General features: G+C 40.5%; 2 protein-coding genes and 1 pseudogene across 2 annotated transcripts in view; all 3 read left to right on the forward strand.

Annotated features, from left to right (window-relative positions):
- The window catches only part of LOC129561705 (alcohol dehydrogenase 6-like), a 14,741-nt gene extending 10,170 nt beyond the window's left edge, over window positions 1-4,571 (forward strand). Inside the window, exons 7-9 of the mRNA XM_088836033.1 lie at window positions 1,233-1,365; window positions 3,738-3,876; window positions 4,547-4,571. Of these exons, the coding sequence (XP_088692159.1) occupies window positions 1,233-1,365; window positions 3,738-3,876; window positions 4,547-4,571 (297 nt within the window). The remainder of the gene's footprint in view (window positions 1-1,232; window positions 1,366-3,737; window positions 3,877-4,546) is intronic.
- A 46,978-nt stretch (window positions 4,572-51,549) lies between these two features.
- Window positions 51,550-52,113, forward strand: LOC129561914 (male-enhanced antigen 1 pseudogene; annotated as a pseudogene).
- A 4,103-nt stretch (window positions 52,114-56,216) lies between these two features.
- Window positions 56,217-104,226, forward strand: LOC129561913 (all-trans-retinol dehydrogenase [NAD(+)] ADH4). Its single transcript, XM_055434773.2, has 9 exons — window positions 56,217-56,234; window positions 58,747-58,848; window positions 59,808-59,949; window positions 61,821-61,908; window positions 87,987-88,218; window positions 93,363-93,623; window positions 98,092-98,227; window positions 99,277-99,415; window positions 104,202-104,226. The coding sequence occupies exons 1-9, from the start codon at window positions 56,217-56,219 to the stop codon at window positions 104,224-104,226; spliced, it is 1,143 nt and encodes a 380-aa protein (XP_055290748.2).
- Window positions 104,227-117,827: the final 13,601 nt, after the last annotated feature.

A 117,827-nucleotide genomic window follows, 5' to 3' on the forward strand; every position in this document is an offset into this window, starting at 1 on the left:
ACTGAGTTTTCTTCTCCCTCTGTTGCATTATATCAATACTATTCCTTCAAATAAGCAGACAGCCTACAATAGACAGGGAAAAAAAGCTTTGTAAGGAATTCTCACTGAATTATTTCATAATAAGGAGCAGCTTAGTAACTATAACTTCCAAGCCAGAAGATTTAAGTGTGATAAGAATAATTAATGACCCTGCAAAGCTCTACACTTTCACTGAAGTCTTTCATGTTGGATCTGAGATAATCGTCCAAGAAACGTTATTTACCAACCTTGATTAAAAGAGTTCATTTCAAGAATGAAGGGGAAAAAATGGTAATTTTTCTGGCTGAATATGGTTTATGTAAGAATATAAATGGATAGGAAATTATTTCACAATTTGAGACTCTCTTTGGGACTGTAGAAATAGCATACTATTGGGTTGCATGTCTCCATCTTCTAATCAGCTCCATGAAAACCCAAGACCTGTCTCTTCCAACTGAAACCCTTTCCTCAGCTTACAAAATGTTTCCATTCCTCACTACACATAAATCCCCTCATCTGTAAAATGATACAACAAAATCTTTGTCACAGGCTTTCCTAAAGATAGTCTTGCTCCGAAAAATAGTGTTTGAAAATAAATAATGGGAACATGTTTATTTATAACTTTGCTAATATATGATGCTATACAAATAGCCAACTATATTTTTCAGTATCTAAAAGAATATGCTAAATCGCTTCACTCATGTCTGACTCTTTGCAACCCCACAGACTATAGCCCACCAGGCTCCTCTGTGCATGGATTTCTCCAGGCAAAAATACTGGGATGGGTTGCCATTCCCTTCTCCAGGGGATCTTCCTAACCCAGGGATTGAACCCGCATCACTAACATCTCCTGCATTGGCAGAAAGCTTCTTTATCACTAGGGCTAGCTGGGAAGCCCTATGAATATGTCAGCTCTAACTAACCACCAGTGTCAGTAATGGTTCTTATAAAAATTATTACTACTACCATGGGTGCCTTTATTTTCATTTTCTGATTTTCATTTATTGTACCAAATACTATACTCTGTAGCACACAATGTCTTATTTATGTTTCAGCTCATTCTTAAAAGATAAATGTTATTTCAGATGAGGACATGGAGCATCAAAAAAGCATGTCACAGACCACTGAGAACAGTCAAGATGAGATTCAGACTTAGGTCCAACTCTCAAGTACACCTTTTAACCTCCTCACTGTTTTGCATTGCTTTACAACAGGCAGCTGCCCTGGCCTCCTGCCATGAGAGCCATGGGGTCTGCGTGATTATTGGGTTGCTCGTTGGTGTCCAACTCAACATCAGTGGCCACTTGTTCTTCTCAGGACGTTCTTTAAAGGGATCTGTTTATGGAGGTATGAATGATTCGGGGAAGAATGGAAATGTGTGGGATTATAGAGGAGGGAAGTAGAGAAATGTGTAATGAATGCTTGAATGAGAGCTTTAGATTATAGCTTTTGTTTCAACACATAAGTATCTAAGATAAGGGGATGAATATTGATGTATGCAGTTGCTTCTTAGTAATTTTTTTTTCTCATGAAAAGGAAGAGATTTTTTTTTTATTCACTAGTGTCCAAAATTTAATACAAATTCTAAATCAAAAAGGAAAGGCAATACTGTGATGAATAACTATATTCAATTCAGTTATATGATGGCCAACTGGAATTCTTTGGAGAATATACTGAGTTATTAGTAAATGGTTCAACTAATGTTGAATCTTACCCAAAACAATTGAGGTAGCATTGTATAACTCAAAGACATTAAACATAATGAACTCATGATTAAAAAGAGAAATGACCGATAAAAGTGAAAGAAAATATTTTTTCCAGAGGAGAAAAAATTTTTCATAGAATCCCTTGGTTTTCCATTTTTTAAACCTGCCTTAGAACTTATGTATTTTAAAGACTTTAGTAGAGTTTTCTTACTGAGGAAGTAGAAAACAAACTAAAATAAATCTGTGTAGGATTCTAGGCTCATAAGCAAGCAACCTGATACTTAAGAGAAATAAACTTATCTAGAGATTTGGGGGAAATTTGAATCCTTGGCAAAAGAGATAAGAACCAGGAGCTACATGAATTTGGGGGACTGGTGATCCATTTGTGTTCTCCCAACTACTTATGGCAGTGTACTGTAGATACCAGGAATCTTACCGAATTCATGGGTGTAGAGTAGAAAAATGGCATGGCCAACCAAAAAAAGTAATAAATCAGTTTAATTATAAGTTCCCCCATTTGGGATAATTAGACATACCCATTGCTGTTTCCCTCTAGAGACAATATTTCTCTCAGAGACAATAATTGTTGATTCTAAATACACATACTCAGTTAACTCTTGTAAAATAGGGTCACTAATATTTCAAATAAAACTCACAAGGAAACTATTTTGCTCGACACCTATGCATTCATATAATGGTCATGAATGTAAGTTAATTTCTTCTACAGATAGTATAATCCATTGGTTTCAAAGGTTTTCAGTTAAAGGATAGCCTCTAATGACAGGACTGCTAAACCTCCTATAATGTACACAGTGAAAAAATTTTCCCCCTAAAATTAGTGGCCTTGTTCAGAAACACTATCTAGCCTAGTTCTATGTTCCTGGACCTACCTCTTTTTTTTTTGTTTTCTTGGTTAAAAGAAGAAACAAAAAACAAGTGAAAGTGTTCTTTACATAGATATAAAAATGCTTTATCAGATCACCAATCACCCGGTAGAAAAGACATCAAAAGTTTTCACAAGAAAAAAAGGTAACTATGTGTGGTGATGGATTAGTTTAATAGTAATCATTTCATAATATATACATATATCAAAGCATTATATTAAACATATAAAACAAATATGTTACATATTAATTACACTTCAGTTTTTTAAACGATAAAAACAAATAGAAAAAGACACCATGCCTCATGTCATAACACACAGCATCAGTTAGAATTCTTGATTACAAATAATTAAAACAAACTTAAACAGAAAATAAATGTATTGGAAATGTTTTAGATTGTGTTGAGAATAGTTTTGGGAAGGCTCGAGAAACTGGCTCGGGCTGGAACCAAGGAAAGCAAGTAACTGCCAAGACCCTGTCACAGAACCAGCTGCTTAGGACACTGTTGCCTCCTTGCAAAATCACACACTCACCCTAGGCAGAAGTGAGCAGACCACCAAATACTGTGTGGTGACTCACTGGGCATGTCGCTCAGCACAGTGCTAAACATGAAGACAATGTTTCTTGAGAATCACAAGAACAGAGAAAACACAATGCTAAGTTTTATATTATCTTAACTGACCCCATCTTTCCCTGTGCAATTTTACTTCCTGAAGGCACATTTTATCCTTATCTTGCTTTATTAACATTCATTTTTCAAAAGCTGTCACTGAGCACTGCTATGGTGAAAGTTCTTCTCTTCCCTTAATATTTGGCTCTTTCATGAAGCTGCAGATCAACACACAACAACACACACACACACACACACGAAGCATCTCTAAGAAGAGGTCCATGTTCTAGTTGCTGTAAACAAATACTCCTCTGCAGGCCCAGAGGTCTCCTCCAGGATAATAGCCTTCCACACAGAGTATATGACTGGGACAGGCATTCATTCTCCTGATGGTCCAGACAAGTTAGCAGGAAATCCTTGTATTTCCTCAAAACCAACACCTCCAGCAACAAATTGTAGGGCCTTTCTTGTATACTGGCTCTCATGTATAAAATCTATTGTTAATCTGTGTATTTCCAGGCTGGAAAGGCAGAGATGGTGCCTCTAAACTGATTTCTGATTATATGGCAAAGAAGATTAACCTAGATGCACTAATTACCCATACTCTGAATCTTGACAAAATCAATGAAGCAGTTGAATTAATGAAAACTGGAAAATGGCAAGTGACTCACATAATTTTTATGTCTGAGTATTTGGGTCCAAGAGAAAGGGTGTGTGGAGGTAGGGGAGGCAATGGAAGGGAAGTCACGGCTGGAGAAGCCACATACAGGCAACTGAAGGAGGTTTCAGGAATTTGCAAATAATCTCCTTCCCATATGTATTTTGTTTTATTACCACTTTATAAAATTCATAATTCTTAAAATACTTAAATGATCACCTACCCTTACCACTAGAATTTTATTTCCAATTTGGTATTGCTTTAAATGCACATTAGCTTACTGAAGTTAGCTCATAAAATTCTAGCCCAAATTTAAGTTCATAATTTATGAAAAGACAATTATTATTTTTGTCATTCTATTTCAAAGGAGAAATTATCTCTAGAATTCTAAATTCTAGCACCTATCTTTGGCCCACAACCCAGACATTAGCCATAAACTGGGCATTAGTATTCCCCAAGAGATTATAAGCCTACTTACATATTCCTTACTCTTGGGGTTTCATATAATTTTGAAAAATCTCATAGCTGATTTAATCTGCCTATTTTCACCTAAACTTAAGGAAAGGGAATCCAATTTATTCATTGGTATACAAAGTGCAAATTTGAAATTCAAATCACAAATATTGCTTTAGAAACATTTCAACTTTTTTTTTCTTTCCTTTCTTTTTAGTGTCCGCTGTGTCCTGTTACTTTAAGTATGATGCTCACCAACTAAATACCATTGACATAATTTCACGAGTTAGAATTATCAACACAATGCTGTTTCTATCTACTTGCCTCTGATTCATTTAGCAATGGGCTCATATCCAGCTTCTATTGTCACCACTTCATCACCATTGTTCTTATGTGATCAAGTGTCACCCAGGAACATCCTCCCTTGTAGAGCTAGATTAAGGTTGATTTGAATCACCCAATCCCAGACCCTTCAAATAAACAAAAATCACCCAGGATACTCCCATTTCATAGTTTTCTCTATGTCTGAGCCCATGTTTCCTTGCACACTGTTTCTTCAACATCAAGCTCTGCCTCATTTCACACCAAAGAAAACTCACCATTCATGAGTTTATTGTATTGTGGCTTATTCAATAAGCCACAAGTTCCAGGAAATCTGGAACTCTGGAAACCTCCCAAGAAGCCCTCATCCAATGACTGACAAAAGTTGCTCGAAAATACACAGTCCACAGAGTATCCCTATAAGATTAAACTCCAATTGTCCTCTTTGATAGTCAGCTTTAAAAACACACTCTTACACCCATATGCATAGCAGCATTATTCATAATAGCCAAAAAGTGGAAGCAACCCAAGTGTCCATCAACAGATGATGGATTAAAAAAAAATTGTGCATGTACACATAATGGAATTATATTCACCCCTAAAAGGAAGGAAACTCTGACACATGGATGATAACATGGATGAAACTTGAAGACATTATGCTAAGTGAAAAAAAATCAGTTATGCAAGTACAATTGTGAGCTGGACCCCATTGTAAGATGGACCCCAATGATCCCCACCTTCTGGTATTCACGCCCTTGTGTAATCCCCTCTCCTTAAATGTGGGTTGGACTTAATGACTCAATTTTCACAGCAGAAATGATGAGATATCATTTCTGAAATTGAGTTTTATTCCATCTGGGGAATGTCTCTCTTCGATTGCTTGTTCTGAGAGAAGCCAGCTGGTACATCAAGAAGCATCCTGAGGAGAGGGCCTGAGCTTAGGAATGGATCCTATGAGGCCTGTGAACAGCTATGTAAGTAAAACTGGAAGAACATTCTTCCTGAGCCAAGCTTTGAAATGACCAGCCCTAGCCAATACCTCAATTACAGCTTTGTGAGAAACCCTGAACCAAACCCCTCAGCTCAGCTGTTCCCTGATTCCTGACTAATAGACACTTTGAAAACACAAATGCTTGTTTTAAAGCACTAAGCAACAGTAACTAATATACTGGTAGTAAGTGAGATAGGGTCTCTCTTGGCATGCTCTTGGGATAAAATTACTGTAAGTCTTCTGTGATTAATTTGGATGGGATACAGATTACAGGATATGTGCTGCCTTGTGCAGTATTTTTAGCACTTGAGAGATAAGATGGTAATGGTAATTATGAGGACTGTGGATCTGGTTATTGTTAAGCGTCATAAATCCACTGAAAGAAAAAAATGATAGGCTTGAGTCAGACAACAATCAACCAAGAGAATAACTAACGACCACAAGACTTCTATAGCGCATTTAAATGTCCCCTTATCTCCTACAACTAGAGGACAAATTGGGCTGAAAAATCAGGCCAATTATTTAATTATGATATTAGCAAAATTGCAGAGAAGTTTTCATCTATAAATCTGTCACTAAAACCAGGGCAATGATAGGAAAGGGGTGATATCTTAAAACTGAACTGGACTCTCTTAACTTTGAACTGCAGATTCTCCTAAATGCTATAGGCCTAAAGAAGTGTGCCACTCCCCGTTGCCACAGGTAGTAGCCTCTCCTTGCCTGGAGACCACAAGGAGCCTTACTAAGGTGAATACCTCATAAAATGATACTTGCCTCCTTAAAGGTATACCTTTACTTCTCTTCATGATTTCTAGGCCAGTAAATGCATTCAAATCTCAGTTTGACTAGGGAAATAGTTTTTGGGTTTTTTTTAACTACAAAATCTGGCTCACATGTATTAGCAATTAGAAAAACATGTTGAAACCAATCATAAGCATTCTAAACCAGAGACTATAAGGGACAGATTGTTGGAATAGGAGCAATCTCTTATAACTCATGATTTAATTCCTGAGAAGGACAATTGGAGTCAGTTCTGTGCCAGTGGAATGGCTCCTCAAAGCTTGGAGGAAAAATAATGCCTTACAATAAATGAGATGAAGACACCATAAATGCTTTAGAAGAAGCCAACAGGTTTAGAGAAGAGTGATGTCGGCATCATGTGAGCATGAAACACTCCCTTTGTCTCTCCCCTTCAATCTATAACCAGTAAAACATCCATAACTCAATAAAAGTCCCTCCACCCAACACACGAGGATGTCAGAGATTTCCACATCTGTACATCTGAAAGTCAGTAGACTGGAACACACAGAGGAGGCAGAACTGAAGAAACTATGGAGGCAGTCCCTGGGATCCCAGCTCACCAGCTGTGGTGGCTGAGCCTGTAGCCACAGAGAACCTGTTAGCAACAGGGGAGGTGACACACACGACTCCAGTCTTCTGGCTATGCAGCAGTGGGGCCTTCGACTCTGTCCCTGAAACCTCCCATGACTCCAGCTCACTGTCATCCACAATGGCAGCTCCTGTGAACTCCAACAGCACAGATGCAGCAGAGGGACCTAATACCTTAGCTCTTCCTCCCACCCTCCTTCTCTCCCTATGGTGGGAACTCAGGTGATCCTAGATGTGGTGGAGGCCCCAACCAACCCAGTGCCCCAGCCAGTGATGCCAGTGACAGCAGCAACCCCAGGATCAATAAGGCACCAGCAACCCCAAAGGCATAAGCAGTATCAACAAGGGTACTGGGCAACACCTCTGGCAGGGACAGGGCAGAGTGGGAATATCTCAAATATAGCCAGAGGCAGCTTATGTAAGAAAACTCAAAAAGTTAAACTATATTGCCAACCATAGAGTTATATTTCATAAATATAAATCTGTTTTGTTGAAAAAAAAGGCCTTTAATTACAATTTATCAAATTATTAGATTCAAGTTAAAAAAAAAAAAAAAAGCTTAAAGATGTTTGCTACTTCAAATGCACCAGCAGAGGGACAACCCATCAAGCACCATGAAAAAACATGATAACATGAATCACAAAAAGAGATTAATAATTCTCCAAAAATCAAACTTAAAGTCAGAGAATACTCTGATCTAACTGATAGAAATTTCAAAATAGTGGTCATGAAAAAACTCAATAAGCTATAAGAAAATTCAGAAAGGAAGTTCAGTGATCTCAGGAATAAAATTAATAAGCAAAAATAAAATTAATAAGCAGAAGGAATACTTTTCCAAAGAGATCGGAGCTCTCAAATAAAGAATCAAATTCTGGAACCAAAGAACTCAATAAATGAGATGTAGATTACATTGGAAAGCACTAAAAATAAAGACCATATGTAAGAGAGAATCAGTGACCGTAAAGATAGAAACCTAGAAATGATACAGGTAAGAGAGGAGTGAGAACTAACATCTTTTTAAAATGAAAAAATAATATGAGAGCTATCTGACTCCATTAGGAAGGACAATATAAATATTAAAGGGCATCCAAGGAGGAAAAGAGAGGGAGATGGGAGCAGAGAGTTTATTTAAAGAAACAGTAACTGAGAACTTGCCAAACCTGAGGGAGGAACTAGGTAAACAAGTCTACAAAGCTAAGAGAACACCGAATTACCCCAATGCAAAAAGAAATTCTCCAAAACGCAGTCTATTAAAACTGTCAAAATTTAATGACAGGAAAGAATTTTAAAGGCAGTCAAGGACAAAAGGACAGTGACTTATAAAGGAACCTCATTAGGCTACAACAGATGTCTCCACAGCAACTCTACAGGCCAGCAGAGTAGAACGACACACTCAAAATATTGAAAGATAAAAAAAAATCAGCCAAGAACACTCTATTTAGGAAAGTCACCTTTAACATATGAAAGAGAAATAAAGACTTTCTCAGATAAACAAAAGCGGAGGGATTTCATTACCGCCAAACGTGCCTTATAAGAAATGTTGATAGGAGCTCCTGTACCTGAAATGAAAAGGCAAGTGTAGCAAACTTTGTGTAAGATGCTAAATGGACAAAAGGAATCAGAAAATTGCAACTCTATATCAGAATAAGTTGTTAAACAACAGCATAAATGTTAAAGGGGGGAAAGCAGGAAAAATAACTATAACTACTTCAATCTGGTAACCAACTCACACCATAAAAAGGGATAATCTGAGACAACCTAAATGAGCGACTGAACTGAACTGAACTGAAACATAAAAGGGGAAGAAGGAAAGGATGGAACCTGTACAGGCAAGTGAAGATAAGATGTTATCAGCAGGAAAAGGACTATTTTATCTGTGAGATGTTTTGTGCAAACCTCATGGTAACCACAAAACATAAATCTAGAGCAGAGATATGAAATATTTAAAAGAAGAGGAAACCAAGAAAAATATCATAGGAAAGCACCAAACTGAAATATCAGACAGAAACACAAAGAAATAGAGATATAGAATAACTGGAAAACAAAAGATAAAATGGCAGTACTAAGTCCCCATTTATCACTTATCACCCTAAAAGTAAAATGATTGAATTCACTAACCAAAAGATACAGAGTGGTCGGATTGTTTGTTTTTGCTTTTATTTATTGTGGCTTGGAAGATTAATCTAGGAAAATATTGTTACAATTTATGTCAGAGAATGTTTTGCCTATGTTCTCTTCTAGGAGTTTTATGATGTCATATCTTATACTTAGGTGTTTAAACCATTTTGAACTTATTTTTGTATACGGGTGAGGGAATGTTCTAATGTCACTAATTTATATGTAGCTTTCCAGTTTTTCCAACACCTCTTGCTGAAGACTGTCTTTTCTCCATTGAATATTCTTGACTCCTTCATTGTAGATTGGATTGGCTATAGGTGTCTGGGCTCCCTGTTTTGTTCCAGTGATCACTGTATGTCTGTTTTTGTGCCAATACCATGCTGCTTTGGTTACAATACTTTGTAGTATTATCCCAAGTAGCATTTTCAAGTGTTTTAAAACTATGGCTCATGCCATAGTTTCCCATGAGCAACGTGGTGACCTCAAAAACCAGCAATATTTGTTTCCGTAAAGTGTGCCCTTTCCAGTATCTTAGATATTTTCATATTTTGATGGCTAGAGTAGCAAATATAAACCAAGAGACAATATACATATCAGAAAAAGAAGATTCAAAGAATGTAAAGGCCTTCTGGTCATTGTTAAAAGATAAATCATACATAGTAAATTACTGGTGAAAGATGGTTTAAAACAACCCCAACTTAAGTCTACAAGAAACATGTGTGATTTTGTAATTTTTTAAGACAAATAATTTTAAATGTCTTTAAAATTCTATAACAACATACTCTTCTCAACTAATTCCAGTAGTCATGTACAGATGTAAGAGTTGGACCATAAAGAAGGCTGAGTGCCAAAGAATTAATGCTTTTGAACTGTGGTGCTGGAGAAGATCTTGAGAGTGCCTTGAACAGCAAGGAGATCAAACAAGTCAATCCTAAAGGACATCAACCCTGAGTATTCATTGGAAGGACTAATCCTGAAGCTCCAGTACTTTGGCCACCTGATGGGAAGAGCTGACTCTTTGGAAAAGTCCCTGATGTTGGGAAAGATTGAGGGCAGGAGGAGAAGGGGGCAACAGAGGATGAGATGGTTGGATGGCATAAGTGACTGAATGAACATGAGTTTGAGCAAACTCAGGGAGATAGTAAAGGACAGGGAAGCCTGGCTACAGTTCATGAGTTCACAGGGAGTCAGATACGACTTAGCAACTGAAAAACAACTAGTCTTGAGGCACCTCCATGGTGTTTTCCAGACAGAATTCAAATCCCCTGAACCAAAGCACCCCTCGGTGAATATGGTGTTTTCAGTAGCAGTTGTCATCAGCAGTCCAGTAGACATTCCCTCAATAACCTCTCTTAATGCATGGACCCAGCCTTTGGAAGATTTTTGCAATCTCACAAATTACATTTATACCCATAATTTCCCATGACTCTGCAAAATGCAGGTTAATTTAACAAGAAAGAATTTTTAACAAGATATCTTTTTAACAACACTAATATTCATAGAGATGTCAAATGTGACACTTTCTTATTTAAAGATGGCCCAGGACAGGGTTAATAATCAGCTGCCTGTTGCTCTGGCTAAACCATGAGAAAAACACCATGGGTAAAGAATAAAAGCAAAATATAGCAATATATTATGATCTAAACAAAAATATATCGGGTTATTAGTTGGGGTTGTCATGCCCTGCCAAGCTGGGGAAAAACTTAGTGTGAACCTTGGAACACCGGGTCAGCACAAGTTCAGAACGCTGCTTGTGCACACAGCAAGATGTTTTCCAAAGGCATATGCGGGGGTATGACCTCCAACTGGGTGATACCCCTTGTACAAGAAAATAGCAAAGGTAGATCAAAGTGATCAACAAAATGAGAGACGTGACCAAGGACACAGGAGCCTGATTTTATCGCAGCACAACAGATACGTTCTGCTTGCTGCTGCTGCTGCTAAGTCACTTCAGTCGTGTCCAACTCTGTGTGACCCCATAGACGGAAGCCCACCATGCTCCCCCCGTCCCTGGGATTCTCCAGGCAAGAACACTGGAGAGGGTTGCCATTTCCTTCTCCAATGTGTGAAAGTGAAAGTGAAGTCGCTCAGTCGTGTCCGACCCTTGGCGACCCCACGGACTGCAGCCGACCAGGCTCCTCCATCCATGGATTTTCTAGGCAAGAGTACTGGAGTGGCTTGCCATTGCTTACCAAGACACTAAATAAAAGTGATGTGGCTCCAAGGAACAAGGCTCTTGATACAAGAGGTTTTGAGTCCTCCAGTCCCATCACTAAAACTTTAATTCTGTCTCTAGTTTCTTTTTCCCAAACTGTGTGTTGACCGCTTTCGATCCCTACCTGCTGCGCTGGCAGCAGCAGCCCTGCATGCAAAAACTGCTGATGTTAGTTATTCATCATTCAATAAACAAATCATGTGTGTAACAACTGTCTGCCTGGCATGATTGGCAGCCACCACGTGCGTGATTTGAACAAAAGAGATGTAGTCTTGCCTTTATAGAGTTTGTAGTCATGAGACTTTAGGAAAGACAGACATTAAACATGTAAACACATAAATAAACAGAAAATCACAAACTATGACAAATATCAGAAAAAGAAGATAATTGGCTGCTATGAATCAGAATGAAAAGATGGACCTATTTTAGATGAAAGTCAGGTTTTAAATACTGAGGGAAACTGTAAGTACTAATACAGCAATGTGTGTTTAATAGACCTAGATAAAAGGTTTGTATTTGCACTGAGTGTTTTTACTCTCTTTTGGGATCTGTTCTCTGATTTTCAGGTTTTCATTATTTGTTTGATAGGCATGCTTTGCTTCTAACATTAGGAGGATGTGAAAACATTTGAACTGTAATTACTCATTTTGGTTTTCAATAATATTCAATAAAATATGTGTCATGCTTAATAACTCAGTAATGGGCTTCCCTGGTAGCTCAGTGGCAAAGAATTCACCTGCCAATGCAGGGGACACAGGTTTGATTCAAGATCCGGGAAGATCCCACTTGCCGTGGAGCTACTCAGCCCCTACACAGCTGTTGAACCTGTGCTCTAGAGGCAAGGTACTGCAACTACTGAGCCCGTGTGCTGCAACTATTAAAGCCCATATGCTCTAGAGCCCGTGCTCCACATCAGGAGAAGCCACTGCAATGAGAAGCCAGCACACTGCAATGAAGGGTAACCCCCACCTGCTACAACCAGAGAAAAGCAGGCCCAGCAGCAAAGAGCCAGTGGAGCCAAAATAATAATAATAATGACTCAGTATCTTTTTCTGTAGTCTCCCCACCTTTGTTTTCTCCTAAGGAAAAACACATTATGTTGACTCTGCTTCAGAACAACTCATGCTCATCCTGAGAAAGATCCCCCACTATGGCCTGTGATGTACCTAGAGTTTGCATTGTAAGCCAATGATAAAGGATTACTATAAATCCATTTAAATCCTGTGTACTATTCACCCTAGAGATACAACTGAGTAACACCAAATTTGAAACTGAAAGCTAAAAGTGCTATGAATAAAAAGTATGGGGGGGAGTGGTTGAGAGAGTAACATAGGGGCCCTGACCTTGTTTGAGAGATTTGAGGAGGCCTACCTTGAATAAGTGAGGTTTATGCTAAAATCTGAAAAATAAGTTATATTTATCTGACATCCTAATGCTAAAACAACTATCTTAATATGAATTATAACTTTATAGACACTCATCTAAAGATGAAAAAATAAATAATAACCTTCTTTTCTAACTAGGACTTAGAGAAGCAATTCATTACAATTTTATTAACAACAAAAATAAAAGTAAATGCAAATTTAATTTAAATTTATAAAAGATATTTACAGTAAAAGTAAGATGAGCAAGATCCTAGAAGTCAAAATTCTACCTACAGGTAATGTCAGGAGTAGGGTAATTACAAAGTTCAAATTTTACAACTTTTTAGACCAGCAGCTTAACTGGAAATAAACATGAACTTTGTAAGAAACATTCCAAATCAAATCCCTGCTCCTCTAACTAACAACTGACTGGCATCAAACAAGGTGACTATGCTGTTTTATCTGTTAATAAGAAACATAATCAATAACGTGCATAAAGGTGCTTGATTTCTAACTAGGCACTCAGTGAGGGTTAGTTAGTTTGTTCCCACTAAATAAAACCAAACAGCAGTTTTCTCTTGGTTAATAATTTAATTGCAAACAAGAATTGTAACAGGACAAACTCCTACTACAGAAATCAATCTCTCAGGGAAAATAAGCCTTCTCTTTACCCTTCCCAAGATAGAGACTGTGAGATCAAAGGACTTTTGGCTAATGATTTATCAGCATGGACATTTCAAAGTCTCTTTTCTGGAAATCAAAGAACTTCCACTGGAGTTAGCCAAGGACCCAGTCTTATCCCAGATCTGGAACCCCAAAGCTTGTCTGCTCAGTTCAGTTCAGTCACTCAGTCATGTCCCCATGAATCACAGCATGCCAGGCCTCCCTGTCCATCACCAACTCCCAGAGTTCACTCAAACTCATATGCATTGAGTCCGTGATGCCATCCAGCCATCTCATCCTCTGTCATCCCCTTCTTCTCCCTCCCCCAATCCCTCCCAGCATCAGAGTCTTTTCCAGTGAGTCAGCTCTTCACATGAGGTGGCCAAAGTATTGGAGTTTCAGCTTTAGCATCAGTCCTTCCAATGAACACCCAGGACTGATCTCCTTTAGAATGGACTGGTTGGATCTCCTTGCAGTCCAAGGGACTCTCAAGAGTCTTCTCCAGCACCACAGTTCAAAAGCATCGATTCTTCGGCGATCAACTCTCTTCACAGTCCAAACTCTCATATCCATACCACTGGACCACTGGAAAAACCATAGCCTTGACTAGACGGACCTTTGTTGGCAAAGTAATGTCTCTGCTTTTTAATATGCTATCTAGGTTGGTCATAACTTTCCTTCCAAGCAGTAAGCGTCTTTTAATTTCATGGCTGCAATCAGTATCCACAGTGATTTTGGAGCCCAAAAAGATAAAGTCTGACACTGTTTCCACTGTTTCCCCATCTATTTCCCATGAAGTGATTGGACCAGATGCCAGGATCTTAGTTTTCTGAATGTTGAGCTTCAAGCCAACTTTTTCACTCTCCGCTTTCACTTTCATCAAGAGGCTTTTTAGTTCTTCACTTTCTGCCATAAGGGTGGTGTCATCTGCATATCTGAGGTTATTGATATTTCTCCCAGCAATCTTGATTCCAGCTTGTGCTTCTTCCAGCCCAGTGTTCCTCATGAGGTACACTGCATATAAGTTAAATAAGCAGGGTGACAATATACAGCCTTGACGTACTTCTTTTCCTATTTGGAACCAGTCAGTTGTTCCATGTCTAGTTCCAAATTAGGGCTTCCCTGGTGTTTCGGTGGTAAAGAATCCACCTGCCAATGCAGGAGACACAGGTTTGATTCTTGGGTTGGAAAGATCCCCTGGATCAGGAAATAGCAATCCACTCTAGTATTCTTGCTTGGGAAATCCCATAGACAGAGGAGCCTGGTGAGCTACAGTCCATGGGGTCGCAAAGAGTCAGACATGACTGAGTGACTAAGCACAGCACTGTGTGCTCAGCACTATATATATTCATTATCTCAAGGAATTCTTCAAACCACCCAGTGAAATACGATTACCATACCTATTCTAAAGAGGTAAGAAGGAAAGGGAAGTGATCAGGTTGGGACCTGTGCCTCTAGAAGGGGACACAGAGAGGAGGGGGATTACATGAGCTCAGATATCCTCCCTGTGGAGTGAGCAGTGTGAACTACATATTGAGCACCTCAGCCCTGGGGTCCAGCACTGGGAGGGCAAGTCCACTTAGCTGGTTTGAAAACCAGTGGGACTGACAGCATGACTGTGAGAAACCTAGACTCTACGCACAAAGAATGTGTGCACACACCTTGCTCTCTCCCAAAACAAGGTGGAGGAAGCAAACTGAAATTGTCTGGGACTCTGAGCTGCTGCTGCTGCTGCTGCTAAGTCACTTCAGTCATGTCCGACTCTGTGTGACCCCATAGACGGAAGCCCACCAGGCTCCCCCGTCCCTGGGATTCTCAAGGCAAGAACACCGGAGTGGGTTGCCACCTCCTTCTCCAATGTGTGAAAGTGAAAAGTGAAAGTGAAGTCGCTCAGTCGTATCCGACCCTTAGCGACCCCACGGACTGCAGCCCACCAGGCTCCTCCATCCATGGGATTTTCTAGGCAAGAGTACTGGAGTGGCTTGCCATTGCCTTCTCTGGGGACTCTGAGCAGTTTCCTGCAATTGCCTCAACATATGTCCCAGCCTGTGCCCCAGCCTGAACTAAGTTTCTGCCTCCTGTTCCATGGCACAGCTCCACACTAGGGCAAGGGAAGATGCAGGCAGGGTGAGTGAGCAGTTGTGTAGGATGGAGCCTACTCAGACTCTACATGGTATCTTAACAGGGTGAGGGTGGCCATTGCTAGTGCCCATGGAGTCAACAGATCCAGAGCTCTGACTGAGACCAGGACTGCCACAGCCCATGCCCTGCCTCAAGCTGAAAACCTACACCAGCCTCTCTTGTTCAAGCACCACTTCCCTCTGGGTGGAGGGAACAGTTAGTTGCTGGGAAGATGGAGAGCACACACTTAGAGGGATTGGAACCAGCTCAGACCCAACCCTCAGGGATTTTTCTCCAGCAACTAGGGACCTGACCCTGCTCCCAATAGGGTCCTGCCGGACACCAAGCAAAGGAGAAGACCCAGCACACACCTGAAGAAGGAAACAGATATCCAGGTACAGAGAGTCCCAAGCAAGATGAACCCAAACAGACCCACACTAAGATATATCATACTCAAAATGGAAAAAGTTCAATAATTAGAGAGTTCTAAAGGTAGCAAGAGAAAAAGAATCATATACAAGAGAATCCCCATAAGGTTATCAGTTGAGGAATGACAGGATCTGAAGCAAGTTGTAACAGTCTATAGAAGAGTAACAGGACAAGTAGGGAGACTGGTGGAAGGGACTACAGTAATACAGATGGCAGAGTAGAAGGACTTAATACAAGATGGTGGAGTAGAAAGATGTGCGCTCATCTTCTCCTGCAGGAACTCCAAAACTAACACTCATTGCTGAACAACCATCAACAGGAGAATTTTGGATCCCACCAAAAAAATGATACCACACATCCAAGGGCAAAGAAGAAGCCCCAACAAGATGGTAGGAGGGACAAAATTGTGTTTAGAATCAAACCCCATACCTGCCAGAGACGCTGGGAGGGCGCAAACAAACCTTGTGTGTACCAGGACCCAGAGGCCCCACAGAGATTGAGCCAGACCTGCCTTTGAATGATTGAGTGACTCCTGCGGAGGCACAGGTCAGCAGTGGCCTGCCACGGGGCCAGGGGTTCTGGCTGTAGCAGACCTGGGTCACAAAGTGTGGCTTAAGCCCTCTTGAAGGAGGTTGCCATTAGCCCCACCATAGAGCTCTCAAGCAGACAACCCACAAACTGCAGAACAAATATACCAAAGAAATTCTCACACTGTTAAGAAAGTTCTAGGGCCTACAACAGAGTTCCCAACCTGGGGATCCAGCAAAGGGACTGAGAAACCCCTCCAGATTTGACTTTGGAGCCCAGTGGGATTTGATTACAGAACTTCCACAGGACTGAGGAAACAGACTCTTGGAGGGCACAAACAAAACATTGTGTGCACCAGGAGCCGGGAGAAAGAAGCAGTGACCCCCACAAGAAAGTGAGTCAGACTTACCTGTAAGTGTCCAGGAGTCTCTGATGGAGATTTGGCCTCAGGCCAAACAACAGGGAGGGAACAAAGCCCCATCCATTAACAGAAAATTGGACTAAAGATTTACTGAGTTTGGCCTCGCCCATCAGACAAGACCCAGTTTCCCCCACACTCAGTCTATTCCATCAAGAAGATTTCATAAGCCTCTTATCCTTATTCATCAGAGGGCAGAAAGAATGAAAACTGCAATCACAGAAAACTAATCAAACTGATCACATGGGCCACAGCCTTGTCTAACTCAATAAAACTATGAGCTATAAGGGAATGGCAAACCACTTCAGTATACTTGAGAACCCCATGAACAGTATCAAAAGGCAAAATGATAGGATATTGAATGAGGAATTCCCCAGGTCGGTAGGTGCCCAGTATGCTACTGGAGATCAGTGGAGAAATAACTCCAGAAAGAATGAAGAGATGGAGCCAAAGCCGAAACAACGCCAAGTTGTGGATGCAATGGGTGATGAAAGCAAAGTCCGATGCTTTAAAGAATGATATTGCATAGGAACCTGGACTGTTAAGTCCACAAATCAAAGCAAATTGGAAGTGGTCAAATAGGAGATGGCAAGACTGAACATCGACATTTTAGGAATCAGTGAACTAAAATGTACTGGAATGGGCAAATTTATTCTGATGACCATTATATCTACTACTGTGGGCAAGAATCCCTTAGAAGAAGTGAAGTATCCATCATAGTCAACAAAAGTCCAAAATGCAGTTCTTGGGTGCAATCTCAAAAATGACAGAATCGTCAGGCAAGTGTATGTTTCTCAGTTCTTGTCTCGTCACAACAATGATTTGGGGCAACAGACATTAAAGCCCTCAGTGCATCACAGCTCTCAGGTCTTGAACAAACCATGTCATAGCTTTTAGACAAATCACTGTTACATTATTTAGAAGATAGTGGGAGAATCCATCCTTGAAGAAGCGAAGATAGTGGAGGAGCGCACCAGTGCGCGCGGGGTGGGGGGTGGGGGAGGTAGAGAGAGAAAGAGCCTACGCACATAGGGGAGAGAGAGAGAGGGAGACAAATCAGTGTTACAGTTCTATTTTATTTATATGTTTTCTTCCCCCCTGGGCCTGCTCTATGCAAACTGGGCTTAGTCAGGAGTGCTGTTCTACCTGCAGTCCTCACTCCAGTCCTCGGACCTTCCTTTGACCTTCCTCTGTTCTATTTTGCGGGCTTTTCTCTTCCTTGTTTTTCAGCCACCACCATTTTGGACTCCTTTTCCCTATTCTATCTACCTAACAATGATTTCTGTTCATTTCCAAGGCAAACCACTCAGTATCACAGTAATCCAAGTCTATGACCCAACCAGCAATGCTGAAGAAGCTGAAGTTGAACGGTTCTATGATGACCTACAAGACCTTCTAGAACTAATACCAAAAAAAGTTGTGTTTTTCATCATAGGGGACTGGAATGCAAAAGTAGGAAGTCAAGAGATACCTGGAGTAACATGCAAATTTGGCCTTGGAGTACAAAATGAAGCAGGGCAAGGACTAACACAGTTTAACCAAGAGAGCACACTGGTCACAGCAAATACCCGCTTCCAACAACACAAGAGACAACTATACACATGTACATCACCAGATGGTCAATACCGAAATCAAACTGGTTATATTCTTTGCAGCCAGAGATGGATAACTCTATACAGTCAACAAAAACAAGACCAGGAGTTAACTGTGGCTCAGATCATGAACTCCTTATTGCAAAAATCAGATTTAAATTGAAGAAAGTAGGGAAAACCATTAGACTATTCAGGTATGACATAAATCAAATACCTTTTGATTATACAGCAGGAGTGACAAATAAATTCAATGGATTAGATCTGATAGAGTTCCTGAAGAACTGTGGACAGAAATTTGTGACATTGTACAGGAGGCAGTGCTCAAGACCAACCTCAAGAAAAACAAATGCAAAAAGCCAAAATGGTTGTCTGAGGAGGCCTTACAAATAACAGAAAAGAAGAGAAGCTATAGGCAAAGAAAAAAAGGAAAGATATACCTATCTGAATGCAGAATTCCAAAGACTAGCAAGGAGAGATAAGAAAGCCTTCCTCAGTGATCAACACAAAGAAATAGAGGAAAACAATAGAATGGGAAACACTAGAGATCTCTTAAAGAAAATCAGACATACCAAGGGAATGCAAAGATGGGCACAATAAAGGACAGAAATGGTATGGACCTAACAGAAGCCAAAGATATTAAGAAAAGGTAGCAAGAATACACAGAAGAACTATACAAGCAAGAATACACAGAAGAACTATACAAAAAAGATGATAATGACCCAGATAACCATGAGGCTGTGATCACTCACCTAGAACGAGACATCCTGGTGTCAGAAGTCAAATGGGCCTTAGGAAGCATCACTACAACTAAGCTAGTGGAGGTAAGCTATTTCAAGTCCTAAAAGAAGATGCTATTAAAGTGTTGTACTCAATATACTAGAAAATTTGGAAAACTCAGAAGTGGCCACAGGACTGGAAAAGGTCAGTTTTCATTCCAATCCCAAAGAAAGGCAATGCAAAAGAATGTTAAAAAAAAAATTGCACTTATCTCACATGCTAGCAAAGTAATGCTCAAAATTCTCCAAGCAAGAATTCAATAGTATGTGAACCAAGAACTTCCAGATGTTCAAGTTGGTTTTAGAAAAAGCAGAGGAATCAGAGATCAAATTGCCAACATCTGCTGGGTCATTAAAAAAGCAAGAGAACTCCAGAAAAATATCTACTTCTGTTTTATTGACTATGTTAAAGCCTTTGACTGTGTGGATCACAATAAACTGTGGAAAATTCTGAAAGAGATGGGAATACCAGACCACCTGACCTGCCTCCTGAGTAATCTGTATGCAGGCCAAGTAGCAACAGATAGAACTAGACATGGGAGACGCCCGGCTCCGGCGGCGCGGGCGCGGACGCGGGAGACGCCCGGCTCCGGCGGCGCGGACGCGGGAGACGCCCGGCTCCGGCGGCGCGGACGCGGGAGACGCCCGGCTCCGGCGCAACCGACCACGTGTGGAATCGTGGCTGAGATGAGCTACCCCGCGCCCAGGGTTGGGGTGGTGGCCGAGAGGAGCTGTACCATGTCCAGGAGGCGGTGGCTGCTTGGGCACTGGAGGGCCGAGAGGAGCTGATCCACATTCAAAGCAGGAGGGGCGACCTTGAGGAGATACCCCTCGTCCAAGGTAAGGTACAGCGGCTGCGCCTTGCTGGAGCAGCTGGGAAGAGATACTCCACGACCAAGTGGAATATAAGAATCCAGTGTTCTGGGGAGGAAGGAACAAGATGGCGGAGGGATAAGATGGCAAGACCACTTTCTCCCCCACAAATTCATCAAAAGAACATTTGAACGTGGAGTAAAGTCCACAGAACAACTTCTGAATACTGGCAGAGGACATCAGGCTCCCAGAAAAGCAGCCCATTGTCTTCTAAAGGAGAGAGAAGAAATCCAGCTGCACCCACCAGAACACCGACACATGCTTCCCTAACCAGGGAACCCGGACAAGTCACCCGTCCAACCCCACACACAGCGAAGAAACTACATAATAAAGAGAACTCCACAAACTGCAAGAAGAGGGAAAGGCCACCCCAAGCAAAGCAATATAAGCAAGATGAAGAGGCAGAGAAATATCCAGCAAGTAAAGGAACAAGATAATTGCCCACCAACACAAACAAAAGAAGAAGATATAGGGAATTTACCTGATAAAGAATTTCAAATTTTGATGGTGAAAATGATTCAAAATCTTGAAAGCAAAATGGAGTTACAGATAAATAACCTGGAGAAAAGGATTGAGAAGATGGAAGAAAGATTTAATAAGGACTTAGAAGAAATAAAAAAGAGTCAATATACAATGAATAATGCAATAGATGAGATCAGAAACACTCTGGAGGGAACAAACAGTAGAATAACAGAGGCAGAAGACAGGATAAGCGAACTAGAAGATAGAATTGTAGAAATCAATGAAACAGAGAGGAAAAAAGAAAAACGAATTAAAAGAAATGAGGACAATATTAGAGACCTCTGGGACAATGTTAAACGCTCCAACATTCGAATCATAGGAGTCCCAGAAGAAGAAGACAAAAAGAAAGACCATGAGAGAATATTTGAGGAGATAATAGTTGAAAACTTCCCTAAAATGAAGAAAGAAATAATCACCCAAGTCCAAGAAACCCAGAGAGTCCCCAACAGGATAAACCCAAGGCGAAATACTCCAAGACACATATTAATCAAATTAACAAAGATCAAACACAAAGAACAAATATTAAAAGCAGCAAGGGAAAAGCAGCAAATAACACATAAGGGGATTCCCATAAGGATAACAGCTGATCTTTCAACAGAAACTCTTCAGGACAGAAGGGAGTGGCAAGACATACTTAACCTGATGAAAGAAAATACCCTACAGCCCAGATTACTATACCCAGCAAGGATCTCATTCAAATATGAAGGAGAAATCAAAAGCTTTACAGACAAGCAAAAGCTGAGGGAATTCAGCATCACCAAACCAGCTCTCCAACAAATGCTAAAGGATCTTCTATAGATAGGAAACACAGAAAAAGTGTATAAACTTGAACCCAAAGCAATAAAGAAAATGGCTACGGGATCGTACTTATCAATAATTACCTTAAACGTAAATGGGTTGAAATTTTCAAAAAGGCTAGGAAACAATTCTCATAGCCATCAATAGTTCAGTGTTGAGTTCATGAATAGTTTTTAAAGTTTGGGACAAACTGTAGTATTTGCTATTTGAAGTACTATTTGTAATTGGCATATTACAATGTAACATTGGTCTTCATTTCCAACTTAAAATGCCTAAAAATGCCTAACAGGTTTTTAGATTTGTGAATTTTAATTGAAATGTATTTTACGATGTTACTAAACCTGCAGAAATATTGAAATATTTCAGAGAACTTATTCACTGTACATTTAATTTATTTTATTTATTAAAGTTATGAACTGTAGGAAGTTTTACTTGTTGGGTCAAATGCTTGTTACTTCAAATGCTTGTTACATTTGAAGTGCTAGTTATAAGAAAATCAAATACCTTCAATGTATAAATGCTATTAAGTTTTTAAAGGACTCTGGAGTATAAGTAAGTTTGTTTAAAGAAATTTAGTCTGTTCAACTTGAAAAAAAAAATAAATAAAATTGGATTATTTGATTTAAAAAAAAAAATAAAAAATAAACAGCACAGTCTTTTATATATTGTTAAAAGTTTTAAAAAAAATTCATTACAGCAAGGTTAGTTAGACACATGATGGATGCAGCTTTAATCCTGCCATATATTATTACAGTTAAAATGTAAATGATGAAAAATATTTTGTGCTTATCAGCATTTATGTGGAAATGTGTTTTACAGTGATATATGGTGTTATATTTCTATTATTGTGATGAAAAAGAAAACAATACAAAAAGACGAAGTGTTTATTAAAACATGAAAAAAGAAAAAGAAATAAATGGTTTTGCAGCACTGAAGAGATTATAGAAAGTAAATAAGCTAGATCAGACCTGTTTTATGTAGTAATTTTATAGTTTATTTTAATTATTTCAGTTGTAAAATATTGTTATAGTGTTAATTAGTTCTGATTGTTCATATTGAACTATTGTAATGCAAATAAATAAATAAATAAGGAAAAAAAAAAAAGAAACATAAAAAAAAAAAAAAAAGAACTAGACATGGAACAACAGATTGTTTCCAAATCAGGAAAGGAGTACATCAAGGCTGTATACTGTCACCCTGTTTATCTAACATATGCAGAGTACATCATGCAAAATGCCTGGCTGGATGAAGCACAAGCCAGAATCAAGATTGCCTGGAGAAATATCAATAACCTCAGATATGCAGATGACACCACTCTTATGGCAGAAAGTGAAGAGGAACTAAAAAAACCTCTTGATGAAAGTGAAAGAGGAGAGTGGAAAAGCTGGCTTAAGGCTCAACATTCAGAAAACTAACATCATGGCATCTGGTCCCATCACTTCATGGCAAATAGATGGAGAGACAGTAGAAACCGTGTCAGATTGTATTTTGGGTGGCTCCAAAATCACTGCAGATGGTGACTGCAGCCATGAAGACGCTTATTCCTTGGAAGGAAAGTTATGACTAACCTAGATAGCATATTAAAAAGAGGAAACATTACTTTGCCAACAAAGGTCCGTCTAGTCAAGGCTATGGTTTTTCCAGTGGTCATGTATAGATGTGAGAGTTGGACTGTGAAGAAAGCTGAGCACAGAAGAATCAATGCTTTTGAACTGTGGTGTTGGAGAAGACTCTTGAGAGTCCCTTGGATTGCAAGGAGGTCCAACCAGTCCATTCTAAAGGAGATCAGTCCTGGGTGTTCATTGGAAGGATTGATGCTAAAGCTGAAACTCCAATACTTTGGCCACCTCATGCGAAGAATTGACTCACTGGAAAAGACCCTGATGCTGGGAGGGATTGGGGGCAGGAGGAGAAGGGGACAACAGAGAATGAGATGGCTGGATGGCATCACCGACTCGATGGACATGAGTTTGAGTAGACTCCGGGAGTTGGTGATGGACAGGGAGGCCTGGTGTGCTGCGATTCATGGACTTGGAAAGAGTCGGACACGACTGAGTGACTGAACTGAACTGAACTGATAGATCAACTATTTAAATAAATTAAAAAGATTAAGTGTCCAAAAACAATAAAATCAACTGTAACTGTAATAAACAATGAACGGATAAACATGAAGACATGAATATGACACCAAAAACACAAAACTTGGGGGAGAGGAGTAAAAAAATAAATGCATATCTTTTAGAATATATTTGAATTTAAATGACTACCAGATTACAACAAGTAGATAAAGTTATAGGTCAAAAACCCCATGGGAACCACAAATCAAAACCTAAAACAGATACACAAAAAGTAGACAGAGAGAAACACAAGCATGTCAGGGTTCTTATTAACATTACTAAACAAAATCAGAAACCTACAAGGGAAGAAATGAAGAACTATAAAAAAATCAGAAAACCAGCAACAATCAAACCACAAAGGGTGGCTGACTGGATAAAAAAAGAAGACCCATCTATATGTTACTTAAAGAAACTCGCTCCTGAGCAAAAGACACGTAGAGACTTTAAGTGAGGAGATGGAAAAAAGATATTTTTGCAAATAGAAATGATAAGAAAACGGGTAGCAATACTTACAGCAAATAAAATGAACTTTAAAACGCAGTCTGTAACAATAAAATAACACTTTTTCTTCCTATTATAAATATATATATATATATTTAGCCTAAGTGGATGTATGTAAATACATCTAAAGAAAGTGCATCAGAAGCAAAAAGTTATGCTTCCTTACCAAGGAGTGATAAAGATGGTCTCCTTGACTGAACTTGAGCTGGGCTGTTCTGAGCCCTCTTCTGTCTAGGCCTTGACCTTGGATTCTGTCCTTAGCCTGCTTAGTCCAGCTGGTCATTAATCAGTATTACTCAACAATCCTGTTGGGTGAGTTTAGCAAAACTTTTCCATTCTCTATATCTAATAAAAGTCCTCAACCCTCACCCTTTATATCTTACCATCCAAGCATGTCTTCAGCAAGAATTTATTGAATTGGTGTAGCAACAATAACCCTATTCAAAATGTTTCCTCTTAGCAAACTTCCATTGACTCCCAACTTGCACCTTAATATAAATTTCCACATGTCCTCATTACATTCACAGTCGAGCCAGATCTCTCTCCCATACTGCAAAACCTTCATTGCAGTTTAATTTAGTTCAGTTCAGTCGCTCAGTCATGTCTGACTCTTTGCAATCCCATGAACTGCAGCATTCCAGTCCTCCCTGTCCATCATCAACTCCCAGAGTCCACCCAAACCCATGTCCATTGAGTCAGTGATGCCATCCAACCACCTCATCCTCTCATCCTCTGTCGTCCCCTTCTCCTCCTGCCTTCAATCTTTCCCAGTATCAGGGTCTTTTCAAATGAGTCAGCTCTTCACATGAGGTGGCCAAAGTATTGGAGTTTCAGCTTCAGCATCAGTCATTCCAATGAATATTCAGGACTGATCTCCTTTAGGATGAACTGGTTGGATCTCCTTGCAGTCCAAGGGACTCTCAAGAGTCTTCTCCAACACCACAGTTCAAAAGCATCAATTCTTCTGTGCTCAGCTTTCTTTACAGTCCAGCTCTCACATCCATACATGACCACTGGAAAAACCATAGCCTTGACTAGACAGACCTTTGTTGACAAAGTAATGTTTCTGCTTTTTAATATGCTGTATATATTGGTTCATTACAGTAGTCCCTCTTGAATAGTCTTCCTTACCATCTTTAGTGTCATGAATAATTTTTTCTTTAATAGGAGTCTACTGCAACTGAAGGTTATTAGAAAGTAAAGGCAGCCCAAGAAAATGACTTGTGTGTTTTCACTTAATCATCAAAATAGTCTTAGTTTTTAAAAAAACATGAATGAACATAGTTTGTTGGGCTTAAATTCAATATTTAAGAACATGAGACAAAAATTCATGTCACATTGTTCTTCAAAAAGTTACTGTCATGAAAGATAAATAAAGCCTAAGAAATTGTTCACAATTAAAGAAGAACTGAAAAATACTCTGATGCTGAGAAAGATTGAGGGCAGGAGGAGAAGGGGACGACAGAGAGTGAGATGGCTGGATGGCATCACTGACTCGATGGCCATGAGTTTGAGTGAACTTCGGGAGTTGGTGATGGACAGGGGGGCCTGGCGTGCTGTGATTCATGGGGTCACAGAGAGTTGGACACAACTGAGCGACTGAACTGAACTGAACTGAAAGGAGACAAATGAGATATGACAACTAAATTCAATATATGATCCTGAACTGGAATTTGCACTCATTGTAAATTTGCACTCATTGTAAATTTGCACTGATTGTAAACTAATTCAGTCAGTTCAGTTCAGTTCAGTCGCTCAGTCGTGTCTGACTCTCCGCAACCCCATGAATCACAGCACGCCAGGCCTCCCTGTCCATCACCAACTCCCGGAGTTCACTCAAACTCATGTCCACAGAGTCGGTGATGCCATCCAGCCATCGCATTCTTTGTTGTTCCCGTCTCCTCCTGCCCTCAACCCCTCCCAGCATCAGAGTCTTTTCCAGTGAGTCAACTCATCTCATGAGGTGGCCAAAGTATTGGAGTTTCAGTTTTAGCATCAGTCCTTCCAATGAACACCCAGGATTGATCTCCTGTAGAATGGACTGGTTGGATCTCCTAGCAGTCCAAGGGACTCTCAAGAGTCTTCTCCAGCACCACAGTTCAAAAGCATCAATTCTTCGGCGATCAGCTTTCTTCACAGTCCAACTCTCACATCCATACATGACCACAGGAAAAACCATAGCCTTGACTAGACGGACCTAGGTTGGCAAAGTAATGGCTCTGCTTTTTAATATGCTATCTAGGTTGGTCATAACTTTCCTTCCAAGGAGTAAGCGTCTTTTAATTTCATGGCTGCAATCAGCATCCCCAGTGATTTTGAAGCCCCCAAAAAATAAAGTCTGACACTGTTTCCACTGTTTTCCCATCTATTTCCCATGAAGTGATGGGACCAGATGCCATGATCTTTGTTTTCTGAATGTTGAGCTTCAAGCCAAACTTTTCACTCTCCTCTTTCACTTTCATCAAGAGGCTTTTGAGTTCCTCTTCACTGTCTGCCATAAGGGTGGTATCATCTGCATATCTGAGGTTATTGATATTTCTCCCGGCAGTAGAGACTTAACCACTGGACTACCAGAGAAGCCCCACCTATAAGTTTAATTTTATGCCTCTTTTCTCAGAACTACCTTATCCCTAGATGAAAAAACATTCTGTTTTTTTAGGACTTTAAAATTAGTAGGATAATCATGGGCCAGATGTTTACTTCATGCAATGTGAGTATATTAATCTGTATTCAAAAATATACTTTAAAAAGATGAATCACATAAACTTATTTAAAGTGTAAGAGTAATTATCTCCAAAAATACATAAATAGCTAATTTTCTCCATAATTTTTACTGACTTCCAATTATTCCATCCCACCACCACCCCTCCCTTCAATCAAGAAAATAATGCAACAGTTAATATGCATTTAAAAAATACCTCCAAAAGTAACTGTTCTGTCTTAGCCCAAACCATCTCAGATTAGAAATATCTTTCTTTTTATTAAACATCCTCGACTGTAAGATTATGAGAAAAACTGCAGCAGTGCAGAGCAACAGTGGTCTGGGGCTGGGAGAGTGCCACCACTCCTGCTGAGGAGTGTCCCAATCTCCTCTTGGGAAAAGAATCAGAGACAAACAGCCACACACCTACATCTTGCTAGCCAGATTTACTGCCCAAAGACAAAATCACTATTTCGCTCAAAACTGCTTTCACCACCAGCAAATGCTCTGTCATTTGGTTACCACTATTTTAGTAATTTCTCACTGGCATAACTTAAACTATCTTTATAAAATCATGACCCACGACCTCAGGCCTGTTTGCTCTATAAAACCCTTACGGGAAAACGAAAGTCTCTAAACAACATGGGTCATTGAACTTCTAACCACTGAACAGATGACGTCAGGAAAACAGGTGAAAATAATTAAAATCAACAAACAAAATGTTTTTTAAACCTAAAACTTAAGTTACTAGGTTTACTGAACAAACTACACCTTTTTTCTACTGTACTCCAGCTCTCCCAAATAATACTGTCCTTTATGGTTTCAAGTCAACTTCCAGGAATCTGTCTTATTTCACCCACCACTTTTCCAATTCATCAGCATGATTCCTCCCCTTCAAGCCAGGTTTAAAGTTATTATATTTATGGATACATATTTCTGTAGGTTTCATATGTCAGTCCTGTTTCTCTGATTAGATTGACGTCAGGGTGTTTTTCTTTTACCTAATAAATAAGCCAAGTACACAGTACTATAATGAAAAATGAGGTCTGGCTGCTTGCTGCTCCAAAGCCAACAAACAGGCAAGGTTAGTGGAAAGGAAAGTTAGCTTTATTTTGGATGCTGGCAACTGGTGGCGGGATGGGGAGGGGTGGGAACTCCTGTCCAAAGGCCAACTCCCCCTACCCCAGGCCACTGGCAATCAGTTGGCAAGAGCTTTTATAGATGAAGGGAGGGGGCTATATGCAGAAACAGCACTGTCAGCTTTCACATTCATCTTTTTCTTTTAATATATGAAAGACTTTTATTTAATATCGGTTTGTAAAACGCCATAAAAGGAAGGATTGAAAAATTTTTAATGCATAAAAGTACAAAATAAAATTTTCTTAAAGTGATTTTGAGATTTAACCTTAGGTCATACTAGTGGGTCTAGATCTCCAACAGTCATCTTGAAAATGGTCAGAAGTGGTCTGACCAGTGTCATTTTGAGTGTCTTAAGTATAGCTAATCTTCAGTTCCAGGTTGGTTTGTTCTCATTTCCTTAAGGCTAGTTCTTAGAATTGAGACAGTTTACGTCATGGCCACAGTCTGTCAACAGTAGTGAACTTCTACCTGATGAGGATTTCAGTATCTGTAAGACAGCTCACAGGATGTGGCTCAGAATATTATTTGTAGCCCTTGAGGAGGAACTAAAGGTCCTTCAGTTCAGTTCAGTTCAGTCGCTCAGTCGTGTCCGACTCTTTGCAACCCCATGAATCACAGCACGCCAGGCCTCCCTGTCCATCACCAACTTCTGGAGTCTACTCAAACTCATGTCCATCGAGTCGGTGATGCCATCCAGCCATCTCATTCTCTGTCGTCCCCTTCTCCTCCTGCCCCCAATCCCTCCCAGCATCAGGGTCTTTTCCAGTGAGTCAATTCTTCGCATGAGGTGGCCAAAGTATTGGAGTTTCAGCTTCAGCATCAGTCCTTCCAATGAACACCCAGGATTGATCTCCTTTAGAATGGACTGGTTGGATCTCCTTGCAGTCCAAGGGACTCTCAAGAGTCTTCTCCAACACCACAGTTCAAAAGCATCAATTCTTCGGCGATCATGGTTAATTACAGCTATTATCATTTAGTCTTCCCCCCGCTTTTTTTTCATTTCTTTATTAACTTTTTAAAATTAATTTATTTTTTATTGAAAGATAATTGCTTTACAGAATTTTGTTGTTTTTTGTCAAACCTCAACATGAATCAGCCATAGGTATACATATATCCGCTCCCTTTTGAACCTCCCTCCCATTTCCCTCCCCATCCCACCCCCTAGGTTGATAGAGAGCCCCTGTTTGAGTTTCCTGAGCCATACAGCAAATTCCCGTTGGCTCTCTATTTTACATATGGTAATATAAGTTTTCATGTTACTCTTTCCATACATCTCACCCTCTCTTCCCCTCTGCCCATGTCCATGTGTCTATTCTCTGTCTATTTCTCCACTGTTGCCCTGTAAATAAATTCTTCAGTACAATTTTTCTAGATTCTGTATATGTGTTAGAATACGATATTTATCTTTCTCTTCCTGACTCACTTCACTCTGTATAATAGGTTCTAGATTCATCCACATCACTAGAACTGACTCAAATGTGTTCCTTTTTATGGCTGAGTAATATTGCATTGTGTATATGTACCACAACTTCTTTATCCATTCATCTGTTGATGGACATCTAGGTTGCTTCCATGTTTTAGCTATTGTAAATAGTGCTGCAATGAACAATGGGATACATGTGCTTTTTTCAATTTTGGTTTCCTCAAGGTATATGCTTAGGGAGTGGGATTGCTGGGTCATATGGTGGTTTTATTCCTAGTTTTTTAAGGAATCTCAATACCATCTTTCATAGTGGCTGTAACAATTTACATTCCCACCAAAAGTGTAAGTGTTCCCTTTTCTCCACACCCTCTCCAGTATTTACTGTTTTCAGACTTTGATGATGGCGATTCTGACCAATTTGAGGTGGTTTCTCATTGTGGTTTTGATTTGCATTTCTCTCAAATAGGAAAAGGAGTATGTCAAGGCTGTATATTTTCACCCTGCTTATTTAACTTATATGCAGAGTACATCATGAGGAACGCTGGGCTGGAAGAAGCACAAGCTGGAATCAAGATTACTGGGAGAAATATCAATAACCTCGGATATGCAGATGGCACCACTCTTATGGCATAAAATGAAGAGGAACTAAAAAGCCTCTTGATGAAAATGAAAGAGGAAAGTGAAAAAGTTGGCTTGAAGTGCAACATTCAAAAAACTAAGATCATGACATCTGGTCCCATCACTTCATGGGAAATAGATAGAGAAACAGTGGAAACAGTGTCAGACTTTATTTTTTCGGGCTCCAAAATCACTGCAGATGCTGATTGCAGCCATGAAATTAAAAGACGCTTACTCCTTGGAAGGAAAGTTATGACTAACCTAGATAGCATATTAAAAAGCAGAGACATTGCTTTGCCAACCTAGGTCCGTCTAGTCAAGGCTATGGTCTTTTCAGTGGTCATGTATAGATGTGAGAGATGGACTGTGAAGAAACCTGAGTGCAGAAGAACTGATGCTTTTGAACTGTGGTGCTGGAGAAGACTCTTGAGAGCCCCTTCAACTGCAAGGAGGTCCAACCAGTCCATTCTAAAGGAGATCAGTCCTGGGTGTTCATTGAAAGGACAGATGCTGAAGCTGAAACTCCAATACTTTGGCTACCTCATGTGAAGAGCTGACTCATTGGAAAAGACCCTGATGCTGGGAGGGATTGAGCGCAGGAGGAGAAAGGGACAACAGAAAATGAGATGGCTGGATGGCATCTCCGACTCGATGGACATGAATTTGAGTGAACTCTGGGAGTTGGTGATGGACAGGGTGGCCTGGTGTGCTGTGATTCATGGAGTTGCAAAGAGTCAGACATGACTGAGAGACTGAACTGAACTGAATAATGAGTGCTGTTGAACATCTTCTCAAGTGTTTGTTAGCCATCCATATGTCTTCTTTGGAGAAATGTCTGTTTAGGTCTTTTCTCCACTTTTTGATTGGGTTGTTTGTTTTTCTGGTATTGAGTTTTATGAGCTGCTTGTATATTTTGAAAATTAATCCGTTGTCAGTAGTTTCATTTGCTATTATCTTCTCCCGTTCTGAGGGTTTTCTTTTCCCTTGCTTATAGTACCTTTTGCTGGGCAAAAGCTTTTAAGTTAATCAGGTCCCACTTGTTTACATTTGTTTTTATTTCCATTACTCTAGGAGATGAATCATAGAGGATCTTGCTTTGATTTATGTTACTGAGTGTTCTGCCTATGTTTTCCTCTAAGAGTTTTATAATTTCTGATCTTACAAGTATGTATTTAATTCATTTTGAGTTTATCTCTGTGTATGGTGTTAGGAAGTGTTTTAATTTCATTCCTTTAAATGTAGCCGTCCAGTTTTCCCAGCACCATTTATTGAAGAGGCTGTCTTTGCCCCATTGTATATTATTGCCTCCCTTGTCAAAAATAAGGTACCTATAGATGCATGGGTTTACTTCTGGACTTTCTATCTTTTTCCAGTGGTCTGTATTTTTGTTTTTGTGCCAGTACCATAACTGTCTTGATGACTGTAGCTTTGTAGTATAATTGAAGTCAGGAAGGTTGATTCCTCCACCTCCATTCTTCTTTCTCAAGACTGCTTTGGCTATTCAGGATCTTTGTGCTTCCATATGAATTCTGAAATATTTTGTTACATTTCTGTTAAAAATGCCATTGGCAGTTTGATAGGGATCACATTGAATCTGTAGATGATGTTGGGTAGTATAGCCATTTTCACAATATTGATTCTCCCTACCCAGGAACATGGAATATCTCTCCATCTGTTTATGTCACCTTTGATTTCTTTCATAATTGTCTTATAATTTTCTGGGTACGGTTCCTTTGTCTCCTTAGGTAAGTCTCAGTTCAGTTCAGGTCAGTCACTGAGTCGTGTCCGACTCATGGGGACACCATGAATCACAGCACGCCAGGCTTCCCTGTCCATCGCCAACTCCCGGAGTTCACTCAAACTTATCTCCATCGATTCGGTGATGCCATCCAGCCATCTCATCCTCTGTCATCCCCTACTCTTCCTGCCCCCAGTCCCTTCCAGCATCAGGGTCTTTTCAAATAAGTCAACTCTTCGCATGAGTTGGCCAAAGTATTCGACTTTCAGCTTTAGCATCAGTCCCTCCAATGAACACCCAGGACTGATCTCCTTTAGGATGGACTGTTTGGACCTCCTTGCAGTCCAAGGGACTCTCAAGAGTCTTCTCCAGCACCACAGTTCAGAAGCATCAATTCTTCGACACTCAGCTCTCTTCACAGTCCAACTCTCACATCCATGTATGACTACAGGAAAAACCATAGCCTTGACTAGATGGACCTTTGTTGGCAAAGTAATGTCTCTGCCTTTTAATATGCTATCTAGGTTGGTCATAACTTTCCTTCCAAGGAGTAAGTATCTTTCAATTTCATGGCTGCAGTCACCATCTGCAGTGATTTTCGAGCCCAAAAAAATAAAGTCTGACACTGTTTCCATTGTTTCCCCATCTATTTCCCATGAAGTGATTGGACCAGATGCCATGATCTTTGTTTTCTGAATGTTGAGCTTCAAGCCAACTTTTTCACTCTCCTCTTTCACTTTCATCAAGAGGCTTTTGAGTTTCTCTTCACTTTCTGCCATAAGGGTGGTGTCATCTGCATATCTGAGGTTATTGATATTTCTCCTAGCAATCTTGATTCCAGCTTGTGCTTCTTCCAGACCAGTGTTTCTCATGATGTACTCGCATATAAGTTAAATAAGAAACATGACAATATACAGCCTTGACGTACTCCTTTTCCTATTTGGAACCAGTCTGTTGCTCCATGTACAGTTCTAACTGTTGCTTCCTGACCTGCATATAGGTTTCTCAAGAGGCAGGTCAGATGGTCACATCTCTTTCAGAATTTTCCACAGTTTGTTGTGATCCACACAGTCAAAGGCTTTGGCATAGTCAATGAAGCAGAAATAGATGTTTTTTCTGGAACTCTCCTGCTTTTTCGATGATCCAGTGGATGTTGGCAATTTGATCCCTGGTTCCTCTGCCTTTTCTAAAACCAGCTTGAATATCTGGAAGGTCACAGTTCACGTATTGCTGAAGCCTGGCTTGGAGAATTTAGAGCATTACTTTACTAGAGTGTGAGATGAGTGTAATTGTGCAGTAGTTTGAGCATTCTTTGGCATTGCCTTTCCTTGGGATTGGAATGAAAACTGACATTTTCCAATCCTGTGGCCATTGCTGAGTTTTCCAAATTTGCTGGCATATTGAGTGCAGCATTTTCACAGCATCATCTGTCAGGATTTGAAATAGCTCAACTGGAATTCCATCACCTCCACTAGCTTTGTTCATAGTGATGCTTCCTAAGGCCTACTTGACTTCACATTCCAGGATGTCTGGCTCTAGGTGAGTGATCACACCATCTTGATTATCTGGGTTATGAAGCTCTTTTTTGTACGGTTCTCCTGTATATTCTTGCCACCACTTCTTAATATCTTCTGCTTCTGTTAGGTCCATACCATTTCTGTCCTTTATCGAGCCCATCTTTGCATGAAATGTTCCCTTGGTATCTCGAATTTTCTTGAAGAGATCTCCAGTCTTTCCCATCCTGTTTTTTTCCTCTATTTCCTTGCATTGATTGCTGAGAAAGGTTTTCTTATCTCTCCTTGCTATTCTTTGGAACTCTGCATTCAGATGCTTATATTTTTCCCTTTCTCCTTTGCTTTTTGCTTCTCTTCTTTTCACAGCTATTTGTATGGCCACCTCAGACAGCCATTTTTCTTTTCTGCATTTCTTTTCCATGGGGATGGTCTTGATCCCTGTCTCCTGTACAATGTCACGAACCTCTGTCCACAGTTCATCAGGCACTCTATCAGATCTAGTCCCTTAAATCTATTTCTCACTTCCACTGTATAATCATAAGGGATTTGATTTAGGTCATACCTGCATGGTCTATTGGTTTTCCCTACTTTCTTCAATTTAAGTCTGAATTTGGCAATAAGGAGTTCATGATCTGAGCCACAGTCAGCTCCCAGTCTAGTTTTTGCTGACTGTATAGAGCTTCTCTATCTTTGGCTGCAAAGAATATAATCAATCTGATTTCAGTGTTGATCATCTGATGATGTCCATATGTAAGTTTATTCCTAGATATTTAATTCTTTTCATTGCAATGGTGAAGGGGATTGACTCCTTACTTTCTCTTTCTGATTTTTCATTGTTAGTATATAGAAATGCAAGTGATTTCTGTGTATTGATTTTGTATCCTGCAACTTTGCTAAATTCATTGATTAGCTCTGTTAATTTTCTGATACTATCATTAGGGTTTTCTATGTACAGTGTCATGTCATCTGCCAACAGTGAGAGCTTTACTTCTTCTTTGCCAGTCTGGATTCCTTTTATTTGTTTTTCTTCTGTGAATGCTGTAGCTAGGACTTCCAGAACTATGTTGAATAAGAGTTGTGAAAGTGGACAGCCTTGTCTTGTTCCTGATATTAGGGGAAATGCTTTCAGTTTTTCACCATTGAGAATAATGTTTGCCATAGGCTATCATATATGGCCTTCACTGTGTTGAGGTGCCCCCTAGCAATACCTACCATCTTATTTGGGTTTCTCTTACCTTGGTCGTGGAAAATCTCTTCACAGCCACTCCAGCAAAGTGCAGCCGCTGTACCTTACCTTGGACGAGGGGTATCTCCTCAAGGCCGCCCCTCCTGACCTTGAACGCGGAGTAGATAGAAACAAGGTCCGGTGCTGTAAAGAGCAATATTGCATAGGAACCTGGAATGTTAGGTCCATGAATCAGGGCAAATTGGAAGTGGTCAAACAGGAGATGGCAAGAGTGAACGTCGACATTCTAGGAATCAGTGAATTAAAATGGACTGGAATGGGTGAGTTTAACTCGGATGACCATTATATCTACTACTGTGGGCAGGAATCCCTTAGAAGAAATGGAGTAACCATCATGGTCAACAAAAGAGTCCGAAATGCAGTACTTGGATGCAATCTTAAAAATGACAGGATGATTTCTGTTCGTTTCCAAGGCAAACCATTCAATATTACAGTAATCCAGGCCTATGCCCCAACCAGTAATGCTGAAGAAGCCGAAGTTAATCGGTTCTATGAAGACCTGCAAGACCTTTTAGAACTAACACCCAAAAAAGATGTCCTTTTCATTCTAGGGGACTGGAATGCAAAAGTAGGAAGTCAAGAAACACCTGGAGTAACTGGCAAATTTGGCCTTGGAGCCCGGAATGAAGCAGGGCAAAGGCTAATAGAGTTTTGTCAAGAGAATGCACTGGTCATAGCAAACACCCTCTTCCAACAACACAAGAGAAGACTCTACACATGGACATCACCAGATGGTCAACACCGAAATCAGATTGATTATATTCTTTGCAACCAAAGATGGAGAAGCTGTATACAGTTAGCGAAAACAAGACCAGGAGCTGACTGTGGCTCAGATCATGAACTCCTTATTGCGAAGTTCAGACTTAAATTGAAGAAAGTAGGGAAAACCACTAGACCATTCAGATATGACCTCAATCAAATCCCTTATGATTATACAGTGGAAGTGAGAAATAGATTTAAGGGACTAGATCTGATTGATAGAGTGCCTGATGAACTCTGGACGGAGGTTCGTGACATTGTACAGGAGACAGGGACCAAGACCATCCCCATGGAAAAGAAATGCAAAAGAGCGAAATGGCTGTCTGAGGAGGCCTTACAAATAGCTGTAAAAAGAAGAGAGGCAAAAAGCAAAGGAGAAAAGGAAAGATATAAGCATCTGAATGCGGAGTTCCAAAGAATAGTAAGGAGAGATAAGAAAGCCTTCCTCAGTGATCAATGCAAAGAAATAGAGGAAAACAACAGAATAGGAAAAACAAGAGACCTCTTCAAGAAAATTAGAGATTCCAAGGGAACATTTCATGCAAAGATGGGCTCGATAAAGGACAGAAATGGTATGGACCTAACAGAAGCAGAAGATATTAAGAAGAGGTGGCAGGAATACACAGAAGAACTGTACAAAAAAGATCTTCACGACCAAGATAGTCACGATAATGTGACCACCGACGTAGAGCCAGACATCTTGGAATGTGAAGTCAAGTGGGCCTTAGAAAGCATCACTACGAACAAAGCTAGTGGAGGTGATGGAATTCCAGTGGAGCTATTTCAAGTCTTGAAAGATGATGCTGTGAAAGTGCTGCACTCAATATGCCAGCAGATTTGGAAAACTCAGCAGTGGCCACAGGACTGGAAGAGGTCAGTCTTCATTCCAATCCCAAAGAAAGGCAATGCCAAAGAATGTTCAAACTACCGAACAATTGCACTCATCTCACACGCTAGTAAAGTTATGCTCAAAATTCTCCAAGCCAGGCTTCAGCAGTATGTAAACCGTGAACTCCCAGATGTTCAAGCAGGTTTTAGAAAAGGCAGAGGCACCAGAGATCAAATTGCCAACATCCGCTGGATCATGGAGAAAGCAAGAGAGTTCCAGAAAAACATCTATTTCTGCTTCATTGACTATGCCAAAGCCTTTGACTGTGTGGATCACAATAAACTGTGGAACATTCTGAAAGAGATGGGAATACCAGACCACCTGACCTGCCTCTTGAGAAACCTGTATGCAGGTCAGGAAGCAACAGTCAGAACTGGACATGGAACAACCAACTGGTTCCAAATAGGAAAAGGTGTACGTCAAGGTTGTATATTGTCACCTTGCTTATTTAACTTATATGCAGAGTACATCATGAGGAACGCTGGGCTGGAAGAAGCACAAGCTGGAATCAAGATTGCCGGGAGAAATATCAATAACCTCAGATATGCAGATGACACCACCCTTATGGCAGAAAGTGAAGAGGAACTCAAAGGCCTCTTGATGAAAGTGAAAGAGGAGAGTGAAAAGGTTGGCTTGAAGCTCAACATTCAGAAAACAAAGATCATGGCATCTGGTCCCATCACTTCATGGCAAATAAATGGAAAAACAGTGGAAACAGTGTCAGACTTTGTTTTTTTGGGCTCCAAAATCACTGCAGATGCTGATTGCAGCCATGAAATTAAAAGATGCTTGCTCCTTGGAAGGAAAGTTATGACCAACCTGGATAGTATATTAAAAAGCAGAGACATTACTTTGCCAACCAAGGTCCGTCTAGTCAAGGCAATGGTTTTTCCCGTGGTCATGTATGGATGTGAGAGTTGGACTGTGAAGAAAGCTGATGGCCGAAGAATCGATGCTTTTGAACTGTGGTGTTGGAGAAGACTCTTGAGAGTCCCTTATACTGCAAGGAGATCCAACCAGTCCATTCTAAAGGAGATCAATCCTGGATGTTCATTGGAGGGACTGATGCTAAAGTTGAAACTGCAATACTTTGGCCACCTCATGCGACGAGTTGACTCACTGGAAAAGACTCTGATGCTGGGAAAGGTTGGGGGCGGGAGGAGCAGGGGACGACGGAGAATGAGATGGCTGGATGGAATCACCGACTCTGTGGACATGAGTTTGAGTGAACTCCGGGAGTTGGTGATGGACAGGGAGGCCTGGCGTGCTGTGATTCATGGGGTCGCGGAGAGTCGGACACGACTGAGCGACTGAACTGAAGTGAACTGATGTTGAGGTAGGTTCCTTCTATGCCCATTTTGAAGTGTTTTAATCATAAATGGGTGCCGAATTTTGTCAAAGGCTTTTTCTGCATCTATTGAGAGTATCATATGGTTTTATCTTTCAATTTGTTAATATGGTGTTTCACATTGATTGATTTGTGTATATTGAAGAATCCTTGCATCCTTGGAATAAACCCAACTTGATAATGGTGTTTGAGCTCTTTGATGTGTTGCTGAATTCTGTTTGCTAAAATTCTGTTGAAGATTTTTACATCTAGGTTCATCAATGATATTGGCCTGTAGTTTTCTTTTGTGTGTTGTCTTTGTCTAGTTTTGATATCAGGGTGATGGTGGCCTCGAAGAATGAGTTTGGAAGTGCTCCTTCCTCTGCAATTTTTTGAAAGAGTTTTAGAAGGATAGGCATTAGCTCTTCTCTAAATGTTAGAATTCTCCTATGAAGCCATCTGGTCCTTGGCTTTTGTTTTTTGGGGAATTTTTTTTTATCACAGCTTCAATTTCAGTGCTTGTAATTGGGTGGTTCATATTTCTATTTCTTCCTGGTTCAGTCTTGGAAGATTGAACTTTTCTAAGAATCTGCCCATTTCTTCCAGGTTATCTATTTTATGGCAATAAAATAATAGTCTCTTATAATCCTTTGTATTTCTCCATTGTCTGCTGTGACCTCTCCTTTTTCATTTCTCATATTGTTGATTTGATTCTTCTCTCTTTTTTCCTTGATGAGTCTGGCTAAAAGTTTGTCAATTTTGTTTATCTTCTCAAAGAACCAGTTTTTAGTTTTATTAATCTTTACTATTGTCTCTTTCATTTCTTTTTCATTTATCTCTGCTCATATCTTCATGATTTCTTTCCTTCTACTAATTTTGGGGGTTTTTTGTTCTTCTTTTTCCAGTTGTTTTTGGTGTAAAGCTAGGTTGTCTATTCAATGGTTTTCTTATTTCTCGAGGTAGGATTGTATTGCTATAATCTTCACTCTTAGAACTGCTTTTGCTGCATCCCATAGGTTTTGAGTTGTCATGTTTTCATTGTCATTTGTTTCTAAAAAATTTTTTGTCTCCCTTTTGACTTTTTTGGAAACCTGTTGGTTATTTAGAAACGTGTTTTTTAATCTCCATGTGTCCGTGTTTCTTAGTTTTCTTCTTGTAATTGATATCTAGTCTCATAGCATTGTGGTCAGAGGAGATGCTTGATTTGATTTCAATTTTCTTAAATTTACTGAGGTTTGATTTGTGACCCAAGATGTGGTCTATCTGAAGAATGTTCCATGTACACTTAAGAAGAAGGTGTATTCTTCTGCATTTGGATGGAATGTCCTGAAGATATCAATGAGATCCATCTCATCTAATGTATCATTTAAGACTTGTGTTTCCTTATTAATTTTCTGTTTTGATGATCTGTCCATTGGTGTGAGTGAGGTGTTAAAATCTCCTACTACTATTGTGTTACTGTCAACTTCTCCTTTTACGTCTGTTAGTGTTTGTCTTATGTATTGAGGTGCTCCTATGTTGGGTGCTTAGATATTTAAAATTGTTATATCTTCCTCTTGGATTCATCCCTTGATCATCATGTAGTGTCCTTCCTTATCTCTTGTAATCTTCTTTATTTTAAGGTCTTTTTTGTCTGATATGAAGATTGCTACTCCTGCTTTCTTTTGCTTCCCATTTGCATGGAATATATTTTTCCACCCTGTCACTTTCAGTCTATATGCATCTTTAGGTCTGAAGTCGGTTTCTTGCTAGACAGCATATATATGGGTCTTGTTTTTGTATCCATTCAGCCAGTCTGTGTCTTTTGGTTGGAGCATTTAATCCATTTACATTTAAAGTAATTATTGATATATATTTTCCTATTGCCATTTTCTTAATTGTTTGGGGTTGATTTTGTAGATCTTTTTTCTTCTCTTGTATTTCTTGACTATATAAGTCCCTTTAACATTTGTTGTAAAGCTGGTTTTGTGGTACTAAATTCTTTTAACCTTTGCTAGGTACAGTAATCTTGGTTTTAGATTTTTCCCTTTCAGTACTTTAAGTATATCCTGCCATTCCCTTCTGGCCTGTAGAATTTCTGCTGACAGATCAGCTGTTAAGCATATGGGATTTCCCTTGTATGTTACTTGTTGCTTCTCCCTGGCTGCGTTTAATCTTTAAATTGTGTTTAGTCTTTGTTAGTCTGATTACCATGTGTCTTGGCATGTTTCTTCTTGGATTTATCCTGTATGGGACTCTTGGACTTGATTGACTATTTCCTTTTCCATTTGGGGGAAATTTTCATCTATAACCTATTCAAAAATTTTCTCATACCCTTTCTTTTTCTCCTCTTCTGGGACACCTATAATTAGAATGTTGGTGTGTTTTATACTGCCCCAGAGGTCTCAGAGACTATCCTCCATTCTTTTCATTCTTTTTACTTTATTCTGCTCTTCAGAAATTACTTCCACCATTTTATCTTCCAGCTCACTGATTCGTTCTTCTGCTTCAGATATTCTGCTATCGACTCCTTCTAGAGTATTTTTAATTTCAGTAATTGTGTTGTTTATCTCTGTATGTTTATTCTTTAATTCTTCTAAGTGAAAGAAAGTGGAGCCACTCAGTTGTATCCAGCTCTTTGTGACACCATGGACTATAGCCTATCAAGCTCTTCTGTCCACAGGATTTTCCAGGCTTTGTTAATTGATTCTTGCACTTTCTCCATTTTATTTTCCAGGTTTTTTTTAATCATCTTTACTATCATTATTCTGAATTCTTGTTCAGGTAGTTTGCCTATTTCCTCTTCATTTACTTGGACTTCTGTGTCTCTAGTTTATTCCTTCATTTGTGTAGTATTTCTCTGCCTTTTCATTAATTTTTTTTAACTTATTGTGTCCCAGGCTTCAAGGAAAGTTGAATTCTTTCCTTGAAGAAGGTTGAATTCTTTCTTCCTTTTGGTTTCTGCCCTCCTAAGGTTGGTCCAGTGGTTTGTGTAAGCTTTAGGGTGAGATCTGTGTTGAGTTTTTGTTTGTTTGTTTGTTTTGCCTCTGATGGACAAGGCTGAGTGAGGTGGTACTCCTGTCTACTGATGATTGGGTTTGTATTTTTATTTTGTTTGTTGTGTGGATGAGACTTCCTGCACAGGGTGCTACTGGTGGTTGGGTGATATTGGGTCTTGTATTCAAGAGGTTTCCTTTGTGTGAGTTCTCACTATTTGATACACCCATTACTTTGCCAACCAAAGTCCGCTTAGTCAAGGCTATGGTTTTTCCAGTGGTCATGTATGGATGTGAGATTTGGACTGTGAAGAAAGCTGAGCGCCAAAGAATTGATGCTTTTGAACTGTGGTGCTGGAGAAGACTCTTGAGAGTCCCTTGGACTGCAAGGAGATCCAACCAGTTCATTCTAAAGGAGATCAATCCTGGGTGTTCATTGGAAAGACTTATGCTAAAGCTAAAACTCCAATACTTTGGCCACCTCATGCGACAAGTTGACTCACTAGAAAAGACTCTGATGCTGGGAGGGATTGCGGGTGGGAGGAGAAGGGGACGACAGAGAGTGAGATGGCTGGATGGCATCACCTACTCGATGGACATGAGTTTGAGTGAACTCCGGGAGTTGGTGATGGACAGGGAGGCCTGGCGTGCTGTGATTCATGGGATCGCGGAGAGTCAGACACGACTGAGCGACTGAACTGAACTGAACTGAACTGAGGGTTAGTTCTCTGGTATTCTAGGGTCTTTGAGTCAGTGCTCCTACTCCAAAGACTCAGAGCTTGATCTCTGGTCAGGAACAAAGATTCCACAAGGGGTTTGTTATGCCATTAAGTGAGATTAAACCAAATATCCAAAAATGAGAAACCAAAGATGAACCCCAGACAAATGGCAGTTACAAAATAATGAAATAATAATTAAAATAATGGAATATACATAGCTACATATACACCCATGAGCAAAGTAAAAACAGTCCAACAAAAATAAAGTACAGTAGACTGACCCAATGAACAAAGGAAATCAAAAATTATATTCACCAGTAAAGAACAAAACTAGCTAAAGTACAAACTAAAAAACAAAACTAAAGCAAGATGCGAAAGGGGAGTAAGGCAATGAAAACAAAACTAACAAATAAGTTGAGAGGAAAGGAAAGAAAGAATAGATAAGCAAAGTTAAACAGAGGTACATGAAGATTAGCTACAAGATTAACTGCAAGGGGAAAAGAACAGTAGGAGAGGCAAACAAAGGAATAAATGTAGAAAAAATATAGCAGGTTTAAAAGAATTAAAAATTAAAATTATAAAAAAGAGAAAAAAAATGGGAGAAGAAAGAGAAAAAAGAAAGAAAGAAAACTTCACAGAATTGCAAAAGCCCAATGTAGAGGTAGAGGTTTATGACAATAAAAAAAGTGTGAGTGAATATACACACATATATATACACCCATAAGCAAAATCAAAACAGTCCAACAAAAATAAAGTACAGTAGACTGACCCAGAAGGAAACCAAAAATTATATCTACCAGAACAAAACTAACTAAAGCACAAACTAGAAAACAAAATTAAAGCAAAGTGCCAATTGGGAAATAAAGCAATGAAAATAAAACTAACAAATATGTTGAAAGGAAAGGAGAGAAAGAAAGAAAGAATAGATATTAAAAGTTAAATTGAGGTAGATAAAGAATATTTATATAAAGATTAACTGCAAGGGAAAAGAATAGTAGGAAAAGCAAAGGAATAAATGTAGAAAAAATAATAATAGATTTTTTAAAATTATAATTAAAAAATGAGAAAAACTCCACAGAACTGCAAAAACCCAACATAGAGGCAGAGGTTTATAACAACAATAAAAAATGTGACTGAGAAAAAAAAAGCCAAAAGCTTAATTGAATTCCATAGAGCCAATAAAATCGACAACTACAACAGAGGGGAGGAAAAAAAGGAAAAGAAAAAAGAAAAAAATCCAAAAGAATCTGCAGAGCAAGTCAAAACATAAGAATAATAAGTGTTTTTCTTGAATCACTGCTCTCAGAGTCCTTTCCCTCACTGGGAGTTACAGGACACCTTACTTCCCTAGGATGCCCTCCAACACTGTGCTGATCTCTGGACCTGCTGTGGGGGCAGCTCAGATTCTAATTTGGTCCTACTTCTGTGTACTTTCGCCTCCAATGTCCACAGCTATCAGAACTAGTACTTTTTTTTCTTGGGAGTTCTCAATGACCTTTTAAATATTCCATAGACACAGAGTCTGCCTAGTTGAACATGGGGATTTAATCTGCAGCTTGTACAGAGGGTGGGAAGGTTTTGGGTCTTCTTCCTTAGCCACACTGCCCCTGGTTTTCAATTGTGGTTTTATTTCCACCTCTACATGTGGGTCATCCACTGGGGTTTTCTCCTGAGGCTGCCCTGGAGGACTTGGGTTTGCCCCTGTGAGGGCCAGGTGTGGAGGTGGTGCAGCTGCTTGGGTCGCAGGGGTTCTGGCAGCACCAGGTACTCAGGGGACTGGACAGCTAGGGCAACAGGAAATATAGTGCTCTAGAAGGGTACGGCAACAAGTATTGGCCAATACGCTCCAGCATTCTTACCTGGAGATACCCTCTCCCTAATAGAGAAGCCTGCCAGGTCACACAGTCTACAGGGTCACAAAGAGTCCACCACGACTGAAGCAACCCTGCACATATAAATGCAAGACTTTTTTTTGCCTGTGGCAGCTCTGCCCCAGTGAGAGTTGAGCGTGAGGGTGGCACAGCTGCTTGGCTTGTGGGGACCGTGGTGGCGCCTAGTGTGCAGGGACACGGACTGCCTCAGGTGCAGAAGTTATGGGCCTATCAGAGTCTTTTTTCGAGCCTCTTGTAGCTGGTGATCAGAAGGCCTCTTTGGCCAGTCTTTCTCCGTAGCTCCACCCATACAAGTACTTAGAGGGCTCCCTTGCCTGGGGTTCTCTCTGTTGGTCGGTGCATCAGGCATGTAGAGGAGGCCCACCTGGCTGGGGCACTTAAAGAGGAACCCTGGGTGGGGTCCTACTCTGTAGTTCAGTGCATCAGGTGTTTGATGGGCTAGCCTCTCTATTGTTCGTTGCCGATGCTGGCATGTGGGAGAGAGCTCCACCCTCTGTGTGTGACTTAGCAGTTTTGCCTTGCTTCCATGGCTGCCTGGCTTTCCTCCACCAGCATTTCCCACCACGATCTTCACCCTCACATCCCCTCAATCTTTCTGCAGTCAACAGCAGCCCTCACCCTGGGATTGCTCCACAATCCCTAAACTCCAGCTCCCAGCCACTGCACCTTCCAGGGAACCAGGGTTCCTGTCCGGGGTATGTACGGCTGTGGCAAGGACTGTCCGATTCTCATTCCATTTAGGCTGCCACAGGTGAGCTGTTTCACTCTCAGCCTTAAATGTTTCTCCTCTGACTCAGACAATTGCCCTGATGTGAGAATTGAACCCCTGCTTCAGTTCCCCCACCCACAGAGGGCAGGTCCAGTCCTACTAACACTCCTGTTTTTCCCCCTAGTTCCTTGGTCCTACTGAGTTTTGCATGGTTCTATATATTCTTTTCCGCCGGTCAGGTACTCCTGTCCACTCTCAGCTGGTGTTCTGCATGCACTTGTGTGTCTGAAGGTGTATTCCTGATGTATCCATGGAGAGAGATGTGCTCCACGTTCACCTACTCCTCTGCCATCTTGTTCCCCCCCCCCTTTTTGTAAATTAAGATTTTTAGTTGGCATTTCAGTATCAAACTCTCAAAAATTAATAGAATGAATACACAGAAAAGTAGAAGGATAGTGTATGCCTGAAAAGCACCATGAACCAATACAACATAAATTAAGATTTATACAATTTTCACACAACAGCGGGGTACAAGTTCTATCCAAGTTCCCATAGACTATAAAACAAGAGACACTTGAACATATCCAAGGACATAAAACAAGGTGCAAATTTTTCATGATTAGTCTTGTCAGATTGTTTTTCTTTGCTTCTTCTTTTTCTCACTTCTGATTAAATTTATCCTTTGGATAAAGTTTTTCCACAGAGAAAAGGCAGGCAGAGGACATGAGGAAGAAGGAGTATAGGGTCCTGCTTCATTTCAGTACCACACAGCACTCTATACCTCAAAAAGTTCATCTAATATCTGTTAAACCATTGAACAATTTCAAATTAGTTGATCATTATTAAATATTTTATATGTGTAAGGCACTGCAGGGACACAAGATGAGTAAGTTTTTGTACTAATGAGGAAGGTCAAGGAAAGAACTCAGTGTTTCAGATTATAAGGCAGAATAAGATAGATGATGTAAAAAACATACCAATTACGCTGGATGATCAAAAAAAGGGAAAGAACAAAGGATCAGAAGAGGTTTCATTTGGAATATGATTTTTGAGATAAGCCTTGAAGGAAAAGTAGTAATTTCACCTACAGAAGTGGAGGTACAGGAAACAAAATTAACAAAGGCAGGTAAAAGGACAGTATAAAAGATAGTCAGATGACAGCTGAATTTTTCAGTTTTGTTGAAAACTAATGCACTAGCAACCAAAGTGTAGCTCCATACATATTAGTAGATTAAAAATCCTTGAGTTCCAGGATAGCAAATTCATATTTAATTTGATAGATCTCTTATGCAACCATTTAGATTTTTGAAGAGGAAATTAAATTATTTTAATGTCCCTTTGGAAATCTATTCTAAAGAAGGAAGAGACCAGGAGGTCAGTGAAGAAGTTGTGAGAGAAATACCACCTAAACAGTGAGGAATACTATTTGCACCTGCTAGGATGGCCACAATGAAAAAAAAAAAAAGGGGAAATAGCAAGTGTTGATGAAGAGTAGAGAAACTGGAAGGCTCATACATTGTCAGTGGAAAAGTTAAATGGTGCAACCATGACGAAAACTTTGGCAGTTGCTCAAAAGTTACACACAGAGTTAACTTAGCAATTTCATTCCTAGCTATATACTCAAAAGAATTGAGAAGATATGTTTTCTACATGCAAAAATTTGCACATGGATTTTTAGCAGAATATTTATTTATAACAACCAAGAAGTGAAAAAATATATTCATCAACTGAAAAAATATAAATAGTGGTATATCCATGCAATATAATTTTACTTGGCAATAAAAAGGAAGGACATACTGATGCATGTTACAATATGAATGAAACTTGAAAACATTGTGATAAATTAAAATGCAAAAGGCCATACACTGTAAGATTCCATTTAAATAAAGTTTCCAGGACAGGAAAATCCACAAGACAGAAAGTGGGTTAGTGGTCGCCATAAGGATAGGCAAAGGGATAAATTACTAAGCATGGGGTTTCTTTTTGGGGTGATGAAAATATTCTGGAATATATTCATGAATACTAATTCATGATGGCTGCATAATATTGCAAATATATTTAACAATCAATAAACTGTATACTTTAAAATGGTCAAAATGGTGAGTTTTATGCTAAATGAATTTATCTCATTTTATAAAAACAAAGAAGAAATACTGAAGAAACAAACTACAATGGTAGTCAAGTGACTAGAAAGACAAATGAGGGAAATGTTAAGAAATTACGGTCTACATTTTTTTTTTAATTTTTAGGCTTTCTTCATTAAAAGTCAGAAGTTGATATTAAGCACACCCAATAATTTTTGAAATTAATATGTTAATAGGAAAGCTGCCATGAAGCACAACATGAATTTCATAATTTGAACTGTACAGAGATATAGAAGCATAATTTTATTTTTTTACAGACATTTTCAATTGCTCAGCATACTCAATTCTCAGTTTAATAATGGAAGGCAAGCTTCCATCTGTCATGTACATTCTGTCACAGTGTATGAAATTAGTGATTTCTGAAAGAATTAGTTGTTGGATTGGAAGCAAATTTTTTATTAATTAATTTTTATTGGAGTATAGTTGTTTCACAATGTTAGCTTCTGCTGTACAGCAAAGTGAACCAGACACACACACACACACACATAAATACACACTTTGTTGGATTTTCTTCCCATTTAGGTCACCACAGAGCATTGAGTAGAGTTCCCTGTACTATACAGTAGGTTATCATTAATTATCTATTTGTACATAGTAGTATGTATATGTCAATCCAATCTACCAACAATCTACATGTTTTTACAACTAATATATTTCATCAGAACTAAGGCACCATCTAAAGGTCCATCTAGTCAAGGCTATGGTTTTTCCAGTGGTCATGTATGGATGTGAGAGTTGGACTGTGAAGAAAGCTGAGCACCGAAGAATTGATGCTTTTGAACTGTGGTGTTGGAGAAGACTCTTGAGAGTCCCTTGGACTGCAAGGAGATCCAACCAGTCCATCCTAAAGGAGATCAGTCCTGGGTGATCACTGAAAGGACTTATGCTGAAGCTGAAACTCCAATACTCTGGCCACCTCATGTGAAGAGTTGACTCACTGGAAAAGACCCTGATGCTGGAAGGGATTGGGGGCAGGAGGAGAAGGGGACGACAGAGAATGAGATGGCTGGATGGCATCACCAACTCGATGGACAGGAGTTTGAGTGAACTCCAGGAGTTGGTGATGGACAGGGAGGCCTGGTGTGCTGTGATTCATGGGGTCGCAAAGAGTCGAACACGGCTGAGCAACTGAACTGAACTGACTGAAGGCACCATCAATTTTAAGATACATCATTATTTTATATACCACTAAGAAAGAAAAATACTAACAATTAAACTAAGATATCCCAACAATTGCAAGTAGTAACTGAGAAGAGAAGCAAAAAGCAGAGGAGAAAAGGAAAGATATACCCATTTGAGTGCAGAGTTCCAAAGAATAGCAAGGAGAGAGAAGAAAGCCTTCCTCAGTGACCAGTGCAAAGAAATAGAGGAAAGGAATAGAATGGGAAAGACTAGAGATTTCTTCAAGAAAATTAGAGATACCAAGGGAACATTTCATGCAAAGATGGGCTCACTAAAGGACAGAAATGGTGTGGACCTAACAGAAGCAGAAGTTATTAAGAAGAGGTGGCAAGAATACACAGAAGAACTGTACAAAGAAAGATCTGCACGACCCAGATAATCACGGTGCTGTGATCACTCACCTAGAGCCAGACATCCTGGAATATGAAGACAAGTGGGTCTTAGGAAGCATCACTACAAACAAAGCTAGTGGAGGTGATGGAATTGCAGTTGAGCTATTTCAAATCCTAAACGATGATGCTGTGAAAGTGCTGCACTCAAGGTGTCAACAAATTTGGAAAACTCAGCAGTGGCCACAGGATTGGAAAAAGTCAGTTTTCATTCCAATCCCAAAGAAAGGCAATGCCAAAGAGTGCTGAAACTACCACACAATTGCATTTATCTCACACGCTAGTAAAGCAATTCTCAAAATTCTCCAAGCCAGGCTTCAGCAATACGTGAACCGTGAACTTCCAGAATTCAAGCTGGTTTTAGAAAAGGCAGAGGACCCAGAGATCAAATTGCCAACATCTGCTGGATCATCGAAAAAGCAACAAAGTTCCAGAAAAACATCTATTTCTGCTTTATTGACTATGCCAAAGCCTTTGTGTGGACTACAATAAACTGTGGGAAATTCTGAAAGAGATGGGAATACCAGACCACCTGACCCGCCTCTTGAGAAATCTGTATGCAGGTCAGGAAGCCACAGTTAGAACTGGACATGGAACCACAGACTGGTTCCAAATAGGAAAAGGAGTTCATCAAGGCTGTATATTGTCACCCAGCTTATTTAATTTCTATGCAGAGTTCCTCATGAGAAACTCTGGGCTGGAAGAAGCAGAAGCTGGAATCAAGTTTGCCAGGAGAAATATCAATAACCTCAGATATGCAGATGACACCACCTTTACGGCAGAAAGTGAAGAGGAACTAAAGAGCCTCTTGATGAAAGTGAAAGAGGAGAGTGAAAAAGTTGGCTTAAAGCTTAACACTCAGAAAACTAAGATGGTGGCATCTGGTCCCATCACTTCATGGGAAATAGATGGAAAAACAGTGGAAACAGTGGCTGACTTTATTTTTGGAGGCTCCAAAATCACTGCAGATGCTGATTGCAGCCATGAAATTAAAAGACGCTTACTCCTTGGAAGGAAGGTTATGACCAACCTAGACAACATATTAAAAAGCAGAGACATTACATTGCCAATCAAGTTCCGTCTAGTCAAGGCTATGGTTTCTCCAGTAGTCATATACGGATGTGGGAGTTGGACTATAAAGAAAGCTGAGTGCTGAAGATTGATGCTTTTGAACTGTGGTGTTGGAGAAGACTCTTGAGAGTCCCTTGGACTGCAAGGAGATCCAACCAGTCCATCCTAAAGGAAATCAGTCCTGAGTGTTCATTGGAAGGACTGATGCTGAAGCCAAAACTCCAATACTTTAGCCACCTGATGTGAAGAGCTAACTCATTTGAAAAGACCCTGGTGCTGGGAAAAATTGAAGAAAGGAGGAGAAGGGGACGACTGAGGATGAGATTGTTGGATGGCATCACCGACTCAATGGACATGAGTTTGGATAAACTCCGGGAGTCGGTGATGGACAGGGAGACCTGGCCTGCTGCAGTCTATGGGGTCGCAAAGAGTCGGACATGATTGAGCGACATAACTGAACTGAACTAAATTGATATCAGGGATTTTAACTTGTAAAAAAAAGCTAAAATCAAAGAAGCATAATTAGATATAGGAAATAGAGGAAACATGTAGTAAAAAGTAAGAGCTACTTCTTGCAGAAACACAACAAATTCAGTTTGAACCATCGTGGATCCCAAATATATTGTTCGGGTATTTATACTGAAATTAATGAATTACTATTAAAATAATATATATACTAATTCAGTGGGTGAGAGATTATACTTTTAAACATATATAACATTGGAAATTTTGAGAACTACAAATCTGAAAATCAACTGTTAGAAAAGGTAAAGTCATCCTCATGGAAAGAATCTACAATATTAATTTTAGCATTGGAAGACACCTTCATATTCAACATTCCAGGGTTGAATTCTACCATTCTACCATTTCAAAATTTCTTATCCAGTTTCCACTCAAAACACTTCTTAGCAGGTTCTTTATGAAAGAATATAAAAGACAGTCCCCATCTTTAAAGAAGCTCATCAAAGTGCAGTACATAAAGAAATCCAGAAAGAAGGTAAATACCTAACATTTAGAAAATATGTTAAAGCATATTGGGTTTCCAAGGTAAATACTCAATTTGCCCAGCATTTACTAAGTACCGAGTATCTTTCAGGACTCTGAAGTACTCTCTGAAGGGTGTAAAATGTAAGTAAATACAATCATTATAGATAAGGACACTGGAGGCTGGAGACAGAGTAGTTTTGCTTCATGTAGCTATCTATGTGTGAGCACTAAGGGGATGGAAACACAATGAATGCTGTAGGGATTCAAAGAGGAAAAAGATCATCCTGAATAGAAGAGCTAGAAATGGCAAGATAGGTATCAGAAAATGAACCTTAAGAATATGTTCTTGGGCGGCAAGTGACAGCTGCTTGGCGCGCGGGTCTGTCCCCGCCGCCTCTCGTGGGCTTTTGCAGCGGCCGCAGGCTCCGGGCAAGCGGCGTCCCCAGAAGCCGCCCTCTGCATAGGCAGGAGAGCCAGTCACAAGCTCAGGACCGACGCTGGAGCCGCAGAGCCACGTGCGGGGCGAGCAGCGGGGAGAGGGGGACGTGGGAGGGCCTGGCTGTCCTGGGTTTTGTTTTTTTATTGTGAATGTTTCACACTGGCCCAAACTGTAGAGGAATGAGTCAGTTAAAAGGCCTTTGGTGGGGAGAGAGCAGGGAGGGGTGGCGGGCCAGAGGCCCTGGGGCATCTCTGGCAAAGACGTCAAATGGAAGGTAAACACCATTATTATTTATTTTTTAATATGGGAGGATGGGAACCGATTTCCATAGCCACCAAAGGGAGAGAATCAAAGAAATCGGCCTACGTCCTTTCCACGGAATGCCTAAAAGGGTGTCTCGAAAAGACAGAGGAACCAGAGATCAAATTGCCAACATCCGTTGGATCATTGAAAAAGCACGAGAGTTCCAGAAAAACATCTTCTTCTGCTTTATTGACTATACTAAAACCTTTGACTGTGTGAATCACAACATACTGTGGAAAATTCTGAAAAAGATGAGCATACCAGACCACCTGACCTGCCTCCTGAGAAACCTCCAGGTCAAGAAGCAACAGTTTAAACTGGACATGGAACAACAGACTGGTTCCAAATCAGGAAAGGAGTACATCAAGGCTGTTTATTGTCACCTTGCTTATTTAACTTGTATGCAGAGTACATCATGAGAAGTGCTGGACTGTTCCACAGGTCACTAATCATATCATCTGTTCTTCGGTTGTTACAGTGAAAGAGGCAACTTCTGAAGAAGTACTTAGTGGGTGATAAAAGTGTTATAAATAATAAACAACAGAGTCCCATCGTATAGTACAGGGAGCTCTTCAGTATTCTGTGATAAATCATAATGAAAAATAATATGAAAAAGCATGTGTATATATGTATAACTAAGTCACTTTGCTGTACGGTGGAAATTGACATTGTAAATCAACTATACTTCAGTAAAATAAAAAATTTTTAAGTGTTAAAAAAAAAGAATATGTTCTTAAGGTCCTGAATAAGTTCAGGGCTTCCCTGGTGGTCCAGAGGTTAAGAATCCATCTACCAGTGCAGGGGACACTGGTTCAGTGATCCCTGGTCTGTAAAGGGATTATGCCCCACTTGCCCCACATGCCGCGGTGCAACTAAGGGCGTGTGCCACAACTACTGAGCCCAGGCGCCCTAGAGCACATGCTTCACAAGAGAAGTCACCACAATAAGAAGCACCCACACTGCAGCTGAAGAGTAGCTCCCCCACTCCACCACAACTAGAGAAAGCTGGCACACAGCAAGGAAGACCCAGTACAAGCAAAAATAAATAAATCTTTAAAAAAAGAGAATATGTTAGTTTAGTAGGCAGAACTGGCAGCAGTAGGTGTTCTAATCAGGGGAACCAGTTTAAATAAAATCATGGAGGCAGGAAGGCAGGCACACAGTGCATTGGAGGAAACCTGGAAGATAAACTCTGAAACACAGACTGGGTTGTAGATAAATGGTCTTGAATGCCAGACTGAGAATTCAGTAGGGATTAGAGAGTTCTTGATGGTTTTAGACCAAGAGAATGATATAATAAAAACTGTTGAGAATACTCATCTAGGGTTGGGTCGTGGGCTCTGCGCAGCCCCTGCCCAATGGCAGCAGTAGTTCTAGGGGAAGACTCCATGGGTCCTGAACGTATCTTCCCCAATCAGACTGAGGAACTCGGGCCACATCAGGGCCCCACGGAAGGCACTGGGGATTAGAGCAGTAAGGAACCAGAGGAAGAACAAGAGGAAACAGGGGCAGGACCAGCTGGCTACTCCTACCAGCCTCTGAACCAAGATCCTGAACAAGAGGAGGTAGAACTGGCACCAGTGGGGGATGGAGAAGATGCAGTTGCTGATATTCAGGATTAGATCCAGGCCCTGGGGCTTCATTTGCCGGACCCACCACTAGAAAGTAAGGACGAAGATGAGCAGGGAGCTACAGCATTGAACAACTGCAGCTCTATTCCCATGGACCCAGAACATGTAGAGCTGGTAAAAAGGACGGTGGCTGGCATAAGCCTTCCTGTGCCAGGGGTTCCTGCCTGGGCTCGCGAGATATCAGATGCCCAGTGGGAAGATGTGGTACAGAAGGCCCTCCAAGCCCGGCAGGCTGCCCCTGCCTGGAAGTGACCACCCTGAGAGCTGCTGTAACTCCCTACATAGCAGGCCAGAACCAGCACAGGACTGAACACATCCTGGTTGTCACGTCCATCTCCATCCTCTCCAGTTCCCCTCCACATAAAGACAAATCAGACTTCTTCTCAGAGACCCATTTTATTCAGTTATGTACATATGGGGACATCGGCCCAGGCCCAACCCACCTTAGCATGTATCACTCTGTGGAGAATAAATCACCCTATGTACACAGCCAAAAAAAAAAAAAAAGAGAGAGAGAGAGAATACTCATCCAACAACATTTTGAAACACAGACTGGCAGAGGGAGCTCTGCATAGGAAAATCAGTTTTTAAAAAAAGGCTATTGTGATGACATAAGCAATAAGTAAGATTACTCTTATCTATCTTATCTACAGTGTAATAACAAAAGCAGAAAGAAGGAAATGAAAGGCACACAAGAGGTAGAATACACAAAGCTTGTAAACAGCGCAGAAAGCAAGGTCAAGCGGGGTTTCAGAACAATAAAAAAAGAATGGAGATGCTAGTGTCAAAACAGGCAAGCTAGAGAAAGGAGCCTAGAGTCAAGAAAGAAGATGAAATTATTCTGTGAACACTATTAAAATAGAAACATCTTAAAAAACAGAAACATCTAGGAGCAAACAGAAACTCCTGGCAAAAGTTTGGATTAAAGAGAAAGAAATCATAAAAATAAAATAAATGCTCGAAAAATCAAACACTAGAAAGAAATTTTTAAAGGTCACTTTTTAAAAAATGAGGCCACTGGCAATTTTCCAAAGAATTTTCAATTAATACATAGGGATGGAAACTAGACAAGTAGAGAAGTGAAACCATGAGTAGTAAGAAAGTAGAAATGAAGAGTATAAATCATACTTCTAAAAATTGTAATAGAAACACTTAGTCAATAATAAAATATTAGTTAAAGTTTTAACTAATATAAAGATAGTTCCAGCATCTCTCTGGAGAAGATAGTAGAATACTATGGCTTTTTACCAACAGGATCAAAAGTATTTCAATATTTTAGCAGCTGGCTTTGCCTTAATAGAGTATGTTGGTTATATAAAAGCCCTGAACTTTCCCCAAGGAAACTCGAACACAAGCACAACAAGAATACATGAAAGGAATTTTTAAGCAATCCTGATTCACTATAAAACAGAAAATGGATGAAAAATTGTGGTCAATTAATATAATGGAATACTCTACAGTATTCATATAATGGAATACTCAACAGTAATTAAAATAAACTACAGCTACAGGCAATGTGGTTAAATCTCACAAAAATAGTTCAGAGGGAAAAAAGCCATGAAAGAACACATGCCCTATGACTCTATCCATATAACTTCTAATCTGTAAAACTAAACTATATTGTATAGAGAAGCATAAATCATAAAAGAAATGCAAGGAAATTATTACTAGGATTGTGAAAGAGAAGGATGGGTATAGGAAGAATTCTGAGGCATTGGAGATGTTTGTTAATTTTATAATTATTTGATAACTACACATGGACATCACCAGATGGGCAACACCGAAATCAGATTGATTATATTCTTTGTAGCCAAAGATGGAGAAGCTGTATACAGTTAGCAAAAACAAGACCAGGAGCTGACTGTGGCGCAGATCACGAACTCCTTATTGCCAAATTCAGACTTAAATTGAAGAAAGTAGGGAAAACCACTAGACCATTCAGATATGACCTAAATCAAATCCCTTATGATTATACAGTGGAAGTAAGAAATAGATTTAAGGGACTAGATCTGATAGATAGAGTGCCTGATGAACTCTGGACGGAGGTTCGTGACATTGTACAGGAGACAGGGACCAAGACCATCCCCATGGAAAAGAAATGCAAAAAAGCAAAATGGCCTTACAAATAGCTGTGAAAAGAAGAGAGGCAAAAAGTAAAGGAGGAAAGGAAAGATATAAGCATCTGAATGCAGAGTTCCAAAGAATAGCAAGGAGAGATAAGAAAGCCTTCCTCAGCGATCAATGCAAAGAAATAGAGGAAAACAACAGAATAGGAAAAACAAGAGATCTTTTCAAGAAAATTAGAACTATCAAGGGAATATTTCATGCAAAGATGGGCTCGAAAAAGGACAGAAATGGTATGGACCTAACAGAAGCAGAAGATATTAAGAGGAGGTGGCAAGAATACACAGAAAAACTGTACAAAAAGATCTTCACGACGAAGATAATCACGATGGTGTGATCACTCACCTGGAACCAGACATCTTGGAATGTGAAGTCAAGTGGGCCTTAGAGAGCATCATGACGAACAAAGCTAGTGGAGGTGATGGAATTCCAATTGAGCTATTTCAAATCCTGAAAGATGATGCTGTGAAAGTGCTGCACTCAATATGCCAGCAAATTTGGAAAACTCAGCAACGGCCACAGGACTCGAAAAGGTCAGTCTTCATTCTAATCCCAAAGAAAGGGAATGCCAAAGAATGCTCAAACTACCGCACAATTGCACTCATCTCACACTCTAGTAAAGTCATGCTCAAAATTCTCCAAGCTAGGCTTCAACAATATGTGAATTGTGAACTTCCAGATGTTCAAGCAGGTTTTAGAAAAGGCAGAGGAACCAGAGATCAAATTGCCAACATCCGCTGGATCATGGAGAAAGCAAGAGAGTTCCAGAAAAACATCTATTTCTGCTTCATTGACTGTGCCAAGGCCTTTGACTGTGTAGATCACAATAAACTGTGGAAAATTCTGAAAGAGATGGGAATCCCAGACCACCTGACCTGCCTCTTGAGAAACCTGTATGCAGGTCAGGAAGCAACAGTTAGAACTGGACATGAAACAGCAGACTGGTTCCAAATAGGAAAAGGAGTACGTCAAGGTTGTATATTGTCACCCTGCTTATTTAACTTATATGCAGAGTATATCATGAGGAACGCTGGGCTGGAAGAAGCACAAGCTGGAATCAAGATTGCTGGGAGAAATATCAATAACCTCAGATATGCAGATGATACCACCCTTATGGCAGAAAGTGAAGAGGAACTCAAAGGTCTCTTGATGAAAGTGAAAGAGGAGAGTGAAAAGGTTGGCTTGAAGCTCAACATTCAGAAAACAAAGATCATGGCATCTGGTCCCATCACTTCATGGGAAATAGATGTGGAAACAGTGGAAACAGTGTCAGACTTTATTTTTTTGGGCTCCAAAATCACTTCGGATGCTGACTGCAGCCATGAAAATAAAGACGCTTACTCCTTGGAAGGAAAGTTATGACCAGCCTAGATAGCATATTAAAAACAGAGACATTACTTTGCCAACCAAGGTCCGTCTAGCCAAGGCTATGGTTTTTCCCGTGGTCATGTATGGATGTGAGAGTTGGACTGTGAAGAAAGCTGATTGCCAAAGAATTGATGCTTTTGAACTGTGGTGTTGGAGAAGACTCTTGAGAGTCCCTTGGACTGCAAGAAGATCCAACCAGTCCATTCTAAAGGAGATCAATCCTGGATGTTCATTGGAAGGACTTATGCTAAAGCTGAAACTCCAATACTTTGGCCACCTCATCAGACGAGTTGACTCACTGGAAAAGACTCTGATGCTGGGAGGGATTGGGGGTGGGAGGAGACAGGGACGACAGAGAATGAGATGGCTGGATGGCATCACCGACTCAATGGACATGAGTTTGAGTGAACTCCGGGAGTTGGTGATGGACAGGGAGGCCTGGCATGCTGTGGTTCATGCGGTCGCTAAGATTCGGACACGACTGAGCGACTGAACTGAACTGAACTGAACTAATAGCTTTAATGACCTTTATAATTATCTGTTGACTTATCCAATAAGTTTAATGACCTTTTCTATGTTATCTTATATTTTGCAATAAAGGAAGAAAAAAACAAGTAAACAAAAGTCCCTCAATAAATGAAATGAGGGTTTGCAGCTGAAACAAGATAGCACAAATGATGATGTGAAGAGACGGGCAAAGTTTCAGATTACAGCAAACAAAAAGGAGAGAAAATGATTGGAGAACACAAGAGCTGAAATGGTATTTATTCAAAGTCAATTCATTACAGGACATGGAGCACCCTGGATAGAAGTAGAGCTTCTTTAATCAGAGAGAAACTTCCAAGGCAAGTTTCCCAAAGAAAATGGGCACCAAGGGAAAAGTAAGCAAATATACCATTTCTTTGATCAATTCTTTTGGGATTTTGTGTGTGTGCATGTCTCTTTATTCATCTGCTAAAAGAAGTTTCCTTGGGTATTGCTCTCAGTTCAGTTCAGCTCAGTTCAGTCGCTCAGTCGTGTCCGACTTTCCGCGACCCCATGAATCACAGCACGCCAGGCCTCCCTGTCCATCACCAACTCCCGGAGTTCACTCAAACTCATGTCCACAGAGTCAGTGATGCCATCCAGCCATCTCATTCTCTGTCGTCCCCTTCTCCTCCTGCCCCCAACCTTTCCTAGCATCAGAGTCTTTTCCAGTGAGTCAACTCATCGCATGAGATGGCCAAAGTATTGGAGTTTCAGCTTTAGCATTAGTCCTTCCAATGAACACCCAGGATTGATCTCCTCTAGAATGGACTGGTTGGATTTCCTTGCAGTCCAAGGGACTCTCAAGAGTCTTCTCCAACACCACAGTTCAAAAGCATCGATTCTTCGGCCATCAGCTTTCTTCACAGTCCAACTCTCACATCCATACATGACCACGGGAAAAACCATAGCCTTGGCTAGACGGACCTAGGTTGGCAAAGTAATGTCTCTGCTTTTTAATATGCTATCTAGGTTGGTCATAACTTTCCTTCCAAGGAGTAAGCGTCTTTTAATTTCATGGCTGCAATCACCATCTGCAGTGATTTTGGAGCCCAAAAAAATAAAGTCTGACACTGTTTCCACTGTTTCCACATCTATTTCCCATGAAGTGATGGGACCAGATGCCATGATCTGAGTTTTCTGAATGTTGAGCTTCAAGCCAACCTTTTCACTCTCCTCTTTCACTTTCATCAAGAGGCTTTTTAGTTCCTCTTCACTTTCTGTCATAAGGGTGGTGTCATCTGCATATCTGAGGTTATTGATATTTCTCCCAGCAATCTTGATTCCACCTTGTGCTTCTTCCAGACCAGCGTTCCTCATGATGTACTCTGCATAGAAGTTAAATAAGCAGAGTGACAATATACAACCTTGACGTACTCCTTTTCCTATTTGGAACCAGTCTGTTGTTCCATGACCAGTTCTAACTGTTGCTTCCTGACCTGCATACAGGTTTCTCAAGAGGCAGGTCAGGTGGTCTGGGATTCCCATCTCTTTCAGAATGTTCCACAGTTTATTGTGATCCACACAGTCAAAGGCTTTGGCATATTCAATGAAGCAGAAATAGATGTTTTTCTGGAACTCTCTTGCTTTCTCCATGATCCAGCGGATGTTGGCAATTTGATCTCTGGTTTCTCTGCCTTTTCTAAAACCTGCTTGAACATCTGGAAGTTCACAGTTCACATACTACAAGGGTGTTCAATTAAATACTATTTATAGTGGCCCCAAAAAAGAGATTTCAGTACCTGTGCCATAATCATAAAATTTGTATTTGTTAAATTTTAGAAAAGAATATGGAAAATATTCATTGTATATTAATAAGTAGAAAAAAGGAGATTATAAAATATTACATACAATTTTGTCCCAAGTGAAAAAGCTCAAAGGACCTACCTCAAAATCATAAAGTAGAAGACAAAATTACAGATGGGTTTTGTTTCTTTTTTTCTTATTTGCATTTCTATGTTTCATTTATAGTAAGACTAATGATATTTAAAATACAGTTCAAATTGCATAACAAGTATCAAAAATACGTGTTCATGTGAACAAAGACTAGGAATATCATACCAAAAGTAAACATAGTAGCATTAGAATGAAGTATAGGTTTATGTCTTTCTACTTTTCTTCAATATTACTTATATTTAAAATTAAAAATAAAATTTTAAGGGGCTAAATTATAGATTATAGAATCTTTAATTTCTTTTCATATATTTTTATCCATATTTTTTCAAAGGGACAAAACTTTAATGTATATTCCACTGATAAATTTAAAATTATGTAAGCTTCATTTCTTAAACTTTTTTGTGCATATGAATCACATGGGGATCTTGTTCAAAAGCAGGTTTTGATTCAGTCGATTTTGGACAGGGCTTATAGCTCTAGCAAATTCCCAGGTGATGTTAATAACTGCTGGTGTCAAGGAGGTTCACATTTTGAGTAGCAAAGTTGTAAAACACATCCACTCTAGCAATAAGGATTCAGGTAATGCAGAGGTGATAAATCAATTGCTCGATCATAAAATACATATTGGTCATCTACTCTCTCCAAATCCTATAAATTTATCCTCTCTGTTCTGGAGAGGGAAAAAAAATCAAGGCTTTACATTAAGGTAAACTTTAATACACCTGTTCTTTTCAAAAATTAAAAGTGCAATGACTATAATGTAGACTTTGACTTCCTATTGTCAATTAAGGTCCCTTATCTTTACAATAACTATGTATAACATCCAGCCACAAACCCCAAAACTCTCTTTCATGAAATAAGGGTATCAACATGTTCTTTCACTTTTGTCCACGATATTTTTCTTTCTCCCTCTCTCTTCCTCCTTTCTGTTCTTTCCCCCTCCCCCTTTCTCCCTTTCTCCCTCTTTCTCAGATTATTAAATGCAAAGCAGCTATCGCCTGGGAAGCAAACAATCCCCTCAGCATTGAAGAGGTTGAGGTAGCTCCCCCCAAGGATCATGAAGTTCGAATCCAGGTGGGTATGGACTTTCCCAGGGCAGGATAAACAAGACACCAAATGCTGACTTGGCTTTGGTCAGGTCAGACCTATGTGGTTTGACTGAGAGTCTCAGGAGTTTCCCACTGTGGGGGATTACATTTTTAAGGTTCACATCAAAAACAGGTATTTATTCCCAGGAGGGATAAGTTATAAGAATCAGACACAGGAATTTATATTAGATTAGAATTAGGTAGGTTTTCTTTTTGTTTTCCAGTTGCCAGTTATTGAAAGATGTTTTAAAAGGAAGATTGAGTTTGGTTCAAAATAAGAAAAGATCTTAAGTGCTAAGGGTCTTGGGTGCTCAGAGGAGGGAACAGAAGCAAGAGGGCAGGGAGAAGAGACAGTACTGAGAAGAGAGGGATCATAGGTGACAAGGTGGGTCAATTTCTCTATTTTCCATACAGTTGACCTGGCTTATATTTTTCCTCAGGATCACCACAGTATGAGGTTTTGCCTGAGAATGAATGAGATATCCTCATGAACAGAATCTTGAAGAATAATGCAGGGATACTTTCTAATTAGTTAAGATAATCCTTTATTTGATACAGCTCTTTTAACTATAAAAGTTTATTACCTCAATTGTATTTCATTTAGTTTCAATAAAATCTGAACAAGTCCTGGAAGCCTGTGTTCCCTGCACTCCCTCTAATGACTTTAAATTATTACCTTTGATTTCTCCTCTCCTAGAGACAGTGACTGCCAATTCTCTGTGTGATTTTTCAGGGACAGTGAAAGGAAGAAAACAAAGATGCATTAAGAGGAAAGAATATATCCTAATATATTTTTAACTGTTCCTTTTATTTTTCAAAATGCAGTTCTTTTATTGACCTCAATGAGTGCTGTTAAGTTTCAAGGTGTGATTGGCCTAAAATTATCCTAACAACCCTAATGATATAATTACAGAAACAGGACTCAAATCTGTGATTGCTTTCCAGATAATTGCCACTACCCTGTGCCATTCTGATGCCCATATCCTCCACCCTCAATTTGAGTGGGGGTTTTTCCCAGTGATCCTTGGTCATGAGGCTGCAGGAATTGTGGAAAGTATTGGGCCAGGAGTGACCAACTTCAAACCAGGTATTTTAATTTCTGATTCCAACTAAATGGAAACATCAGAGTATTTCAGGGACAATTTCTGCTACAGTCTTGCCTTTGCATGCTACAATCGATCTCTACTTACATAAGGGGACCATCTTTTCCAAAGCAAAACTAAGACACACAATCTATCAGTGAGGCAGAATATCTGCAGTCAGAACTTTCTAATGATATCTGGAAAACACCGTCACTTTATTTACACCCAGCACTGAGAAGTTGTCCTACGAAGCAAAGCTACAAAGTGAGCTTACACTGAAGCCTCCATGGGGGCACAGATGACAATTTACAGCAACCTCCTCTAAATAAAACAGGACTATTTTAATATATAAAGAATGAAGACCCTTAGGTAGCTTAAGTGGGAAATATTATACATATGTCAATGTTAGCTGAAATGTTTTCTTGGGAACTTATAAGATAAATATATATAAAGCATGCCAACAGCCAAAATTATTTACTTTACATGTTGTAACAGATCCACCAAATACTGGAATATGAGCTAAGGAATTGTCACTTATCTAGGATGAACCATATCATTCTTTCCTCCTTTAATGAGGATGCTCCAAACTGAGAGGTATATTAGTATCTTTCTGTTAGGTAGTTAGAATAGGAAATAGGAGTCCAGAATGGCGGTGGCTAAAAGACAAGGAAGGGAAGAAAGCCACAAAAATAGAACAAAGGAAGGTCCGAGGACCACAGTGAGGACCTCAGGTAGAACAAACAGCACTCCTGGCTAGCCCAATTTACACAGGGCAGGCCCAGGGGAGAGGAAAAGACATATAAAAAGAGGAGCCAAAGGGCCGGGGGTCTCTCTCTCTCCCACGTGCTGGGGTGCTCTTCTCTTCACGTCTTTGGGTCGGCATGCCCTTTTGCCTTGGGGATGGATTTTTCCTGCTATTTTCTAAATAAAATAGAGCTGTAACATGGAGCTGTAACACTGATTTATCTAAGAGCTATAACACAGTCTGTTTGAGACCTGAGAGCTGTAACTCTGTCTGTCCAAGACCCGAGAGCTGTGACACGCCAAGGACTATAATGTCTCATCACATTTCTATTCCAAACAAGATTATAGAAGCAAATTGCTCTTCAAAATTTGGACTCTTCAAAGAAGTCCAGCCAATTAAGACACAGCTCTGCCACTTACTGGCTGTGTAACCTCAGTCAGCTAAGTCACTTTTCTGTGACTCAATTCAGATTTCCATTTTCTAAAATGGGGATAATAATAGTACCCATCTCAAAGAGTTGTTCTGAGAATTAAAGAGATAATATGTGCAAGCAGTTAGAATGGTGACTGACACATACTAAAGGCTGAACAAATGTTAATTATCATTATTGGACTTTAGTCATCAGAGGCTAGAAGTCTTTGTTAAATTCAAATTGAATAAAAAGTAGAAAAATGTAGAATTTGAGAAAAATATGGTGAAATATGGAGATGATATATAATTTACTCTCCATATCAAGCCTATTGCCCACATTTCCTATAATTAAGGTGTTCTATTCCCTGCAGGTTGTTTACAAATGTAATAAATAATAGGCATGACATAATAAATAATAGTCATGATGCAGAGTGTTGCAAGGACAACAGAGTGTCAGACAGGATTCTGCACCTGATGGTATCAATACAGATGTGTTGCTTCACTGTCCAGCAGAGAGAAAAAGAAAAATAAGATAACATATGCACTACTTGGGAGAATCAGCAATCTTGTAGGTTAACAAAGTATTGTAGCTACCTATACTTCCTACCAAATATAAGATATATATGATAAAGAATAGTGTTTTCCATCAATTATTCTGGTGAAAACTATTTATAAGTAACAACTTAGGCATCATCCAACACATGGCCTTTTTTTTTCTAGGTGACAAAGTAATTCCACTCTACGCACCTCAATGTGGAAAATGCAAGTTCTGTCTGAGTCCACGCACAAATTTTTGTGGAAAACTCAAGTAAGCTCTATAAGCTATTAGTTCCGTGCCGTTCCATTCCGTTCAGTCGCTCAGTCGTGTCCGACTCTTTGCGACCCTGTGGACTGTAGCCTACCAGGCTTCTCCATCCATGGGATTCTCCAGGCAAGAATACTGGAGTGGGTTACCATTTCCTTCTCCAGGGAATCTTCCCGACCCAGGGATTGAACCCGAGTCTCCCGCATTGGAGGCAGACGCTTTAACCTCTGAGCCACCAGGGAAGCCCCTAAGATAGCTAATACAAATATTTTGAGCAGTACATTGGCATACCTAAATGGAGTTGAAAATATTCATATTCTGTACCCACCAATTCTCGGTGTGTATAAGAAACCATTGCAAAATCACCCAAATGGATATGCACTATTATGATCACTGCCACATTGTAATAACAAGAAATTGAAAATAGGGCAAATGTCTATCAATAGGAGAACAGATTAACAATCGTTGTGTAGTAACACAATGGAATTACCATATATAAGTTAGAATGGCTAAACTTGGTCTAAATGTTTCAACCCAGAATAATCTCACACATAAAATGGTAAGGGAAAGAAGCAAGCTTATGACGTATATTTAGTCATATACAATAACAATACCATATACTGTATTGTTTATGGTTCCTGTGAATATAGTAAAAAAAATGATAAATGCCAAATTCAGAATAATAGCTACTTCTAAAAGGTTGTTGCTGAGCCATGAGAGACTAGGATCCTTGGCCTCCAGAGGAGAGGAATTAAATCTGGGGTCAGTGACAAGGCTTGATCACTCAGAGCTTTTGTGTAATAAAGTTTTATTAAAGTATAAAAGAGAGAAAGCTTCTGACAAGATATCAGAAGAGGGCAGACAGTGTGCCTAGTCTTTATCAGGATAGTATATAGTTTCTAGCAGGCTGCTAATTAGAGAAAGGAAATGTCTCAAAACTCAGTGGTACCAGGCCCCTCACCCACAACATGTATTTTGAGATAATATTGGCACAAGGTGAGTCATCCTGGGCCATTGCCGTGAATCCTGAAGAAAGGCAGGTTTCCAAGCAAATATATGGTTTCATTAACATAGATTAGGAGAACAATTGTATGAGTAAAACATATTGGGTTCTGAGTCTTAGGTGGCACCTACTTGAAGACCAGGGAAATAAGACGGTAGGTATTGCGAGGGGGCATCAGAGGGAAGACACACTAAAATCACAATCACAGAAAACTAGTTGATCTGATCACATGGACCACAGCCAAATGTGGTCCACTGGAGAAGGGAATGGCAAACCACTTCAGTATACTTGCCTTGAGAACCCCATGAACAGTAACAAAGGGCAAAATGATAGGATACTGAATGAGGAATTCCCCAGGTCGGTAGGTGCCCAGTATGCTACTGGAGATCAGTGGAGAAATAACTCTTGAAAGAATGAGGGGATGGAGCAAAAGCAAAACCAATACCCAGTTGTGGATGTGACCGGTGATATAAGCAAGGTCCGGTGCTGTAAAGAGCAATATTGCATAGGAACCTGGAATGTTAGGTCCATGAATCAAGGCAAATTGGAAGTGGTCAAAGAGGAGATGGCAAGAGTGAACATAGACATTCTAGGAATCAGTGAACTAAAATGGACTGGAATGCGTGAATTTAACTCAGATGACCATTATATCTACTACTGTGGACAGGAATCCCTTAGAAGAAATGGAGTACCATCATGGTCAACAAAAGAGTCTGAAATGCAGTACTTGGATGCAATCTTAAAAACGACAGAATGATTTCTGTTCATTTCCAAGGCAAACCATTCAATATTACAGTAATCCAGGCCTATGCCCCAACCAATAACGCTGAAGAAGCCGACATTGAACGGTTCTATGAAGACCTACAAGACCTTTTAGAACTAACACCCAAAAAAGATGTCCTTTTCATTATAGGGGACTGGAATGCAAATGTAGGAAATCAAGAAACACCTGGAGTAACAGGCAAATTTGGCCTTGGAATACGGAATGAAGTAGGGCAAAGGCTAATAGAGTTTTGTCAAGAGAACGCACTGGTCATAGCAAACACCCTCTTCCAACAACACAAGAGAAGACTCTACACACGGACATCAAAAGATGGTCAACACCGAAATCAGATTGATTATATTCTTTGCAGCCAAAGATGGAGAAGCTCTATACAGTCAGCAAAAACAAGACTGGGAGCTGACTGTGGCTCAGATCATGAACTCCTTATTGCCAAATTCAGACTTAAATTGAAGAAAGTAGGGAAAACCACTAGACCATTCAGATATGACCTAAATCAAATCGCTTATGATTATACAGTGGAAGTGAGAAATAGATTTAAGGGACTAGATCTGATAGATAGAGTGCCTGATGAACTCTGGACGGAGGTTCGTCACATTGTACAGAAGACAGGGACCAAGACCATCCCCATAGAAAAGAAATGCAAAAAAGCAAAATGGCTGTCTGAGGAGGCCTTACAAATAGCTGTGAAAAGAAGAGAAGAGAAAAACAAAGGAGAAAAGGAAAGATATAAGCATCTGAATGCAGAGTTCCAAAGAATAGCAAGGAGAGATGAGAAAGCCTTCCTCAGCGATCAATGCAAAGAAATAGAGGAAAACAACAGAAAAGGAAAAACAAGAGATCTCTTCAAGAAAATTAGAGATTCCAAGGGAAAATTTCATGCAAAGATGGGCTCGATAAAAGACAGAAATTGTATGGACCTTATGACCAACCTAGATAGTATATTAAAAAGCAGAGACATTACTTTGCCAATCAAGGTCTGTCTAGTCAAGGCAATGGTTTTTCCTGTGGTCATGTATGGATGTGAGAGTTGGACTGTGAAGAAAGCTGATCGCTGAAGAATTGATGCTTTTGAATTGTGGTGTTGGAGAAGACTCTTGAGAGTCCCTTGGACTGCATGGAGATCCAACCAGTCCATTCTAAAGGAGATCAATCCTGGGTGTTCATTGGAGGGACTGATGCTAAAGCTGAAACTGCAATACTTTGGCCACCTCATGCGACGAGTTGACTCACTGGAAAAGACTCTGATGCTGGGAAAGGTTGGGGGTGGGAGGAGAAGGGGACGACAGAGAATGAGATGGCTGGATGGCATCACCGACTCTGTGGACATGAGTTTGAGTGAACTCCGGGAGTTGGTGATGGACAGGGAGGCCTGGCGTGCTGTGATTCATGGGGTCACGGAGAGTCGGACACGACTGAGCGACTGAACTAAACTGAACTGAACAGAAGCAGAAGATATTAAGACGAGGTTGCAAGAATACACAGAAGAACTGTACAAAAAAGATCTTCACGACCAAGGTAGTCACGATAACGTGATCACTGACCTAGAGCCAGATCTTGGAATGTGAAGTCAAGTGGGCCTTAGAAAGCATCACTACGAACAAAGCTAGTGGAGGTGATGGAATTCCAGTTGAGCTATTTCAAATCCTGAAAGATGATGCTGTGAAAGTGCTGCACTCAATATGCCAGCAAACTTGGAAAACTCAGCAGTGGCCACAGGACTGGAAAAGGTCAGTCTTCATTCCAATCCCAAAGAAAGGCAATGCCAAAGAATGCTCAAACTACCGCACAATTGCACTCATCTCACACGCTAGTAAAGTCATGCTCAAAATTCTCCAAGCCAGGCTTCAGCAATATGTGAACCGTGAACTCCCAGATGTTCAAGCAGGCTTTAGAAAAGGCAGAGGAACCAGAGATCAAACAGCCAACATCTGCTGGATCATGGAGAAAGCAAGAGAGTTCCAGAAAAACATCTATTTCTGTTTCATTGACTATGCCAAAGCCTTTGACTGTGTGGATCACAATAAACTGTGGAAAATTCTGAAAGAGATGGGAATCCCAGACCACCTGACCTGCCTCTTGAGAAACCTGTATGCAGGTCAGGAAGCAACAGTCAGAACTGGACATGGAACAACAGACTGGTTCCAAATAGGAAAAGGAGTACGTCAAGGCTGTATATTGTCACCTTGCTTATTTAACTTCTATGCAGAGTACATCATGAGGAACGCTGGGCTGGAAGAAGCACAAGCTGGAATCAAGATTGCTGGGAGAAATATCAATAACCTTATTTAGATATGCAGATGACACTACCCTTATGGCAGAAAGTGAAGAGGAACTCAAAAGCCTCTTGATGAAAGTGAAAGAGGAAAGTGAAAAGGTTGGCTTGAAGCTCAACATTCAGAAAACAAAGATCATGGCATCTGGTCCCATTACTTCATGGGAAATAGATGGGGAAACAGTGGAAACAGTGTCAGACTTTATTTTTGGGGGCTCCAAAATCACTGCAGATGCTGATTGCAGCCAGGAAATTAAAAGACGCTTCCTCCTTGGAAGGAAAGTTATGACCAACCTTGATAGTATATTGAAAAGCAGAGACATTATTTTGCCAACCAAGGTCCGTCTAGTCAAGGCTATGGTTTTTCCCGTGGTCATGTATGGATGTGAGAGTTGGACTGTGAAGAAAGCTGATCACCGAAGAATTGATGCTTTTGAACTGTGGTGTTGGAGAAGACTCTTGAGAGTCCCTTGGACTGCAAGGAAATCCAACCAGTCCATTCTACAGGAGATCAATCCTGGGTGTTCATTGGAGGGACTGATGCTAAAGCTGAAACTGCAATACTCTGGCCACCTCATGCGACGAGTTGACTCACTGGAAAAGACTCTGATGCTGGGAAAGGTTGGGGGCGGGAGGAGAAGGGGACGATGGAGAATGAGATGGCTGGATGGCATCGCCGACACTGTGGACATGAGTTTGAGTGAACTCCGGGAGTTGGTGATGGACAGGGAGGCCTGGCGTGCTGTGATTCACAGGGTCGCGGAGAGTCGGACACAACTGAGCAACTGAACTGAACTGAACTTGAAGACAGCTGCTGCTGCTGCTGCTAAGTCACTTCAGTCGTGTCCAACTCTGTGTGACCCCATAGACAGAAGCCCACCAGGCTCCCCTGTCCCTGGGATTCTCCAGGCAAGAACACTGGAGTGGGTTGCCTTTTCCCTCTCCAACTTGAAGACAGACTCTAGGGTAAATTCATAGTTCATTAACATAGCTTAAGAGAAACATTTCCCTAAGAAAAATGCATTGGTTTGCTCAAGGTCTGAGAAAAGTTAAGTTCAGGTGGAGCCAGGTGTCATCATGCCAACATAGAATTTTAAGAAAAACCTCCTTTTAAGTTTGTATAGGGGCTTCCCTGGTGGCTCAGACGGTAAAGTGTCTGTCTACAATGCGGGAGACCCGGGTTCGATCCCCTGGAGAAGGAAATGGCAACCCACTCCAGTACTCTTGTCTGAAAAATTCCATGGATGGAAGAGCCTGGTAGGCTGCAGTCCATGGGGTCGCAAAGAGTCGTATAGAGAAGGGGAAAAAAGTCTGACACTTGTAGTTGTTTTCCTTCTGCTGCTTAAGAGAGAGATAAAACACGTCTGACACTTGCAGCCCGTTTCCTCCATTTGGAGACCCCTAGCCTTCCTGCTGGAGAAGGAAATGGCAACCCACTCCAGTGTTCTTGCCTGGAGAATCCCAGGGATGGAGAGCTTGGTGGGCTGCCATCTATGGGGTCGCACAGAGTCGGACACGACTGAAGCGACTTAGCAGCAGCAGCCTTTCTGCCTTTTACCCTCTCACTCCCGCCTTTTCTTTTAGGAGAATTATGTTGCCTGGGGAAAGGGGAGTCATTCTCCTTCTGTAAATGCTTCAAGCTGGTAAGGGGCTGCTGCTGATGCTGCTGCATCACTTCAGTCATGTCCCACTCTGTGCGACCCCAGAGACGGCAGCAACCCCAGAGACAGCAGCCCACCAAGCTCCCCATCCCTGGGATTCTCCAGGCAAGAACACTGGAGTGGGTTGCCATTTCCTTCTCCAATGCGTGAAAGTGAAGTTACTCAGTCATGTCCAACTCTTAGCGACCCCATGGACTGCAGCCCACCAGGCTCCTCCGTCCATGGGATTTTCCAGGCAAGAGTACTGGAGTGGGGTGCCATTGCCCCTGTTAAGGGGCATTGTCCCTAAATTGGTGAGGCAACATATTCTCCTAACCCTCATATTAAGGGTCTCTGATCCAGGGGCCCCAAGTAGTAGTTGGAGAAAAATGCCGCAGTCAAGAAGAGTTTGAGCAACCATTTGTAACTTCAAAAACTTCATGCAACTAGAAAGAAATCCAGCTACACAGTTACAGAAGCAGGGAACAAACAGCAAAAACACAACAATAAGCAAAAAGTCACATTATGTCCATAGTTAAGATACAAAGTGTTGCACCAGTCGATTTTAGGATTGTTAGATGTCATAAGATTAATGAGGCATCACATATGATTGTTGTTATAGAACCTAGTCACAGACTTGGAGAAAGTCCTTTCCCTGAAGTGGAAGGACTCCCACCACAGGAAGCCATCCACTGATGAGGAGGGGAGTACTCCACAGACCCAGCAGTTAGATCGATTGTGGGATGAAGTGTGGGAGTGAGCCCAGGGCAGGAAGGCATTATCTGGAGGATCAAACAGCAGACTCAGGAATTTTGGAGTCAGCAGAAGCAGGCTTACATAGATTATCAGGCCCATCTGAAAAGTACAAAGAGCATAGAAAGTAAAGGCATAAAATGACATCACTTAGTTCTGTTCAGGGTGCCACTTCTTAACTCAAGTATGGTGTACCCATGAATCAACTCCTGGCACTTCGACTGCTGTGGGAGAAGAAAGAATAACCTGGTAAGGGTCTTCCCAGAGGGGCTCGAGGAATTGGCCCCCAGATCCCAATGCTTTTATCAGGACCTCGGTTCCTGGCTCAAACAGAAGCTTTTTTGACTCAGAGGCTGGGTCAGGAGTTACCTCCCAGAGTTCCTTTAATGCCCGTTGAAAAGCTGAGAGCTGAGTTACATAATTAGTTAATTCCAAAGCTTTAGGAAAACTTTTCTATTGAGCATTTTCAGAAATTACTGATCATCCATCCTCAGACTGTAACCATTCTTTATCAGTAACCTTTGCTCCTCTTTTCTCATATCTTTCTAATTCTTCCTCAGTATTTTGTGTTTTTCCTTATCCATAGGACCTGTCCAGATCAAAGGCCTCTATAGTGAAGGGGTTTCCTTAAGTGCCACCTTTCTGACTTGAGAGCCAGCTGATTACCCTTGGCTACTTTACTCCTGTCTCTGCTGTGCACTTTGCAATGCATAACAGCTACTTCTTTAGGACAATGTAATAATAGCAGTTAAAAGTCTCTCAATCTCTCTGAAATGTGCTTAATAGGTTCTTCTGTTGCTGTTTTAAATTGTCTTTCTTTCTAATTTGCAGCATGAGCATGTAAAGTCAAATAAGCATACTTAGAATCAGTGTAGATATCTACTTGCTGCCCTTTGCTTAACTCGAGAGCCAGAACCACAATCTCCAGTAGCTGAGCACTCGTTCCCTGGGAGACATTTTGCTTTTAAAACCTGTTCAGCCATTACCAAGACATAACCTGCTTTACACTTCCCATCCCAAACAAAAGAACTGCCATCTGTAAATATTTCCATGTCAGGATTGTCTAATGGGGTATCCATCAGATCTTCCCGAGCTGCATAGTTTAAAGTTAGAAATTGGGAACAATGATGATCAGGTGTTTCATTTTCCTTTTCAGGAAGGAAAGTGGCAGGATTTAAGTTTCCACAGACTTTAAGCTTAGTTATTGGTCCTTCTAACAACAGTGACTGATATTTAAGAAGCCAACTGTCTATCATCTAAATAATAACCTTAGAGTTTAAGAACATACTCCTATAGGCTGCTGGTGAGGCCTCTGGGGTTGTGTCAAAAATCCCAAGTTCATACCTTTTCAGTGACAAATTAATTTCTGACCCAGTGGGGAAGCTCAAAGCTGAAGCTTGCAGGAGAGCAGTCTGAAGAGCCTTAACAGCCTTTGACTATCTGGAGACCAAACCAGTTTGTCAGTTTGGGCTTGTTGAGTTTCAATTATAAGTTTATACAAAGGCCGGGCAAGTTCCCCATACCCAGGAATCCAAATGCAGCAGTACCCTATGATTCCAAAAAATCCTCTCAATTGTCTTAAAGTCACAGGTAGAGGATGATTTAATATAGGTTTAACTCAGAAAGCAAACTTCAAATCAATGACTGAAAAATATTTGACTCGTATAGGAATTTCAGACAATAGTGTATAAGGATTAGGCACCACAGGTTGTAAAGGAACTACTGCCTCATTTATTGTTTATAAATCTTGAACTAGTCTCCATTTATCATTTGACTTCTTTATATCCAAAATAGGAGTGTTGCATGGATTGTTACAGGGAATTAATAGCCCCAGCTCTTTAAATTCTCAATGATGGGTTTTAACCCTTCCTTAACCTCAGGTTTCAGTGGATACTGCTTTTTACGTGAAAATAAGTGTGGGTATTTGAGCTTGACAAATACAGGAATAGCGTTTTGCGCTCGACCCACAGATTTTCCATCAATCAACACTCTCAGATTTACATTTTGTTCAATTAAAGGGAGAGAAAGGGAGGGCTCCATATTCATGAAAACAGAGGCATGGACCTTACTCAGTATATCCCTCCCTAAAAGGGGTGAGAGAGACTCTGGCATGATCAGAAACTCGTGTGAAAATAGCACAGAGTCCCAGTTGCAGACTGAAATAATAACGCTTGGCCATCCAGACAGTCCCATTACGGAAGCAGATCTGGGAGAAAGTGGGCCAGGGGCTTCAGTAAGCACAGAGTAAGTTGCCCCAGTGTCCAAAAGGAAATCGACGGATTGGCATCCCCACAGTTATTAATACTCGGATTCCTCAGATGTAATTAGGACTGGAGCTTGTGTGGGGACCCCCGGGCACCTTCAGTCCTGATTGTCTTGAGAATTTGACCCCTGAAACCTACACCTCTGGGGGCAGTCTCTCCTCCAGTGTGGTCCCTTGCAGACTGGACATGGAGCCAGGGGGCGACTTAGATGTCTGAGGGCAATCCTGTTTGAGGTGCCCCTCCTTCCACAGTAATAGCAAGCCTATCGCTTTTCACCTGGGTCCCTCTGGGAATTTTTCTCAGGCTGTTTAAGAATGGTTCTGATAGCCATTACAAGGGCTTCCACCTGTTCTTTTGTCATTCTCTGCCTTTCTTTTCCTCATATTCCCTGCCATAATAGACTGTCTGAGCCTGTCACACCAGATTATCTAAAGACTGATTTGGCCCATATGCCTGTTTTAATAAATTACAGCAGATATCTGGAGCCGATGGAGTGAGAAATCTATCTTTTAAGATCACTCTTCCCTCTTCACTTTTGGGATCAATCTCAGTGAATCTGCTTCCCTCAGTCTGTCTAGGAATTTACCAGGAGCTTCCTTCTCTTCCTGTTCTGTTATCTGTTTGCCAATTTGGCATAGTTTAAAGTCTTATCACGTGTTTGCTTCAGTCCTTCAAAAACACATGTGACAAAATGACTCTGATCTCATCTTCCTTTAGCTGTGTTAAAGCCAATCTCAATCTATAGTTGGGACTGCCTGATTCTCAGTGGGGAGGGCAGCTATCTTGTCCTCCATCTTCCCTACTGATTCGTTACCAAGCCATTCATCTCCATAAGCAACCGCTTTCCCCAAAACTCAAGTTTTTGAGGCAGGAGTTAATGTTTGTCCCAAGACGTACATCACATTCTTCCAAGTAAGGTCATAAAACAGAGTAACGCCCTTAAAAGCTCTAATATATTTTTCCGGGTGCTCTAAATAGTCTCCTAGATCCTCCTTGATTCTTTGTATTTCTTGATAAGAAAAGGGCTTATTAACTCTCATAGACTGATTATTTCTCCCAGTGGGTGCTTCATGAAGAGGCAACAACTTGTGTAGGCTGTTTCTCAGCCCCTCTGGCTGCTCTGCACATATGATCTCAGGAATAGATTGGAGAAACCTGCTTTTCTTTATCTCTTTGTCTCCTGTCTTCCATCTCATCCTGTATGTTACCCTTAGTTTTTGCTGTTGATAGGGCCCGCATTGTAAGGCAAGTGCAGAGAAAAAGAGAGTGAGCTGGACAGTCAGGCAAGAAAAAGGAAATTTATTAGAAGGAAAAGAGAGGGTGACTGGCTCTTAAGGGAACCAGCATTCTCCCTTTCTGACGGAGTCCTTCTTATACCCCACCAATGAAAAATTCTCTGAAGGGACGGTCACACAGCCAGAGGTCTGGAATCTGGTGGTCTCACAGCTTTGAAAAGTTAGATGCCAGTGAGATAACCGAATGTCATTTGGGCAATTTGGTCAGTCTCACAGATCACTGTGATTTATTCTTTGTTTGCAAGATCGACATAACGAGCCATCTTGTTAATGAGACATGTTACTCTGAGAAAGTCCTGAGAATGGAGATGCCTTTTCTCTTTGACCTTTCTCCTCGCTTTCTCTTGCCCTTGTCTAACCTCCCTATTCAGCCACAAGGGAAATTCTCAATCCCAGCCCTCAAAATCTACTCCTCTAAGATGCATTCTCCAAAATCTGAAAGCCTTGGGCTTCCAAGGGGAGATAAGACCACAAAGCCTTATCTACTATTCTAACACTGGCTGATGCAATACAGACTTGATAACAGGCCCCAATGGCCAGAAAACAGAACTCTCAATTATAATACTCTAAGGGACCTCAATAATGTCTGCTGCTGCAATGACAAGTGGTCAGAAATCCCTTATGTTCAGGCTTTCTTCGCTCTCCGCTCCCGACCCTCTCTCTGTAGATCCTGTTCTACTTCTCAAATACTGTTAGCCTACTCTAGGCCACATCCTCCTAATACAATGTCTCCCGATTCCTGTTCAGACTTTTCTTCTTCCTTCGACCCTTCTGACCACAGCCCACGTCCTGTTGCTCCCAATCCCCTTGCAGCCACCCCAGATCCAGTTCCACAGCCTCCACATTATGTCCCCTCCTCCCTCCCTCCTTCTCAAGGCCTCCACCAGGCTGCAGCTCCGAACTGGGCTCCCCAGCCTGTGCCTGAAATAATCTCTGAGATCTCAGCCCCACCCTCTACCCTGAGGGTCCCAAGGCTTTACCCAGACCTCCCTGGATCCCCTCCCACACCTTAACAATTTTAAAGCAGGAAACTTCAGCACAGGACACCACTCCTTCCCCTGCTCCACTCCTCCCTTTAGGGGAAGTAGCTGGAGCAGCAGGCATTGTTAGGGTTCATGTCCCATTCTCTCTCATGATCTGTCTCAGACTGAAAAGCATCTTGGCTCCTTCTCCTCATACCCAGATAATTATCTAAAAGAATTCAAGAGTCTCACCCAGTCTTATGATTTAACCTGGATTGATATTTACATCATCCTTTCCTCCACTCTTCTCCCAGAAGAGAAGGAATGAGTATGGCAAGCCTCTCAGGTGCATGCGGATGAGATACACAAGACAGATGGCACTAAACCCATAGGGGCAACAGCTGTCCCCTGAGAAGATCCCAACTGGGATTATCAGGCAGGGAGACCTGGATAAGCAGCCCATAATCACATGGTTGCTTGTCTCACTGTGGGCCTTCAAAAGGCAGGGCATAAAGCCATCAACTTTGATAAGCTCTGGGAAATAACTCAAGGGCTAGACGAAAACCCAGCACAATTTTTAGCCAGGTTAACAGAAGCGCTACAAAAATATACAAAATTAGACCACACTTCAGCAGAGGGCACCATTCTCCTTAACACCCATTTAATTTCCCAGTCATCCCTAGATATCCAAAAGAAACTAAAACAGGCAGAAGGCCCTCAAACCCCTCAACAAGACTTTTTAAACTTAGCCTTTAAGATTTTCAATAACCAAGAAAAACAGGCAAAGCAAGAGAAGGTCCAACGAGATCAGGCCAAATGCCATCTGTTAGCCCTTGCCCTACGTGACTCCAAGCCTCCATCAACCAACAAAGAAAGGAAGCCACCTGGGCCTTGCTTCAATGTGGCAAAGAAGGCCACTGGGTCCGCTCATGCCTAAAGCCAAGGCCCCCTCCAGGTCCACGGCCCAGTTGTGGCATAAAGGGACATTGGAAGTTCAGCTGCCCAAATCCCCCCTCCAGGGATCCGGATATTCCACTCCTGGTTCCAAGCAGGAGTCGTTCAACCCAGCTCTGCCCAGCTTCCTCAGACTTGCCAATGAAGACTGAAGGTGCCCAGGCCCCGAATAGCATTACCTCTACGGAGGCCAGAGTAACTCTTACAGTGGCAGGACTGCTTACAAACCTTCACCGACAGAACTATTTATGAGATACTTCTAACTCACTTAGATTATCAAAAACTTCAGTTGAGTTCAGTCACTCAGTCGTGTCCGACTCTTTGCGACCCCATTAATCACAGTACACCAGGCCTCCCTCTCCATCACCAACTCCCGAAGTTCACTCAAACTCATATGCATCAAGTCTGTGATGCCATCCAGCCATCTAATCCTCTGTCGACCCGTTCTCCTCCTTCCCCCAATCCCTCCCAGCATCAGTCTTTTCCAGTGAGCCAACACTTCGCATGAGATGGCCAAAGTATTGGAGTTTCAGCTTCAGCATCAGTCCTTCCAATGAACACCCAGGATTGATCTCCTTTAGGATGGACTGGTTGGATCTCCTTGCAGTCCAAGGGACTCTCAAGAGTCTTCTCCAACACCACAGTTCAAAAGCATCAATTCTTCAACACTCAGGTTTCTTCACATTCCAACTCTCACACCCATACACGACCATTGGAAAAATCACAGCCTTGACTAGACGGACTTTGTTGGCGAAGTAATGTCCCTGCTTTTCAACATGCTATCTAGGTTGGTCATAACTTTCCTTCCAAGGAGTAAGCATGTTTTAATTTCATGGCTGTAATCACCATCTGCAGTGATTTTGGAGCCCAAAAAATTAAAGTCAGACACTGTTTCCCCATCTATTTGACATTAAGTGATGGGACCAGATGCCATGATCTTAGTTTTCTGAATGTTGAGCTTTAAGCCAACTTTTTCACTCTCCTCTTTCACTTTTATCGAGAGGCTCTTTAGTTCTTCTTCACTTTCAGCCATAAAGGTGGTATCATCTGCATATCTGAGGTTATTGATATTTCTCCCAGCAATCTTTATTCCAGCTTGTGCTTCTTCCAGCCTAGCCTTTCTCATGATGTACTCTGCATATAAGTTAAATAAGCAGGGTGACAATATACAGCCTTGACGTACTCCTTTTCCTATTTGGAACCAGTCTGTAGTTCCATGACCAATTCTAACTGTTGCTTCCTGACCTGCATACAGGTTTCACAGGAGGCAGGTCAGGTGGTCTGGTATTCCCGTCTCTTTCAGAATGTTCCACAGTTTATTGTGATCCACACAGTCAAAGGCTTTGGCATAGTCAATAAAGCAGAAATAGATATTTTTCTGGAACTCTCTTGCTTTCTCCATGATCCAGCAGATGTTGGCAATTTGATCTCTGGTTCCTCTGCCTTTTCTAAAACCAGCTTGAACATCTGGAAGTTCATGTGAATGTTCACGTATTGCTGAAGCCTGGGTTCAAGAATTTGGAGCATGACTTTATAGCGTGTGAGATGAGTGCTATTGTGCGGTAGTTTGAGCATTCCTTGGCATTGCCTTTCATTGGGATTGAAATGAAGACTGACCTTTTCCAGTCCTGTGGCCAATGCTGAGTTTTCCAAATTTGCTGGCATATTGAGTACAGCACTTTCACAGCATCATCTTTCAGTATTTGAAATAGCTTAATTAGAATTCCAACACTTCCACTAGCTTTGTTCGTAGTGATGCTTTCTAAGGCCCACTTGACTTCACATTCCAGGATGTCTGGCTCTAAGTGAGTGATCACACCATCGTGATTATCTGGGTCGTGAAGATCTGTTTTATACAGTTCTTCTGTGTATTCTTGCCTCCTCTTCTTAATATCTTCTGCTTTTGTTAGGTCCATACCATTTCTGTCCTTTATCTAGCCCATCTTTGCATGAAATGTTCCCTTGGTAGCTCTAATTTTCTTGAAGAGATCTCCAGTCTTTCCCATTCTCTTGTTTTCCTCTATTTCTTTTTTCTTTTTTTTTTTTTAATTCGAGGCAAATAAACTTACCTTAATATATTGGTTGGTTTTGCCATACATTGACACGAATCTGCCCCAGGTGTACATGTGTTTCCTTTCTTGAACCCCCCTCCCACCTCCCTCTTCCCCATATCCTCCCTCCAGGTCATCCCCGTGCACCAGCCCAAAGCATCCTGTATCATGCGTCGAACCTGGACTGGTGATTCATTTCACATATGATAATATACATGCTACAATGCCATTCTAATAAATCATCCCACTTTCACCCTCTCCCACAGAGTCCCAAAGACTGTTCTATACACCTATGTCTCTTTTGCTGTCTCGTATACAGGGTTAAGGTTACCATCTTTCTAAATTCCATATATATGCGTTAGTATACTGTATTGGTGTTTTTCTTTCTGGCTTACTTCACTCTGTATAATAGGCTCCAATTTCATCCACCTCATTAGAACTGATTCAAATGCATTCTTTTTGATGGCTGAAAAATACTCCATTGTGTATATGTACCAGAGCTTTCTTATCCATTCATCTGCAGATGGACATCTAGTTTGCTTCCACCTAGGCTATTATAAACAGTGCTGCAATGAACATTGGAGTACATGTGTCTCTTTCAATTCTGGTTTCCTCACTGTGTATGCCCAAGAGTGTGATTGCTGGGTCGTATGGCAGTTCTATTTCCATTTTTTTAAGGCATCTCCACACTGTTCTTTATAGTGGTTGTACTAGTTTGCATTCCCACCAACAGTGTAAGAAGGTTCTCTTTTCTCCACACCCTCTCCAGCATTTATTGCATGTAGACTTTTGGATAGCAGCCATTCTGACTGGTGTGAAATGGTATCTCATTGTGGTTTTGATTTGCATTTCTCTGATTATGAGGGATGTTGAGCATTTTTTTTCATGTGTTTGTTAGCCATCTTTATGTCTTCTTTAGAGAAATGTCTGTTTGGTTCTTTGGCCCATTTTTTGATTGGGTCATTTATTTTTCTGGAATTGAGCTGCAGCAGCTGCATGTATATTTTGGAGATTAATCCTTTATCAGTTGCTTCATTTGCTATTATTTTCTCCCATTCTGAAGGCTGTCTTTTCACCTTCCTTATAGTTTCCTTTGCTGTGCAGAAGCTTTTGATTTTCATTAGGTCCCATTTGTTTATTTTTGCTTTTATTTCCAATATTCTGGGAGGTGGGTCTTGGAGGATCCTGCTGTGATTTATGTTGGACAGTGTTTTGCCTACATTCTCCTCTAGGAGTTTTATAGAATCTGGTCTTACATTTAGCTCTCTAATCCATTTTGAGTTTATTTCGGTATATGGTGTTAGGAAGTGTTCTAGTTTCATTCTCTTACAAGTGGCTGACCAGTTTCCCCAGCACCACTTGTTAAGGAGACTGTCTTTTCTCCATTCTATATTTTCGCCTCCTTTGTCAAAGATAAGGTGTCCATACGTGCGTGGATTTATCTCTGGGCTTTCTATTTTGTTCCACTGATCTATATTTCTGTCTTTATGCCAGTACCACACTGTCTTGATGACTGTGGCTTTGTAGTAGAGCCTGAAGTCCGGCAGGTTAATTCCCCCAGTTCCATTCTTCTTCCTCAAGATTGCTTTGGCTATTCGAGGTTTTTTGTATTTCCATACAAATTGTGAGATTATTTGTTCTAGTTCTGTGAAAAATATCGTTGGTAGCTTGATAGGGATTGAATTGAATGTATCAATTACTTTGGGTAGTATACTCATTTTTACAATATTTATTCTTCCAATCCACGAACACGGTATATTTCTCCATCTATTAGTGTCCTCTTTGATTACTTTCACTAGTGTTTTATAGTTTTCTATGTACAAGTCTTTTGTTTTCTTAGGTAGATATATTCCTAAGTATTTAATTCTTTTCTTTGCAACAGTGAATGGAATAGTTTCCTTAATTTCACTTTCTATTTTCTCATTATTAGTGTATAGGAATGCAAGTGATTTTTGTGTGTTGATTTTATATCCTGCAACTTTACTGTATTCATTGATTAGCTCTAGTAGTTTTCTGGTAGAGTCTTTAGGGTTTTCTGTGTAGAGGATCATGTCATCAGCGAACAGTGAAAGTTTTACTTCTTCTTTTCCAATTTGTATTCCTTTTATGTCTTTTTCTGCTCTGATTGCTGTAGCCAAAACTTCCAGAACTATGTTGAATAGTAGTGGTGAGAGTGGGCACCCTTGTCTTGTTCCTGACTTTAGGGGAAATGCTTTCAGTTTTTCACCATTGAGGATAATGTTTGCTGTGGGTTTGTCATATATAGCTTTTATTATGTTGAGATATGTCCCTTCTATTCCCACTTTCTGGAGGGTTTTTATCATAAATGGATGTTGAATTTTGTCGAAGGCTTTCTCTGCATCTATTGAGATAATCATATGATTTTTATTTTTCAGTTTGTTAATGTGGTGTATTAAATTGATTGATTTCTGGATATTGAAGAATCCTTGCATTCCTGGGATAAAGCCCACTTGGTCATGATGTGTGATCTTCTTAATGTGTTGTTGGATTCTGATTGCTAGAATTTTGTTAAGGATTTTTGCATCTATGTTCATCAGTGATATTGGTCTGTAGTTTTCTTTTTTTGTGGGGTCTTTACCAGGTTTTGGGATTAGGGTGATGGTGGCCTCATAGAATGAGTTTGGAAGTTTCCCTTCCTCAGCAATTTTCTGGAAGAGTTTGAGTAGAATAGGTGTTAGCTCTTCTCTAAATTTTTGGTAGAATTGAGCTGTGAAGCTGTCTGGACCTGGGCTTTTGCTTTCTGGAAGATTTCCGATTATATCCTTTAGTTCCGTGCTTGTGATGGGTCTGTTCAGATTTTCTATTTCTTCCTGGTTCAGTTTTGGAAAGTTGTACTTTTCCAGGAATTTGTCCATTTGTTCCAAGTTATTCATTTTATTGCCATATAATTGCTGATAGTATTCTCTAATAATCCTTTGTATTTCTGTGTTGTCAGTTGTGATCTCTCCATTTTCATTTCTAATTTTACTGATTTGATTCTTCTCCCTTTGTTTATTGATGAGTATGGCCAGTGGTTTGTCAATTTTATTTATCTTCTCAAAGAACCAGCTTTTGGCTTTGTTGATTTTTGCTATGGTCTCTTTTGTTTCTTTTGTATTTAACTCTGCACTGATTTTTATGATTTCTTTCCTTCTACTAACCCTGGGGTTCTTCATTTCTTCCTTTTCTAGTTTCTTTAGATGTAGAGTTAGGTTATTTAGTTGACTTTTTTCTTGTTTCTTGAGGTGTGCCTGTATTGCTATGAACTTCCCCCTTAGCACTGCTTTTACAGTGTCCCAGAGGTTTTGGGTTGTTGTGTTTTCATTTTCATTCATTTCTATGCATATTTTGATTTCTCTTTTGATTTCTTCTATGATTTGTTCATTATTCAGCAGCGTGTTGTTCAGCCTCCATATGTTGGCATTTTTAATAGTTTTTCTCCTGTAATTGAGATCTAATCTTACTGCATTGTGGTCAGAAAGGATGCTTGGAATGATTTCAATTTTTTTTAATTTACCAAGGCTAGATTCTGGCCTAGGATGTGATCTATCCTGGAAAAGGTTCCGTGTGCACTTGAGAAAAAGGTGAAATTCATTGTCTGGGGGTGAAATGTCCTATAGAGATCTATTAGGTCTAACTGATCTATTGTATCATTTAAAGTTTGTGTTTCCTTGTTAATTTTCTGTTTAGTTGATCTATCCATAGGTGTGAGTGGGGTATTAAAGTCTCCCACTATTATTGTGTTATTGTTAATTCCCCCTTTCATACTTGTTAGTAATTGTCTTACATACTGTGGTGCTCCTATGTTGGGTGCATAAATATTTATAATTGTTATATCTTCTTCTTGGATTGATCCTTTGATCATTATGTAGTTTCCTTCTTTGTCTCTCTTCACAGCCTTTGTTTTAAAATCTATTTTATCTGATATGAGTATTGCTACTCCTGCTTTCTTTTGGTCTCTATTTGCGTGGAATATCTTTTTCCAGCCCTTCACTTTCAGTCTGTATGTGTCCCTCATTTTGAGGTGAGTCTCTTGTAGACAACATATATGGGGGTCTTGTTTTTGTATCCATTCAGCCAGGCTTTGTCTTTTGGTTTGGGGCATTCAACCCATTTACGTTTAAGGTGATTATTGATAAGTATGATCCCATTGCCATTTTCTTTATTGTTTTGGGTTCGAGTTTATACCCCCTTTCTGTGTTTCCTGTCTATAGAAGATCCTTTAGCATTTGTTGTAGAGCTGGTTTGGTGATGCTGAATTCTCTCAGCTTTCGCTTGTCTATAAAGCTTTTGATTTCTCCTTCATATTTGAATGAGATCCTTGCTGGGTACAGTAATCTGGGCTGTAGGTTACTTTCTTTCATCACTTTAAGTATGTCTTGCCATTCCCTCCTGGCCTGAAGAGTTTCTGTTGAAAGATCAGCTGTTATCCTTATGGGGATCCCCTTGTGTGTTATTTGTTGTTTTTCCCTTGCTGCTTTTAATATTTGTTCTTTGTGTTTGATCTTTGTTCATTTGATTAATATGTGTCTTGGAGTATTTCACCTTCGGTTTATCCTGTTAGGGACTCTCTGGGTTTCTTGGACTTGGGTGATTATTTCCTTCCCCATTTTAGGGAAATTTTCAACTATTATCTCCTCAAGTATTCTCTCATGGTCTTTCTTTTTGTCTTCTTCTGGGACTCCTATGATTCGAATGTTGCAGCATTTAATATTGTCCCATAGGTCTCTAATATTGTCCTCATTTCTTTTAATTCGTTTTTCTTTTTCCGTCTCTGTTTCATTTATTTCTACAATTCTATCTTCTAGCTCGCTTATCCTGTCTTCTGCCTCCATTATTCTACTGTTTGTTCCCTCGAGAGTGTTTCTGATCTCATCTATTGCATTATTCATTATATATTGACTCTTTTTTATTTTATCTAATTCCTTATTAAACATTTCTTGCATCTTCTCAATCCTTTTCTCCAGTTTATTTATCTGTAACTCCATTTTGCTTTCCAGATTTTGAATCATTATCACAATTAACATTCGAAATTCTTTATCGGGTAGGTTCCCTATATCTTCCTCTTTTGTTTGTGTTGGTGGGCATTTATCCTGTTCCTTTACTTGGTGGACATTTCTCTGCCTCTTCATCTTGCTTATATTGCTGTGTTTGGGGTGGCCTTTCCGTCTTCTGGAAGTTTGTGGAGTTCTCTTTATTATGTAGTTACCTCGTTGTGTGTGGGGTTGGATGGGTGACTTGTCAAGGTTCCCTGGTTAGGGAAGCTTGTGTCAGTGTTCTGGTGGGTGGAGCTGGATTTCTTCTCTCTGGAGTGCAATGAAGTGTCCAGTAATGAGTTTGAGATGTCAATGGGTTTGGAGTGGCTTTGGGCAGCCTGTATATTGAAGCTCAGTGCTATTCTCCTGTGTTGCTGGATAGTTTGCGTCGTATGTCTTTCACTGAAACTTGTTGACCCTTGGGTGGTGCCTGGTTTCAGTGTATGTATGGAGGCATTTGATGAGTACCTATCAATTAATGTTCTCTGGAACAGGAGATTTCTGGTGTTCTCAGGATTTGGACTTAAGCCTCTCCTCTGCTTTTCAGTCTTATTGTTGCAGTAGGCTCAAGGCTTCTCTCTCTGTTACTTCCAAGGCAGTTCCTTCTGTTGAAAAAGCTCTTCTGTTTTCTGGTCTCCTCAGTGTCTAATTCCCATCTTGACACCAGGATGCAGTGGTGGACACTTTTTTTTTTTTTCCTGGCTCACCTGTTCAGTCCTGCTATGGGGAGGGAGGAACGCAGCTAACAAATATCCCTGGCATCTGTAGGGAGTGCTCGCAGTGTCTTGGCTACACTGGGAATGCTCCTGCTCGAGGCATGTGTACTTTCCCTGTTTTTGCCCCAGGCATTTGGCGAGCGCGGTCGCTGTGACTTACCGCCTTCCCGGTCCTGCCCCTCAGTTTTCTGGGTGTACAACCAGCGCACTTTCTCAGGCAGATATCGACCGGCCCAAACCCAAGAAGTCTTGGTTAGCAAGGAAGCCTGCCTGCAGCTTGGTATGGGAAGCCTCTCTGGGGCCACAGCTGCCCCTTCCAGTGCTGGCTGCCCTCCCTGCCTGTGTCGGCGGGGGCTGGAGGCTGGGCCGCCCACAGCCGGCTGGCTCTGCTCAGTCCTTTGTTCTGTGAGCGGGGCTGGCGGAGTCTTAGGTTGGGGCTTTTCACAGGCTTTTCACAGTCTTTTCGCCTTTTAGCTGCAGCGACTGCTTTGCTATCTTAAGTTCGCGCCCTCAGTTTGCCCTGGGGCATTCAACCCGGTTCTCCCTCTAAGCGCCACCCGCCCTCGCCTCCCTGCCCAGCCCCCGTCTGCTAGTTGGGGGTGAGGGCGTCTGCGCCACTTCTCCGCTGAGAGTTTGCTCTGGGCACTTAGTCTGTGGGTTTTAATTATTTATGTCTTTTGTCTCCCAGTTTTGTGGCCCTCTGAGGTTCCACTCGTCAGTGTTTCCAGGTGTTTGGAAACTTCTCTTTTTTTTTTTTAAGCCTCCCTTCCCTGGACTGAGCTCCGTCCCTCCCTCTTTTGTCTCTCTTTTTATCTTTTATACTATTTCTTATCTCCTTTTGAAGACTACGGGCTGCTTTTCTGGATGCCTGATGTCCTCTGCCAGTATTCAGAGTTGTTTTGTGGGATTTACTCAGCATTCAAATGTTCTTTTGCTGATTTTGTGGGGGAGAAAATGGTCGCCCCATCCTATTCCTCCTCCATCTTCTGTTTTCCTCTATTTCTTTGCATTTATCACTGAGAAAAGTTTTCTTATCTCTCCTTGCTGTACTTTGGAACTCTGCATTCAGATGCTTATATCTTTCCTTTTCTCATTTGCTTTTTGCTTCTCTTCTTTTCACAGCTATTTGTAAGGCCACCTCAGACAGCCATTTGGCTTTTTTGCATTTCTTTTCCATGGGGATGGTCTTGATCCCTGTCTCCTGTACACTGTCACGAATCTCCATCCATAGTTCATCAGGCACTCTATCTATCAGATCTAGTCCCTAAAATCTATGTCTCACTTCCGCTGTATAATCATAAGTGATTTTATTTAGGTCATACCCACTGCAGATGCTGATTGCAGCCATGAAATTAAAAGATGCTTGCTCCTTGGAAGGAAAGTTATGACCAACCTTGATAGTATATTAAAAAGCAGAGACATTATTTTGCCAACCAAGGTCTGTCTAGTCAAGGCTATGGTTTTTCCTGTGGTCATGTATGGATGTGAGAGTTGGACTGTGAAGAAAGCTGATCGCCGAAGAATCGATGCTTTTGAACTGTGGTATTGGAGAAGACTCTTGAGAGTCCCTTATACTGCAAGGAGATCCAACCAGTCCATTCTAAAGGAGATCAATCCTGGATGTTCATTGGAAGGACTGATGCTAAAGCTGAAACTGCAATACTTTGGCCACCTCATGCGACGAGTTGACTCACTGGAAAAGACTCATGCTGGGAAAGGTTGGGGGCGGGAGGAGAAGGGGACGACAGAGAATGAGATTGCTGGATGGCATCACCGACTCTGTGGACATGAGTTTGAGTGTACTCCGGGAGTTGGTGATGGACAGGGAGGCCTGGCGTGCTGTGATTCATGGGGTCGCGGAGAGTCGGACACGACTGAGCGACTGAACTGAACTGAACTGAACTGAATGGTCTAGTGGTTTTCCCTGCTGCTGCTGCAAAGTCGCGTCAGTCATGTCCAACTCTGTGCGACCCCATAGATGGCAGCCCACCAGGCTCCCCCGTCCCTGGGATTCTCCAGGCAAGAACACTGGAGTGGGTTGCCATTTCCTTCTCCAATGCATGAAAGTGAAAGTGAAGTCGCTCAGTCGTGTCCGACTCTTAGTGACCCCATGGACCGTAGCCTACCAGGCTCCTCCATCCATGGGATTTTCCAGGCAAGAGTACTGGAGTGGGGTGCCATTGCCTTCTCCGAGTGGTTTTCCCTACTTTCTTCAATTTAAGTCTGAATTTGGCAATAAGGAGTTCATGATCTGAGCCACAGTCAGCTCCCAGTCTTGTTTTTGCTGACTGTATAGAGCTTCTCCATCTTTGGCTGCAAAGAATATAATCAACCTGATTTCAGTGTTGACCATCTGGAGATGTCCATGTGTAGAGCATTCTCTTGTGTTTTGGAAGAGGGTGTTTTCTATGACCAGTGCGTTCTCTTGGCTGAACTCTTTATTAGCCTTTGCCCAGCTTCATTTTGTATTCCAAGGCCAAATTTTCCTGTTACTCCAGGTGTTTCTTGACTTCCTACTTTTGCATTCCAGTCCCCTATAATGAAAAGGACATCTTTTTGGTGTGCTAGTTCTAAAAGGTCTTGTAGGTCTTCATAGAACCATTCAACTTCAGCTTCTTCAGTGTTACTGGTTGGGGCATAGGCTTGGATAACTGTGATATTGAATGGTTTGCCTTGGAAACGAACAGAGATCATTCTGTCATTTTTGAGATTGAATCCAAGTACAGCATTTCAGACTCTTCTATTGACCATGATGGCTACTCCACTTCTTCTAAGGGATTCCTGCCCACAGTAGTAGATATAATCAAAAAACTCCAACCCCACACAAATCCCCTTGACCCGCATTCCAGCCTTTTCTTATCTTACCCCCACGACTTCTTATCCTATGACCACCACAACCCTAGCCTGCAGGAAGCAGTTACAGATTGACCTTCAGCCCTTCAGTTCAGTTCAGTTCAGTCACTCAGTTGTATCCAACTCTTTGTGACCCCATGAATCACAGCACGCCAGGCCTCCCTATCCATCACCAACTCCCAGAGTTCACTCAAGCTCACGTCCATCGAGTCAGTGATGCCATCCAGCCATCTCATCTTCTTCTCCTCCTGCCCCCAGTCCCTCCCAGCATCAGACTCTTTTCCAGTGAGTCAACTCGTCGCATGAGGTGGCCAAAGTATTGCAGTTTCAGCTTTAGCATCAGTCCTTCCAATGAACACCCAGGATCGATCTCCCTTAGAATGGACTGGTTGGATCTCCTTGCAGTCCAAGGGACTCTCAAGAGTCTTCTCCAACACCACAGTTCAAAAGCATCAATTCTTCAGCGATCAGCTTTCCTCACAGTCCAACTCTCACATCCATACATGACCACTGGAAAAACCATAGCCTTGACTAGACGGACCTTGGTTGGCAAAGTAATGTCTCTGTTTTTTAAAATATTATCAAGGTTGATCATAACTTTCCTTCCAAGGAGTAAGCGTCTTTTAATTTCATGGCTGCAATCAGCATCTGCAGTGATTTTGGAGCCCAAAAAAATAAAGTCTGACACTGTTTCCACTGTTTTTCCATCTATTTCCCATGAAGTGATGGGACCAGATGCCATGATCTTCGTTTTCTGAATGTTGAGCTTCAAGCCAACCTTTTCACTCTCTTCTTTTACTTTCATCAAGAGGCTTTTGAGTTCCTCTTCACTTTCTGCCATAAGGGTAGTGTCATCTGCATATCTGAGATTATTGATATTTCTCCCAGCAATCTTGATTCCAGCTTGTGCTTCTTCCAGCCCAGCGTTCCTCATGATGTACTCTGTATAGAAGTTAAATAAGCAAGGTGACAATATACAGCCTTGACGTACTCCTTTTCCTATTTGGAACCAATCTGTTGTTCCATGTCCAGTTCTGACTGTTGCTTCCTGACCTGCATACAGGTTTCTCAAGAGGCAGGTCAGGTGGTCTGGGATTCCCATCTCTTTCAGAATGTTCCACAGTTTATTGTGATCCACACAGTCAAAGGCTTTGGCATAGTCAATGAAGCAGAAATAGATGTTTTTCTGGAACTCTCTTGCTTTCTCCATGATCCAGCAGATGTTGGCAATTTGATCTCTGGTGCCTCTGCCTTTTCTAAAACCTGCTTGAACATCTGGAAGTTCACGGTTCACATATTGCTGAAGCCTGGCTTGGAGAATTTTGAGCATGACTTTACTAGCGTGTGAGACGAATGCAATTGTGCGGTAGTTTGAGCATTCTTTGGCATTGCCTTTCTTTGGGATGGGAATGAAGACTGACCTTTTCCAGTCCTGTGGCCACTGCTGAGTTTTCCAAGTTTGCTGGCATATTGAGTGCAGCACTTTCACAGCATCATCTTTCAGGATTTGAAATAGCTCAACTGGAATTCCATCACCACCACTAGCTTTGTTCGTAGTGATGCTTTCTAAGGAATGGTAAGGTATAAAAAGGACTCTGTCAGAAAGGGAGAATGCCATTTCTCCTTAAGAGCCAGTGACCCTCTCTTTTCCCTCTAATTAAATTTCCTTTTTCTTGCCTGACTGCCCGGCTCACTTTCTTTTTTCTCTGCATTCACCTTACAGCTGTCTATGCTTCTCTTACTTCAAATGTCTGAGTTTCTTTGAAACCAGCATAGTCTGAGGTCATAATGAGACAGGGGTTGTTTGGACCTCTACTTTGGACCTCTACTTGAATCTCAGTTTGGATTTTTACCGAGACTGAGGCAACCCTTCTGGGGTGGGGAGCGGGCGGGGGGTTCCCTGATTTCAGTTTGGAGCCCGGGGTACGGGGGAAAAGTAGGAGGACAGGAGGGAGCTGAAGGTTTTATACCCAAATCTATACCCTTAGGACAAAAGTCTGGCATAACTTGCAGAGGGAGAAAGGTCAACACATATGCTACTTCTACCTATTTCCCTTGTTTTCTACAGAACCAGTCTAATTTTAAAACAGTATTATAATTAAGAGACACTCCAACCAGCCACCATTCACCTTCCTCCAGTGGATACCGTGGCCATGCAGTATCACATAGGAAGATCAGGCATATTGTCTTTAAGCTCTAAAGATCAAATCTATCCCAGTTTTTCAGGATACAGTTCAAAGGAGTGAGGCTGGAATTGTTAGCTACCATCTGTAAGAGAGAAAAAAAGCGACCAGCACCATCTTTCTGCTATAGGCGTCCCTCCCTGCTCTAGATAGGGGTGTAGACAGACTTTCCACCAAAGCTTTCCTTCCCTGGTCCGACTTAGTCTGTCCCTTACTGACACAGGCACCATACTTGTCCCTCCTGGTTTTACCACCGAGGCGGGGTGGAGATGTACCATGCACCAGGGGTAGAGATGTACCATCTCTGGCATCCCAGATTGATTTTCAGATCCCTACCTGCTTGTTACTCTCTTACTTCTACAGAGGATGAGAGAGAAATGCAATGCGTCACAGTAATTTATTCCAAGGCCATCGAGCTCAGATTGGAGCTCGATTTTGAACCTAGGCAGTCTGGGTCTGGAGTCAAAAATCTTAATTGCTTATTTTTTACTTAGACTATAGAAATGATATATTTATCTTTAATGCTAATTGAAACTAGTTATTCCAGAAGTTAAAATTTTACTACTCATATCTATGCATTCATGTGTGCTCAGTCACTACAGCAGTGTCAGACTCTTTGCAACTAATGGACCATAGCTCTCCAGGCTCTTCTGCCCATACTGTGCCTCAATTTACTCCTCTATAAAAAGGAGACAATAATAATACCTACTTCACAGGTTTGTTGCAGATATTCAAAAAATGAATAGACCCTTTTGCAAACCTCTAATGAAATAACAGATTTTGAAAATGACCATCAGTTCTTTCTAGCATCACAAAGAGATAAGCTATTACATGCCTCCAGGTGAAAACACACAACACTATTTTAGCAATATTCCTACAAAAACATAAAATTTGAATCAGATCAAGCATTTAGATCAAAAATACTAGTTTAGGGGAAATACAGCGATGAAGAAATATGTTAAACGAGATTACAGGAACATAATCAGAAAAATCTAAAGTGAAGAAAATTCTGTAGGACAAATAACTATTCAAGAAAAAAACTGCAGGGGAACAAACAAGGGGTAGGGTGAGAACCTATAAATCAAGAGAGACATAAGAGACATACCAACCAAATGAAATCTGTAGAATTAAAATAATCTTTTAGAGACACATACTGAAATATTTACAGATGAAACAGTGATGTCTGAGATTTACTTGAAAATAGTCCAAAGTGGGGAGGGTAGGTGCTTGCATCAGGGAGCAGGTAGGTACTTTTTTTCAGGAAAGTAATCAGTTGTCCATCAACTTTCCCTTTTTTGTATCTTTTTTTCCCTAGGCATTTTAAAAATCCTATGGGTGATCAAAAATTAATGGAAGATGGAACTAGCAGGTTTACCTGCAAAGGAAAACCAATTTACCATTTCATGGGGACCAGTACCTTCAGTCAATACACTGTGGTCTCAGATATCAACCTTGCCAAACTAGATGACGATGCCAATTTAGAGAGAGTTTGTCTGCTTGGATGTGCATTTTCAACTGGCTATGGGGCTGTCATCAACAATGCCAAGGTAAACTGGTTAATCACCAGGCTGTGTAAGATAGATATTACTGGGAGGCAGCATGATAAAGCAGCCAGATTTATCTTCAAAAACTGGCTCTGTCATTTATTACCTTTGTGATTCTAGGCAAGATATTTAACCTCTCCACTCCTCTCTCTCTACTGTAACATCTACTACAAATAATTGTGGGGATAATTAAATCATATTATATATGTAAGACATCTGGCCCAGAGGCTAGCATATAGTTGGCACCTAGGTCATTTCCTTTCCTTTACTAGTATGTTAGATTATTGACTATCCCTGATTTAAGTACAGTCTGCTTAAACATGTCCCCTAAATATGTCCCTTGTCCGGGAGAGCAGACCCAGTCAAGAGACAACAGAAACTACACCCATATAGCTACCTAGTTTCTCCCTGATGCAGCAGATTTCTCTTTCTCAAATGTAGTAATTCATCTCTGCGTCTCACTTTGCCCCTTTGTGGCTTGAAGGGAGAGTCTCAGATGGCAGCTCTGATGGTGGCAAGATGCGTCCCTGAAACGCCATGTTAGAATTTAGAAGCTTTTACAAAGCTCTTCAACTGACTAGAGAGATGTCACTATCACTTGGATGCTTCAAACGACCTCCTTTTTTTTCTTTTTTTTTTTAAATTTGTACCGCCTGCCTGCAAGGAAAGGCTCCCCTTCCATCCACTCCCACTTCCTCTTCCCTTTGGTGCCACCTTAGAAGCTGGTCCCCAGGCCACCCTCACTGTCCCCATGCAGTACCCCGGATAGATGAACCCACCCCCTTGCCTCCAAGTGCACCCCCACGGGCAGATCTGAGCACACTATCCATCTTTCTTGTCTTCCTGTCCTTAGTTACCCTCTCTCCCTCTCTCCATTCATCCACTAGCGCTAGCTCTCTGCCTATTTCAAGGGCCTCATTCTGAGCTTCAGGAGGCTGAGAGAAAACAGAGCTGCCAGAGTCAGGCACATGAAGGTTCAAACCCCACTCCACCATTTCTGTGGGATTTTGCATGCTCCGTTGCTAAGTTGTGTCCAACTCTTCGCAACCCCATGGATTGTAGTACACAAGGCTCCTCTCTCCATGCCATATCCCAGGTGAGAATACTGGTGACCTCCTTATTTGAACCTCCTTGACATCAGTCTTTATCCCTTAACTCTAAACAGCAAAATGCAACCAGAGTGGTCTTCCTAAACAACAAAATCTGGAGATTTCATTCCCCTTTAATTATTCCCCTTTTCCTTCAATATACTAGTCATTCTATTTCCTTTCATGGCTCGCTGTTCCCCTGGGCCTGACCCCCAGTCTCTGGGTTCTAAATGTGACTTCTAGACTTTTCATACCTGGCTCCCCCCAACACTGCCTGGAAAGCTCCCCCACTTCTTCTGTCTGACTCCATTTATTTGTCACTTCCCATTGGAAACCTACTCCATCCTCCCAGGAATGCTATGGGCATCCCTCACAGTTTCCCCTAAAGTATATTTATCCCTTTCTTCCTTCTTATCACACTATAGAGATATTTCCCACTTACTTCTCCTTCCTATTAGATGATTTGCTCCATAAGGACAAGAATTCTCTCTTGTTCATTGTGATGGCTCCAGAGCCTAGCCTTGTGCCTGGCACATAGTATGAGCTTGGAAAGTTTTCAGCAAGTGAATGAATAAAGCCAGGTTCATATGTAACCCTTAAAACATCTTGGTGAGGCTTGGTCCTCAGCTTTGCAATCCAACTATCCTTTTTTATAAGATTACATAGTTCAGTGTCAAGAAAATGAAGTCAGCCTAACCAAAATAAAAAGCTGAACTAGTAGCCAAAATATCAAGATACAACTTTTTGTTCAGAATTATATCAGTCAAGCAGATAGGGATGCTATTCTTGGTTCTTATTATATTATCTCTTTCTAAAAATTCATTCATTCATTTATTACAGCAAAAATTTAAGACTATATGGGAAGTCAAACTATAATCTGAAGGCTCCTACAGGAAGGGTATTGTTCATTGGGTGGAGGTAAGAGCTGATGTGACCCTGGCAGCCAAGGCATGTTTTCCTCTAGATAACACTGGAGACACAGGAAAGAATTACTGCTCTTTGCTACAATCACCAGGACCACCACCACCATAGCTACCTTTTCACCCTGCCCTTTTCTGGACTCCATGCTGACTATCACCTTCTATCACTGTAGTCTTTCTTCAGGGATATTAACCCTTGAGATTCAGCCATAATTTTCTTTTAAATCTAGTCAAAGCTTACCTAAATTCCCAGAATCTGTTCTTGCTGCTGTTAAAGAACAGCTAATCCACCTCAAGAGATACTCAAAAAAGAGAAATAAATTTGATAGGAGCAAGTAAAAAGAAGTGAATTGTCAGTAATCTAGACAAAAGGCAAGAGCTTGAATAATTTTTAATTTACCTCTGAGAAGAAAAGTGATGCAATAACTCTGATTAATTATTAAGGACCATTCCCCCAGCATCACCAGAACTCCTTGTTCTTTTCAATCTGTTTGTATCCTTTATTGCCAAATTAATTACATTTCATAGAGATCTTTGAAAGCATAAAAATATCCTAAGAGTGTTGTCTGTAGATAGATAATCATACACTATTTAAAGCTCTATTTTTAAGTGGGGTTATAGATCCAACCAGTCCATTGTAAAGGAGATCAATCCTGGGTGTTCATTGGAAGGACTGATGCTAAAGCTGAAACTCCAATACTTTGGCCACCTCATGCGACGAGTTGACTCACTGGAAAAGACTCTGACGCTGGGAGGGATTGGGGGCAGGAGGAGAAGGGGACAACAGAGAATGAGATGGCTGGATGGCATCACCGACTCGATGGACATGAGCTTGAGTGAACTCCGGGAGTTGGTGATGGACAGGGAGGCCTGGCGTGCTGTGATTCATGGGGTCACAAAGAGTCGGACATGACTGAGCGACTGAACTGAACTGAACTGATACCTTATAACCTTCCCTTGTGGCTCAGATGGTAAAGAGTCCACCTGCAATGCAGGAGACTGGGCTTCAATCCCTGGGTCGGGAAGATCCCTGGGAGGAGAGCATGGCAATCCACTCCAGTATTCTTGCCTGGAAGATCCCATGGATAGAGAAGCCTGGTGGGCTACAGTCGATGGGGTTGTATAGAGTCAGACATGACTAAGCAACTAACACAAAAAAACAAACAAGACTTTTATAATGATCCCCCTACCCCAACCTGCAATTAAAGACACTTTTACAACACAGGTGTCCAGTTGTATAATACAATTGGTACAGTGTATTCAGTTTATACACTGTTGTGAGCTATGCACAACAACTGTGTACAACATTGCTTCAATGAGAAAAATGCATGTCTACTTCCAATTAGACTTATTGGCAAACTTTATAACAGTCGCTGGAGAAATATATTTGGAAATATACTAATGCCACAGTATCATAGTAAAGATTACATAGTATGTATAGAACAGTATTCTGAATATTTGCAAAATATATATATTCTTTTTCACTGAGTGGCAAAAGCCAGTGTATGCATGTCTAGTATGACATATAAACTAAAGTAAAATAGTCTCTCTTTCCTTAATGGTTTTGTTTTCAAATTAGAATATATCAAGGACTTTTCCTGGACACATTTTCTCTTTCTCTTGGGTTTAAGCTTTTAATTCTAACAGTTTCTTATCACCACTGGAAAATATTAATTGAATGCTGTATAGTATTTTTCCCACTATCAGTTCAGTTCAGTTCAGTTCAGTCGCTCAGTCGTGTCCGACTCTCTGCAACCCCATGAATCACAGCATGCCAGGCCTCCCTGTCCATCACCAACTCCCGGAGTTCACTCAAACTCATGTCCACAGAGTCGGTGATGCCATCCAGCCATCTCATTCTCTGTCGTCCCCTTCTCCTCCTGCCCCCAATCCCTCCCAGCATCAGAGTCTTTTCCAGTGAGTCAACTCGTCGCATGAGGTGGCCAAAGTATTGGAGCTTCAGCTTTAGCATCAGTCCTTCCAATGAACACCCAGGACTGATCTCCTTTTCCCACTATACCACTCTACAAAATAACATATTCCAGCTGCAGCAGCTTTCCTTGTCATCTCACATATTATATTTCTGTTGAATTCAATATAACAAATATTTACTAAAGACAAAACATACAGAGGACTCCTTGATATCAATATGAAAGATTATATGCCCTCAAAGATGTTAGTCCATGTGCATACACACAAAATCATTCAAAACTAATTTTAAATTATATGATATAGAAAAAGCAAAAAGGTGGGTACTAATTTCTAATTGTAGAATCAAGAAACATTTCAAGGGTAGAGTGCGATTTAAGTTAGGTCTAGACATATAGGTTATATTTTAACTAAAAATAAGGTGAAAAGCACATCAAGCTGAGGGAACAGCATGAACTAAGACATGGGGAAAGAAAACTGCAACATTTGGCTGTTGTTGTAGTACTGGGATTATTATGGAGAAGAAGTTGAAAGGTATCGGACCAAGATAATAAAAATCCTTCAATACCATGCAAAGACATACCTTCTTTGTTCTATTTGAATGAAGTGATGATTTGGGATGATCAAGTTAATGCATATTTAAAGTGAAGTTGTTTAGTCATGTCCAACTCTTTCTACCCCATGGGCTGTAGCCTACGAGGCTCCTCCGTCCATGGGATTTTCCAGGCAAGAATACTGGAGTGGGTTGCCATTTCCTTCTCCAGGGGATCTTCCCGACCCAGGGATTGAACCCAGGTGTCCCACATTGTAGGCAGACGCTTTACCGTCTGAGCCACCAGGGAAGATCTATTTAAAAAAGAAACCAATAAGCCCTTTAAAATGTGTGGGCTTCAGTTTTTGTTCTCATAACACTAAAGGGAAAAGGAAGACAAGAGAACGATTTTTACTTGGGTTTGTAGAATTATGAGCTGATAATTCTAATAGCCTTCAAATGTTTCTTCAGATTTAGCCAGTGATTCATACATTTTCACATTGCCAAATTTCCCCCATTTAGCTATATCATTTAGTTTTACAACAGACAGGATTTTATCTATCTGTTCCTGCCCCTACTTAACTCTGTCCCTTTTTTTGCTCCCACTTCACTCTGTCCCTTTTTCAAAAAATGGGACCAGCTGCTTGAAAAGTTAATTTATAATGTTCTTGCCTGCAGGTCACACCTGGTTCTATCTGTGCCATCTTTGGCCTAGGAGGTGTTGGTCTCTCTGCTGTAATGGGTTGTAAAGCATCAGGAGCTTCCCGAATCATAGTTATTGACATCAACAGTGAGAAGTTTACAAAGGCCAAAGCCCTTGGAGCCACTGACTGCCTCAATCCTAAAGACCTAGACAAACCCATTCAAGAAGTCATCATTGAAATGACCAATGGAGGTGTGGATTTTGCCTTTGAATGTGTAGGAGGAGCTAAAATAATGGTATGTATTTTTTATAATAGAATATAATAAACATTGCTTATTGACATAATTAACATTGAAAATATATTATGTTTATATTTAATATTAATATTTATGTATATATAAGTTAAGTTTATATAAGCAATACTTATTAATATATTAGATGCCATTATATGTTACATAACATGTAATTAATTTTTAGTTATATTGCTAATTACTACTTAATATTAATGTTATTAACATTTGTTTATTCTTTCACATGAAATTCAGCAAAAAAACATTAAAAGAAAACTTAGAAATTAAATCTTTATAAAAGAATTGTGCCTATGAGAAGTGAGGGAAAAAGAAAAGGCAGTCCTAGAAGAGGGAATAAAGAGGGTGACTGGTGTCCCTCCTAACAGCCAAAGGTATCCACTCTCACATTAAAGTACAGCCAGGAGAGGTTAGCAACCTGCAAACAAGCCAGTTCTGTCCATCAGATCTAAGTAAACGGGCTGCAGAATTAGGTCCAAATTATGTGTGAAATTTTCAATTAAAAAATCAACAAGCTGCAAAATTAAATCTAAATCCTTTTTTCCTAAACACTACAATTTTGATTCATACAGATTTCTTCTCCTCTCAGGATAGGAAAGGAGGGCCCTTCTAAATGCAGGGTCCTGAGCAACTGCATGATTGCAGATCCACACCTCTAGTCCTGTCTGTTCTGCTCCAAAAAATGGGATAAAGAGCCAACAAGCAACATAGGGATTAGTTAGCTTCCAGAGTGTACAGCCTTCAGTTCAGTTCAGTTCAGTTCACTCGCCTAATGCATATTTGCTCAAAGATACCATTAGGAAGAATTTTGTTAACAAGATGACTAGAGAAATAATCAACTAAATTTTCTGCCTATGGAGTCTTTTTTCATTAGTGAGAACTGTGAACTATTAATAGTTATGACTCTATTCCTTTTTATTTATACCTTCACTCAGCCTGGCTCCGAAAACTCTCCTCTAAGGAGAGGCTTTCCAGGTGGCACGAGTGGTAAAAACACACCTACCAATGCAGGAGACACAAGAGATGAGGATTTAATCCCCAGAGAAGGAAAGGGCAACCCACTCCAGTATTCTTGCCTGGGAAATTCCATGGACAGAGGAGCCTGGTGGGCTACAGTCAACAGGGTTGCAAAGTGTGTGTGTATGTCAGTCACTCAGTCGTCTTTGACTCTTTATGACCCCATGGACTATAGCCCACCAGGCTCCTCTGTCCATGGAATTTCCCAGGCAAGAATACTGTAGCGGGTCACCTTTTCCTTCTCCAGGGGATCTCCCCAACCCAGGGATTGAACCTGAGTCTCCACACTGCAGGCAGATTTTTACCACCTGAACACCAGGGGTCGAAAAAAGGCAGACACAACTGGGCGCTGGGAGGCTATAAAGAATGCATTTCTGTACTTCAGTCTCCCAGGAGCAGGCTTTGCTGATTCTTCTCCTCAGTTCTCACCTGACATGTCTTTCCCAGTAAAGAATGGAAATTGGGAAGAGCTGCTGACAGCAATAGGCTGCCCTTCCTGGGTCTTTCCTCTCAGAATGGTTTCACTGCAAATAGTGTGACTGCTTAAGAGAGGATCTGGCCAGTAATAAGCGTATGCGACTATATGTTCAGTTGCTCAGTCCTGTCTGACTCTTTGTGACCCCACAGACTGTAGCCCACCAGTCTCCTCTGTCCATAGGATTTCCTAGGCAAGAATACTGGAGTGGGTTGCCATTTCCTCATCTAGGAGATCTTCCCGACCCATGTCTTCTGCATTGGCAGACAGATTCTTTACCACTGCACCACCTGGGAAGGACTCAATAAATGCTATTACTGAAATTCATGCAGGGAGGGCTCCTTGTCCTGCACTGCTCCTTGGCATCCAAAGCTTCAGGCCCTACTTTTTTAATTGTCCTTGGAACCTGAGGACTGCAATGTGCCACATCCATTCCTCCATTTCCCACAGCTCACATGTTTCACAAACACTGAAATTCAGCCCATTTAAGCTGATTTTTCTAGTACTGAGATTCTCAAAACTGGCTATACTTTAGAAGTATCTGGGGAGTTTTTTTTCAGTGTCAACGAATAGACCCATACCTAGGATATTCTCATGCACTGGGGACCAAGGTACTAATATTTTTTACAGGTTTCTCAAGCTGAGGACCACTGATCTAAATCTTTCAGGTTCCATTATTATTTATTACACCAAGAAATGTATTTTAAATTATGGAACAGAATCACACTAGAGAATCCAAATAAAAAGAGATGGGTTTATTTAACCACAAAAAAAATGAGCTGCCTACCCTTCCACCAAGGGAAAGGAAAGCTAAATTTCTAGGTTGTGGAAGACATTCCAGTAATGGGTATGAACTTGATTCTGATGACTTCTAATGCTCTAAAGCAGCCTAAGAAACCCAACAAAACAATTAGAAATTTACAGTAATGGACAATTTTATAAGATTTTGAGAATTAAAAATAATTCTCATCAAAAGTTATCAGAGACTATAAATAAAACCCTATATTTGCATATGATACCCATTTAACTAAGTCATATTTATGAAGGTCAATTCCCTGCTTGGAGAAAAGCTCAGAAATGGAGAAAAGGGCAATAGGAAAGACATTAAATTTAAAAATAAAGAGGAGAGTTCCTTGGCAGTCCAGTGGTTAAGACTCCACACTTTCACTGCAGAGGGCACAGGTTCAATCCCTGGCCAGCGAACTAAGATCCCTAAGCCACATGGCACAGCCAAGCCCAAAATGGGAATAATCTAAGCAGCTCCCTTAAGGTAACAAGCAGTGCCTGTGTTGTTTTCCTCTCTTGGTGGGTTCTTCTGTACAATATGCATTAAATAAAAATGCATCTGCAATACAAGAAGCGTAGAAAGTAAAAGAGTTGCTATTTAGAAATGTTAAAAATTTTCAAAACTATAAATAAACACATATTCAAATAAAGGTTTCAAAACACATTCTAAAAGTTCTAGGTCATTTTCCATCCCTAGTAGGACAGACAGAGACAGCGAGAGAAGAGGGAGAGAATATACTGTACTTTAGACTGCTTCTTTCGTATAGTGATCAGTGATGAAAAGGAACAGTATTTCTAGTGGAACTTCTGTAGACATAAAAGTCACCTCGACAAGTGAGAATCAAGTTGACCACGTACTATGGCAAAGGAAAAGAAAATGGCACCCCACTCCAGTACTCTTGCCTGGAAAATCCCATGGACGGAGGAGCCTGGTAGGCTACAGTCCATGGGGTCACAAAGAGTCGGACACGACTGAGTGACTTCACTTTACTCACTTCACTCACTTCATACTTTATCACTGGAGAAGGAAACGGCAACCCACTCCAGTATTCTTGCCTGGAGAATCCCATGAACAAAGGAGCCTGGCGGGCCATGGTCCATGGGGTCACAGAGGGTCAGGCACAACTGAGCGACTGAGCACGCATGGCAAAGGACATGGGGTAAATTATACTTTCCTTCTATAACATCAGTCTCGAAAGAGTTTTAAATGTTCAACTATACCACAGAGTTTCTATGTGGAATGGCCATCCACAAGTTTACATTTTTCTTAAACTTATGTTTTCAATCTTGGCATGTCATATTAACTCCAAACCTGCAGTGGGTTAAGGTAACAATATTTTTTCTTCTCTCATGCAAAGATCAGTGCAAATCCTCTGGGTCCCTGTTTTCCATGTGGTGACTTAGCAATGAAGGAAGTTCTAATTTATGGCTTTACAATCTTAACACGAGGTTCTCTTGGTTGTTAGAACAGAAGGGATAGCTGGCAGGTTGCCCACTGGCTTTTCCATTTTGGCCAGGGAATGGCACACATCACTTTGGCCTGTAGCCCAGAACTAGTCACATGACTCTTTGTAACTGCAGCAGAGCTAAAAACAATAGGGAAGCAGATGAAATGTTTCATGGGCAGCAGCCACTGTCATTTTCTGTTTAACAGTTTTGTCTTCTGTTTTAAATAGCATTTCTTTTAATTTATCCTACATTGAGATCTATTAAGTTTACAGTATATGCCTCATATTTACTTATTCACTCTCTCATCATGACTTAATTTGGATCCTAAGCCTCTGGAATTGCAAATATCTTTGCATATTCCATTATAAATGGTCAAAAACTTGTTGACTCGAGTTTACAATATCGTCTATAGAGCTTTCCTTAACTTCATGTATGTGTATTTTTCTTGACATACAATGAAATACACTATAGGTTCAGCATAACTGTGGTATTAAACAGAGTAAAATATGTTGTTTTGTTTAAATATCATTTCTGATGACGTTCAGAATTTTATTGGATGTGCTATCTGAAACAGAACATAAGTGCCTCAAGTCTCAATCTATATTATGACAATCAGGTCATAATGCAGAATTGTGTAAATTTTCCCTGAAGAATTGAACACACTCACATTGCAGTTCATGTTCTACTTTTCTACCTACTCAGCTAATCTTTTTTTGTTTGACCTTCCAGAGAGCAGCCCTGGACAGTGTAACAGTAGGTTGGGGAGTATGCACTATCATTGGAGTAAACGTTGGTGACAATGGATTGAATGTTTCTGCAGTGGAGCTATTAATGGGCCGTACTCTAACTGGAACAAGCTTTGGTGGTCAGTTTTTGTTTCTTTTTTCTTCACTGCTGCTGCTAAGTCACTTCAGTCATGTCCGACTCTGTGAGACCCCATAGACAGCAGCCCACCAGGCTCTCCTGTCCCTCGGATTCTCCAGGCAAGAACACTGGAGCGGGTTGCCATTTCCTTCTCCAATGCATGAAAGTGAAAAGTGAAAGTGAAGTCACTCAGTCGTGTCCGACTAGTAGCGACCCCATGGACTGTAGCCCACCAGGCTCCCCCATCCACGGGATTCTCCAGGCAAGAGTACTGGAGTGACTTGCCATTGCCTTCTCTGTTTTTCTTCACAGTAGTACTCAAATTATCATAATGAAGGTTACTGAAAGGAAAGAAAAATTATTTTTTTAAATATCGAGTGCCTAGAACATATCTGAAGAGGAGAAGGCAATGGCAAGCCACTCCAGTACTCTTGCCTAGAAAATCCCATGGATGGAGGAGCCTGATAGGCTGCAGTCCATGGGGTCGCTGCGAGTCAGACATGACTGAGCGACTTCATTTTCCCTTTTCACTTTCACACATTGGAGAAGGAAATGGCAACCCGCTCCAGTGTTCTTGCCTGGAGAATCCCAGGGACGGGGGAGCCTGATGGGCTGCCGTCTATGGGGTCACACAGAGTCGGACACGACTGAAGTGACTTAGCAGCAGAACATATCTGAAGACTACATGAAAGCTATTTATTCTATTGGTTACTTGAAAGTAAACAGAATTTTTATAGAAGGATAACTGTAATTTTCAAATTAAAATTCAATTTACATTAAAATAGACCAACATAGGTGAACAAAAAGTAGACTTGGATCAAACTGAGATAATTCCTTATCTAGAAATAGAAAATAATATTGAATTTTTCTCTTGAAGAAAAAATGTAATAGATTAGAAATACAAAAAAAAATTTTTAAGATGGCAGGGGGATAATCTATTTGAAACAACCCATATCTGACCTAAAAATTTCATTCATTTGACAAACACTGGTGAAACTATACCTTCATGTCAAGACCCATGTGTTTATTTGACATTTTGGGCAATTACAGGTTGGAAAAGTGTCACTTCTGTTCCAAAGCTGGCTGCTGACTACAAGAATAAGAAATTGGATTTGGATGCATTGGTGTCCCATACCCTACCTTTTGACAAAGTCAATGAGGCATTTGACCTAATGTACCAAGGAAAAAGGTAAATTACCAGATGAGTGAGCAGTCTGAAAAATCTTTACAATGATTCTATTTTTATTTGATGTTGAAAACTAACCAGTTTGTCTTTTTTGACACTTTCCACATTATCAGAAGTACTCAAAACCCTTAAAAGATTAAGTAGTGGCCATTTGGAAAAAAGAAAAGCTTCCTACTCTATCTCCATAGTATACATGGAGTATATTAAGTAATGTCTGATTCTTTGTGACTCAATGGACTGCACCACACTAGGCTTCCCTTGTCTTTCACTGTCTCCCAGACAGTCTTTCACTGTCTCTCACTATCTTCTCTCTCTTTCACTAACTCACTCTCTCTTTGCTCAAAGTTATGTCCACTGAGTCAGTGACACCATCTAACCATCTCATCCTCTGTCACCCACTTTTCTTCCTGCCCTCAATCTTTCCCAGCATCAGGGTCTTTTCCAATGAGTCAGCTCTTCACATCAGGTGACCAAAGTATTGAAGCTTCAGCTTCAGCATCAGTCCTTCCAATGAATATTCAGAGTTGATTTCCATACAGTGTTCCAAAATAGAGTGATGGTATAAACTGACACACATTTTCCCCTTCATAAACAATTTTTAACTCAGTTGGGGCTACTCTGGAGAGAGAGTGATTTCTAGATTATAATGTCAGGTTCCTTTGGTACATTATTGCCCTGGATCTGGAATCACTGTGGTCTGCAATTGACATAGAAGGCCCACTCCAGGTCCTTCATTATCAGATTCAAATGAAAACCAAGAAAATGTGAGCTGTGGCGGGCAGATGTCCAATACTTCAAGGATGTCCCAACTCTCTCATTTTCTAGGTTTGTCATGGGTATCCTGTAAGTAATTCAAGCCTACAATTTCAGCTATATTGTGCTCTCTTGGCATAGACCCTAACAACTGATTTATAAAAGTGTCCCAATTATGGGATCCCTAGAAACTGGGGAGCAAGACTAGGATCAATGATTTTGGTTAAAATAACCACAGCATTGGTCAACGGGAGCAAAGGACAAAACACCAGGAACAGTATTGAATAGAGAAAATGCAAAAAGGCAACAAAAAGAAAATATATCACAAAAGAGGCAGGGGAAAACCATACAGTTAAATGACAGGAATCTGAAGCAGAGAATAAATGTTGCAAAAAGAAGAAAATGGGTCCACAGTGTGAAGACCCAGGATATTTCCCGGGGAAGAAACCTAAGAAAATATCTCTACTACATAAACTTCCTAATTTGCAAATGTGTTCACTGCAACGTATCAAAAGGAACTTCAATAAAGGAGGCGAAGATGATTTTCTTTGCAGTTTGAGAGCAGACTCCCTGTGTTTTCAGATAGCTTAACAGAAAAGGAATGTGTGAAGAAGAAACTGAATCTCTTGCATGAACTTCTGCAAATAGAAATAAAGATGCAGTTATGTGACTATGTAAATTACATAAAGAATTATCAGTGGAGGGCTACTTGGGTAAAATCAAATCCTTTTCATATAAAGATCTGTCCTTGGAGAACAGAGCTCAGGCTTTCAGTTGGGAAATGAATGGATGTCTAGAAAACAAGTGGTAAAGACTGCAGAATGAGAACAGCAGAGGAAAACGAGTCCCCCAAACTAGTTTCTAAACTTTGTATACCTAGGAAAAGCAAGTCTGAGGAGAAAGAAAGTTTAGGCTTACCCAGGATTATAAGGCAAACTAGTGGACAGACCACCATCATATCTCATTTCATAAGGAGACCTGAGGAAGAAATTGAAAGACCAAAATTGGACAGTTTTGTCAATGAAGAAGAAAAGAACCAAGAGGAAAAAGACATAAAGTCACATCGGAGAACCAGTTGCTAGACTACTCGCTGCAGAAGAACCAGAAAGAGTAAAACCCATAAACACACTTGGAAATGGAAGAACAAAGAGATGAAGAGATTTAGAAGTCAAGAAAAGAACCAATACCTAAACAGAAATCTGAGGAGCTACACAGAACCAGAAGTTCAGGCTGAAATGGATAAAGGAGATAGAAAGATGGAAAGAAACACAGAAGACAACCCAAACATTCTAGCTGCCAGAGACCTGAAGAAAAATAACCTGAAAGAATAAAATCACAAGTTTCTCATTACAAAGATAAGGATGAAAAATTCTGGAAACTGCAACTCCAAGATTAAAGTGCCAGCAGAGAGGAGAAGAGATGTAAAACTACATCCAAAGACCCAACTGAGAAAAAGAAAAAACAGCTCAAACTAAAACAGTGGTGTCCTCCAAGACCCACCCTCTGAAGTGCATTCAGTGCAGACAGTAACTGGATGATATCACACCAGACCTCTTGGAGCTGTTCCTAGTAGGCAAATGGGAGGACATGTAGCTTTTCATACATTCACAGCAAAGTAAAGGTTGAGAAATTTCTGTCAGTGGTATGATTATGACTATGAGAGATTTGAGTTCCCTCCAAAAACTCAGCTGATGGAGGAAAAGTAAAAAGTCTACACAAGCTGTGCTTATCTGACTGAAATGAGACAACAAGAAATTCCCAAGATCACAGAGCAGCTTGAGCACCTGGATGGCCAAGTTCCCTACAGTTCAGTCACCAAGCATGTCATTCATTATCAAGTGGGTGAAAGTGTATACCTCTACCTTGAGGCCTTCACGTTGGACATGCAGCTGTCCAGTGCTGTAAAACACTCACAGAGGAGCCTATGGATGAAGATCTGAATCCAGAATACTACAAGAAATACATCAAACTACATCAAAGTCAGAGACCTGGACACCCCTGAGCTATACTGAATTGGCCACATAAGACATCTTCTGTATCAAGAGTAATGGCAAGCCCAATGAGAGAGACATCAAGTTCAGACAAGTTCTACAGGTTGGCAAAGGCCTCTGCTCTTCCAGGAGGCAGTAGACTCTGCCAGAAAATTGTGCTTGCAATGGAGTTGTAACATTGCACACATGGTGGTGTTTTAAGAGTTAGGTAGAGGTAGTTCTTTTTCCAAATGTTTCTAATTATCTGTGAGTACTGACAATGACCATAACTATCTGTCATAGCCCTTGCTTTTAGACCTCTATTTTAAAGTTGCAGAGCTCTTTCTGCAAAACAAATCCATGAACAGAAGTCCAGCGAATGACAAAAGCACAGGGGTGGAATGTGTGGGCTCTGTCTGAGCCACCCCTCCAGGGATCTTTGAGTTCTGTTTATGACTATCTGCACTCTGCTCCTTCTCATGAGTCCCTCCCCACTCTCTGCTCTTCCTGGGCTATCCTTCCTTCCTTTTTATAGGGTATCTCCCTGTCCACACTTGTCCTAATATCTTGACTTCACTCAGTCTTTTTCTGGGATCCTAACAGTGATTAGGAGCTAACCTGAAACTAATCCATACATACATAAAGTTGCTTTACTTCCTAGCTATTGCCAAGTGAAGATTTTCTAGAGGAAAAAAAAAGGAAAAATAAGCATTATTCTTTAAGCTACACAGAGTAACTTAGTGTGTAAGCCCCACAATATCTTGTACAATCTCAATAACCCTGTAAGTAGTATTCATCACATTAGGAGTTGGATTAGGATTTAGGGCCTTACTGGGCTTTTCTAGTGACTCAGATGGTAAAGAATATGCCTGCAATGTGGGAGACCTGGGTTTGATCCCTGAGTTGGGAAGATCCCCTGGAGAAGAGAACAGTTATCCTCTCCAGTATTGTGGCCTGGAGAATTCCATGGACAGAGGAGCATGGCAGGCTACAGTCCATGGGGTTGCAAAGAGTCGGACATGACTGAGCAACTTTCACTTTCACTTTAGAGCCTTACTGGCATTCACAGTTCCTCCAGCACTCTTTTTCTCAGTCATGGAATATATCCACAAGGACTACTAAGTAGCAGCCAAATGGAAAATGTTGCACTACTTTACCAATACCTTGGCAAGACTCCCACACTATACCATGTAGTCCTTATAATCAGTGGTAGAATGGAGGCCGAGGGGTAGACCACCTGAATGAGGTCTCCTGCATCCCCCTGGGTCACCAAGAAAACTAGTTGACTGCCCACACAGCTAGAAAAGTGGCAAAAGAGAAGGCAGAGGATGGGCCTCCCCAGGAGATGCTGACACATTCAGGTATGCTGATACCATACAGGAACAGGAAGTACAATTGAGGTTAGACCCTCCTGCCATCCCAACTGCATAGTAGCATGGAAGTGGAGGGAACACAACACCCAGTTGGCCTCTTAAGGTGCAGTGACCCTGACTTATGGTGCAGAAAGGCCACAAAATTTCTCCTACCATCGGAAGATGTAGCTGCAGGTCCTGGGTGAAAACACTATGTATGCTGGCAACCCGCTGATGCCTGGGATTTCACAGCTCCAACAGTAAGGTCCAGGAGAAGCTTCTATATATTGAAGGAGTAGAAATCTTTGAATTCTCCGAAAGCAGCATTCCAACACATCAACCACTCATTTTTTTGATGCCCAGTTTTCTCTAAGCTACAGGAAAGCCAAGAACAGTTACCCCAAGACGAAAATCGCACTACAGTCTCCTGTAGTGGAGTGCTCTACTTCTCTATAACACCAGTGGGCAACAAGAACTTTGCCCCAAGTCGAGTGAGGGTGCCCAATTTTTCCCCAGCTTACTAACACCATATGAAATATTAGTAATGTCATGAATGGAAGTGGATGACAAGATAAAAGAAATTAGGCTTAGTGAAGTAGGTGTCTATACAGAAATATTAAATTGAATCTTGAAACAAACAAAAAAATTATTTGTGGGTTTTGGTGAAATTTACCATGAAAATTATACTGACTGTTGTTTTATTATTATTAACAGCATTCGGACAGTCCTGCTCTTTTGACACCACCAGGAACAATTTTGAATACAAGCCGACTAAATCTGAACCTGTCTGGTTAATCCATTACCTGATATGATGAATAATGATAGCCATGAATTTAAACAGACATTTACAGTTAACACCCAATATTAAATAGTTATAAAGATTATAGCATTTGTATCTATAAAATATATCAATATTTCCTATGTTAAATAACTATGATAGTTGATATGTTTATGAATAGAGTCATATGATGTTTGGGCATTGTTTAAAACTAGTTCTGGAGAGCTGGAAGTGGGGAATGAAGGGGTCATAAATAAAACTATATTGTCTATATGTTTATAATTTTTTAGGTGGGGTGATAAATATATGGGGTTTCATTATACTGCTCTCTCTACTGTTGTATATGTTTAAATTTTTCCATAATAAAAAGCTTTTTACCAGAAAAAAAATCATTATGGATATGTAGACTGTAATAAGATACATATATCTTTAAAATGTACATCATGTATGTAATGCAATTTACAATAAGTAACAAGCTACTCTTCCTTAATTAGCTGCTAAGTAATTTTAATACCTGTTAATTTCTCTTAGCTCCACTTCACCACTGCGAACTATAAACAGTGGGATATCAGAAACTGTATAAATGAGCATATACATATATATATATAAAGATTTTTTTAAGAAAATGTACTCGCTAATTTCCATTTTTATTAAATAAGCCCCCTTTTTTTCTTTCATAATTATCACAATGTACAATGTGAACATTTACTAAATTTGTACTAAATAATCTATTAATAATTTGTATTAATCTGTTTTCTATACTCAACTAGAAATGACAAAGAACAATGTACTTATTATAAATGTAAATAAAGCTATTAATAGTTGCAAGACATAATAGACAATAAGATTTATCTGAAAAGCAAAATGAGAGTTTTCAAACTATTATACTAACAGATTTTACAATGGACAGTTTAAGAATAAGATAGATAATAATTCAGATCAGAGTAACAAAGACTATTTTTTTTCAGTTTAGCATAATTTCTGAAATCTACCAGTTTGGGTTTTTTTTAACGTTTACCACACACTGAACTCTGAGAGAAGATAAACTTCTCTTACGCTTTGGCTGAGGAAGGTAGTAATATCTCAAAGTAGAAACTTATATTTCTGTTTATTTAAATTCTCTTTCATTAGAAATAGAAGCCAGTTAATCCATCTGTAAAGACCCCTTTGTTGGCATTGTGGGGGATAGGACGCACCCCATGTGTGGCTGGCCTTTCTCATGCTAATCCCTAGTTAGTTCTGTTCTTTCTCCTCATGCCCTGCCCTCCTGTCCTTGGCTTCCTCAGTCTAGCTTGAGACCCACCTCCTCTCAGATCTTGGCAGCCACCAAGCTGTATTTATTCCCTGATCTCCTTTGGCTCTTAGTGTCTTTAGTGAAATCTTATCGCATGCAGCTTCTTCCATTGTTATTTTCAAGTTTATGTTGGTAAACTCCTTGTTGTTGCTACTGCTGCTAAGTCACTTCAGTCGTGTCCGACTCTGTGCGACCCCATAAACGGAAGCCCACCAGGCTCCCCCGTCCCTGGGATTCTCCAGGCAAGAACACTGGAGTGGGTTGCCATTTCCTTCTCCAATGTGTGAAAGTGAAAAGTGAAAGTGAAGTCGCTCAGTCGTGTCCGACCCTTAGCGACCCCATGGACTGCAGCCCACCAGGCTCCTCCGTCCATGGGATTTTCTAGGCAAGAGTACTGGAGTGGCTTGCCATTGCCTTCTCCGTGGTAAACTCCTTAAAGGTAGAACAATCCTTGAATCCACACTTCTATTAGAAATGCTCAATGGATACATGTTGTCTGATACCAAAATTTATCCTCACAATGTTGTAGCCACGCGTTCTAGGAAACAAACTCACTCAGAAGGACAATGCAGATAGCAGAGTGCAGTTTATTACACTGGCGGGCCCAAGGCAGAGTCTTCTCTTAGCCAAGGACCCTGACCAGTTTTTGTGAAAACTTATATACTCTAAGTGTACCCGCCCAAACCTACCTCCCCAAATTCCCTGAAACTAGTCTGAACAAAGGAAAAGAAAGATATAATCAAAGTTAATCCATGATTCATATGCCTTAAGCCTAGGTAGTTAACAGTGGACAATTATCAATAGGCCTGTGGTCATACCCCAATAAGCATAATAGAATTTATGATTCCATTTGGTTAGACAAATAATTAGGGTATTCTTTTAGGTGATGGAGAGTCTAGGTATGAGCTCTGGGCTCTTCCATATGGGCGGTCTGGTTTTCCAGTTGGTATGTCGTTTCCATAGACACTGGGCATATAGCTCAAAGTCCACAGTCCAGCCCAAGATGGAGTCCTGCTTTCAAGATGGAGCCTGTTCTGTCTGTTTCCTCCTTCAACAAGTCTCTGAATAGTTTGTATCGGACCTTTTGAATGAAATTTTTCCAAAACATTTCTATACACTTCTTTTTTTTCATATATAGAGAAACGCAAATCTAACCCTGCTGCTGCTGCTGCTGCTAAGTCACATCAGTCGTGTCTGACTCTGTGTGACCCCACAGACGGCAGCCCACCAGGCTCCCCCATCCCTGGGATTCTCCAGGCAAGAACACTGGAGTGGGTTGCCATTTCCTTCTCCAATCTAACCCTAATAACTTAGAATAGCCAATATGACTATTATTTTTAATTAGTGATATTAATTAATTAAAATTAACTAATAAAGTTAATTAGTAAATTAATAACAGTTAACTAAGCTATGAGGCAGTAGTTTCCCTCTCTCTCTCCAAACACTCCTGCTCACCATCCCTGCCTCTATCAGTCTTCTATTTTTCCATGTCTGCTTCTCTGAATTGAAAAACGAAAGAAAGTCTCATTTTTTTAACAAAGTTGCTGGGAATATTTATGAAATCAGTGAAAACTCAGGGTGATATGTATGGGGTTTAAGGCTTAACCATTATCATTCCTTTAGCAGCAAAGGCCTTTTTTCTCATCCAGGTCCCCAACTGAAATTCCTAGTGAATTTAAATAGTACAATTCTCCAAAATGTACATCAAATGTTTAAGTTACCCAAATAGATCTCTCTTAAAGTAAGAAATAATGCAGTTTTTACAGAATACTCCAGAAACAATAAAAATAATGCAACAATAATTCATTTGCTAATATGCAGAAAGCTTCCATTTAAAAACTGCACTTTACAGGCATAGAAACTAATCTGCAAACTACTGAACAACTGTATGGTTTTCTTGACAGCTCTAATGGTCATCTGTTACTTTTTAAATGTTACTTTAAATTTTTTTTCTTTTTCATTATGGTTTATTATAGGATACTGAATATATTTCCCTGTGCTATACAATAGGACCTTATTGTTTATCCATTCTACATATAATAGTTTGCATCTGCTAGCTCCAAACTCTCAATTCATCCCTCTCCAAAACGTTACCGGTTTTTTGTTTTTTTGTTTTTTGTGTTTTTTTTTTTGACTGTGCCTCTTGGATTGTGGGATCTAACCAGCAGTGAGAGCTCTAAGTCCTAATCATTGGACCAACCACCAGAAAATTCCCTAAAATGTTACTTTTTGAAATACTAGGGGCAATACAAGTAATAGTATTTCTAGGGTACAAAGCCACTGAAACAAAACTGAAATGGAACTTGACCCCTCCAAAAGAAAAATATGAAACAAAAAATCCACCAGGTAAAGGTTTGCATTCTCTAACATAGTAAGATACACAGGTGTGTTTTTTTAAGGATATTGTGACCTGAAATTATTAGAAATCTTTAGGAATGCTAGTTAACGGGGAGAATAATACCTGAATAAAAGCAATACCATCACTTCTTAGAAGGAAACAAAATGATTGTTTAAGATATATTAACTATCTTCAAAAGTCTTGGACAGTCATTGTTTTCTAAACGCTACCACAATGCCCTCTGGTGTTTGTTTCTTTAATATTTTTCCATCTATATTCTTTGAGAAAATGGGCTTCCCTGGTGAATTAGATGGTAAAGAATCTGCCTGCAATGTGGGAAACCGGGGTTCAAGCCCTGGGTTGGGAAGATTCCCTGAAGTAGGAAATGGCAACCCACTCCAGTATACTTGCCTAGAGAATTCTGTGGACAGAGGAGCCTGGCAGGCTACAGTCCACGGGGTCACAGAGTCGGACACGACTGAGCAACTAAAACTAACACTTTCACACACTTCCTTTGAAAAAAGAATTCAGGGAGACAACAGAAGCTTTCACATATATCATAGTTGACATTTTTAAAAGTACTTTCATGTGCATTATTTAATCTGAGTCTTCAAAAGTATCACTGGACCACAGATTTTTTTTATTTTTAATTTATTTATTTTAAATGGAGGCTAATTATTTTACATTATTGTATCAGTTTTGCCATACATTGACATGAATCTGCCCCAGGTGTACATGTGTTCCGCATCTTGAACCCCCCTCCAACCTCCCTCCCCATCCCATCCCTCTGGGTCATCCAAGTACACCAGCCCCGAGCATCCTGTATCATGCATTGAACCTGGACTGGCAATTCATTTCACATATGATAATATACATGTTTCAATGCCATTCTCCCAAATCATCCCACCCTCACCCTCTCCCACAGAGTCCCAAAGACTGTTCTATACATCTGTGTCTCCTTTGCTGTCTCGCATACAGGGTTATCGTTACCATCTTTCTAAATTTCATATATATGCGTTAGTATACTTTATTGGTGTTTTTCTTTCTGTTTTACTTCACTCTGTATAATAGGCTCCAGTTTCATCCACCTCATTAGAACTGATTCAAATGTATTCCTTTTAATTGCTGAGTAATACTCCATTGTGTATATGTACCAAAGCTTTCTTATCCATTCATCTGCAGATGGACATCTAGGTTGCTTCCATGTCCTGGCTATTATAAACAGTGCTGCGATGAACATTGGAGTACATGTGTCTCTTTCAATTCTGGTTTCCTCGGTATGTTTGCCCAGGAGTGTGATTGCTGGGTCGTATGGCAGTTCTATTTCCAGTTTTTTAAGGAATCTCCACACTGTTCTCCATAGTGGCTGTACTAGTTTGCATTCCCACCAACAGTGTAAGAGGGTTCCCTTTTCTCCACACCCTCTCCAGCATTTATTGCTTGTAGACTTTTGGATAGCAGCCATTCTGACTGGCATGAAATGGTACCTTATAGTGGTTTTGATTTGCATTTCTCTGATTATGAGGGATGTTGAGCATCTTTTCATGTGTTTGTTAGCCATCTGTATGTCTTCTTTGGAGAAATGTCTGTATAGTTCTTTGGCCCATTTTTTGATTGGGTTGTTTATTTTTCTGGAATCAAGCTGTAGGAGTTGCTTGTATATTTTGGAGATTAATCCTTTATCAGTTGCTTCATTTGCTATTATTTTCCCCCATTCTGAAGGCTGTCTTTTCACCTTGCTTAGAGTTTCCTTTGCTGTGCAGAAGCTTTTAATTTTAATTAGGTCCCATCTGTTTATTTTTGCTTTTATTTCCAATATTCTGGGAGGTGGGTCATGGAGGATCCTGCTGTGATTTATGTCAGAGAGTGTTTTGCCTACGTTCTCCTCTAGGAGTTTTATAGTTTCTGGTCTGTCTTACATTTAGATCTTTAATCCATTTTGAGTTTATTTTTGTGTATGGTGTTAGGGAGTGTTCAAGTTTCATTCTTTTACAAGTGGTTGACCAGTTTTCCCAGCACCACTTGTTAAAGGGATTGTCTTGTCTCCATTGAATATTCTTGCCTCCTTTGTCAAAGATAAGGTGTCCATAAGTGCATGGATTTATCTCTGGGCTTTCTACTTTGTTCCATTGATCTATATTTCTGTCTTTATGCCAGTACCATACTGTCTTGATGACTGTGGCTTTGTAGTAGAGCCTGAAGTCCGGCAGGTTGATTCCCCCAGTTTCATTCTTCTTTCTCAAGATTGCTTTGGCTATTTGAGGTTTTTTTGTATTTCCATACAAATTGTGAAATTATTTGTTATAGCTCTGAAAAATACTATTGGTAGCTTGATAGGGATTGCACTGAACCTATAAATTACTTTGGGTAATATATTCATTTTCACAATATTTATTCTTCTTCTAATCCATGAACACGGTATATTTCTCCATCTATTAGTGTACTCTCTGATTTCTTTCATCAGTGTTTTATACTTTCCTATATATAGGTCTTTTGTTTCTTTAGGTAGATATATTCCTAAGTATTTTATTCTTTTGCAACGGTGAATGGAATTGTTTCCTTAATTGGACCACAGCTTTTTAAAGGCAAGGCCATTTTTAATTATTCTTTAAGTGCTTTGCAGAGAGGTCAAATTTTTCCTTATGGCTAAAACTAAAGTTTGCCTCCCTAGTTCTGTTCTCTAGAGCATCACAAAATTCAGTCCCTCTGCTAGCTGAAGCCGCCTGACACACCTCTTTCTCCCTTACCACCATGTCCTCTTTATTACTAATTACATATTGCTAAGTATTCTTAAACTCGATACTCCATATGCAGTCTGAGAAAGACCTATTCTGAATAATACACCATTAAATCCAGGTTATATTCATATATTCTTTAGTCAGTCATCTCCATTGTTGAAAAATATTGAACTGTGTAAAAGCCCTAAATATTTCCTCTCTGGAATGCTATTAAGCCAAAATGCACTTATTCTACCACTCAAACCCGAAGATAGACCATTTTTCTTCTCTGAAGTTTCAAGGTCTTTTTAGAAAGAATTTGTAAGTACATTAGGCATTTAATAATGAAAAAGGAGAGGCTTTCTTGGTGGTCCAATAGTTAAGACTCCATACGTCCACTGCAGGGGGACACAAGTTCTATCCCTGGTCAGGGAATTAAGATCCTGCAGGCCACACAATATGGCCAAAAAGTAAAAATAAAAATAGAAGAAGGAAAACAATAGCCTCCTTATTTTACTGTTATTAAATAACATTTTTATCCCTTTCTCCATTTCCATCAATAAAATTCTTTTTATAGGCCTGCTTATAAGCAGGTTCTATAATAAAATTTCAGAACCTGACCTTAAAAATAAAAGTCTTCATGATCTAAATGGACATTTCTCCAAAGAAGAAATACAGATGGTCAACAGGCACATGAAAAGATGCTCAACACCACTAATTATTAGAGGAATGCAAATCAAAACCACAAAGAGGTACCACCTCACACCATTCAGAATGGCTATCATTTTAAAACACCAGTACAGTATATTATGCATATATATGGAATTTAGAAAGACGGTAATGATGACCCTATATGCTAGTCAGCAAAAGAGACACAGATATACAGAAGAGACTTTTGGACTCTAAGGGAGAAGGCGAGGGTCGGACGATTTGAGAGAATAGCATTGCAACATGTACATTACCATATGTGAAAGAGACGACCAGTCCAAGTTCGATGCATGAGACAGGGCACTCAAAGCCAGTGCATTGGGACAACCCTGCGGGATGGGATGGGGAGGAAGGTGGGACGGGGGTTCAGGATGGGGGACACATGTACACCCACAGCTGATTCGTGTTAATATATGGCAAAAACCACTACAATATTGTAATTAGCCCCCAATTCAAATAAATAAATAAATTTTTTTTAAGTCTACAAATAACAAATGCTAGAGAGTATGTGGAGAAAAAGAACTCCCCTACACTGTTGGTGGGAATGTAAGTTGGTATAGCCACTGAGGAAAACAGTATGGGGGTTCCTCAGAAAACTAAAAATTGTTGTACTGTGATGTCGAATGGTTTGCCTTGGAAATGAACAAATATCATTCTGTCATTTTTAACACTGCACCCAAATACTGCATTTCAGACTCTTGTTGGTTATGAGGGATACGCCATTTCTTCTAAGGGATTCTTGCCCACAGTAGTAGATATAATTGTCATCCAAATTAAACTTAGCCATTCTTGTCCATTTTAGTTCACTGATTCCTAAGATGTTGATGTTCAATCTTGCCATCTCCTGCTTGACCACTTCCAGTTTGCCTTGATTCATGGACCTAATATTCCAGGTTCCTATGCAATGTTCTTTACAGCACTGGACTTTATTTTCACCACCAGACACATACGCAACTGAGCGCTGTTTCCGCTTTGGCCCAGTCATTTCATTCTTTCTGAAGCTACTAGTAACTGCCCTCCACTCTTCCCCAGCAGCATACCAAACGCCTCTGACCTGAGGGGCTTATCTTCCAGTATCATATTTTTTGTTTTTTCATACTGTCCATGGGGTTCTCTAGGCGAGAATACTGGAGTGGGTTGCCATTTCCTTCTCCAGTGGACCATGTTTTGTCAGAACTCCTCACTATGACCCGTCTGTCTTGGGTGGCCCTGCACAGCATGGCTCATAGCTTCATTGAGTTATGCAAGCCTCTTTGCCATGACAAGGCAGTGATCCATGAAGAGAAAAATCAGAATTACCACATGATCTAGCAATCCCATTCCTGGGCATATATCCTGACAAAACTATTAATTCAAAACAATACATGCACCCTGAGGTTAACAGCAGCAATATTCACAATAGCCAAGACAGAAAAACAACCTAAATACAGTATACATATACAATGGAATATTACTCAGCCAAAAAAAGAATGAAAGTATGTCATCTGCAGCAACATGATTGCAACTAGAAATTACCATACTAAATGAAGTAAGTCAGAAAAAGACATACCATCTGATATCACTTATACATGAAATCTAAAATATGGCACAAATGAACTTATTTATGAAACATACGTTCAGACATAGAAAACAAACTTATGGCTATCAAAGGAGAAAGAGTGTAGGAGAGAGATAAAGTAGGAGTTTTGAACTAGCAGATACACACTACTATATATAGCAAAGATAAATAACAAGGTCCTACTGTATAGCACAGGGAACTCTGCTCAATGTTCTGTAATAACCAAAATCAGAAAAGAATTTGAAATAGATACTTTATAACTGAATCACTTTGCTATATACCTGAAACTAACACAACAATGCTAATCAATCATACTCCAATATAAAAGAAAATTTTGTATAAATAAATAAAATAGATAATAAGACGACAGAGAATGAGATGGCTGGATGGCATCCCCGACTCGATGGACCTGAGTTTGAGTGAACTCCGGGAGTTGGTGATGGACAGGGAGGCCTGGAGTGTTGTGATTCATGGGGTCGCAAAGAGTTGGACATGACTGAGCAACTGAACTGAACTGAACTGAAGGTCTTACTATATAGCACAGGGAGTTATATTCAGTATCCTGAAACAAACCATAATAGAAAATGAAAAAGAATATGTATATATTGGTGCAAATATACTGGTATATTGGTATATAATATATATGGGGCTTCCAAGATGGTGCTAGTGGTAAAGAACCTGCTTGCAAATGTAGGAGATGTGGGCTCAGTTCCTGGGTTGGGAAGATCCCCTGGAGGAAGGCATGGCAATCCACTCTCGTATTCCTGCCTGGAGAATCCCCACGGACAGAGGAGACTGGAGGACTACAGTCCATAGGGTCACAAAGATTTGGACAAGACTGAGGCGACTTAGTGTGCACATGCACGTGTGCGTGCGCATGCACACACACACACACACACGTCCCAAAGAAAGGAAATGCCAAGGAATGTTCAAACTACCACACAATTGCACTTATTTCACGTTAGCAAAGTAGTGCTCAAAATTCTCCAAGCTAGGCTTCAACAGTACATGAACAGAGAACTCCCAGATGTTCAAAATGGATTTAGAAAGACAGAGGAACCAAAGATCAAATTGCCGACATCAAGGCTATGGTTTTTCCCGTGGTCATGTATGGATGTGAGAGTTGGACTGTGAAGAAAGCTGATCGCCAAAGAATTGATGCTTTTGAACTGTGGTGCTGGAGAAGACTCTTGACAGTCCCTTGGACTGCAAGGAGATCCAACCAGTCCATTCTAGAGGAGATCAATCCTGGGTGTTCATTGGAAGGACTGATGCTAAAGCTGAAACTCCAATACTTTGGCCACCTCATGCGAAGAGTTGACTCACTGGAAAAGACTCTGATGCTGGGAGGGATTGGGGGTAGGAGGAGACGGGGACGACAGAGAATGAGATGGCTGGATGGCATCACCGACTCGATGGACATGAGTTTGAGTGAACTCCGGGAGTTGGTGATGGACAGGGAGGCCTGGCGTGCTGTGGTTCATGGGGTCGCAAAGAGTCGGACACGACTAAGCAACTGAACTGAACTGAACTGATTGGATCATAGATAAAGCAAGAGAATTCCAGAAAAACAGCTACTTCTATTTCACTGACTATGCTAAAGCCTTTGACTATGTGGATCACAACAAACCGTGGAAAATTCTTAAAGAGACGGGAATACCAGACCCCCTTACCTGCCTCCTGAGAAACCTATATGCAGGTCAAGAAACAATAGTTAGAATTGGACATGCAACAATGGACTGGTTCCAAATTGGGGAAGGAGTACATCAAGACTGTATATTGTCACTCTGCTTATTTAACTTATATGCAGAGTACATCATGAGAAACGCTGGGCTGGATGAAGCACAAACTGGAATCAAGATTGCAAAGAGAAATATCAATAACCTCAGATATGCAGAAGACACCAATTTAATGGCAGAAAACCAAAGAGGAACTGAAGAGCCTCTTGATGAAGGTGAAAGAGGAGAGTGAAAAAGCTGGCTTAAAATTCAACATTCAAAAAATGAAGATCATGGCATCCAGTCCCATCACTTTATGGAAAATAGAAGGGAAAACAATGGAAACAGTGACAGATTTTTTTTTTCTTGGGCCCCAAAATCAATGCAGATGGTGGCTGCAGCCATGAAATTTAAATACGCTTGCTCCTTGGAAGAAAAGCTATGACAAAACTAGACAGAGTCTTAAAAAGTAGATGTTACTTTGCTGACAAAGGTCCATATAGTTAAAGCTATGAGTTTTTCCAGTAGTCATGTATGGATGTGAGAGTTGGACAATAAAGAAGACTGAGCACTGAAGAACTGATGCTTTTGAACCGTGGTGTTGGAGAAGCCTCTTGAGAGTCCCTTGGGCTGCAAGGAGATCCAACCAGTCAATCCTAAAGGAAATCAGTCCTGAATATTCATTGGAAGGACTGATGCTGAAGCTTAAGCTCCAATACTTTGGCCACCTGATGTGAAGAGCTGACTCATTGGAAAAGACCCTGATGCCGGGAAAGATTGAGGGCAGGAGAAGAACGGGACGACAGAGGATGAGATGGTTGGAAGGCATCACTGACTCAATGGACATGAGTTTGAGCAAGCTCCAGGAGATGTGAAGGACAGGGAAGCCTGGTGTGCTGCAGTCCGTGGGGTCACAAAGAGTTGGATGCTACTGAGCAATTAAACAACAGCAACAATATATCTATATATACATATACAGAAATAGTAATTGAATCACTTTGCTATATACCAGAAACTAACACAGCATTGCAAATCAACTGTACTTCAATTGGGGGAAAAAAGACAATATCCTTTCTTTCCTGCCTTTGGATACTATGTTAGGGCACAACAGTCTGGAGCTGCAGTAGCCATCTCAAAACCATGATGAGAAAGAGAATGTCAGGGAAGTTGAACTAGATACTCAACATCACTAAGTAGCAGAATTTACCATTGCTTTCATTAAACCGTCCAGCACTTTCAGAAGAAATCATCTACACCCACGGGCTTTGAATGATCATCTATTTTAATACTCTTCCTCTCACTTTCCACTTTCACGCATTGGAGAAGGAAATGGCAACCCACTCCAGTGTTCTTGCCTGGAGAATCCCAGGGACGGGGGAGCCTGGTGGGCTTCCATCTATGGGGTCACACAGAGTCGGACACGACTGAAGTGACTTTGCAGCAGCAGCAGCATGGCAAAAATCTTGTGATCCCCAAGGCTTTGCCTTCAATACTTCCTTCCAAGAAATCAGAGTTATTTTTTTATTAACTGTTCCACCCTTGCATACTTAATCTACTCCTTAGAATCAACTGGGTTTTCACTTGCTTTCAGCCCCATTAGATCAGATTTTTCATCGCCAGATTGATCCACTTCCCTGATGGTCTGTTTTCCTGCAAACTCCTGATGCAGATTGACTGATTTCATTGCAAGTCACAGAAATCAATTCTGATTAATTTATAATGATAAGGAATTTATTAAAAGGATATTAGGTCAGAAAACTATTAATATCAAGAACTAATAATATCAAGAAAACTAGAAAACACTTTCAGAGATTTATGGTTTGAAATTATGTCCAAATCCATGCAGCAGATCTGATCTGGTCACCATTTTCCTTGTCTCAGGTTCAAGATGCTGCAGACTATACCATCAAACCCAACCCTAGACGAGACCATCACCACTGGCTTGACTGCCATTATTATCAGAGGAATTTAGATCTGCAGTAGGGAAGGAATGAGGGGCTTCCTTCTTCTCCCTTTCCATCTTCCATCTCTTCTCATTGCATACTAGCTACTGTTTCAAGTCCCTTCAACTGTCCAGGCTAGAAAAGAGGAGACATCTGAAAGAAAAGACTACATTTTATACAACCAGAACTGTTGCAATTGGTGTCTAACACTGGTGTCCTTTGGGTAGAGCATCCTTTAGACTCTGAGTTCCTTCTTGAGGAATTTCTATGGATTTCACAAAGAATCCTCTGACCTAATAGGGATGTCCTATCTGCAGTTCCTTTAAAGGAATGATTCTTTCTACAACTGACCAATTAAGACAGCCCTTGGCTTCCACCAGGGTCATCTTACTTCTCCAGATGGATCTCTTTGGTTAAACTCCTTTGAAAAGTTTGGTAAAACTCTTCAAGGGATCAACAACTGTATCCCTTTGCAGTTTCCACCTTTGGTCCATGGAAACACACTAGCATCCCTCGCACCACTAAACTTTGCTCTATTTCATTCTGCCACCAGATAGGCTGTTCTAGCCAGCCTCTAGCCACAATTTTTTAAAATTTATTTCAGATAACAGACCTTGAGTCTTCCAAGTTTCAGAGAAAATATTTAAAACTTTTTGACTGTTGTTCTTCTCTTGACTTCAGATGAAGGCTAAGTGTTTCCATCATTCTTACCAGGAAGTAGGAAAGGCATATACAGCACACTGACAACTCCAAAGAAATTCTCCTTCCAAACCATTTCTGCCCTTCCCCATGAATTCCTTGCTCTCCCTTATATGGTTGAGAGACAATAAATGAGCTAATGCTGATGGAAGAAATTTTCTGTCTCTTAGCATGTCATAAAAGGCTACTCCAGCACCCTTTCTTAAAATATGGGAGTAATTTTGACATCTATATTGCCTAACCTTGGAAGTTCTTAGCCAAAACAGACAATCTAAAGAGGTCTCATTTTAATTTCATGTTATATTTAATCATGAAACTATCCCTTGTACAGGCATAGCTCAGAGATATTGCAGGTTTGGTTCCAGACCACCAGTATAAAGTGAATATAGTAATAAAGTCAGTCACATGAACTTTTTGTTTCCCAGTGCACACAAAAGTTATGTTTACACTATACTGCAGCCTATTAAGTGTGCAATAGCATTATGGCGAAAAAATGTACATAGCTAACTTTGTCATTTAAAAGTGATAACTATCATCTGACAACACAAGGTTGCCACAGACCTTCAATTTTTAAAAATGCAATATCT

Source organism: Moschus berezovskii, chromosome 5 (assembly GCF_049115385.1).
Source record: "Moschus berezovskii isolate FMDL1 chromosome 5, NW_MosBer_1.0, whole genome shotgun sequence".
In the NCBI taxonomy this organism is placed as follows: Eukaryota; Metazoa; Chordata; class Mammalia; order Artiodactyla; family Moschidae; genus Moschus; species Moschus berezovskii.

Coding starts and splice junctions, on each gene's coding strand:
- LOC129561913 (XM_055434773.2), top strand. Junction 59,950..61,820: donor AGTGACCAACTTCAAACCAG/GTATTTTAATTT, acceptor TTTTTTTTCTAG/GTGACAAAGTAATTCCACTC. Junction 99,416..104,201: donor CTAATGTACCAAGGAAAAAG/GTAAATTACCAG, acceptor TATTATTAACAG/CATTCGGACAGTCCTGCTCT.